This window comes from Boleophthalmus pectinirostris, unplaced genomic scaffold (assembly GCF_026225935.1).
Source record: "Boleophthalmus pectinirostris isolate CB_2022bp ecotype Guang Dong unplaced genomic scaffold, ASM2622593v1 HiC_scaffold_1, whole genome shotgun sequence".
Taxonomy (NCBI): Eukaryota; Metazoa; Chordata; class Actinopteri; order Gobiiformes; family Gobiidae; genus Boleophthalmus; species Boleophthalmus pectinirostris.
This window is the reverse complement of record NW_026570970.1, coordinates 21,013,116-21,157,294: the sequence shown is the minus strand read 5'-3', so window position 1 is coordinate 21,157,294 and position 144,179 is coordinate 21,013,116. Positions and strand designations below refer to the sequence as shown.

Here is a 144,179-nt window from a genome sequence, read left to right as displayed (position 1 = left end):
ATATAGGTCAAATGTTGTTTAACTTCTTCAGTGACTCACCAGTTACTTAAATAGTTTCTGAATGGAGCTTGACAAAGACGTCTCTCAGGTTTCTACGCAAACGAGCATGTGACATGTTTGCACACCACACGCTGTAAGGGGAGCGTAGCATGGGTGCAGCATAGCCTTTGATGACTCACCTTAACTAACTCTGAGTAACTAACCAACTATGCAAATCCAGAAATCTCCCATTTGGACCCCTGCCCGCCTGAGATCCTGCCCCCGCAGCAGGAGGGGCAGGGCAGGGCGGAGAGACAAGTCAAACGTTGGGGGTGTGGTTGGCAGCGACTGGCACGTTCCCGCTGGCAAAGGGGAGTCTGGGGTGGTGACCCGGAGCCAAGGGCGCTTTGAGGTCACGTCATCTTGAGCTGCGTGAAAACAGGTGGCACTGACCTCTGTCCTATTTAGAATGCTATATTTGGCCTTTTTGTTGACGTGCCCACGGGAGTGCAGGTTTTATGTATTTTTTATTTGACCAAAATAACACAAACACATTTTTTCATCCATGTTTTGGCTTTGTTGTATGTTTTTTGTTGTATGTTGTTTGTATAATTCGTATGGTTGTGGGTTGAATCTCGGTGTGGTGACGTGCAACAATAAGCAAAACTCACTAACCCATATATAAAAATGATTTGAGAATGTCTTCCTCCATATTGGCCCCTCTCCCCTCTCATACTCATAGTAGCTGTGTTCGTTCCCATGCCACCCAAGAGCTTTGAAAAATGAAACTGCTGAGAGTTCTAATGTGTAATGAGTGATAATGGCGAACAGGTGGATTGGAGATTTGAGAGCTTCTTATTGTGACCAATTTAGCTTATCCCCAGTGGACTTCTGTTAATGGGCTTCTAAATACTATGCATTTCACCAGTTGTAATTTTATCAGCTATAGCCTATGTAGATTAGTAGCGTTCATATTCATTATTTTGAGCATTATAATCATACTGCGTGAGCTCTACTTGGGAGGGTGGGGGGTATGAGGGGTCCCAACCTCCTTTTCCTTTTTTAGGAGCGGGCTCTTTCCACAGACGCCCCGTGAGCTTTGGGCCAGGGGAGCTTCCTGCTTTTGAAGACCCCCACCACCACGCTCGCACACAAACGCACACACATATTTAGAACCATAGCGACTGCCCTTTAATTTCTCCTCCCCCTCACTTCTCCGTCCCTCTTGCTTTTTTCTGAATGGATGTCCTCTCCCTAACCTCAATTGAGAGCTGTGTAACAGGAGCCGGCCTCCGCTGCAATAGGCTCGGCCCCCTCTTTAACAGCTTTGCTATAAGAGAGAGCTGTTCTAACTTATGTGTATGAGACTATGCCCGGCAGTGTATGCGTCTCAGGGCTGTTTAATACGCGGGGGGGTTAAAAAAAAAAGGTGAAAGGAGCAGGCTTGTGAACATGTTGAAGCGTAACGTTGGGCTTATCTGGATAGTTAACGGCTGTAGTGTCTCCAGAGCTCTGGGAAATCACCTTTAGCCCAGAGGGAGAGAGCATGTGTGTGTTAGGGAGAGAGAGAGTCCTGTCACTTTAAGCCTGTTACTGATTACACTCCTAAGAATGCGGGAGGAGGAAAGACCAGGCTACGAGATGAAGCGACTTGTAAGGATGAATTCTTTTAGGAGTCGGACTACGGCAGCTTGACTACTGACGTACAGCCACGGACAATGTGTGGGAAAACTTTCAGACTGTTAAAGTTGTAGAGGAACTGATTCTGAAGAATGGGCAGACCAAGAGAACAGAGTCTCTATGAAGGCAACTTTGGGGGGGATTTCCCCTACTCCTCAGACAGCGCTGCGCTCACCCAGATGGGTAAGTGAAAAAAACACACTGAAAAAAGAGGAAAGAATGAGAAAGGCGCACAGAAAGTTGGACTACTGCTGTTGATGGATATCATATGTTCCAAGTTAAGGTTGAGAAAGTGCTCCCAGATTCTTAATAGGCTTAGCAGTGTACATAGACAGTATAGCCGGCTGTATGGAGTGACTTGCGTTGAAAAGGTTTATGTGAAAGTTTGTAAGCTGAAATTGTGTTACATTTTGGGGCTGCTCTTGACTTCATTGGTCACTCCGGCTGGTGCAAATGTTACCTCACTGTGCGATCACATTACAAAAGAGCTGATTCATTGTTACATAGTCAACCAGTGTGGCTCAGTCTGGCTGCTGATGTGACTTACTTTGGCCAGGGTTGGAGTACAAGTACAACGCGTGGCATGTACTATCTTCACAGTGTAACTATGTACATGAAGACAGTGACGTGAGGAGCAGCAGGCGGATAAACATAGTAGCTGTGGTAATGGGTTTTTTTAGCGTGCAGCACAACTTCCTCTGTGGGCTTCAATTCCTCCAACACAGTTGTCCACTCCTCCCCCCGAGCAGCGCAGGGCATGAATGAAGTGTGGGGTATAGTGTATCATACAGGCCAGCCGGACAGAGCCGTGTGGCTTCTTTATGAATGGACAGGGTATCGGCTGCTGTGATTGGCTGAGACCTCATGACGACTGAGGACTTGATGTTTAGATAGACTTAGCCTTTGGTGTCGCTGCTGTCTCTTAAAGCAGTGCAGTGCTCTTGGGTGAATGGGTGAATCAGAGCTGGGTTACATGTGTTTGTCTACAGACATTAGTCACCCTCTGAAAACTGGCCTGTGTGTCTTAAACTTTGGCTTTGAAACTGTGGTGGCTCTGAGCCCAGCTGTTGTGCTTTAAATGATCTCCCACTGTCTGTGACTAAGGCAGCACTCTCTCCAGCCCCAGCACTCCTACACACACAGTGTAATGAGAGGGCATGTCCCCAGACCTAATACATAACAACTATCCTTTCACCATTCATGGGACAAATAATCAGCTACATAGATTTTTTATTTTATTTTTATTTTTTTCATTTATTTTTTTAATAATGGCTTTAAAAGGCATCTTAAACTAATTGAAGTAAACTAGCATTTTTCCTGACCAAATATCATGTAATAACAATGATAGATGAGACTAGATAGTTGGTAGATTGTAGGTTGATCTTTTTCATCAGAATATACAGAATAATAGCTGTAGTATTCATTGAAGCATAGTTAAAGAGATGTATGACTCTAGTACTAGTAGAAGCATTTGTAATAATTTTCAACTTTAAGCTGTAGTTTGTGTTGGTTAATTTAAGTATTAATGAAATATTTAAGTGTTAAGTATCTATATCGGTATAATATAGTATATGATTCACATATTAGAGTGAACATCCAAAGATACATTATTGCCATAAATGTGTATGTCATATAATAACTTTTAAATAATGGAAACAATCTGTATTACAATAGTGAGTAGTGAAGTGTTACCAATTCCAAAACTCTATAATCCATCTGAAAATGAGTGTGAGACAGGCATACTCTGTGTCATTGTTTCTGTTGCTGTGTGATGCTGACCACTCCTTAACCCCACCAAAGACCTGCCTCTCACTTCCGTTCCCACCTCGAGAACTCTGCCCCAATGTTCGCCACATAATGTTTGCCACTTCACGGCTCCTCCGCTCTGTAGTTTATGGCAAGGTGCGTGTGGTGTGTGATACAGAGAGGAGGGGGGCGTGAGCGAGGATACTAGGGCGCTTATCTGTGCAACACTTCCGGCACAAGTGCGAGATAGGGTCGCGATTGGCGGGGAGATGCATGGCAGGTATCTAGATGTGGAGATTGCATTCCCGAGGAGAGATTAGTGTGGAATCTGCCCCCTCCTTTATCACGCTGCCTACAGAGTGAACCCTGGCCTGCCCCACTTGGCAAAAGGCAGGTTGTCCTCACATACCCAGACAATACAGGAATATGTAATGTCATATACCACCACTGTTAGGGTAAAATATTAACTGACATTGAAATGAAATATTCCATAATAAAACGAGTTACTGGTTAAAGATTTGTTCTAGTTCTATGTTAAGATAAATTTCATGTCAGGATGGGCATCTGATGTAAATTCTATACCAAAGCAATTAGCAAAAAAGGGGTATGTTTCCTATCCTGATGTTGAAGATTAGAGGGCTTCTACAGTGGAATCTTAAATTAACATTGCAAATGATAAAAGAAATTCAACAATAAATGATGAACTTTGTGAAATCCGAATGGACAAATTGATGGAGGAAATCTTCTATTACCAACACTTAATAATATCATTAAACAAAAAGAAAACAAGGATAAAAGCGAGTTAAATATTGTTGATTTGAAGTGTTAACAGTCAGCACTTGATTCTGAAGTGTGGCTAGAGTCCGTGTGAAATGTCACTGTTACCACTGAGTCACTCTGTCAGGCCTCTCAAATAAAGGGGGCTTATAGGGATGATTCATTTAACAGTGGAAATCTTAAACCATTAGTGTGAGGCATAATATTCAAACACGAATGGCCATTGTGACATATCCAGACTTTGGCGTTATGTAACTCAAAGTGGGTTAAGCTACGGCAAAACTATCTCAGCTATCACTTGACTCACTCATTCTTTTCCCTACTTTCCTTTTCGCATGACCTGTCGTTGTTTATACAGCAACACAGGCCTGTCATTCAGCGCAGATTGTGAAGTTAAGAGCTCACATACGCCACATAGCTCCAACGTCACGCGGCTAAATGGAGTTTGGTTTGTGACAGCCCGTGAATTCTGTGCATTGTGCGCGCTCTTTGTCTACTGGGAAAACGCTAGTTCCAACGGTGAACTAACCACATACACCTGGCCTATTTCCTCCATTGTACATATATGGGCATAGCTTCCCCTACCTGGGCCCCACTCTGAATTCCAATAAGTAGTAGTGTGTGTGAGAGAGTTTGCGAGAGAGAGAGTTTGCGAGAGAGAGAGTGCGAGAGAGAGAGAGAGAGAGAGAGGAAGACGCTGCAAAGACGGATGCACGTCATGGAAAAGCAGGATCAATGGGCACGGCCCGCAGCGGTGCGTTTTTAAGGTGTTCCTTTTGTTTTCCAAAGGTAATCAGTTAACACAATGACTCAGCCAGTGGAGTGGCTCAAGTGAAGGACACTGCAGAGATCTGTCCACCTGTTCCATCAGCCCGCAGCAGATTAGAAATGAGGTGACATCAAATTACACTTTTATAGTTCCTTATCAATATTATTGAAATAAAACTATATGTAGCACAGTAATTGACACTGACAGGAATCAACCAGAGTTATAGGTATCATAAATGTGTGCGTAAAACACAGATCACAAATTAACTTCATATATTTAACTTCATATATTTTTATTAAATTATATTGTTGATTGTAATGAAATTCTGTATGAAACAACATTACAGGCTTTGTTTCATCAAATTATTATACAAATTAATGTATTTTGACTATTTGTCGTGAAACTCCGTGTTCTGAATAGTTTATTAATTATAAAACATAGACTTATCAAACAGTATACAGTTATGTGTTCGGTTTAAACATGATGCTGACTTGGTAGTATTGACTTTCTTCGTGCCTCTCCTCTCCCTCTCGCACTGCTGCCCCTCGCTCTGTGTGCGTTTGCCAGGCCTTCATAAAGCAGCCTTAGGAGGGAGTTAGCTTTCCTTGGACACGCTGCCAGCTCCTTCCCATCAGTCCAGCCCCCTGGAAGAGACTGCAGGACCCCCTCTCTCCGTGGGACGGGGGCTGCTGAGGTACAGGCCTGTGTGTGAGAATGGGGCTCCCCGCTCCAAAGCCTGGATCCAGTCTGCTGTGTGCAAGCCACCAATGAGCACCCAAAGGAACTGTTTAGGATCGTCTTACACTTTAAGCCCGTCTCATCGCTTTATATTAACACGAGAGAAAGCGAGCGGCAAAAGGAAAGAAAGTGACTTCAGCTGTGCATCTGGCAGTGAAGGTCCTATAGTGTAGCGTTGGGATTATTCTGGGAGCAGGAACCACTTTGGATGGAGAAGAAAGCCTCCAGAACTCTGCTTGGCAATTGGCTAATGCAGTTTAGTAAGGGCCTGTTACTTTGCCAGGTGGACCAATCAGGACCTTAGGCTAGGCTCTAATGGAGATGGTATCTGATTGGACGCTGCTTATTTCGAGCGGCTGGTTAGTTGATGGCAAAGTTGTTGCTAGCTAATGCACTTTACTTTGCAGAGTAAGCGTCTTTCGCACTCAGTGCTGCCATTTCATATAACATAAAAGTTTGTTTGAATGTTGGTTTTGACACATACCAGACAACGCTTTTTTTTTAGGGCTGGGCGATCATGTTTTCCTCGTATTGATTAGTCACCATTTTTGATTTAGTTTGATTTTAATCTTATTGAAAACAAACAATACAGACTTTTAATCATTTACTGGCTGTGGCTGAAAAGACTCAAACTGATCACTGACATTTAATTAAAATTCAATCATTTGTGTGTGCCGCTTTGGGCAACTTTGACTTGCAAGATTTCCGTAGACACAGACAAAAATCTGTTTATTGCATTATTTTAATATTTGTTGCCTAGCAGTTTTCAAAAATGTGGAGATTTATCATTAGAATTTAAACAGCTGTATTGTACTGTATTTTACTGCGTAATCTGTTATTTATCTTTGTTAGGTATTATCACAGTTAAACCAAAAGAATCACAAAATATTATGGTCTATATTATTGTTTATTGTCCATACCTAGGATCACATGCATTTAGCAGACTACAATTGATAAATAATTATGCAAAATTATTCATTTAATGTTAAGTCACATGCTGTCCACAGACATGAGAGAGGGAATGCTCCACACCCAACACATCTTACACACCCACCCACACGCACACGCACACACGCACGCACACACACACACACACACGCACACACACACACATACTTTAGCATCAGCAACTGTAGTCATATCACAGCAATGCAGAAGTGTAACTGTATTCGATAGTCACCCCCAACTACGAGACTAGGCGCAAGTCATGGTCCACTTCCTCTTTGCTTATTTCTCAGAGCTGCCGGTGTAGTGTACAGGCATATTGTAGTATATTTGGTGCATATGTGTGGACAGTTGTCACTTGGCGTTCGGAAGCGTGTGTGAATGTGGATGTGGTCAAGCCCAGTCATCTCCCAGGCAGCTCAGAGGAAACCCACATCAACTGCCACGCGCTCCAGGAATAGAGAGAGAGAGGCTACACTGGGGAGGAAGGAGACAGTCCCCTTAAGAATACTACTATGGCCTTCTTCAGGGCTTTCCAGTCACATATATGAAGACAGAACATATATGTACACATATAATATATAGACCTGTCACAATAACAAAATGATATATTGCTATAGATAAACATTGTAATAAATTATATTATTGCAACAAAAATCTGAAAAATGTTACCACTTTTGCAAAGATCATCATGATGAATATTGAGCTCCAAAATATATTGGTTTGTTTTCATATTTTGAACGATAAGTCTGTTTGGTAATTATCATAACATGCCTAATAATATTTCATTATTACACAGGCTGTTATAGTGGTCTATTTGATTAGGAATTTCATTTGCTTTAACGTTCAATATTTGCTTGACATAAACTGTTATGAACTGAATTATTTGCGGCTTGATTAAGAATAGATTAACATAAAATGGATGGCCTAAAAATGATTAAATGATTAAAATATGAAGACGGACACAATGCACCTGGCTTATCAGATGTTTCCTATACACGTGGTTTTCTAGTAAAACAGCTGGTCACAAAAGATGTGTATCTTCAGTTTCAATTAGTGGGAGCAAATTCTATTACCTAAAATGATTTAATTTCTTTCTGCATTGGGTTTAGTTTTTTTTTTTAACACAGATGTTTGGACTTAATATTCGTTGCTCCAAACTTTCCATTACTGTTTATCAGGTTGCGGGGCTAGTTTTAATGTGACACCATTTCTCTTCTCTTGCTTCAGTCACTCAGCTGTACTTTCGGTGGAAAAAGCCAATTGGGTTTTGTTTATTTGACCTCTCATCACCAAAGCCTGGAAAAAGATAGAGATAAGACTTAAAAGACCTTATCACCTTGTGTCTAGCCTTGTGAGCTTACTCGAGCTTACCGGTCTGGACCTGCTCATGTCACTCTCATGTGTTCACTCCACTCTGGACACTATATATATTATTTATAACATTTGTGTTTGTGTTTTCTCTCAGGTTGGCTGTCAAGGCTGTCCACCAGACCCCATCCTCCTCCAAAGCTGGGCCCTACAGAGGTGAGCTATTCTTATCTGTCTGCAACTTCTGCCATCAAACTCTCTTCTGCTCCTTTCTTCACGCAAACATCTCATGGATATAGTTAGAATCTACACCCTTCACACTTTTATACATTGGATGAAAAAACTCATGGTAATTGGTGGTTCCATATCTTAACTTGAGCATTAGCAAAGGTAAATAATAAAAAAAAAAAACATGCATTTCAGTTTAAGGCAGGACTCAAGAGACTAAAATGTAGGCGATAAATATGTATTTTATAATAAAGCTTTAGAAAATACAACCTTTCAGACCATACATGTTGGCAAGTGACCTAACTGTCCAGAGTGTTATTACTGAATATTGTTACTTCAGAATACTTAAAGAATGTGATAATATGGTTCAGTTCAATACATTTTTATAGCAGTTGTCTCTCAGGGTATAACAAAACAGAAAATCAACCGATGAAACAGCCATTGATCAATAAATATGTAGATACAACTGATACTCAACGTATTCAATTATGAAAGTCAGTGTGATATGTTTTACCTTGCACTTAGCTTTACTGCCATGGTGAAGTGAAGTGAAAACACCCAGAAACACAGACAGAAAGACTGATTATGGCGACAGAGGGCAGGAATGCGGAGGGAGGGGCCAGAGGAACCAGATTTTTCTTAATGGAATAAAATTGGAGTCAAGTGAGAATCAGCTGGCCCAGTGACTTTGATAATGAGAGGCCGCTCCGGCCTACCCCGTACAGAGGTGGTCCCTGCGCTCTGCCCCTGTCCTGCCCAGTCTCACCTGCAGGGGTCATGTTTTATTACCCCCGGGTCACTGCTCCCATTCTGTGTCAGTTGGAGCGTTGGAGCCGGAATGGCGGTGGCCGTAGCCTGTCATGCCTCAGGGCTAATGGGAAAGAATGACAGGAATCTGCAACTGATAATGCCACGCTCGGAGATGTTCGTCAGCAGATAATCTCCCATATCCTTCCCCTCCCTCAGGCTCCTGCTCTTCACCTCTTCGGCCGGCACAATACACTGGACTGTCCCATATTGATTCAGCAATGCTAACGCTACATTTACTCGCAGCCTATAGAGCTCATGTTTACTTTTATTATACTGTGTTAGCAAATAATAGTTGTATTCAAAGGGAAAATGCCATGGTATAGGTCAGCTGCTGGAGCATGCAGCGCGTGTGGAGGGCTTTTATATTATACCTCTGGACTCTCCCTGATCTGTCCCCCATGGTTTTCTGTCACTCCTTCATTCTATTATCAAGTTAAAAAGATGCACAATTTGTAAAAAGAGAATATGTGTCCGATAATAGAATAAAAAAATGAAATATTCCTAAAAAGACCAAGGTTATACCATTTGTAAAAAGGGGGAAAAAAAAGAGACTGTTTCATTAAAAGAAGGTGATGCTGTCAGTTCATCTTAGAAATTAGATATAATGTTGATTTATTTTGATGTGTGAATTGACACGCATTGCGCTGTTACTTCACGTTTTGCATTTTTGTCTTTCAGTTATCTGCTGATTTCACTGTTCTCAAAGATCAAACTGTATTTTGCGTGTTGTCAGTTGCTCAGTAGGCAGTGTAGATCCTGTGTATCAATCAGCAGCTACATCTGGCTACTGGGTCTCTGACAACTCTGCTATGCTCCGAGGGTCCAAACTGGAGACCGCCCATCTTGCCCCGTGGCCTGGCGTGGCCCGACTGTGGCGCTCCTCTTCTCCGATTGGCTGTTCGGTCACTGAGGGGGGGCTCCATCCTGTGACCCCTCAGACAGGATGTTCTCTGTGTCACATCTCTACAAGGGGCCCTTGTCAAGGCTTTGTGTCTTTGTGTGTTTTTTCACTCCTTCCTCTTCCGACATATTTAAACTCAATGTGAAATGCTTTTTTTTTTTTTCCTTTTTTGCTAAACGCCCTTGGTTACATGTCCTTGTGCAGGAAATGTTAATCAAAAACATTGCATGGTTGCTTCAGCCTGAACCTGGCATACAATGTAGATTTCTGTGTGGCTTTATCTACAGCTACATTGTCTGCTGGGTTTCAGGCGAGCAAGGATAGCAGCTATTTTTTGGACTTTTTGAAAAACATAAGGTAAGCATTTATAATAAAAAAAAATATGTATGCATTGACCTTGAATTGTTAATAAATTGAAATTCTTGCAACAGACTGAGTGTTCGCCATTTGTCAAATAGCATCAGTGTGAAACAGTGTGAGATTTCTACACATCATAATCCAGAAAATTTCAAAAAATTTCAAATCGATTCCGAGTAGCCTTCAGGTCCCAAGAGTTAACCCTGAGCAGAGATGCCAGGGATATTGTGAGATGTGCGCACAAAGCAGTGTTGTCTGTCAGGAGGATGTCAGGCTCCTTATTAAGGCCGCACTGTGGATTCTTCCCTGTAGTCACCACTCACACCTGGGAATATGGGCCAGATACATCGCAGACAACAGCTTGCTTGGGCATTGTTACTTCTGTATATAAAGTCAAACAGATCTCGCAAAGGTTGACAATATGTGATCAGGAGGAAGGCCTATATAAAATTTAAAATACATATACGGGCAGTATTATTATTTTTTTTTGTTTTGCTTCAGAAATGCAACAGTAGAATACAAATGAGCACAATACGCCTTAAGAACAAGATTTCATATTCACACAGTTTGTGCATTTGTTTATCTGGCAATCTATCTGGTTGGAGTGTACATAATTTTATTGCTAAATGTGTGGGGAAAAAAAGACGAGAAGAAGAGAAGAATTATAAGTCTATATAGTATTATAGTATTGTATTTCATCGTTTTAAACACAAGACCAACAAATAAATCAATATGAGATAACATTATTCATACAGTAAAGTATATGAATAAGAAATGAATTCAGAAAAAAGGATATTTGTGAGGTATTTTATGTATTTAATTAATATAATAAACAAGGATGGTTATGAGAAATCAAAGACTAATATATTTTAAAGACTGTACAGTACCAACCAACCCAGTGGAGCCACAATATTCAGGTTTACTAAAGCTGCACTATGATCCGTCACCTGCTTGTCTCATGAAAAATAAACATATCTATCTTTAATTTATACAGTTATTGCCAAGAGGGTACAATAGCTTGGTTTTGTGGTGTAGCTTGCTCGTCTCCATGGAGATTGCTTAATTGGCATGCCATTTTGAAGCATTCCTGGCAAAACAGCAACTCCATGAAGGAAAGGTTACCGTAAAAACCTAAAAACTGAAATAGTGCCAATTTAAGGATCTTGTTGTGGTTGGTGTATCATTAACTTCTATATTTGGGTCTACAGCGTAACATATGGCATTTGTAGTGATGTAGTCAGTGTGCACGTAGGACCTGCTGAGAATAAAGCATAAAAAGTCCTGCTAAAGTCCAGCTGCAGACTCAGAATAATGAGAAATCACACTCACACTAGGCAGAGGGAGGAGAGACAGGAAATTGTGTTTATTGGTCTAGTCTTACCTTACTTTCGCACAAAAAGAAATGAGTTTACATGACTTTGTGTGATTAATCTGTCAAATGCAGGCATGAAATTAGTAAAGTAAATTATGATTGTTTGAACCAGCGGAAAGGGTTTAAAACACAGCCAGATCCATCAACTGTGCTTTTAAAGGGACACGCTGAATAGTGCAAAACAGCATGCATAAAAATAAGTATGAGAATTATACTAAAATATGAAAGAAAATACATTAATGACAAGTTGCTGTAGTTGCTGTTGAACATTGGTGTCAAAAATTAACAAGAGTTGAGAAAGAAAATAGAACCGCATAGCTGTTCTTTGGCGGTGCCAGTTTTTATGTTTTAATAATTTCCTCACGTATGACTCAACCTGATTTATACCTGATTTATCAAATTATAACAAAGGTGATAATTAAAGGGCCCATATTAAACTATTTTCTGATCTGTTATAATGTCGTTTCCTTATCCAAAACACACTGGAGTTGTGTTTTGTTTCATTCGTGAAGGTTTAACACACAAATCTTGCCTATTTAGGTTGAGCTTTTCTATCAAGCATTGTCATGTGGTAATTAAAAAAAAAATCCACTGTGTTTCTAAACTCCATTCACCTTCACTAGAATTATTTGGATAATTTCAGCCTTGATATTGCCAGTCTCTATTGAACAAATGGTAAGAAGTAGATGTCAGCTTGAAAACTACCGCTTCATGACATCACAAGGTGGAACAGGACATTTTAAGCTTTGGCAATGTAGACAGACTAATAATACAGGGGTGCACAAACATGTGTGAATGAAGCAAAACACAACTCCAGATGTGTTTTTGAGGAACATTATAACATGACTAAAACTCACAAGAATCCATTTTGTGTAATACAGGACCTTTAAATTGACAATTGAAATTTATACTTCTGTTCAGACTGAAAAATACTGAATTCCTCAAAATGCTCCATTTGCTCTCTGTCATGTTACTGCATGTGTTGGTGACTGTATGTAAAGTTATTCCTAATCGGCTTCATCATGCGTGATTATGCACACTATTTTTGCCACTCTGTTTTATGAAGCCATCCATCAAGCCCAAGTGTGAGAATCTCAACAATGCAAGAGACTGCTAATGGTCCTGTGATGGGAGGAGAAGCGTGGGCGGGTTTTTGTTGCTTTGATAAGTCTCTGGTGACGTGAATACTGCTGCGGAGATGCCATGTCCTCTAATGCATGCAAGAGAAAGCAAAGCAAAACATATGAGACAGCCCATTTACTGTGTGTTCAAGGAGGGCGAGGGTACAAGGTGAAGGTGGGCCCTGTGATGTCATTACACCAGCGGTCTGCGTCACCACGGTGATAAGTGCTGTGAATGTCAGGAGGCGACCTCTAAAAGGGCTTTCCCCATCACAGGCACAAGCACAAAAGAGCAGGGGGCACTTATAGGAGTATTACGGTACACTCAGAGGTCACAGGAAGGAAGGGAACATTTTAAAACTGTACAAAAAATACCACTCCATATGGGAAAATGGAAGAAATTATGTAAGCGTTATACAATAAACAGTAGTAAAGATTCACTATGTAACTTTTCTGGTTTTGCCATGTGCTATTTCTTCGCCTGGAATGTTTCACAGTATGGCATTAAAGGTTCCATATTACTCTATTTTCTGATCTTATTTCATAATGTTCTTACCTCCTCAAAAACATACCTGGAGTTGTGTTTTGTTTCATTCACAAATGTTTAACACACAAATCCTGCAAATTTAGAGTGACTTCTCTCAAAAAGAAAAACACTCTGTTCCACCTTGTGATGTCATATGGTAATACAGGAAGTGCTCCACTGTGCATTTAAACTTCATAGAGTTTCCCTAGAATCATTTTAATGATTTCAGCCCTAGAATTACCAATCTCTACTGAAGGTGAAACTAAACACTAAACATTAGAGGTAAAACGTAACTTGAAAACTACTGCTTCATGACATCACAAGGTGGAACAGAACATTTTGAGCTTTGGATGTGTAGAAAGGATAATAAGGATTACTCAAACATGTGTGAATGAAACAAAACACAGCTCCAGGTATGTTTTTGAGGAGGTAAGAACATTATAACATGGCTTAATGCTCAAGAGTTCATTTTGTGTAATTTAGTTGTATGATGTTTTAATATATGGAGTGTTACGTTTTACTTACATTTTCAAAGAAGTGAAACGTTAGAGATTCATTAATACCATTTTTAATGAAACATCTGGTGGAAATGTGTTGTCAGCAGCGAGGCTGCAGGTTCAGTTCCCCATTTCATTATATCTCATGGAGATTTCTGCCTCACGTTACAATGAGGCAACATTTCAACCTTTTCAGTCATTCAAAGTTGAGTTAGAAGAAGTGGTGATTTTAAAATACCCAATGTTAATTATTACAAGAAAAAAATATTTCCACCATACTTATTAGTAAGTATGGTGGAAACTGAAAAAAATGTCAGAAGTTCATGTGGAAAGTTCATTTATTTCCAAAACAATCTACTTAATTTGCTTTAAATTTATGTAAATAGTTGTGACTTGTAACTGTAGGGAAATGATTGGTCAGGTTGGTTGAGAAACACAGGTCACTGCACTTTAATACACATATCTCTAATAATCAGTATATGTATAATAGTAATCTTCCAAACTTCAGGAAAATGCTGAAAATTGCTGAAGTTGAAGCTTTTAGCATCATCTAATTCTTAGACCTTGATTTATTTAAGGAAATTACAAAGAAAAAGCGGACTCCCATTTAAATCACTGTGAGGTTTGTGAGGGTCAGTGCATCTTTTATTCGAGATTATTGCTCTATTCAGATGGATTAGGAAATTATAGCTACATCATTTGCTTCAAATTAATTTACATACAATTTATTTGATGGTATTCAACATATATACAAGTATCTCATTAGACAAGGTCACTGTTAAGGCGATGTTAAAGGGAAGTATGATGCTTTTCATGGCATTTTTATATTAACATTGGTTACCTTCAGGAAAGCACTGCATACATACCAACGTTAAGTACATTATCTGACTTTTTCAGAATACATTCTAAATATTTTTTCTGCTGTTTCTATTTAAAAACACGCTCAAAGGGCAGTAAAGGGCAGGAATATTCAACAGTATTAAATAAAAATATAATACATATTTTAAAAACATACATTTTCTTTTCCCCATCCTCTGTGAAAATTGAAAATGGAAAAACTCTATTTCAGAGCTGAATGAAGCAGCCTTCTGGTGAATGACTTGAGTAAAAGTAACTACCACCGGGGCTGGTCTGTTTTTATCCATTGAGAGAAAATGTAAATAAACATGGCTGACCACATCCAGCACCGGGCTGTTGACATAAATAATCCTGTGATGCATTGTGAATCATACAGCGGAGTTATGTAAAGTGAATAGGCACGGTGACTAATCCCTTAGATCCAAGGCACCAGTAATTACACAGAAGTGACTATTTGACATACCACAGCTGTCTTTACTTTGGTTCAAACCACACTTCACCAAAAACTCAAACTGTCACTGAATGAAGCACTTTCTAATCTTCCATTATCTCATACCAAACCTACTGACTCACCTGCTGAGTCACACACACACTCGCTTTGGACTGACCCATCCCGACTGGGGCAAAGGGGAAAACACTTTCACTAAAATGTAGTTGCAAAGAGAAGGGGTCATTCAGAAGTTTTGTTTAGTCCAAATCTCTTAAGACCTCAGCACCTCAAGGACAGAGAGAACCTTTATCTTGAGACACCTTAATTTCACTTTTTGGTCAGTGTGGTCTGTTTGGTGCACATGCTTTCATGAGGAAGCAACAGAACTATCCACTCTACACTGAAAGACAAAACATTTAATTTAGTCAACTTTAATCTATTTTTCTCAAAATGAATTTCCCTCCATATAAGGACATAACAATCAAACCTTAAAGTAACACCTACATACATCAAAACTTTACAACCTTGTATGGAAAATGGACTGAAGGATTTCGTGATATTGAATTCTAAGTCTGATTAACTAAAGTTTTAACAAACAAAAAAAAAAAAAATGAGGCAAAATTAAATTGTTTACTCAAATACTAAATAAGATATCCAAAATCCCTTCTGTATATTTTGTATTTTATATAACAGCAAAAAGAAATAAGAAACTTAAACTTGTCTCTTTTCACATCTGTTTTGAATGTCCCAAAAATGTTCATTATGTTATTACATTTCATGATTAAAAACTTACTTTTGTTATCTAAACAAAAGAAGTAGTATCAAATGTATATATTCTTTCAATTTCTGAAAGATTCATACTACAGTTTTTTTTGTATCGTGGAATTCTTGTGAAACATCTAAGCAGCATAATGAAACCTGCTCAAGCTTCAAACAGCACTGGCCTCCACTAAAACTAGAATCTGCCCTGACCTTCAAGACCACCGCGAAACCTAGTACCCCTTCAGTAGCTTCCCCCACTGCTGTTTCCATTTAAGAAAGGTCAAAGGTTAAATGGCACTGGCCACCCAATTTCAAACACCATCATATATGCACCATTAGATCAGCTCCTAAGATTAGCTGATTTTGAAAATAGCTCTATGGGAACCGGAGAAGTACTGACACAAGCATATTAGGGTCCACATTTTGGCTGGACTCTGGGCCTATACGATGATACGATGAACCCTGACACAGCAGAAAGAGGCAGTCACGCTGGTCAGTTGGACAGACAGACCCATGACCTCACATAACCACCAGCATGTGACGCGCCACTGGGTCTCAAGGGGGCGCTGGTGAGAAAAGTGCGTCTCCCCATGTGCGACAAAGAAGGGGAGAGTGAAAGGGGGAGCGAGGGGGGAGGAGGGGGTAGGAAGAATAGCAGAGATGGCACAATGGAAATGAGTAGCACATGACAGGCAGCCGGATGCCATCGTCTGTGTCTGTGTCTGTGCCAAAGAATGTACGCAAGTGTGTTTGGTATAATGACATTATAAAGCACCTGACCATCACGTTACCACAAATACACACACACATTTTGCTGACAGAGGGGGGCAGGTGCAATAAAAAACTGTATTTATTTATTTAAAGGTCCTACACTACGAAAATTTGAGCTTAAAAGGTGTATTGTGTAATGTTTCTGGTGGAGGGTCTGTCAAATGCTTTCCTCTATGGAGATGTTATTGCATTGTCTATGGTATTAAACTTTTCTGTCTTCATAGAGACTAAAGCAGACAAAGTTACAGGTCAGATCTGGAGAGAAGCAACCCCACTGACAGCCAAAGTGCTTGTTTCTAAGTATTTTTCAGCTATAAAACCGCCTGTAATTGAATAAATGTAAAGTAGAGCAATGACATATTCATAGAAACAACAAGGTGACAGGCAACACTCAACCAAAAATTTACACAGTGCACCTTTACATCATGTTAGAATGTTGTTATCTCATCAAAAACATAATTGGAGTTGTGTTTTGTTTCATTCACACATGTTGAATAATCTTATTTTATTAAGCTGTCTGCATTCCCAAAGCTTCCTGTGCTCCGGCCCACCTTGTGATGTTAAGAAGTGGTAGTGGTGGTTCAATAGAGATTGGAAATTCCAGATCTGAAATTATTCAGATGATTCTAGTGAAGGTGTACAGAGTTTAAAAACACAGTGGAGCACTTCCTGCATTACCGGATGACATCACAAGGTGGATCCAGGTATGCTTTTGATGAAGAAACAACATTATAACAGAGATCAGAAAATAGCATAATATGGGCCCTTTAATTGATTTTTACCCAGAAGTATGACACACACAGGGATAAGCAGCTTGATATGGCTTTTTTGTAATGTTTCACAGTATCTATGTCCGTGGAGACAAGCAGGTGGCGCAATTGGTTAAATCTGTGGAGAGGTGAGCTCGCTTATTTTATTCATAGTATGATGTGTGCCAGCATCGTAGTATCAACATGCACTTTTTTCAAGGTATTTTTTAACAGATAAAAACACCTGTAACTGGATATGCAAGACATGTTAAATGCCCTTCTGTGGAACATGCAGGCAACTATAACTTCTCCCTAAAGACAAGCAGGTGGCAGACCCCCACCTCAGCTGTAGCACTCCTATAATTTGGTTCTTTTTGTCCCCGCGGTGAGACAGTTATACAGTGATATCTCCCATTTCGCTGCCACAGCGGCTGGAGTGGGCAGTGAAGTCAGTGTCTTATCCAGAAAACAGTGACAGTGTGTGCTTTGGGCAAGATTTGAACTGTTCAGAACTGAAGGGCAAGAGGGTGAACTGTCGCCCCTGGAAAATACAGCATTATACTATTGTACTACAGAGAATATTGGGGTTTATAAGAGATGGTTTCTCTTATTGGGATGAAAATACAAGACCTCCATTTCAAGGTGCACTGTGTAACTTTTCTGAAGGGTGGTCCAGGCTGCTTGTTTCCATGGATTGTTCTACAGCAGTGAACCTATCTATTTAGCATTTATTTCATTATGGGCAGTACTTTATACCAACTGTATTCAAGTAAAGTTACTTTTTCTTTGCTGGTAATCAGAATACAGTTACTTTTCTAAAACAAAATTAATACATAGCTGAACTTGATCACACAATTCAAGCTTCTACGATAAAGACCTATGAAGCAGGTTCAGTCAGGAATAAAGGACTTTAAACAAATTAAATTATGAGGAGATAAACAAGTTATACTTAGAGTTGACAAATCACCTTCCCCCGCCATTTTCGTCAGTCAGTCTGAAAATAATCTGGAACCTATGGACCTAACTACCTAACATACGCTTGAACTTAATTTGATGTGATTGGCTGTAAAAAAACAAAAACAAAACACACACACACACATTTGTGCATCGAACACTGTAAGGCAGGTTTCAAAAATGCAGGGTTAGTCACAAATATGTACGGTGGTTTGTAAATGCAAGTTCATTGGTTTGCAAATAAATGTAACTTGTGATTCGCGTAACATTTGCTTTTGAGTCAAGAAATGCTTTTGTGAATGTTGTTACATTTATTTGTAAGACGTTGTGAATGTCATTATATTTGTTTCTGGACCAAGAAATGTATTTGTGAATGGAGTAATATTTATTTGAGAATAAAGACACTAACCTATCTCCATATTTTAGCACTCAAAGACACCTGCATTCTTACATTGAGCACCTGCAACTTAATCTAATGTTTTCCCCTGCTGGCATGGAGATAAATAATCTTAATGCCACACTGTTAAACATCCCAAGCAAAGCAATAGCATTTTCAGATAGTGTACCCTCCACCAGAAAAGTTACATAATTCATCTTCAGTTTGAGTTTAGAGACAAGGGTGGCCATGTTTGAAACTACTATTAAGTGCAATGGTTCACTGTGGTGCTGCTTATTCAAACTAAAGACAGAATCCTGATGAGACTGTACCTGTCGTGAGCTAAATCTTTTCTCTTTTGTCATCTCTCCTCTGCAGTCCTCTCTCCTTCACATCCTTTTCTATTCACTCAGCACAGGCCTTCAACACTCGCGGATGAGGAGTCTTTGGAACAGGTCTGTCTCCATGGCAACAGTCCACACAATACAGCATGTTTTTTTGTGATTTTGGAAATGGCTTGATGTAGCTTCAGTGCAGTGAAGTTTTAGTCAGGTGTGAAAAGTCTATTAACGTTCAAGGTGCTTTAAACGTACTCGCAATTTAATTTTAAAATAAATAATTAAAGCGAACAATAGGCCAATGTGAAATTATTTTTAGGGAGTTTAGTCCGAGTTTAGGTGTAGCCAAGAGCACAGGAACATTGATGATATTATTTTGCTGCTATAACTTTCAAATGCATAGGTAGATAATGCCTTGCCCAAGGACACAACAGAATGCAGAAGGTTACAGAGAAAATAGATTCAGCTGTTGTCTCCAGATTATTATTATGAATGTACTGAATATTTTTGAATTAAGATAACTGTTCTCAAAATGGCAAGGAGAAATTCAAAATCATAGACTGGATTTTTTTTAAAAGGAGGACTATGTAACATTTCTAGTGAGGGATTCATTACACTGATATCTCCATGGAGAAGTTATAGCTTTACTGGGAATGTTCTAGAGCATCTAAATCAGGGGTTGGCAAACTACAGCTCATAATCACCATTTTCAGTGTTTTAAAAGTCATTTCAGTAAATAGTAAATACCGTTGGACTTGAAAGACAGATATTTTGTTGTAATGCTGTGTAATGATTTTCAATTATGGGAAATTTCAATGTAATTTTTTTCTCTTATGAGGTGAATTACCAAAAAACTCCATTCATCTACTCCTGGTTCAGTGCTTTCGTCAAATTTTTTGAACCCTTTGTGGCCCAGGAGTCAAAACGTTTGTCCACCGCTGATCTAAGCATTTCTATCTTGCATTTATTAAACTGCATCAAAAATACACAGAAAAACATGAGATCTTACAGTAGGCAGGGTCACCTCTCCACAGATCTGACCATGACCTGGACATGTCACCTGCTTGTCTCTATGAATATAAATAAGTTTAAAGATTTTATATTACACGAATTGACCCATGAGCGTTAAGTCATGTTATAATGTTGTTACCTCATATAAAAGTTATTTTTCATTCCATTCACACATGTTTGAGTAATCCTTTATTATTAGTCTGGATATCTTGAAAGCTCAAAATGCTCTGTTCCCCCTTGTGATGACATGTAGTGTAGTTTTCAAGTTAACAGCTATCTTTTGTTTAGTAGTTATTGGCAATTCCAGGGCTGAAATCATCCAAATGATTGTAGCGAGCCATTGTTTTGAGTTTAAAAGCGCAGTGGAGCACTTCCTGTATTACCACATGACATCACAAGGTGGATTTATATTATATGTTAGTTATAAGAATAAGTTTGTGAGTTAAAAATGTCTGAATAAAGCAAAACACAAACACAACTTCAGGTATGTTTGTGATTTGGAAACACAGATCAGAAAACAGTGCAATAAGGGCCTTTTAATGCCAGTGATGGAACATTGCCAGCAAGCAGGTGTACCTTTGCCCTCCGCTAGAAAAGTTGCATAATACACCTCTAAATGTGCTGTTTTAACATGGAAATGACCTAGCTTTATTGCTAAAACAATCTTACAAAGCACTGTGTATTTATAACCCAATTCACCAATCAGCTGAGCGTAGATTTTCCATGCTCAAAGATGTTTCTCAAATGGAAACCTGCCCCACGCCAGCATCCTCCTTCAACACACAAACCATCACCACGGCTTTCTTCATACGGACACTTCCTCTGCGCTCTCTTGTTGCATAAGCAGAAAAAGAGGAGCTTGAATGGAAAATTGTGATAAGCTTTGAGTTTTATCACGAGGATAGAGGGACTGGCCATGAGACACTGTACATGGGAGGTTCAATGCCCCCCCTTTGCTCCGCTTTCTAACAATCACCCATGACGTCACCATGTTTTTATCTAACTCTCGATGACAAAATGGAAAAAACTGCTGTGCTTAATATAGTTGTGTATATTTTATTATATTTTTAGCATTTTCTAAATTTAAGCACACAGTCATCTATGTAAAAACACAGCCAATTACATAAGAAAAAAAAAATCCTTACTAGGTCAGCCTGTATCCCTTTATTGTAGGTAAAGGGGTTTATTTAATCTAGATCAGCTGACAATAAAAAGTAGAAATATTTTTGTAATATTTTTTCAACATTTTTTGTGTCAACTGAGAAATATTTTTTGTGTAATACTTTAAAAAATATCTAGCAGGCAAAACAAAACAAAAAACTCCAGTCACCAGGGGTCAGTAAAGGGTAAAATGATTATGTGTGATTAGGGAATTATTTGCTGTTGTGAAATGTATGATTGCAGCATTTATGTTTGAACCACAAAACTCACGGTTCAAGCCTGGATCCTGATGCGATTCCCAGTATTTACACTATAGGTAACATAAGACAAATAATAAGTTGGGAAGGAACTGTTGTGGAAAAAATTATATATATCTCTTGAAGATAAATAATGAATCCATTTGCGAAGCCCGATGAGTTTTTGGAATATAGACCAAGGTTTATTCTTGTTACAGCAGATATGGACAGGGCCTAGGCCTGTTTCGGCCAAAGCTCAACAGCCTCTCACCCTGTCTCCTCCCGTCTCTTCCCATCTCCCTCTCTAGAGCATTTGAGCTCTCAGTATTTATACAGAAATACAAGTTACATACATATCAAAGCAGAGTGACTTTGGTTTCAGAGGGTGGTACTAAATTAACATACAGTTGAGGACAACAAAGGGCTTCCTGAAGGCGGAGACAGTTGTGCCTGATGAACCTTTACACATGTTAATGACTGGTCTGGGTTTCAGGTAGAAATCACATTAATTTACACAAGACAGATTGAGAGAAATCTTTCCACAATCTAAATTTCTATCACAGAACGAAAAACATGAACCGAAAATACAGATTTTAAATTTTAGTGACTGTATTCTGGCACAGTTCATTTAGTGATATTATTCAAAGAACATTACTTTACATTACTTGACGTCCACTACTTCAGATATAAAGAGATTTTGTGAATGAGTCTGAATGAGAGCTTACTTCCTCATTTTCAGGCCTTCCTGGTGGCGATTGTTGCAGACAGCGGACGTGGCTGCTGTTTTGTTGTAGCTGACACATGAGGCTGACAGAGCAGAGGAACGACTGATTTCTGGGCATCAGTGAAAAGAGGAAGTCCCCAGAGCTCTGGCCTTTGCCCTGTTGGTGTTTGACAGTGTTTTTGTGAGGGGCACCAGCTTTCTGCTTCTTTAGGCTGCTTTCTACTTTGAATAAAACACAGTATTATTTGATAGAAACACATGTTTGCATCAGGTATGACGGCAGAGGCTAGTACCACATATTGGATGTAAACATTTGAGTTGTTGTCATATCACATTTTTAGCCTATAGACTATATATTTAGCAGTAATTGTAATTATATCATGGGGCACATTTAGGTGCTTAAGAGTAGTCAGAAACTGTAGACAATAAAGTGCTGTTAACATAAGTAGTAGTAGTGATCCAAGTAATTACTTAATAGAGATGTAACAATAACGGAAATATCGTGATATCGTATCATCAAAGGTCTCACAATTGTATTGTCGACCATCACAATATATTGAATTACAAGGCTCTTTGCTTAAATTAAGAGTTATCGTGCAGAAAGAGGAAAGAGGAAAAAGCAGCATATTAACAATTTTAGCTGTTTAGTCTCCACAAAATATCGCAATAAATAAGAGAGCTGAGAGATTTGGATATTGTTACATCCCTAATCGTGAGGCTCCCCACCATATTGCTTTCCCACGATATTGCAATAAATATCGTACCGTGAGGTTCACACCGTGACGATATAGTATCGTGAGACTTGGATATCGTTACACCCCTACTACTTAAGTAAGAGTAAAGAGTAAATAGTAACTGCTAACAATAGAAAGGACACAAAAATGAGAGGAACCATATCATAACTAAAAAAGTGAGATGCAAAGAACACAAAAGTTCAACACAGTCAACACAAAGGGAAAATTGTACTCAAGAGTATTAACTGAAGAATATATTAGTAGTAAGTACGAGTAAAATTATGGTATCAGAAAACTATTCATAGATAAATACTTTCTCCAAAAAGTGAATCAAGAAAGCTAAATGTAGAACTACACGCCACAGGAAATTTCTATGAATTACAACATATAATATTTGATCATCTTTCTACTGGCAAATCTCGACTTCCTCTTTTTCTTTCTTTTTTCATTTGTTTTGTTTTGTTGAGCAATGGACAGTGACTTGTATATTTTCTCCCTTTCGAAGAACATCTATTGAGTGAATGCAAGAGTTCCTGTGTGTTGTTTGTTCTGGGGGGACACTTTTCACACGCGCTCCAGCACAATCGGGCCCATTCCCCCCTCTCTCTCTGTCTCTCCCTCTCTACTGTGCCGGAGCCCTCTGCAGTAAGCATTTCCCTCTTCCCGTGCAGCGCTGAATCAGCCCCTAGGAATGTACAACTCTGACTCATACTTCCTCCTGGATATGACAGCTCTTCCTCTCCACCGCCAACTTCTTTAACCCCTCCCTCCCTTTTACCTCCACCCTTCTTCCTCTCACCCCACCCCAGCATCATCATCAACCACTCAAACCACCTTTCAATGGACTTTTAATGGAATATCTTACTTACAGTCTCAAAAAACATATATAGCGTACAAGTCACCCGACCGTCTCACAGTAGTCCACTATCTGAGTCATTTAAATTGAATTTGTCCCAGGCTATATTTAGGTTGCCTCCGTCTGCTCCTAATATCATTCATTGGAGCTGGACAGATAGGTCTCTGTTACACGGTCTGTACCAGCGGCAGCACTCATTAAGGTCGTCCAGCCAGGTGTTAGGTGACATGGGGTTCAAATGTTCATTGTTATTTAGATTTTATTTATAGCTGCTAGTCAGAAGAGATATATTGAGAGCATGTGAGGGGATGAGAGGTTGACTATCCAAATTTTGTCTGAATTTGTCAAAAGGTAAACAGGTGGAAGGGATTTTTACATCAAAATAAACCTATGTCATCTCAGGACTTTTTCTATTTATTCAGTTTTAATTTAGCAGGATAGTCACACTGAGATTTGGACACACATTTTCAGTCTTGGTCCAGAAGGTGACCCATTTACATATGTTTTCAGTGCTGTGTGGGGACTTCACAAAGGAAGGCACCACATTGGCCGGTTGTTGTAGGGATAAAGCTCTACCCACTGCGTCAATGTGCTATGATTTGTAATTATTTAGCTGTTCTCCTCTGTGGTTTAAAAATTATGATGTAATGTTGCTTTACCTCTTTAAATTAGATAATAGGGGTGTAACAATATCCAAGTCTCACGATATGATAACATCACAGTATGAACCTCACGGTACGATATTTATTGTGATATCGTGGGAAAGCTCATGATATGGTGGGGAGGTTCACGATGAGGGATGTAACAATATCCCAATCTCTTGGTACGATATTTTTAAGATATACATGTCACGGTACGATATTTATTGCAATATTTTGTGCAGGCTGCGAACAAAGCTGGTAATATGCTACTTTTTCCTCTTAAAATGCCTTGACAAGACTTAATCCAAAGAACTAAGACTTTAAAGTGCTTAGAACTGTTATTTGTTCTTGTAGTCTCCACTGAAATGGAGCAAATGATCATGGTCTATGTAGTTCCTTCTGTTCTTTTTAAGCTATTCCTGCACCATAACTCTTAATTTAAGCAAAGAGACATGTAATTCGATATATTGTGATGGTCCATGATATTATTGTGAGAACTTTGACGATACAATATCATGATATTTCGGTTATTGTTAAATCCCTATTAGACAAGTATTCTCAGCATAGGATTCATTAAATTTGCTAAGACAAGTAATATCAAAACAGTGGTAGATTATATTGGGAGAGGTATTTTAGAGTTTCGCAGTGCATAGTCCTTTATAATGCAGTTGGTCTGTGACTATCAGTAGTTTGATCTCTTGTAGCTGAAGGACAGTGGAAAGTTGACCTGTTCTTGTGCTGATCCTAAACCATGCCCCAGCACCTGTAGGCTGGTGCGCTCAGCCATGATTTCATGTGAGAGTGACATCACTACAGGGCGGGCTCCGACGCCGCTCTAAACTGTATTTACACATAATAGAACAATCGTTAAAGAGACAAAGCCCACGTCAGAGGGAAGAGAAAACACCAGCGCGCAGAGGAGTCCATGATGTCACACACTGTCATAACTAAGGAAAATGTTGTGCAATACCTGCGTCAGCATGCACCCGGACAACAGCAGGCCAGCCCTGGGTCTAAACAACATCTGTCATATGGTCAACACTCAAACACAGCTCCTGGTCCACAAAAACACTCAAGAAAATGTGCATTTACCTATAAGTTAGAGCTAACTAGAACTTTCATTAACTTAAGCCTTCACTCGACTAAACTCAAGTTAATTGATAATACTCTACATAAGTTCTGAATATTTTATTTGTATTAGTTTATTTAGTTTCATGCACTTATTTTCTGTGGTTCTTACTATGATCACATTTAATCTACTTATTCAAACTAAGAGAGTTAGGTATTTGTCAGATTGATGATTATTAAATGTGCATTATAAAACTTTTGCTTGTCTCGATTATGTTTTTTGCTTTTTGTGGAATGTTTGACGGTAAGGCATCAAATTTATCTAGCATTTATTCAATTACAAGTGTTTTTTTATTTTTTGTTTATTTTTACTTCACATAATCCCTTGAAAAATTTTCATACTTTGAGTTGGTCCAGTGAAATCAGTTTAACGCTCAAACATCATCTCAATGAAGCATTGGCCTATTCCACACCAGAGCACTCACACAGCGTCCCTTTAAAAATACAACATATGAATAAGAATGACATGAAGCTATCGATTTGGGGCACTGTTATTTCTGAAAATTATGTTTGAATAAATTTTTTTTTTTTTTTTTCATGTGGATGGAAAGTACCACACTGCCCAGTCGGATAATCAAACTGAGCGTGGAGCTAATAAGGATGACCAAACAGTATGGTATGTTTGTGGAAGGAGGCAGCACATCCTGGGCTTTAGGTGAATATTTGTGTATGTGTGGCATTCTGCAAACACATGTACAGAGGAAATGTACACTGTAAAACTGGAAAAGTGAATCAACTGAAAAAATCTAACAAATAAAACAAATAACAAACAAATTAAGTTCATACAACAGTTTGTGTTCTGTCTGGTCAACAATTAGCAATGTACATAAACTACTAAAGCTGCTAAAACTGAAATAACTGTCCCAGCAACTATGGACTCTACAGAGAGGAGGGACTGTCAGCGGTTTGATTCCAACTCTGATCAGTGTTGTGTCAGTGGGCAAGACACTTCTCCATGTTGCCATTATGTATACTACACAACCATGGCTAATTGGAGAGATCATGTCTTGGTTTATCCTTTATTTGGAAAAGCGATGATGAGGTGAGGTATTCATTTAATAATTTTGGCAGACAGCTTTTTAAATTTTCTTTTTTGTATCTCTTGGCAGCCTGTCATGTCTTTGCCAGATGGCCTGGTAAATGTCCTGATGCTTCAAAGGGAATGAGAGGAGGGTGGCCCGGTTCCAGCCAAAACCTCACCTGCCGAACCAAGCAGGTGAAATGAGAAAATCTGTCAGGGCAATGGAGTTCCCATGCCCCATTTACGATTTAAGAGTAAATGTTAAACATTTTCTCATTCATAACTTTTTTAGCAGAATTTTCCATTTTATTTGCTTTTTATATTCTATTTTCCATGTTTGACCTTTAGCCCAGTTTTTCAGATGTTAAGGGGCAAATGTGACAGGGTGAGTAAGAAAACCACTCTATGTCCATGTGACTATTTTCATTCCCCCACATATTCAGATTAGTAATCTGATCCACAAATGGCTCAGAGTGGCTTATTATTATAGGAAAACTTACGGTGACTCAACTATAACACATCAGGAAGTAGTTAAACATATAACCACCCCGATTTAGCAGCAATTTGTAAGCTCCATAAAGGAAGGTTCTGGGCTTTTCAGTCATGTAGGGAAATGGGCCAGAAGGTCATTCACAGGTTGGTGTCATCTGGACGCAGCACTGGCCAGACGCCCTGTGTCAGTATTGTGGACATTGCCCCCTAGTGGTATATCTAAATCTTCTGATAATTAAAATGAGCATAAACGTATAATGTCAACGTGTAAAACTGTAAATGTATTCATGACTCTCCCCCCCTTTTTTATCTCACTGAATCTGTTACATCATTTGTTTTGTTTCAGATTATTCCATATTTAACATATTCTACCAATTTTAAGGATCATTAGCTCAAAGCTGTGTTTATATTGTTTCATGCATGTTTGAGTAATCCTGCATTGGCCTGCATTTGAAGCTTGAATGCTCAGAAAATTCCTATTTTCACCTACCCCCTATCTCCACCCATATCCCCGTATTGTGATGAAATTATTTGAAAAAATAAGACTCCAAGGCTTCATGTAGAGAGTATAAAATGTGTAATAGATAAATATAACAAAATCCGCTGCTTCAAGAAGGGCCTGCAATTTTGAGCAGGAAGTTTATGATCCCATTTCCATTAGGCTTCTAAGGTGTTCTAAACTGCAGTTTATACTGAACAAAACTGTAAAATGTATTTGTGTTTTAGTCCAGTACTAAATACCTGAGCATAAAATGTATGTCTTTAAGTATCCTAAAAGTTTGGGAATGCTAAGACAGGGAGAACTAATGTCAAATCTGAATGAATCATTTCCGCTTCACATTTTAAAACAGAATTAATGAATTCTATTTCCAAAGGTTGAGGACAAAGCCAAATTAAAGTCCACCTACTTCATTGGGAAAAATGCATTAGCATAAAATAGGAAGATGTATGAATAAGTGTGTGGGCATCTGCTGTGAACAGCTGCTAAAAGCTTCGTAACTGTTGTCCTCGTGGACATTTTTGTAGTTTATTGTTAGTGCTGCATAAATTACTCTGAGCTTTTGTGTAAACTGCTAAAAAGCTGTCAGTGATTTGAACAATGTAGCTGCAACTGTGTAGGAAGAGGCGTTGTTGAGAGCAAACAAGAAATTTTGCTAATGAAATGGAAATTAAAATTCACAGTCTCTATGTATATTTTATACATTATTTCAGTTATATTTCCACCCACTGCATAGGACATGAGTTTACCAAACTTAATTAAATCTAAATGATGCCAAATGTCACAGTGATAAGGTTGAGTAATGTCAGTGTCAATGTTAAGAATTCAACTTTTGTCCAAATTGTGCTTTTCAGTGTTTTTGTTTTGTCTGGTATTTTATATTTGTTCATATAAACATGTCCTCTGTTGTATGATGTTTGGGCCACCCACCACAGCTGAGTGATGCTTATTTGCACCACGTCATTCATATTTGCCTGATCAAAAGTGTGAAAAACAAATGAACTTCACATATGAGCGGGCGTGTGCGTGCTCTGCTTCAGAGCACGCGCCACTCATCAGTTGGAACACAGGCTCTTCCTGTGACTAATCTCTATGTGGGACTCATCCTGCAGGAATCTGGGACTTTTACCACTTAAACCTGACCAGAGCTGGACCGCTACACAGACATGTTTTGTGGAGACATGAGGGTGAGTGACTGAGCTGTACTGTATGCATTGGCAACCACTTTACATGTCCAACCGGTGAGGCACAGGATATGCCTGCTCACATTGACAAAATATCATCTTCGTTTTCCTCACAATGACTTGCTAAAAATTAGTTTCAAATAAAAATGAATTAATTTGCAAAAATGTTTCTTTAAACATTTTAATCAGTTTGTATAGTTTGCAACATGACCTGCTGCTGTGTCCTATACAACTCTTGTGAAGTAGAGAACATGCTCTGGTGGAGGTCTGTAATCTCAATTTCTCAATTACATTTTTATCCAAATTCCAATAATTCTTAAGTAATATTTGCAAAATATCAAACTAACATGCACTTTTATAATTCTGTATTATGTTGATGTCTTTGAGAGTGACATTGCTGATCGATGCTTGCTTTTACTATGTTATTCTTAAAAACACTATAATTTCACTCTGTCCATTGCTTTCAATGAGCCATGTCCACAACACATCCTTTTGCCCCTTCTGCACAAATGCTTCCTGCTCCAAAACACTTGCACATGTTTGGCCTGTCAGTGACTCATTTGGGTTTTGAGTAAAAACAAATTGGAACAGGAACAAAAACGAGCTGACTCAGACATGACTCAAACGTCAGGAATATACCTGGAGGATTTAGGGGCTGCTTTGATGCTCGCTCACAGTGTGTTTCAGAGGGCAAACTGCACTGGCTCATATTGTCCGAGGAGGGGAGATTTTATATTAATTCAACTGGAGTTTAAGCATTGACAGAATTCACAAAGCACTAAAACATTTTATATTTCGAGAGAGATAATACAATTACACCCCCAATTATATTTAAAGGTGCACTACATAACTTTGTAGTTGGGGGTCCGTCACCTGCTTATTTCTATAGATATGTCATAGCTCTCCCTGGAATGTTCTACAGTATGACATTAAACATCTCTCTCTTACATTTATTCAATTACAGGTGGTTTTATACCTAGAAACCCAGGCATTGTGACTGTGAGCAGGGTCACTCTCCACAGATCTGACCTGTAACTTGGTCTTGGTTTGGCCTCTATGAAGATAGAAAGGTTTGATGTCATACTATGAAACATTCCAGGTAAAGCAATAACATCTCTGTGAAGAAAAGCATTTGATGGACACTCCACCATAAAAGTTAGACACTTCACCTTTAATTTACACTGACAGTTTTTGTAAAAGGTCTCCCGCTTGCTTGTCTCCATGGATATGTTATTGCCTTGTGGAGCAGTGTGGAGCATTCCAGTTGAACGAACAACAACCTGCAGAAAAGTTACATGGTCTATCTTTAATATATCTGACCTATAGCAGACAAAAAAGTAAAAATGTATAGTCAGTCAGTTGGAAGAGCTCCCATTTATGTCTTCACCTCTTAATAAATACAAAGTGTGAGTGTGATTTAGACCAAAAACTCAATATACATAAAAAATTATGATTACATTTATTTCCTAGAATTGTCAGGAACATTTATTATTTTGACGAGGGCCGCCATACCACTGCACATAGTCCAATGAGCCAGTTAAGTATGTATATGTTTATACTATATATATATATATATATATATATATATATATATATATATATATAAATATATATATATATATATATATATATATATATATATTATATATATTTTTTTTTTTTTTTATATATATATATATATAAATGAAAAAATGTGTTTCTCACCTTCCACGGTGGTAGGTCTCTCTCTCACCCTCATTGAGCTCGGGTCCTCTGCGCAGTATCTTTGCTGTTCCCAGTACTGCACTTTTCTGGACTGAGATGTCCATTGTTTTTCCCGGTATCTGTTGTAGCCCCTCTTCCAGTTTGGGGGTTACAGCCCCGAGTGCTCCGATCACCACAGGCACCACTGATGCCTTTACTTTCCAGGCTCTCTCCAGCTCTTCCTTGAGCCCCTGGTATTTCTCTAGCTTCTCGTGTTCCTTTTCCCTGATATTACCATCGCTTGGTATTGCGAAGCCAATGGGAAGCCACTTGAAGTGTCCATCAAATGTGGCATATACTAAGGAGATGCATTGTCCCCACTGCTGTTCTACATAGGTCTGAACCCCCTCAGCCAAATCATTTACCGTACTGCCAGTGATCAGATACCCAGCAAGAATCATAAGCTGGCCAAAGGAAGGAATACAGAACACAGATTTTAAGACATGAAAACTCCTGACCATGCATGGAGGGTTCCATCCCAACTCCAGCACCCTGAGACTGTACACGAGCCGGGGAGGAAGGAGGCAGAGGACTAGTGAGCGTGGGAACCACTGTTCAGGATGAAACAAGCTCCAAGTACATCAAGGACAAGGCCCCGACAGATGAGGTGTTCAGAGAATGTCTCACATAGTGGGGTTCAGAGGAAGAGGTGCTGGAGGGACCATCACAGCAGGACAAACCCCTACATGGGGCGTAGCACTGAAACAGAACTGAAGTGGCTGATATAAAGAAATCCTACCAATGGCTTGAGAGGGCTGATCTGAAGGACAGCACAGAGGCTCATCCTGGCTGCTCAGGAGCAGGCCCTGAGTACTCAAGCAATAGAGGCCCAGATCTACCACACCAGACAAGACCCACAGTGTAGACTGTGCAAAGAGGCTCCTGAGACAGTCCAGCACATAACTGCAGGGTGTAAGATGCTGGCAGGGAAAGCATACATGGAGCGACATAACCAAGTGGCAGACATAGTGTACAGAAACATCTGTGCAGAGTATGGGCTGGAAACCCCAGGGTGAAGGTGGGAAACACCTCTAAAGGTTGTGGAGAATGACCGAGCCAAGATCCTGTGGGACTTCCAGATACAAACTGACAGAATGGTGATGGCGAACCAACCAGACATAGTGGTGGTGGATAAGCAACAGAGCAGAGCTGTGGTGGTGGACATCCCAATACCAAGAGATGGTAATATCAGGGAAAAGGAACATTAGAAACTAGAGAAATACCAGGGGCTCAAGGAAGAGCTGGAAAAGGTGAAGGCATCAGTGGTGCCCGTGGTGATCAGAGCACTTGGGGCTGTAACCCCCGAACTGGAAGAGTGGGTACAGCAGATACCAGGAAAAACAACATCTCAGTCCAGAAAAGGGCAGTACTAGGAACAGCAAAGATACTGTGCAGAACTCTGAAGCTCCCAGGCCTCTGGTAGAGGACCTGGATGAGGGTGCAAGAGACCAAACACAGTGGAAGGTGAGGAACACATTTTATATATATACAAACAGTCACCATAAATAATGAATTTAAAGGTGCACTATGTAACTTTTTGGTTGGAGGTCCATCAAATGCTTGTTTCTATGGACATAACATGACATTAAACAGCTCTATCTTACCTTAATTAAATTGGTTTTATAGCTCAAAAATACCTCCCAAAAATACCTGAGTGGGGTTGCTTTTCCAAAGACCTGTAACTTGGTCTAGTTTGGTCTCCATGGAGATAGAAAGGTTTAATGCCATATCATGAAACATTCCAGACAAAGCAATAACATCCCCATGGAGAAAAGCATATGATGGATCCTCCACCTGAAAAGTTCCGCAATGTACCTTTAAATCTCTGTTGTATTCCGCTTCAGAGATAGAAAAATGAAATGCAAAAAGTGTGATAACATGCCCCACTCTCTCAGTATTGGCAAATTACATACAGGAACATATACAGGATTTCAGCTGTTGCAAACATCCTCCGTAGTCATGGCGATTAAACAATTCAAAACTAAATATTACACCGTTTGAATGGGGAGAGGTCCTCACGGGGTCCTCATAAAATCCTTCAAATCAGGAAGGAATTGTTTGCCTGAAACCTATGGACTTTATCTCTACCATTGTGTATAGCTACAGATTAACCAACTTACTCAGTATTTCCAGCTATAGGTTACCTTCAGTAAAAAACATTTCATTATTTCATATCAGCACCTCATTTCTTGTCGTCTTTCTTTCTTTCAGTCTTCAGTGCCAACCACTCATAACGCATTATTCGTCGTGTGTAAAGCTTTTATATTGAACACAGCACATCTCAAGGCTATCTCCAACCTCCATCACCATAGCAACAAGCAAGTAAACTAATATGTGTCGCCACCTGACCAAATGAATCAAAGCACAGGTCCTAATTTGTCTTTGAAGAGTGGACGAATGCTACCTTTAAATCCACAAATTTTGCCTGATTTTGGAAAATAAATTGAAAAAAATATATTGTACAAAGGAACGGATTGCCTTTTGGATCTCTATACTTGCTCAAAGAGAAACACAGCTCTCAGATTTCATAAAACGTCCTCCTCTTTTGTCTCACCACTAAAGGTAAGTGCAAAGAGAAATATCTGGAGTTAGATTTTCTACGCAAGCACTCAAAAAAGAAATGACATATAAATTAGGGGTGCTATGAGGCTGACGTTCTTGTCAGTAGATTGGACCAGTGCAGCCACCTGTGGGTACAATTAGGAAATAAAGTATAAAAGCCCGTAACGCATAATGCCGACCAGCGATCCCACACTTTTTTGTTACCATGGCACAATGAATGTCAGCGAGAAAAGTACAAAAGACTTCTCCATCAAACAGCATTTAAGAGGAGGTTTAAGTGAGGGCTGTATTGTTCCCAGTCCCCTCGCATAAAGGAGCCAAAATGTTTCCTCTTACGGTTATTATTATAAGTGTACTTGCCACTCAGGCGTTAGCACGACTGTTGCATGAATAGAGCTGTCAAACCAAAACAATTCACAAATGCATGTCAGTGATGGAGCAGCGGGTTTACTGGTGTCATCAAACAAACAAAACTGATGCCGACCTTTTAGCAGGTTTATTGAGAGTTTACTTACAGAATTAGTTTCAATGCATTTAGTACTGAAAATATAGTATAGAAATATAGTATTGCACCACCACCTTCCAAAAATCTAATATATAAAAATGAAAATGAGATTGTCCACTTTGATCAGGATCAAAAATGCATCAACCATTATGTTTTAATATTTGAAGAGCTCATTTCCAAAAACAGGTAAGTGTCATTTTAAAAGTAATTGGAAGCTTGCAGTCTGCTCTTTTTCGAGAGCCAAAAGGATTTTACTGCATTCTAAATATTATTCTATCCCCCTTGATAAACTCCACTATTCATTACTGTCATTGATAATATACATAGAAGATGGAAGCTAATAAAAAAAAGAAGACAAGAGACATTTGTTTTTGCAATTGGACTATTCATATCTAAAGTGAATAATAGACCATCTCAAATGCTGTCATCAGAATTTCCTTTGAAACAAGCAGGTGCTGCCACCAGGCCACAGATCAGATCTGTGGAATGGTGAGCCTGTTCACAAGCATACTCTGGAACTTTCCAAGCAAAGCAATTTACACGGTTTGAGGGTCCTTAGCAAATGGCAGACTCCCAACCAGAAGTTATATAATGCATCTTTTCAAATATTAACTCACATCAGATATATGCTAATGATTTTCTGTATTTTTAACAATAAATACAAATTCCAAACACATTTTTTTAATTTCCAGTTTAAAAGTGTCAGTTTGCTTGTCTTTTTTGCCTCCAAAATAAATTTTAACAAAAAAGTATTTGTGGTAGTGTAATATGTAAGAAATGTGTGGATATTTGAAGAACTATTAATGCATGTATTTGTCGAGTAAAACCTAAAAATTTAAAACGTGAGATGTGTATAGTTAGAAACCATGTAAAAAAAAAATGAACAAATAAGGTAAAGGTAGAGTATGATGTGTAAACAGGGAAGATACCTGTGATGTAAAATATCAAATGTTATTGACTCACTCCTGCAACCTTACAAGAAATATTATGCTATACTCTTTTATTCTTTTATTTCAATTTGATTAGGATAAAGGTTTCTTTCTTAGTAACTATGCAGGAATGCCACAGAAAAAATATGATAATATACATAATAAAATGTTCAGTGTTTCAAACCTAATTTTAAGGGGGGAAAAAAATACATTTTTAAATACATACTGTGCTGTTGAATCAAACTGTAGACTAGAAAACTGTATCCAGGGCTGTTACATCACATATCCATCTTTTATCGTACAGGAAGATTCAGTTCCTCTTTTACAAACCGACTATTGGTAAACTTCCTCATTTCATCTCCAGTAAATGCTGTTTTATTTTGAGCTGACCATAAGAGATTTCTACAGAGGCAACCTAGAGGACCACAGCGGACCCCACTGTCTATATGCATTAGTGCTAAGAAAAATAGCACATCCAAACCAGGACTGAATGCAGCAAACAACATAAAAACACAGACTTTTAACTTCACAAACCTTTGGCAGATTTGCTCTGATTTGTCGGACTGCCTTGAATGCACCATGGGGCCAAATAATGAGGCCTTGCTGCCTTTGTTCTGGAGCAGGGCTCTGGCTGCATGTTTACTGCACACTGCATGCGAGCGAACTGTGTGGGGATAACAAGCACGTGCTGGCTTTGTGCAAAAATGGTCACAAAACCATCACTGAAAACTGCAAAGGTACAGTAAAAAAAAAAAAAAAAAAGCTAGGCAATTCTACTAGAAACTGTATGCTGCAACTGTTAAAAAGTACTATAGGAAAACTACACTAACCGTGTGTAACCAAGTAAGTGTTTACAATGTTATTAGGTTATTTTTTTCAGACCTAGAGTGTTATTTCATACCTGACAATTTCGACTGCTCACTAGCTAACTGTCAGGTATGAAATAACACTCTAGGTCTGAAAAAAAGAACCTAATAACATAGAATATTGGAAGACCAAATGAATCTCATTGGACTAAGCGTTTACAAACTTTATGATAAATATACAGTATGTTCTGTATGGTTCCAGATCTTCAAAATGTCATTTTCACTTGGTTTGAATACAAATTTACAGAGGACCACATGTCAGGATGAGCATAGTAAATACGTTTTCTGCATTGCTACAATTATTGTGTAATAATCACTCCAGACTTGGTGATATTACTCTAGCCATAGCTGCCATGAAGACATCTAATCAGAGTAATGTATTACTGTTTAATTACTGACATTTTTGTCAAGATCAAGAATTTACGGAAATACGTGCACTAAACCAGTACTGAGAGCACCACTGCGACAAATACCAAACATTCCAGAAAGGTGCTATATTGCGCAAAAAAAAAACATATTTAGACATAATTTGAATTTTAATCTTATTCTTACACTGGACTTTTACGTACAAACCAGGACAGAACAGCAAAAGACTTTAAAGACAGTTCTGGTTTATTAACGCATAAAACATCCTTCAAACAATAAACAAATCTTAAGGTAAGGTCTCTGTACAATGCTCTCTAAGCAGTCTCATTTATATAGAAAACTTATAAGAAACCGTGTTCAAAACAACAAGGCTTCTTCAGATTTTATGGCAGGTACTCTAAAAAAATTACAGCATTCCATCAACAAATATTTTCAAGCAATAAATATGCATTTATAAATAGTATAAATTTACATCCACATAAAAAAGAAGTCAACTCATATCTGTGCAACCCTTTTCTGTGACTTGGCTGGTCATCTATGTCAGCCTCTCCCCACCCAAACAAAACATCTAGAATAGTTCCAGCAAAACCTGTTGTATTCTAAAAGGAGAATTTTATTTGTGTCTGTGGTATTTTTGATTTATGATGCATTTACCATACATAAGACCAGCTATGCTAAAATTCATCTCACAGATAGCAGAAGACAATTCTTGTGTGACCATACAAAAAAGTGAAAAATCAGTAGTCTTTCTGTGAATTTCCTCTTTCAAAACAAATATGTACAAAATAATTTCAAATGTTTTATGGGTTGTGTTTTGCGAAGAAGTCCAGTTGGGCCAGAAGTAGAACAGTCTAGTTCTAATAATACAAGGAGCTGCCATTCCCCTTATATCCACCAGGGGGAGGCACACCATACTGAGCAGGTTGCATAGACACACAGCTTACAGCAGCTGCCATTGGGAAAGCTACAGAGTGCAGTTTGGGGACTGTCACTATTTTTCCTGAATATCAGAAACAAAGGGTTCCTGGAGGGGTTCCCAGTAAATTCATTGTGTTTCTAAATGTCCTTAGAACAACAAATATTCGCATCAAGAAGAGGAAGGCAGGGGACTAGCCTGTCAAGACAACACAAGAATTATTACATGTGCAGATGTACAGAAATCAGATGATACTGAGGAGATGAGGTGGATACTTACAAGAGTGAACTGGTCATACACCTGCATTAGGTCCTCTATCTTGTACTGCTCTAGCACCACAAAGTTGTCCAGGTTAGTGCTCCCCCTACGGGCACAGTCCTGACAATGCACCACATATGTTTTTCTACTGTTGCTCTCAGTGGTGACAAACAGCAGGTTGAACACTTCCACCTAAACACATAAATCAAAATTGTTAAAAACATATGATGGGGTATTTACTATTAAACTATAACATGCGTGCGTACATCATTATTTACATTTTGTTCATTGTAAATCACAATATTGATTTTAAAGAGCTGAAAAACCGAAACAGGTTCAGCTGTCAATAAACTGCAGAACTGACAGGCCCCGCACTTTACAGTGGCAATTCACCATAACAGCAGCAAATATTCATTTACATATGTGATTTTATAGTTTTAAACCCTACATGTATGACCTGGAAACTGCAGTGTGGAATAATCACAAATACAAAGATTTGGATGGGGATAGGAGGTAGGTGAAAATGGCAATTTTATGTACATTCAAACCTTGAATGCAGAACAATACAAGATGACTCAAATATGCAGGCATCCAACTTATTAGTTTAAAGGGAAATCATTATACATTTTTCATCATCAAAGCAATTAAACAACCAAACGTATTCATATGTTTAAAAAGTTTCAGTTTCATTTTTCGACTCTTTGATTTCCCACTCATGCCCAGCATGCGCTCCACACCATGTCACAAAAAGAAGTAACAACTCCAACTTCAGAGTGCTATCACAACACAGTAAGTGTGCAACCAGCTCATGAAACTATTGAACTTATCATCAGCTTTTTCATGTAGTATATGAATTTGTATCATGCTTTTGTATATTAATGGAAAATTGCCAGGTAGGAGCAAGGGTTATGTAGGCATGTGGGCAGGGGTGTGCTGCTAACCATAAGGAGGGTTCGAATAGTGCGTGGGAGAAATCTCAAGATTACAAAAACACTCACGGGCGACATGTAAAATCTCTAGTTTATGAAAAAAAAAAAACTTGATTTTGCACAATACCCTCTCTTTAAAGAGAATATCTCCATGTGTAACTTGCCTCACAGATACTGCAGTAGTGAGCGGGTTCGTTTTGCGTCCTTCCGTGCCACACCAGCTCCTTGCCAGAGCCCTGTAGATGCTCACGCTGCATCTGACACTGTTTGAGGGTCCTTAGCAAGCAATACCTGAAAGACAAAACATAGGATCAGTTCTTTTTACAAACCTCAGTAAATAGCTGTAAAATGGGACAATATGTGCAATGCGGTGCGGCATGGAGGGACAAACAGATCCATTTACATAATATCAAAATATGTGATTTTTTTTACTGATTTGAACGGAAAATTCAAATACTAGTTTTGCCAAGTTAAAATACAGATAACTGCAATAACACCACTTAAGTTTCAGCTTTACCAACAACATAAGACTTATTTATTCTGGTGTCTTGTTGCACTAATGAAAAAGTGGACCATTCTCTAAATAAGGTGTTTGTGAGGAAGGAAACTAAATGGTTGTGCAGGAGAGCCAAAAAAGGGACAGGTAGGTTGGCAGTTTCTTACTTGATCATTTCAAAGAGCTTGTGATCAGAAACTTTAATGTTCCGGGCCAAGTTCCAGGACAAATGGATCATGGGGACGATGGATTTGACACTCTGCAGTTTGTTCCACTCATAGCGCTCCACAGCTAGCTTGTACTGATGGGCTGAAAAACAGTAGAGAGGGTATTAAATGAATGCAGAACACCCACCAACCAATTAGAAAAGATCAAAAAAATAATCTCCCAAAGTAGCCACCCTTTGCTTGCAGACCCAAACCCTTGGCCTTCTCTTAATGAGGCCTCATGAAGTCACCTGAAATGGTTTTCATTTCATTACTGGAACATGCCAAGAGTGTGCTAAGCAGTGATCTAAACAAATGGTGGGTTTTTTGAAAATCTAAAATTGGATTTTGTGTACCACATTCCATATGTATTCAATAATAGTTTTGATGCCTTTGATGAGAAGCAACAACGTTAATATTAATGTACTATATTAAATTGAAAAAGTGTGTCCACATGTTGATCAGTAGTGCACATGAAAAAAAATGCTATTAACCTGTGAGAGGTCCCACGTTCCAGGCGATGTTGTTGCACCAGCCAATGGCCTGGACCCAGTGGATGGTGCCTGTGTTGAGCCACACCAGGTCCCCCGGGCGCTGGATAAAACGGTACACAGGAACACTGGCCTCATACAAGTCCTCCAGGTTTGGCCACCACGAACCCATCAGGAAGTTGATGTTGTTTCTGAGAAGCAGAAGTCTTGTAAGCAGCTCAAAATGTGAAGAAAAAAAAGAGATTTGAGATTTCTAAACTTACTTTTCACAGAAGTCATTGATAACTCCCCAGTAAGACTCAGGCACTGCAAACCACTCACAGTCCCCAGGTCCGATGTTGATGTTTACAGAGCAGAAGTTATTGTTCTCCTGGTGGCCTGCAGATGATGAGATGGTCGATAAGTACTGAGCTCGACTAAACCACAAAAAAGTCCCTGGTGCACTGGTGTACCTGGTGTTCGACTCCCTGGCACCTTCATGTAGAGCTGCACTGTGTTCATGCCCAGAATGGTGTGCCCCACGTGGCTCAGCAGGTTCCCAGCCGACACCACACGAGAAAACGCCGGCAGTTTACTGAGCTCCTGAAGTTGCTGCTTCCACCTTAAAAAAAAACAAAAAAAACAAGTTATTGTCACAGCTCCAGAAGTAATATCCCATTATAAGTATGTACTAAAAAAACATACTTTTTCTCATCAGAAAGATCTATGTTGGTGCCAAATTTCAAATTTTTGAAAGGTCCTTTCCTCCTGCGCATTGCACTAAAATAACAACATGACAACAATCAAAACAGCACATAAATAGAATTGTTAATAACAACGTAACAACAGAAGTTGTTCTATGAAAAAAGTTATGTACCCGTCTGAGGAGCCAGATTCTGCTTCTGTTTCTTTCTTTTTCTCATTTTCCTCCTATAAAAGCAATAAAAAAAAAGAAACTCACATAAACAAAAAGAAACTCACATAAACAAAAATAGTCGTTAGTTACATGTCAGACTCGTGACTGACCCGCAGAGATTCCTGGAAGGACGAGGCCTGGTACTGAGCATACTTGATGATGGTGGTGTGGGAGCGGCTGCTCTCACAGCGCCACATTTTCCTGCTGCCGGTGGGGTCCCAGTTCTCATCAGTGGGCTGGGCCAGCTGTGTGCGCACCTCCACAAGGTGGTCAGGGTTAGCCTCCACAAGGGTCTTAGTGGAGAACAAGCCCAGGTCTGGAGAAAGCCATAAAAGCAGTCATGTAATTAATGTCATCTTTGAATTGTGATACTTTATGTTGAAAAACTGCATACATTGTAGATTGTTAGGTTATTTGACTACCACATAGCACTTGTCTCATAAGGTGATATGGTCTGCAATAACACTTTCAACTTGCAGGTGGTGCTGTTGTCAAACATATCAAAGAGAAGTGCTCTCCACCACATTGTAGACTCACCCAGAGTCATGTGAGGACAGAGACCAGGCAACAGGCACATGGCACTTACCCAGTTTGAGTGCTCCGGCCAAACCTCGAATGACTGTGACTGGGTTGGCAGGGTTAGTGCAGAACTGGTGTAGTGGAGGATAGAAGGCGTCCCTCTTGTTTTCAAGCTTTAAGATAAAAAACAAAAACAATCTAACTCAACTTTTCATAAACGGAGATGTATGTACAGGATAATACAGGCAAGATAAACTGTAACATTATCAATGTAAGAATGCATGTCTGTATAAAGAGGAGGCACGCACATAAATACTAGGAGTAGGGGGGTTGAGCTTATCCTTTGGCAGTGGAGAAGGAGGGCCAGGGGGCCGAGGTGGAGGAGACTTGTCCAAGACGATGCTGTTGGTAGACAATCCATTCTTTCCCAGATTTCTATCAAATTAATAGATAAATGCGACATTTTACAACCAAAATAAAAAATAACTTATGCAGAATTTGAGCACCACCACATAATGTGCACAGTCTGGTTAGCCTTACCTGCATGCTTTGAGCACTTCACTGGAGCTGGGGTAGATGGACACGGAGGACCAGGGGGCCAAACCAGCAGGGCTCTTGTGCCGAAGAGCACCCAAAGGCTCCACCTTGAGCGGGCTGTGCGAGTCCTCTGTCCCCTTCCCATTGACAGTGGGCCCTTGATTGGAGCTGGAGGGGCTGTTAAGGCAGGACAAGTTGCTGGCGGAGCAGGGAGAGGGGGTGGCAGTAGCTGAGAGCGGCGACGATGCCACAGAGTGCTCCGACTTGGCTAGGACACACGAGTGGACGTTGTTGATTTTCTCTGAGGTGGGCCCTTCATGGTTACTGCAGTTATTGTTACCATCATTACTGGTAGTATTGGCTTTTCCCTTTAGCAAGGCTGAGGGCTGAGGATTGTCTGAACTTGGCGCCCTGGAGGCAGGGGAGTCAGGCCGTGACAGGCTTGCAGAGCTGTCCGTCACCTGCGACTGGCTGTGATTGGTCAGTCCCGGAGCAGAGGTGGTGCCGGGGCTGAGGGCTGCTCCTGCACAGGGCCTGCTGGTGGCTTCTGGACCTGACCCATCGCTGCCCCCTGGAGGCGTGGTGTCTTTGGTGTGGACCCCTGAGGTAGTTGAGGAGTGCAGAGGGGAGGACAAGTGGTTGGGCGTGCTCTGTGGGGACGTGGGAGACAGAGACGAAGCAGAGGAGGAGACAGTGCAGGGCCCAGATGAGTGTCCCACCTGATTCAAGACGCCAGAGGAAGAGAAGGACGTGTGAGGGGAGGACACAGAGGAGAAAGAAGGTTCCCCATTGGGACCTGCCGAATGTGAACCTGGACCTTTGTGTTGTCCCTGGATAGCAAAGATACAGGATTGTTGACATGTTTAAGTAACAAAAGTACTATTAAAACAGGTCATGTATCGGCTACAATGATGTTGATGAAAAAGAGCTGTACCTGAGTGCTATTGTTAAGTGGCTGGCTCCTCCAGGGCTCTTCTGCTTGACTGGGGCTAGTGTTGGTGCTGGTGCTGGGGTGACTGGTGGCGGTACAGTTGTGAGGTAGAGAGTTCGACTGCGTGTAAGGCACGTTTCCATTGCTCGCGCTGCCACCTCCCAGACCGGCTGTGTGGGCTTTGTCCACAGAGCCCGTGCTGAGGTGTCCTTTCAGTGTGGACGTGGGACTGGAGGAACAGGAGCCGTTGGCAGTCACGCCGGTGTGATTGGAAGAGCTCACAGAGAGGCCTGCAAGATGGTTTGAGGATTCAGCCAACGGGCCATTGGGGAGGTTTGGCCGAGGCTGTTCCCCTGCTGCTGCCTGCTGCCTCATCTGACAAGTAAAAACACAAACACTCGTCAGTAATGCCGGCAAATGGCTTCTGCAATGAGAAAAATTGTAGCAATTACAATTAATTTGATTCATTTGATTTATAAAAAAATATATTTTGTAGTCATTGCTTTATGTAATATTAACAGTCCTGACCTGCTGCTGATGCTGCTGCATGAGGGAGAATTGGTTCTCTAGCTGCTCCAGCATTTGAACCTGAGGAGGCTTGAGAGTCGCTCGGTTTGTCCGCAAATGGTCCAAGAGCTGTTCATTTTTAAAGATGTTATTCATTCTACATAATATTTTTAAACCTCTAATGCCTTTTTCACAATCAATGTGGTTCAGGTGATCAACTAGTTCTATTGTTTTACAATACACAGTGCAGTGTATGAGGAGTCTTTATATAGGTTTACACAATAGACCTGCATCTGAATTATTGTAATTTACAATTACCTGAAGTTTCTGAGGTGTTAGGTACCAGCTGGAAATTGGTTGTTGATTTGAGCCGTTTGTTAATGGCTCTGCTCCCTGGAGAGAAGAATGAAAACAATTAAATAAAGCACATAATCTTTATTGGCCTCTAAAAGAAAGTGTATGTTGTCAAAGCAGTACCTTAACTGGGCTGGCAGTGCGTTTCCTCTTGGCAGGACTGGCCTCTGAGTCGGTGTGATTGCTAGCGGACTGCTCTACATTCGTCTTACAAGGCTAGAAAGTACACAAATCCATACATACGTTTTTTCAGTCCAATAGAGAAGGTCAAAAAACAGACAATAAACTACACATAATCACAGGCAGATGGTAAGAGGCAGATGACATTTACATTAAAGTATTACAGGATTACATTAAACATTTTTAAAAGTAGGAGTTCATTTTGCTTCATATTGTGGTGTGACATAGGAGATGATGTGGTGTGCAGAGGCAGAGGTCTTACCTGCTGTGCCTGTGCAGTGTTCAGGGCTCCCTGTCGGGACGTGAGCTCAGCGGGAATGGGAAGGCTCCATGCCTCTTCAATACTAGGAAGCATTTTACTCTTGTTCTGCACATTAGCTGGTTGTAAGTTACACAACTGAGCCTAGGAAAGACAAAAACTGTGGGTTCCACAGGAAAGGCTACAAATTCTACTGGAAAACAAAACTGGCATAATAGGAATACAGATACAATGAAAATGTGAATGTATAATGGAATGGACTTATGCAGTAATGCTTTTTTCAAAATTCATTATTTTTCCTGTCTTGGTCAGTGGATGGACACATTGCAAACACAGCATGAACATTTTGAAAAGCCCCCTCTGTTTACCACTTACCAAAAAAAAACAAAAACTTGACATATACAGCATAAACCTGCGTGACTCACCTGCATTAGTTTAATGCGCTGTGTGAGGGCAGCAGTGTTGAGGCAGGACTTGCTCCGTGTTGCATTGATGTAGCACTTGATTGCATCATGCGGCTGGCCACAGGACTCGTACAGTGTACCCAGGTCCATCCAGGCAGCTGCGTGGCTATGGTCCAACTGAACAGCACAGATGTAGGCCTGCAATGCATCCATAGGCTGGTTTTGCTGCTGGTACAGCACCCTGGACAAACAAACCAGCTTAATGTGTCATTAAATCAAAGTAATAAAACAGGTACAAACCAACAAGAACATTCAATTTGCTGCCAAATATACACATTTAGTTGCTCTTACCCTATAGAGCACCAGGTGTCAGCACTGGCCTCCGACTTATCAATTGACTGTCTATAAGAGATGAAGGCATCCTGCACCTTTCCAATACTGGAGTAGCACCTGTAAGAAAGTCCCACAGAAGACTCTATTTGTTTTCTGTCACCACAGGAAAAGATAATGAAGTCGACAGGAGACCTTCATTTTTATCTGGCATTTACCTTTGCCATTTATAATAATTTCTCACGGCAAATAGAAACCAGATTGTAAAAGGATGTGTATCAGTGGTACTAGAGGCACTGAGTATAGAAATTATTGAGTTCATCAAGCATTCAGGTAATGGTATTTTACTTAGCAAAGCAAGTATGTGAGTATACCAGTGACACCACTATAGAGCTCCTACAATTGTCATCACACAATCCTGGCATACACAAACCCCATACTGGCAGTTCAGCAGCAGAGAATTCCCAGAGAATCTATCCATATTGGCCATTAACTAAATTTATCAAAGTTTCGGAGATTGTGGGTTATCATTGAGCACCGATGTACACATTACTTTAGAAGAAAGCCTGAGCCTTCTAGCCTCAATCTGGAGCTTTGTAAATTCATTAAAAGTATTTTTCTGCAGTTAAAAGGGCAAGCAGCTAATCAAGCTGTACAAGAATTAAGATACAAATCAATTTCTACATCAATATTATTATTTTTATTTATTTATTTTTTTTTTATTTGAATGATTCAACAATTGTCTCATCCCATTTGTATATTGTCAACTAGCAGTGCAGTCTATTAATTAGGCAGAGAGAGAGTAGTTTGAAGAGAAACAGTCCCAAATGCTTTGTTAATTTGCTTAACGTTAATTGAGTGTGATTTTATTTTCTATAAAACAACATTTCAAAGCAAGTTAGTTAAATCAGTGATTTTTTTGTGTTTATTACACTGACATGAGTGACTGAGCTTGCTTCATAGTCACACCATCTGCACGTTAGTTGGAGCACAGTTTTTCCGCTATTTGTAAAATCTGACATAATTGGAACTGTGAATATAAGTAAACGTTATAAATACAGGGCTTTACAGTAGTTTTCACAAGGATTCTTTTTGATGATATAATAAGGAGAACGGTAAAGATAACAAGATTATATATATATATATATATATACATATATATACATACATACATATATACATATACATACATACATATACATACATATACATACATATATACATATACATACATATATACATATATACATATACATACATATATACATATATATATATACACATACATATATATATATATACATATATATATATACATACATACATATATATATATATATATATATATATATACACATATATATATATATATATATATATATACATATATATATATTATATATATATACATACATACATACATACATACATACACATACACATACATATATATTTTTCTTTTAATTATTATACAAAAACATAATAACAAAAAAAGGCAGACTAATTCACCACTGCCAAAATGGCGTTAAATTTAGTCCAGTGGTTGCAGGAGTGCTATTACAAAGACATTTTAGCTAAATAATCTGAGAACAAATAAGTGGCAGAGTAAAGAAATTCATATTAAACAGCAATCTGACTTAACCCCTTCTAATCAATTAAAGTTATTCAACAATTCTTTCATTATTTAGTCAATACAAATAGAGACCTTGACAATTCTCACACCTCCCAGCAGATGGCCTTTCAGTGCAGTGACTTTGAGAACAACATTTGTGATGACCCAAAGGCGTGAGCACTATCTTAAACACACAAACGCACGACGCCCTTGCTCTGTTCTTACCTGCCGAGAAAGTACCAGGACTGGCCCGAGTCTGGGTCAGCCTCTATAGATTTCTGCAGACACTGGATGGCATAGCTGTCCTTGGTGCCTTTATCTCCGAGCTGCTCTGCTGTGTGATGCATCCAGCCTGAGTAACAATAAGATGGTAACATCAATAGAAAATAGTGCTGCAAAATGGGGCTGTGCAATTACGTTTTAACAGTCAATGATCAGTGTGATTCTTTTTGATCAAGAGGTCTAAAGTTAGTCCTTTGTCAGTAAAAGGCATGTGGTTTGTTTTTCTGTTAAAAGACAATGATTAAAACTGTATGTTGTTTATGCCAAGGAAATAAAAATGTATAGCCATTTGTATTTGTTTTTGTATGGATGAAAGATATTTTAAACACAGACAGAAGAATTGGCTGAAATATGAAGTGCCAAACTAATACAAGAATCAGATTTCAGAACATGTTTGTACAGACATAAACAACAGCATTAGCAGTTTATAAAGCATACAACTCCATATTTTATTGTTTGTGATATTTGCTTATTTAAAAATTCAAACTTCGATTTGATTGTGATTAATCTTGCAGCTCTGGTTTTTTGAGAGACAAAATTTTAAAAATTAAAAAACTGAATGCTGAATATACTGAACAGTAAATCATTCCTTATATTGGTCAATCACAATTACGATTTATCTCAAATTGTAGTCAAGTTCATATTTTTTTTCTCTAAACGTTAAATATGTCAAAAGAAAAATATAAGGACTGAACTTCATGTAATCCTAGCCTTGATATAGAGCTTTAAAATACACACAATAATGCCTGTTGTTTAAAATAATGTATGCAAGCAGAGCACATGCCTTTACATGCAGCTCAAATGTACAGCACCTGTGGCAAGCTCTACAAGTCACCATGACAACGGCAGACAGCTAGAGCAGGAATGGCTTTTACAACTGAATGAGAAGGAATGAGGGGGCGGGATGTGGAGTAAAGGAAGGTGGCTTAAACCTCTGAATGTGCTGTGGCCAGTAGTTTTTTTGTTTATTAACTGAGAAAACAATCTTGTTTTACCAATAATAATTTCATATTATGAAATCGTATTTCATTACTGACACAAAAACACCAGCAAATCAAATAGATAATGAGGAAATTGGAAGTGAGAGTGTCAAACAAGAGAAGTGATTTACACCTTGAGTTAACAGGTCTGAGGTGTCACATGAAATAGTGCAGTGCTGTATGAAAATATATTGAAGCCAGGGCATTCCCTCCCATAGTAACAAAGACATCATGGTTTTGTTCTGTTTGCATTAAAATCAAATAAATCATATTGGGTATGTACAATAGGGCCAATACTGTGTGACAAAACTAAAGCAATCATTGCCATCTATAATTTGATGTGTTGAGATGCCTCTGTAATAAAAAAGACAGAGCCACATAAAATTGCAATCAATAATGCATTTAGTTTATTACATTTTAGTCAATATTATAGATCTATAGATTATGTTAGGGACTTTTGTTGTATGCTTTCAGTGTTTTTTTTCACAACAAAAAGCTAGTTGGAGTAAGACTGAAATCATAAGTCAAACAAACCCCACAACAGCCCAGTGTTATTAAATCGCTTTAGACAAATGATTCTTGACTCACCAAGTTGTTGCAGTGTGGTTGCCTTCACCTGTGCAGGGAGATCTTCAGTCTGCAGTAGCCGTTCATACGCTTCCTTCGCCGCTCTGTATTTCTTCTACACAATCGACAAATTGAAGAGTTGTTAAAGCCAGACAGGAGGTCAGAGTTTTATGGTGGCGTTTGGACAGACACAAAGAGTCTTAAGACCTCCTCGGACTGATAATGACCATCCCAACTCACACCCGTACGGGGGAGGGCCAGGGGAGCGTACATGCCAGACTCCACACGTCTGGGGTCTGCAGTGGGCCGGTCTGGGAGCACTAAGGTCTTTGTATTTAAGAGAAACCTGAGCTGCCTGGTCTGAAGAGGGCTCACTGTTTGCTTTTGCTGTGTGACCTTACTAACCTTGAGACTGAACCAAGGCGGGTGTTTGTGCCGGATGAATCTTATCACTGCTAACAATTACCCAGCCTCCATAATAGATCAAAATGTCCAAAAGTGTGGACAGGGCAAACACACTCCCACTCTGGTCACACGTTCTTCCTGTTGACAGACTATTAAAACACCTCAGGGGGAAGCTAACACTTGGGAAACATGAATGAGACACTCTTAGTGGTCTCTTCCTCTTCAGACTATTGATCGTCATCAAACCAGGACCAATTCTGACAACACGGACATGACAGCAGTACCCAGGAAATGCAGCTCAGTGGTCAATGGGTTGCACTTGAATCCTACTAATGCAATCAAGTACTTAAAGCATGAGCATCCGGTACTGCACGTGTTATGATGCAGTACTGATATTTTTTGTATCCAATTACATAAAAAGATTTATGAACGATGACCAATCAGAAAATGTGAATTATTATTCAGTCTGTCCAAAGCAACATTTGACGAATACTTCAAATCAATCTGAAAGATATACAATATAGACTGACATATAGGCATGAGATATAAAACTTAATTGTTGTTTTGAAGATATCCAAAAGTGGATACATGAACCTCAACCATTTTGCACATTTTAGCCCATTTGGATGGATTGCAAATTATAGTCTGATTGTGATGGGTACAAGATCAGACATATGATAGAATTCATGAAAAAGGCTGAACAATTTTAGAAGTGTATGTAATAGTGATTTTTTTCTGCTAAGCATTTCTATTATTGTGATACAGTTTGTAATCAGTCTTGCATCCTTGATGGACAGGTAGGCAGCAAGCATTAGATAAATGGCAGAGGCAACAAGATGGTTTGGACATGTACAGAAGAATGATAGAGAATGTACTCTGCATAAAGTAAAGAGGATGCTCAGGTTAGAGCTGCCAGGTGTAGGCCTAAACACAGATTGCTGGATGTTGTGTAGTTATGTGAAGAGAGCATACAGAGGACAGGTCTAAGTGGCACTATAGTCTCCTGAAGAGGCACACAGCCAAGGAGAAAGGAAAATAATACTATGTGCAAAACAGTAGCTTGATGTTTGCATAATTCAAATGGTCAATGCCATATTTAATATTTTGCCTCAGGGAACAAAGCTAAGATGAGTAGAATAATTTATTTCCAACATTAGTAACCTTTAAACCTAGACAATGAAACAATCAGAAGATGCTTACCTGAATCTCATACAAATGAGCGATGTGGAACTGAACTGTGGGGAGCAGAAAAAAGAGGAGTTAGCTTGGAACTGTTTAGAGGTTGTTTTACTACACGTTTAATTAGTGGACACAGACTGAAATAGTACAGAGCACAGATGGGAGGGGAGTGAAGCTTTCCACCAGTGAACATGCGATCTGAAATCACACTCTGTATGGCAATTTCTTCTTCTGCTGTTTCCTAGGCAACCAATGTCATGGATAATAAGAGGAGAGATGGTTGAAGAAAGGGAGGGAAAATGTTTTGTATAAATGATCCACTGTTAGAACCTACATGTCCCTGTTTTTCTAGACCACTGTCCCTCCCATGACACAAACACAGGTATCACAGGTAACTTACTTTCTGCTTTGGACAAAGTGCAAAGAGTGGAGTCAATCAAAGCCAGTTGAAAGTGCTGAAACAACAGAAATGGAGGGATTATTATACAAAACAAAAACAAAGTAACCAAGTGCTGTATTTCTATAGTTTAGCTCTCCAACATCAATACGTTGATTTAAACCATTGCACTAACAATACCCTCAATAAAAACTACTGATTTGACAAGAAAAATTAAAAGACAGTGAGATGGGATAGAACACAATTGCCATAAGAAACGCGAGATTGGGTCCACAGGAGAGAGATTAGCTTTTTGACCTAAATTATAATAAACAGTGAGAATTTAGATCATGATTGCTGCCACTGTGGCACTGTTTAAACTATGGCTTCTCACCAACACTGAACCTGTTTGTTAGTGCCAAATGTAAAAAACATAGACAAAATATCACTAGTTTAACCTACACATGTGTGCTCCATCTTGTGCCAATTTCATCTGTCAAGGCCCGTATAGTGTAAGATCTTGTCTCATCCCTACCCAACAGTAAGTTGCTAATGCATAATAATGAATGCAAGTCTTTTTTTCTTCCTCCAAAATTCAACAGAAAGTCAAAGAGCATTAAGAGGAAGGCAAGACCTGTTCAGGTGTAAATACTGCTGCTGTTGATCTTGAACAAGGGAGTTCTTACTTGAAGCCTTGCTATTAACTGGTGGGTTGTAAAATACTTCATTTACAATAAATATATACTTTGCTGCATATATACTGTAGGTAACATCTAGATAAAAACACATTTCCCAGGATGAACTTGTACTTCTCTAGACAGAGTGCTGCTCTAAAAGCTCTGCAGAGCTGTAAGAGGACATAAATGAAGCAATGAGTGTAATACGAGAGGACAATGATAGCTGCAGGGACTGAACCACCTCTGTCTCAGTTATCTCCTCTTTGCTCCTCATGTACTACTCACACATCTGGCAAAGTCAAGCAGAAGATTCCTAGAGGTTTAACACTGCTGAACGAAACAGATGGGAGGGCTGTCAAGGCGTGGTCCACTAATAGACAATATCCACAGACTGGGTCATTGACCAGATATACACATTGTGAGTTAGTAAGGGCAGTGGGCTGTGGGCTGTACTCACTGAAGAGGCAGTCTGAGGATTAAGTGAACTATTCCTGTCTCCTTCCTTCCACTGCAAAGGTGCTTTTTATGTGCATTAGTTAAATTTAGCCGTTACATAAAACATTTCTACTTAAATAAATAACATGAAGGTTTGTAAATAATATTGCTAATGCGTCAACAGTAGAATCTCCTGGTCAAATGCATATTAATATAAATCAGCTAAAATCTAGCACATTGTTCAAGAACAAACTGTTCTGCAGGTGGATTCTCAAAGACAAAAAATCTGTCTGCCACTAGAATCAAGATATTTTGAACCACAAAGATTTAAAATAACCAAGTAGTAAGAAAAAGCCTAGACAGAGCTCATAGGTGGATTTGCATATGAGCCGGTGAAGCATTCTGGCACGTGCGCCAACGGTCTCTCTCACACACACTCTCTCTCTCACACACACACACACACACACACACACACAAGCAAATAGGGCACTGCTAAAAATAGACTAATTTTTTAACCAGCCACAGAATGTCAGTCATGCTCTCAGCCAGATGCCCTGCAGTCAGACAGCACATACAACACAATTAAGGACGGAGCACATGGCGTTACCTAGAGCGTTCGTCTGGAGAACCACAGCATCCTCCTGAAGGTCTGTCTCCTTCTTTCCCTGCTTTGCCTTTCACACTTCCTCTCGCAGCAGCCAGATAATGCAGCAGAATTGTCAGCCTGGCTTTTCCATGTCTCGCCTTCACTCTCTCTCTCTCAACTATCTGTGCACCTCTCTCGCCCCCCCTCCTCTATCCTGGTGTCACTGATTACTATTCACCAGAAGGCTGCAGCTCAGAGTGCACGGATGACACACAATACCTCAAAGCAGAACCAGCAGACACACACCTCACCTCGTCTCCCAGAATCCTTTGTGCAACATAAACCATTTCAGATAGACTTCATTACACTGATTTTAACACAAAAACAATGAGAATCTGTGAATCTGTCTTTTTAAATACTATCTATATATACATTCATCTTACTGTCATACCTCCGGTCTTCATCTGAGCCTTACCTTAAATCGGCCTCTCTTGCTCCACCAAAACTCACACCTTACTCTGCTGATATCTAGGCCACTGTGTGAGTGTACAAGTGTATTCATGGGCGTAGAGGAGCTGGCAAAAAGCCAGAAAATGAGGGGAGGGCTACAGTTAAGACAGTGCGAGTGAGGACGTGCAGCACGTGCTGCCTGCAGTGTACCACCGGCCCATCTTTTTTCAACAGTGCTGTCACTGATTCTCTAAGCACACAATATGTGACACAGGTCTGAAGGTGGACAAAGCCCCAGATCTGATACCTCCCTGCTCCTCCAGGGATTGCACTTCTATAGGCTCTAGTCTGAAACCTTTTGTTGCCGTTTGAATATATCTCTACATTACAGGTGTCAAGAGATAGCACACAGACTTCACTTAGACACACAATACCAGCACTGTGAAGCAGATAACTAAAGAAGCCAGGTCCTTTATACAGCACACCATTATGAAAAGACATTTCTGTTATATGGTCACAGATTAACATAAACTTGATAACAGGAGAGGAGGTTCATGTGCCGCCGACATTAAAACCCATGATGCACTTGTGTCAGAGATGAGGAGTAGGACTTTACCTTTAAGCTGGACTCATAGTCTGTGTTGACTTTAAACATGAGCCCCAGCCTCAGGTGGATCTCTTTCGCTCTGGAGAAGGTGGGATCAATGTAAAGCACCTCCTGGAAAGCCTTGATTGACCTGAAAGAAAAGAAGAAAATCATGTTGCAATGTACCATTATTTTAAGTCATACAGATATTTATACCCACTACCAATTGATTTCCACATTGCTTAGGCAATGTTGCTTTTTAACTATGACAATGCAGAAACTTAATTTTCTCTGAACTCTTTAGCATTGTTCAATCTACAACAGATGCCAACTTTTGTGGGTCTGGGAGATATGAGAATAAAAACATAAAAGCAATGCCATTGTGATTTGTAGCTTGTTTAATGCAGCTCTCTGCTCAAAAACACTCTGTTCCCCACTCCTCCTATTTGTGGAGTAGCAGGTGGATTGAACTAATCACTGAAGAATTTACTTTCAGAAATAGCAAATTGGTTTAGTTATGATTTTTAGGAATTTGTAAGTTTTGTATATTGTATATGTTAGACTGAACAGCAAATCACTGAGCTCACTGCTGTGGCCAGGCTGACACACACACAGACACACACTCATTCATGAACTCACTGCCCCCTTTCCCTCCCTCCTGTCCCTGCACTGCTCTCCCACTCCTCTATACAGGCGCATTCTAAAGCCAACTCCTACAGAGCACAGCTTTCTGCAGAGGGTCCTGGCCAAGACCAAAGCAGGTTCTAAACAAGAAATATTTAAACACTTGAATAATTAAGTTTGATTTCTCTGATGTAATATATTAAAGACACCTGCATCTACACTCAAAGGTTCCATCAGAGACATGGTCATACAAAAGTGGCATTTGAGGGGCAAGGAAGGAAAGGGGGCACTGTATTTGATTTTGTTCATTGTCAATGCCAAAGTTTTACACACAGTACCAACAGTGTTTTCAGTACAATGTACTTACCACTGAAATGCATTATAATGGAAGTAAACCATCCCAAGGCCATACAAAAAGGCAGCATTCTGAAAAATAACATATATTTACATCAACAGTTAATAACAATAACGTGATCATAGCATGGGATTCACTCCAGCCAAAGTTCACACCAAATTGCCCTTAGGTCATTGATTAGCATTACCTGAGTGTTGATTAGCATAAAATGATCATTGTTTAGCATTGTAAAGTTGTGTTAGCGATTTTACACTATATTATATGAAGTGGATTCAAGTGTTTGCAAAGCACAGATCCTGCACTGTTTAGTTGCTGTAAAAAGAGGTATAGCATCTCCTTGGTGAGCAAAGTGTGGCCAATGGTTAGGGCAAAAGAGAACATGGTGGTTGGCTTCGTAGCCATTTCAAACACTGTGGGCATAGATGGAAAAGGTGATGTTTGGATGTAAACTACTATAGTTAGGCTACTTCAGAAATCTACTCATGACATTTTTGGGATTAAGCTTGTGAAAGTCATGTGTGACGTGACAAAACTTACCTTCCAGTAGTCTGACTGTAAACTGAAGTACCTCTGGTATGCAGATAATGCTGTAATAAGAAGAACAACAGCACAAGTATCTGTAAATGTGACTGAGATGCACTCATAAAACTCAAAATAAAAAGCAGGCGAAATTACACTGCTTAAACTGAGGTCAGCCATTTTTTTTTTACAAGCAGCAGTTTGTTGTATGGCTGACAAATGTCTGGTCACATTCAAAGCTTTTTCATTCAAAGCAAAATATTTTAAGAAAAGTAGGAACACAGAGCTTACACAGGTACGCACACATTGAAGTGACACTTCATTTAAAAAATTTCATTCTCACCTTTTGGGTAGTCCTCAAGCAAGAGATTGAAATGGCCCAGCTGACAGAACATTTCAGGTTCCACTTTCCCCTCAGCTTTCAAGATGATGGCGTCATAGCAGCTTACAGCCTGAAATGCATTAAAATAACACATTTGCAGCAGGGATCAACTTGCTCTTCTTGATGTCTTTGAATATTTTATTCAGGGTTGCCAGGCTTTAGCAAACAAACCCAAGCAATACCGTCTGAATAACCACCCAAAAATACAATGCAGCTGTATTTTCCATTGGATTTGAGAAAGTTGCGCTCCTCCGGTGACACAGACCCACCCCCATCTCTTTCCCAGGCATAAATAGAAGCTCTACTTCTATCTTTGTTTGAACACATTAATTCAGCATTAACTGGAGGATTGCACTGCACAAAATGTGACCATTGCTCTCAAATATGTTGCCAATGAGACATGGGCACAGAAGGAAAGCCCTATTAAATACAAGAAAACTGTAAAAAGAAAACTATTTCAGTATTTCATATTTACAGTGCTTTTCTGCTAATCTACACATTACAATACATATCTAAATTATTTAAATAATTTTACTCATTTTTTGCTTTCCATTTCTCTAGGCCTGCAGACCCCTGATTAAAAGCCTTTGTTTGTTTGTGACACCCTGAAGGTTCTTATTTCTGCATTGACAGAGATTGGTTTATATCTTACTGTGGAACATAATAACAGCATATCCAGTATAGCTATGTGTTAGCAGCGCTTCATGCTATTAGCTCCTTGATGTTTAGCTCCCTGAAGCTTTTTGAGAAACAAAAGCCCACACATCTTTATCCTCTGTGTGGATACAGCGTGAAGTTAGTTGAGTTTAAATTTGAATTTTGCAATAAAGCTGCTTTTCAAATTAGTAACATAAAACAGTCTGCACCAAAAAGACAATTTGAAAGAAGTCAACTGAGCGCCATATTATATGAATGCCTTTTCTTGTAAACTCAAAGGTGAACAAAATTAAGTCTCAGATAATTACAATATAAATGGATAGGCAGAATAATGGATGCACAGCAGTAGCCTGCCCTGCGCACAAGTGCCCTCCTGCTCCATGTGAGAGGAGGCAGGAGGTGGAGTGAGAGATTCAAAACAAACAGAAGAGGGGGAGCGCTCATTAACAAATCTTAAAATTATAGTGATATTTGAATTGTAGTAAACTTGAAGCTCTTTAACTTGGTTCAACACATCTATCATACAGTAACAAATCAATTATTGAGATAATCGTCAACTAATTTGGTGATTTGAAAACAAATGGGAAAGGTGAACGCCCTTCCAAGGATCCAAGGTTAAAAAATACGTAAAGGAGATCCGCAGTACAGACTAAAAATCTTGTATCGGGCTATAATCTGGACACGCCAACACTTTGACTATGTCTGTCTCTTCTTCAGGGCAATATCGGTCACCTGGACCAAAAATAATAATTAGTTGTAGTAACCCTAACCCTAGATATAATCCAACACCACAAAGATAAAATCCCACAAGAACAAAGGCAATCTAGGAGATCCAATGCAAATTGTGCAATAAATCATACATATACAAGGGCATTCCATAGTTGAAAAAAAGGAACACCAATAAGAATGTGAGAATGAAAGGAGCACAAAAAGACAAAGCAGAGCAGCAAAATCTAAAATCCGCCATATAAGATCACCATAAAGGAAATAACAACATTATGGATTGGGATAGAGCACGGTTATTGGATCGGAGAGCAACAAGTTCAAACGCTGGATCAGGTAGGCCTTTGAAATCAGAAAACAGGGCACGGACAGCATCAACCATGACGAGGGAGCATTCCTCCTGCCGCCCAGTGGTCTTGGGAGGAGGGTGTCCCAGATGTGTTAAAGGAGGCGTGGTCAGTCTGAGCGACCTGCCAGGTCTGTCAGATGACCATGCCTACAGACTGGAACAACTTTGATATATAACACGTCCCCACCAACACCAGTGACAGATTTGAAAATGGCTTGCAGCTAGCAGCCAAAACATGTCAACAAGGTAAATACATCTCCTATTGTAAGAATCCAAGAAGTGAATGTACAAAAAAGAGAAAATTATAATAATGAATAACAATTAATACTGTTTTGTTGTTTTAGGTTATATAGTTATAGTGTTACGCCTCCACCCCGTAGCAGGTTTCTCTGGGCTTCTGTAGCTTAACGTCGCAAACAGAAATTGAGCATGAGTGTAAACAGCAGGGCAGCATGCAAAGAAAAATGCTTTCCAGAAAAGGCACATCTTGGATTAGAGTTGTGATGATGATGGGTGAAATATGATCACTTCTCAATATAATGTAGAACCATCATATTCCTTAGTTGCCTTTCCTATTTACCATCCACAACAACAATAATTAGTTTAACCAAAATTAGGTTACATTTACTGCACTACAACATGAACCGAAACAGTTACGTTTTTGTTCTGACAATTTTTCAATTGTTTGGCAACAGTTGAAACTTATGGAGAACATGCCCCCTTCAATAAAAATGTTCTGCAGAGTCGCAAGTTAAGCAAATGATTTTCCCATAAATTATCTTATGAACCGTATGGAGAGATGATAACCTGCTCACACATCAAGACAAAAGCCAGTGAACACTGATGGGTGTTAAAGTTTACCTCAACATATTTGATATAAAGTATTCCTGGTTGAAAGACTGTGGAGGTGGATGCACTGAGTCCACTGTTGGGAAAATGTTGCTGCAGTCCCTTTACAACAAGCTCCTTGCCAAAGCCATCAGCCTCTGTCCCACAGAGCAGATGAGAACAGAACTGAAGCCTATAAACTGATGAATAAGTAGACTGAGTCTTACTGGCTACAAATATTAGATAGCTTCAGTTCCACCACGCTCCAGGGTTCAAACATAGTTCAAATCCATCAGAAGCAAAAAGCCTTTGGCTCACGAGTGAAATGTCCCTGTTTCATGAGAATAGAGCCATAGCCTACAAAGTGATGAGCAAAAAGACAGAGGTGCGCCTACGGGTTGGAGATAGGTCTCTGACTGCTGTGTTGCCCTAGGGGCCAAACAGCAGTGCATAGTCAGGTGTCCATTGACTCCCTGGGGGGATAGTAGACAGTGCACAGACTGGGAGACCCCAGTTGTTGTGGCTGTTGTACCCTTGTCTGTTCTACTGTGGGGTTTCAACGCACATGTGGACAACAGTGACTACATTTACACTGGGAGCATTGTTAGTTCAAGCCGTTCAAACTTGACTGTGTGCGTATAGCCACATAGTAACAATTTTACAGTGAAAATAACTAACTGAACAGGCTTGAATTTTACTGTCTGCTGGCCATGGCAAACAACAGGCTTTGATAGTAAATATGAAAGCACAAATGGACTCTTTCTGAAATATGCCTACACTAAGTTATAGACCAAAATGCTTCCACCATAAGTGGTTTATCCACTGTTGTTTTTACGACTCTTGCAAGGCATTGTGACCTATATTGGCCAGGGGTCAACTCTATGTTCTCAGTGCACGATGCTACCATGTTTGCTGGATTGTGGGGTTAGCGCCCTATGTAGGGAATAGTGTGGACATTCAGTCACAGCCTCTATAGTGAGATTTTAATAATACTGTTTTTTCAATAAAAAAATGAATTGGACCCAGACTCGATGGAGCTAGAAACATGCCCATGCTCACTTCATGGCACACAGCAGCTAGCAGGTTAGCTACATGTCAGATATAACTGTCAGATTGCAGATTTTTTTTACCTGATATGTGGATAATAGCTCTGTAATTGGGCTTATTCTCATTAAACAAAAACTGGCACAAAGTTAAACATCTTCTCCAACTAAACATAAACAAAACTACTTACCACAATAGCCTCAGCTACTAAGTGGTGCTGTTATTTAAATTTAAAGACATAACTGTTGTTTGTTAAAAGCCATAATATGAGCATAGCAAGTTTGTGCAGGCGATTCCTAACAAATATTTGTAGATTTCAACTTTGAATATTTCTATTAAAAACTGTGAATCTACCATAGAATTATATAGGCCCCTGCCCTCCATCTGACATTATGCTAAAACATGTATGCAACCTATTGGCCCTGGTTTTACTGGTTGTATGGAGGCAAGACAAGATTTTGACAAAATTCATGATAAATAAATTGATTGATTGTATTCACAATACTGACCTCAACATTTTTTATTTTATTTCATATTTGCATTGTATCACTGTAACACAGCTTTTTGGAAGTACAGTGTTTCAAGAGGTCTAACTCCTCAGCACTTATTTAATCCTTATTTTGTCTAATCTAAATGTCAAACAATCTTGTGAGAAACATTCCTTGTGAGAAATCTTGTCATGCAAGTATACACTTTATTTATTAGAGATTCGCTGATATGGCTTTTTTCATGGCTGATGATGATAAGATTTTTTAGAATGAGAGCAACCAATGTCCAATTAGCTCTGCTGATATTTTTGGACAGATTTTGATCATTTTCCCTAAATAATGTAATTTCATTTTACTACTAATTCACCCACAGCTCTTTTTACTACAAATCTATGAGAGAGCTGTTTAGTCACATTTGGTACAGTTATCTCATCGCACTAAAGTATTCAAATAAAGCTTTATGCATATTCTTCAGGTAGCAAAAACAAAATACTGCCCTGTATTGGAGATTTAAGGCAAATAGCCGATACAATAAAAAGTGAAGAAATGGTTGGTCTTTGCTGCCATTATTCCAGCCATGACTGTCAGGATTCAAATTTAAATAACAGCATCAAACATTTTAATTGAAAGACTGGAACACAAAGTGCACAACTAGGCTGCGGGCAATGGGGTTTAGGCTTTCTGATTAGACTATAAGCAACATGTGGAGAACCTTTCAACATTCAAAAGATAGAAGATTCGAAATGTTTAATTGCTATGGCAACGATCCTAATTTTTCATCACTGTGAAAACCATGGATATATCCCTAAACATACATTTTGAAGGCTAGAAGCATGTAGTATGACAAACGTGTTAATGTGACACAAATGCTGCAAATTGACTTTCCAACAATAACTAAATAAATTTGATATAAGACAAACATCGTTAACGTTAATTGAATGATGATTAGGCTAGCTGTGTCGTGGATGCTAGTAAACTAGCTAGCAAATGTTAGTGTTACTTTTGTCTGATATTGTCATCTTGTTTCTATCCTACGATCACAATTCAGGGGACGCACACTGAATTTTCCTTAAAAAAAGCGTATATTACACTGTGTGCTGGCACACATGTCCTACACTTTAGAAAAAGCATGACGAAAGGCGCTGGGCAGTTAGCAGCTACTGCTATCAGTGCGAGCTGACGCACACGCTCAACTCCAAAAGAGTTAACAACACAGCTGACAATTCAGTTTGTTTCATACTACTCGGACGATACGTGTTCACATTGACTTGTCTGACAGTGAGGCTTAACAAACTATTTGAGAGGCTGAACATATTCCAATGCATGTCTCACATTGTGGACAATTGTTTACCGTTTGAAATAATAATATGAAACGAGTGAGATCCAACAAGAGGTCCAACAACCTTGCATAAATTGTCCTTTAGCATCACTCATGAGAAATGTGTTGTTATCATCAATGTGCATCTGCTACGAAATGTGTACTTTATAGTGAGACCGTAATAAACGTGTGTAAGCATTACCCCCTGAACATATGGTCCGAAATGCCCAACGTTACAAGGAGCTGTTTTGCCGAATTGTTATAAATGGTATCTGTTTTAATAAAATATTAGTCAGAGGACAATTACGGTGTCTAAACTCCTTCTGTAATGTAAACATGTGAAACTAATAGTTTGGGCTTATTTTTAAATAAAGAGAGAAGCATTTCTTGCAGCATGTAAAACATAAATAAATCATCTTAGTTGAAACTATGGCACTTTGATAGACACTTTATTTAGGATTTAAACACTGGACAGACCATCTCATGTGGTCCTCTGTGTTTCATACCTTTAACAACAAGGCCTTCGTTCTGGCGCCATCTTCTTGAAGCCTATGAAATCCAAACAGTGAACTGCAAGCAGAGGACAACACAGGCGGTTCCGTATTACTTCGGGGCACTCGTGTTTGTTGTTTTATGCCAAGCAATGGAATCTAAGAAATATTTTTAATTCACTTTGATTTGTTTACAAGAGAACTGTTCAAACCTGTCAATTCCAGCCACAGTATCTTTCTCTTGCGACGTTAGCTTTGGAAAGTCCTCTTCGATTTCAGTTGCTTTTCCCGACGCCATTTTCTCCTCGTCATTACCAGTAAGGCTCTGTGCAGCAGCAGAGGCAGCAGCGGTGAGCGACACTCCGCACGATTTCATGGCAATGAAATGGGAAGATCAAGTGAATCAAACGACTCCAGCGAAATGTAAAAAGAACACGGCTGCACACCTTCTCCAGGGCTAAATGGGGCGTAGCGTAATTCTTGCCAAATCCTCAAGGAAAAGATCCCTTCAAGTTACCTTCCACCCTCATCCTCATCAAACCACCGCGTGCATTCCAACGTGCCAATGTGTGCATGGAGTTGATATTATGTTAGGCTTTACCATTGAGTCTTTTTTAATATTATCGTAAACTTCCCCAACCCTCGGCTCAAAGTTGTTGTAATTGTGTCACTTAGGCAAACGCACGCCGCCACCTTCGCCACGCCCTCGGTTTACACTGGCCAATCAGCGGCCAGTGTGTACTGTCACATGACTGCCTGTGGTGGATGTGCTACGAACACGCGCACGAGAGCCACAGAGTCCCGCCTCCGCTTAGCCATTGGATATTTACTTGACATTAGGATTACGCAACAGCGCTGCTACGCCTCTGAATGGCCAATGCAGCTGTCAGTCATGTTGAGTTCTGTTAAAGATAACAAAGAGTTAGATTTTATTTTTGTTATATTTATTTGTATGAATTACATTACATTTTAGTAATTGCTCATTTACATTCAGTATACTTCCAATTATTACGTTTTTATTGAATATTGCATATTAAACCTACCCTACGTCTTCACACAAGCACATAAAACGATTTATGACATTATTTGTTTAAATTAAAATGATAAATAGTGATCATGTAGCACCCTTAATAATTTATGGTAGGTAGCGTCTTCACACATTTATGCAAATGAGACGTGCAGGCAGCTAAGGACACAAGACGCTCAGCTATCTGGAAAATGGCGAACCGTGACAAGGGTAAGTAGGCCTCAAAAGCCCCATAATATATCTAACGAGATATTGTATAAGTTAAACTGTGAGAGACATTCATTTTAAGTCCTTGTTTTCCGTGTCAGTTTTGTCAATTACTGCTCGCCATGCCTTCATATAAATGGACTGTTTTTAGTTTCGTTCTGTGTTCGGCTAAGTTGCTAGTGGGCCATAAACTTTGTTCCAAGTTACGAACATAACTTTACAGGCTTCATACTGCACATTTTTGCAAGTGTACTGACTGTATGCATAAGACACTTACAATAACTGACTGCATTAATGTTTGCTTTGAAGTTTAAGTGCTTTAGGTGATGAGCTAAATGCCATCTTATGTAATACTTGTGCTGCTCTTCGTTGTCCACAGATCTAGAAGATGAGATATACGACAAGGTCGTAGACCTGACAGAATATGCCAAACGCCAAAGATGGTGGAATCGAGTCTTTGGAAAAAATTCTGGGCCTGTAGCTGAGAAATACTCAGTGGCTACACAGATAGCTATAGGTGGAGTCAGTGGATGGTAATTAACTGCTTTTTGTTAAATACTATGTTATTACAAGTTTTTGACAATTGACATTTGCCCATATTTGTTGAAAGACAACATAGTCCCGGACTATATACTTTATAGGTTCATGTTCAAGTATTTGATCATGTCATAATTCCAGATGGGGGAGAGGGGCCTGTCTATAACAGGAAACTGAAACTTATCAATAAGTTGCCTACTGAAATAGACCCCTGCCTTTTGAATGCATTAAAGTGTTTGTAAATTTTTGTAAATTCAAATTTACAATAACATTACAATTAAAATGCAGATTGCAGTCACATTTACCATCTGTTTGGTGTAGGTGCGCAGGATACCTTTTCCAGAAGGTTGGCAAAGTAGCTGCTACGGCTGTTGGTGGAGGTCTTCTGATGTTACAGGTACAATCACAATTATGCTGATGGGCACATAGAACATGACTTTGTACACTTTTTTGCTTTACACATATTTTCTTTCTTTAGATAGCAAATAATAGTGGCTATATTCAAGTGGATTGGAAGAGAGTAGAAAAGGATGTCAATAAAGCTAAGAAGCAACTGAAGAAAGGTACCAATCAAGCATCAGCAGAACTGGATACAGTTTTTCAAAAGGTATGAATGTTATTTATGTCATGTTTATAAATGTATATATATATATATATATATATATATATATATATATATATATATATATATATAAATATTTAATATCATATCTTTTACGTTTCATCAAGAATCATTTGTAAAGATAATATTTTGTACTACAGTTGTTGATATCTACTTATTCTGTCTTTTTTTTTTTTTCAGTCTACAGAGTTTGTGAAGAAGAACATTGTTATCACAGGCAGCTTTGTCGGGGGTTTTCTGCTTGGAATGGTGTCCTAGAAATTGATCATCTCTCTTATTGAAACATATCATAAAATGCTTTTTTTTTTTTCTTTTTTTTTTATTTACCACTTGCAAGTAGATGAACATAATGAAGTGTATATGCAGCTATGCAGCAATCATTTCTATTTGAATACTGTAGTACCTCTATGTAAGAGGCACATTTATTACGTTGTTTTGGTTTGACCAGATTTTAGAACTCTTGTTTTTATATTGCTAGTATATTTTTGCAAGCCAAATAGCCTTTGGGGGGAAAAGAACCACCTTCATAGTATTATTTATTTATTTTGCTACTAAAATGAGATTGAATTATGTGGAGTAAAACTAAGTTTAAATGTGAGTGTAAACAATAAGGACAAATATTCTCAGTCATTGATCATTCATCTTCAAAACCTGAAGTATGTCCAAAGTGCTAACTTTGTATGGCCTTTAAGAAGTGGTGACATGTCTCTTCTCTTCATCTGCTTCTCCCTGTTTGTATGCATGGCTTTGGCAGCTGTGCTGCATTGTGTTTGATGACAACAATAAAGTTATGAAAGCAACATTCAGGTATTTTCTTGAGCGCAAGATAATTGTCACATGGTACATGCAGAAGATAACTGTGATTAAAAGAAAATCGTTGTAAAGAAAATCGTTTGTGTAACTTGTCACTAGATGGCGCTGGTGCTGCATCGCGTGCTGGTGCCGTAACTTGGATACGCACTTAAATACATAAACAGCGTTTCCATGGTAACTCCAGTTCTCGTTTTGCGAGGGTGAAGTTTGGCTACTTTTTTTTATCATCACAGAGATGGCTTCATTACCCATGCTTCCTGGGAATTCTCAAAACAGACACGTAAGGACATTTATGTTCTTTGTTAATCATAAATCGGTAAAGCTATTCATATGAGTAACAATCCTGTTAGCACAAAGCCCTTTCGTGTAAGACTCCAGCCGAAACAGAAACTGAAATAGAAGCATTTTATTTTCTTGATGGTTAGTTAATAGTGATGGTTTCGTTCCATTCAAAACCTACAGAAACATGCATCCTAGACCATAAAGGCTACTTTATACATGGGTCTATGGGTGGAGGCAGGTCAACTGCTTGTCTCCACAGAAATGTCGTGCTAGCAAAGCTTTACTTGCAATGTTTCATAGAGCTGCATTCAACTTTTTCAACTTCATGGAGAAAGTTCTCACTGCCAGAAATCTTATGGAGTAGTAGATGTGTTTTGAGCTCTTACTGGAGCAAATGTCATTACTCACCATTCACACTGACACAGTTTTGCTACTTACTGTCAAACATCCAAATATTATGATGCCAGGTGTATAACCTCTATTGGCAAAGCAAGAAAAATATGAATGCATTTTTTTTCTTACAACACAGCTGAGTAAAGAGACATTTCACAAGTCACATCACTTTGACATTTCAAATGGAGTGGCTTTACTGGTAGGCGACAAGAAACCAGGAATTGGAGGAGAGCCATTACCCGGTCAAAGCACAAGACCCAAGTATTCGGTGTACCCCAAAGGAAAGGGCAGTGATTTACCATCATGGGTGGCCTTTGATAAACAGGTGAGTGGAAATCATAGTCCCATAGAGTCAGGCAAATCCTCTAGTGCTCCAGCAGTTACATGTTTTATGTAGATGCCAAACTGTTTCTGATGTCAGTTTTGTTGTAGGCATTGTGTTTTGATGCATACTTTGAGGAAACTGTGCCACAGGCTAAAGAAGAGACATACAGAATACGGAAGTGCAAGATCATGTTCTACCTAGAGGATGATACTATCAAAGTGGTTGAACCAGAGTTCAAGAACAGCGGTATTCCCCAAGGTGTGAAGCACTGTTTAGTTGATGTCATATATACTCTTAAATGTGTAGGATTTGGTTCTGTTACTGTAATGTTGTGTCTTATGGCAGGGACACTGATTCGTCGTCACCGTATCCCACTTCCACCACCAAACGATGACCAGTTCTACAATATTTTTCATTTCAACATTAACCAAGAGATACTCCTATACTCTCGGAGGTTTATGATAACTAATTGTGATACTTTCACAAGAAATTTTATCACAAATCTGGGAGTGCTTCTGAACGAACCAACAGTTTCACCTGTTGATCCCTATAGTCAGCTCCGGGAAGATGTAGATACTTGACAATATTTAATTTTTTACCATTTTAAACTAAACCATATGACTATACCTGTGCTTATTCTTTCAGATAGAGAAAAGTATGAAGCCTCTAAGGCCCTATGAAAAGTATGACACTCGGAAGCAGTTCTTGGATAACGATATGAAAGTGTTGCGTTTCTACGGCTACTGGGATGACACAGGGAGCCTGTTTGGTGATGTCAGAGATTTGGTCCTACATTATTTCCTTGCTGATGACACAATAGAGATCTGTGAAGTCATTCCCCCCAACAGTGGTCGAGATCACATATCCAAGTTCCTGAGACGCAGCAAACTTCCAAAGGTGAGACACTGATACACAAGGAATTATTACATCAGCAGAACATCAGCATTATAGTCCTAGATCAATGTTTCTCAGGGCTAATGGCACAGCAATGTGTCTGACTTTAAATTAAACTAATCCGGACTTGAATTGTAAAAGTTTTTACCCACTTAGATGTGATCTTTTCAACATCTTTCTTCCATTCCTTTTCACTCAATATTGTCCTGACATGACCTCAGCTGTCCCCCCAAGCATTTTGTCTTTGTCCTTCACAGACCAACATAAACCTAATTATTCTGTATAATTTTGTTAAATGTAATGTATTTAAAGTGTCAGCTCTGTCATTCAAACAGAAGCTGGATCACTAGCACTGGGAACTGTTTAACTCACATTAATGTACTGTGTGTTTTATTTTTAATTTCTCCAGGTGGCCCCAAGTCGACTCCCACCGCCCGGTGCAATCACTGACCGCACTATCCTTAATGTATTTGACTCATCAGACCAGGGGAAGCGTTTTATATTAGACAGTCTTAAGGTGTGCTTCAATAATACATTTTGTCATAATTGATAAACTTCACAAATTAAGTAACATAGTTATATTTTAAAGTAATATATTAAATGTTCAAATGTATAAATACACAAAAATAATGTGACTATGCATAATTTTCCATTGATCATTTAAGATCCAGAAAATCTTAAATGTTCTGTCAAAAGAAATTAAATCTGTAACTGTTAAAATGAAATGTTCATTTTGATGTCAACCAAATCCTTTGCATTAAGTGATGTCTTCATTGTAATTATATACTTGCCTCTCCCTCTGCAGACAGGAGCCATCAAAGAGGAGTTCTACAAAGATTGTGACCTGACCATAGGCACTGAGCTGAATGTGTGGGGCAGGAAAGTTGTCATCACCGACTGCGATGAATTCACTAAGAAGTACTATCGTTGCAAATATGGCATAGGTACATTTGCTGCTTTTTACTCTTTATTTAGTTATATAGATTTTTAACACATTTTGTAGAGCACCAATCCAACACTTGGTGGCAGTAAAGTCTAACACCAGAAAATGCTGATTCCTTTAAAGAAATGTACAGCCAGAGGTTAATTTTGTTGCATAAATTAATAATAAAATATATTGCCACTCGTACTTATGCTACTAAATAATATTGTTAATTATTTTATTATCATAAGTTAATGTTGTTAATAATTTTCGAACATAAACTGATTTCCTGCATGTGTCCATGGAGAAAGTGTTTTTATGCCTTCAAATAATTGATGAAGCAGAAAATACAATGGGATCAACATTAGTCACTCCCTTAAGTCACTTCTGTCCAGGAGTCATGGGCCATGTGTTGTAGCGCTCTGTGTAATAGCTGTGGAGTTAATCTTAATACAGGGTCACATGTTTTTCTTAATATTTTTCTCACTTTGGTGTGATAGTACCTGTGGTAAATAATTATCATAGTTTCATACCAGTCAAGTGGCAATTTTGAAGAAAAGTTGGGAAAAGAAGGTGAAATACAGCAAGTACTAGTGAGTTCTATAAAGGAATCCCATTATTTATGTCATCAATACACAAAATTCCATCCAGAATTCAAGGACAATTTATCTGCAAGGAGCATGATTTTCTGACTGTGTAAGTATAAATTTAAGAAATAAGAAATTAGGATGTCATACATTTTCATTTGTCCTATTCTATTCTTAAAAAATCTTGAATATAACGGGATGGGATTAACTACTTTTTAGTAAATTGAGCAGTCATATGCAGTTTGAGGAAACTGTGAGCTGCTGTCCTCTGCTCCTCAGATGGATTAGCTTTTGCCCTTCTGATTATTCCTTCCCTCTGGGTTTCTATGCTCTTTCAAGTCATTTTCTCTTGTTCTCTCAGAGGACTTCACCCCTGTGCAGTACAAAGCTCCTGCAGCCCCTAAGCCCTCCAGACACGTGCCCCCCTACAACGGCTTTGGATCAGAGGAGGACTCACTTAGCTCCTGCCAGGGACTGGTGCCCAAGCCCCCGCAAAAAGACTTCCACAAATTTATCACAAAAGACAGGTTAGATGAGTGTTAGCAGAGATGGATTATTTCTTTGTTGTGCAACATAGACCTAATATTCAGTGTGTTTTTGTCAACACAGGCATGGTCTAGAGAGTCATGTGCTCAACTTTGTAGCCAAGATGGTGACTGACAACCCAGTGGACAAGGATAGAGAGTTCATCATCTCCTTTTACCTCAGTGATGACACCATCAGTGTGTTTGAGAGAACACAGCGAAACTCAGGTAAAAGTTCAGAGAAAATACAATACTGCGAGAAATAACAAAATATCATCACAATCTCACAAGCCAGTTTTCTACTCCCCTTTTTACTTTTCAACAACAACACCAAGGAAACTATAAACTGCACTGATTTAGAAACCAAATATGGCCATTTTTACTTTCAGTTCGTACTGATACCAAGTCATCATTATGTAGTGTTGATAGTTTGTTAATTTATTTACACCTAAATCTCCAAATAAGGTCATTGCTTTATTTAGTCTTCAATTATTCCTGCATTAGTCATAATTTTACTGACAAATGCATTACTAAAATGCAGCTAAAATCTGTTCTTATCTGTGCAGCTGTTTTATATCAAGTTTTTTATACAAATATAGCTTGTGAATGTAACCACAATATTATATGTTATTGCTTATAGTATGTTTGTTTAAATCCTGTGTCATCCAAAATCTGGTATTGTTTGAATATCATAGGCGTGCTTGGTGGTAAGTTTCTGGAGCGTGGCCGCGTGAAGAAGCCAGGGCAGGAGTTGTACAAGAGTGCGGTGTCAAAGTACTTCACAGCTCAGGACTTCTATGTTGGAGCTGTACTGTGTCTCAACAACCACAACTTTCAGCTCACTGATGCTGATGAATATACATTCAACTACATGGGGAAATATGCTGAAGAGGTTCAGACTGTAACATATTACTCACTCACACGTCTCACATATTTAACTATATACAATGTACTGTTTGTTTTTAGTTTGCCATAGCCAATGTGGGGACTATCCTGAGCAAATTGCGCTCCATTCCTGAAGACAAACAGAAAGAAATTAAGACATTTCTGGCCCTCACTGATCCGAGCAATTCTGGTTTCATACCTTATGAGCCCTTCAGGTGTGTATGCAGTAAACATTTTTGTTTTTAAAAAATATGACAAATTTCATCCAAAACATTATCACCACAAACATGTAAGATGAATTACTTACAAGTGGCACCAGAGTTGCTGAAGAAGTTTAAGATTGTTGGCAGGTTTGAGTAAAATACTCAGTATATTCCAGTTTGACACTGGACACCAACAAAAGTGATTGATTCTGTAGATTTGGAACAAAAAAAATGCAATAAAAATCTTCTTTCCTACTTGAAAGTTCCTATTTGTTTGTGTCATTTGTTTATGTGTGTGCTCATGTGCCACAGGGGACTACTGATGGGCTTAGAGTGTGGCCTCTCGGAGCATGAGGTGCTGGTTCTGGCCCGCAGCTTCTCGGAGCGCGAGCACTCGGAGATGGATGTCAGCCTGATGCTGGCGGTGGCCCAGGACTTCCTCAGGAAGAAGCACTTTGAAGACTTCTCTGAAATGACCAAAGCCTTCGCACACCACGACAGACACAAGTAGGTGCACTCTCACACACTCACACACTGGCCAAAGTGGCTGCCAGAGAAACACATGCAGAAAAACACACAAAGGAGCACAGCGTCACAACAAGACATCAATCGTTCAGCCAGTGGCCCCATATCTCAGAGCTGCCATTAGTTCCAGCAGTGTGAGTGGAGCATTGGAACCAGATGCACCCTGAAGACCTGCCTGGCCTGAGCCTCTGCAGGACACAGTCAACATATTCTTTACAATGGCGTTCCTCCATTTGTTTGTCACTTGGTCACTCTTTGAACTGTGTCATGTTCAAGTCAAGTATATGTGTGCGTGTCCTTATGGCCAAGGCGTGGGTCTGTTATGTAAAGTCTGTCGGTGCAGGGGCAGGCTGTCCTGCCAGTGTAAATTACTCTGTTAACACTTTGTTAGCTCCAGATTATTCATCAATATCTGTGGCATGACAAGAATGACTGTACAGCAGCATGGTTGAGAAAAACATCTGGGTCCATAAACCTTCATGGCCTCATTTACTTCACTTTACTTATCCTGTTATATTGAAATAAATGCAACTTGACACTTGTAATAAATGATCTGTTCTATGCCTAAAATCTTATCTCACCACGTATGTCTGACTTGTCAGCACTAATAGTTTTCTTTTGTGCAGAACTGGACATCTTTCCTTGAAAGAGACCAGGACCATCTGTAAGGCCTTCCATCTTCCCCTGCCTGAGAATCTGCTCACATCCCTGCTCCAAAAGTATGTTACACTAACCACATCCATGCTGCAATATATTTAGGAGTAAGAAAACAAAAAATCAAATATTAAGAAACAATATATACAACAGTGCTGCCATGCTGTGCAAGGCAACTCATCAGCTTTGATGTCAGTTTGTTGAATGTCTCCATCTTCAGCTCCTATCAAATAAATCCTGCCTGCCAATAATGCCTTTAACACTGTTTCTATCTAACAAACCATGTAATATTTTCTATTGTTCAAACGAAGCACTGGTGGTCTCTTGTAAAAAGTTTGATATCATTGGTCATGTGCTGCAGGTTTGCACAAGGAGATGAAATTGACTACCACGCTTACATCACGGCTATTAATTGGCTTGAACATCCTGCTGCTCCTGTAATGCCTGATGACATTCTAAAGGTAAACAAGCCACTGTATTAGTCTGAAGTTTAGTCCAGCAAAATGTATGATGAATTAAAATAAATCAGGTACTAAATTTACACATAACAATGAAAAAAATCATTGGTAATAACCAAGAACAACTCATAAAATTGTGAGACTCTCAGCTGAAAAGGAGCATTAGATGAAGAGAAAGAGGAAATGCCTTTCATCTTCCATATATTACTGATTTAACATGCTGCACGCCACGTCCACGTCTGAGCAGGAACAGGTGAACGATTGAGATATGCGCCATGACATTTCAACAGCACACCGTGTGTCTGTGTGTGTCTGTGTGTGCCTTTGTGTGTGGCTGTGTGTGTGTGTGATCCTTGCTTTGCTACTTTGTCTTTGCCTCTGGCCTGTGTCCATGATGTATCCCATCTATAAATATATGTACTGTAAGAAGTATTTTTGAATTCTGTTTTTACAGGTCAATTTAAAGACTTCAGACAGTGGTGGTGTGGTGCTAAGAAACATCAATTATGCCAGTATGCTGGAAGACATCTTCTTAGGTCCCCTCGCCAACACTGACCCGACTACTGCTGCATCATAGATTCATATAAAGTAACAGTAAAATTCATTTATATTAAATTTTCCTGCCTGCACCAATAGTGATATCTCTTGTCATATTATATAAACCAAGATAGTGTGTAAGTTAGTGTTTTAACATTTGAATGATGTGGCAGCAGTCCTGACCCTTTCAGACCTAAAATGACGCAATCCTCTCAATAAGGAAGGTATGCTTAAAGGGGATGTTGAGACAACACATGCTTTTTGATCTGATTGCTTTTATGTTATATGGGTTTAGTACGAAGACCTCCTTGACAAGTTTAAAGACACGAGCCGTTAAAGCAGAACCATATTTTCAGCTCTGGGCAGCCTTGACTCACACTTTATGATTACAGCACATTATAGTACATCCCTCAGTGCAAATTTGATCAGAGAAAAAAGTACTAGAGGATGAATCATGTGAGCAGTGTAATGGTGACAGTTTACCGAATAAAACTCAAGCAGCAATTGAAGGGCTATCCATAATATTGCAGTAATAGGATTGAATAAATCTGTAGAAAGTGCACTAATGAGATAAGATGAGCTAAGCATTGTGCAACTATCCCAACTTGGTACAACAGGCTGCCTTAACACTAGGGCTGGTGATGGTCAGTGAGCAATAAGTGAATCCTTGATATAATCCAAACATAACAATCATTTAAAATCAAATACATAATATATAAGATTCTGTATACTTCGTCAAACCTGTGAATAATAAAGTAAAATAATATAAAGTATTTTTATATATTTTTAACAACTAAAAACCAAAAACAGGGCACACCTGATATTGATTTCAGAGGATGTGTATTACTAGGACTTAACCTTATCTATGTAAAGGTGAATGGTGCTCATTAAAGTGTTATTCAGGGTGAAGCTTTGATTCCTTAAAAGGCATTCCTATTTAAACTACCTGTTGAATTATGGCCTGAGTTCACAACCTCATTTAGTTGAAATGCTTAAAAAACATCTTGAATTACTGAGCTCTTAATCTATTTTATGCTATATATTGTCTCTACCTTTGTATTTTTACATTTTGATCCATTTTATAGTTAACAATACAGCATTTTGTAGTATGACAAATAAATAAACATGACTGTCACTGTTTGGCTTTGTGTGTGGCATTAGGCTATAAAAACTATTGAGACTGAGGTGCCCCATGTAACCAGATCCTGAGCTGAAAATTCTACAAGAGGATATGTCAAACTTTAGGGATCAAGCCCACCATCTCCTCCATGTAAGTCACACACAGAATAGAAAGCACGGCCTCTTTGCCCCGGGACAGAAACTGAGAATGACATCACCGTGGGGCATTATCGGGTCCTCGCTGTCTGCTTTCACACATACTAAATATTAGCCCCTCCAGTCACTAGTCTTACAAAGGCTGACGTGGAGGCTGTGAGCTATGACTGGAGCTTCCTGAACGCTCGCTTGACCCTGGTCCCCTATGAAACACAGAGGGAACATGGAAGAGGAAAGAGGAAAGACAAGCTTCTCAGACTAGATCACAGTTTGAAAATAGTTCACAAATGAGTCCAGTCAAGCAGTTTGTACAGTCTTCTGGATTCTTTACTTTTTGATAGATAAGCGTTATTGTCTGTCCCAGCAGGTGACAGAAAATTCTCCTTGACAAGACGCAACATTCATCATAAAAACATAAAAAATACATCACCATAAAAAACTTTAGCAGTGGCCTGAGCTCATCTGGTGGAATTTTGAGAGGCGATGGCATTAGGAATGAAGAATTTGCATATTTGTCTCTCTAAAATCTTGATTAATAATTTTTGAAAATTATATACAATATATTGTCTTATCCTGCCAGATTGTGTTAAAGTCAGGACATCCAGACAATGGTAAACCAAACCTCATTTCTTCGGGTGCACACTATTTTTCCTGCAAATATGTTCATATAGCAGTGCACTACAAGTTTGTCTTATCAGGTGTAGGGTGTCTATTTTCAGGCCAGATGCAGTCGATGCACATTAATCAAAGGGTCCATCTTGTCTTTTGAGATTGATGTTTATGATATTCCAGAGAGCATGCCAGTTGTGGTCAGTAAAAACTTTCCAAAGTAATGTCAAGGTATCAACCCCAGCCCATATATTTTTGCTGTCATTGTACCTACTGTTACATAATTCCCATTTGAATTAGGATCAACTTAGTATCTATCTGAAATGGTCGACGACAGACATTTTCATTACCAAAGCTGTATCCTGTAAGAACATGCATTTGCCCATCACATGTCACTTCATCAAATGATGCTTTTCCCCAGAATGCTTTGTTCTCTGACACATCTTGAGTGACTCTTGGTCTTCTCTGAAACAGAAAACATGGTCACTGGTTATGGAGACTGTCTTTCCTTGTTCCTCTTTTTACTGCTGCTCTGCTCTGGACAGCGCACTGTAAAAGCTGATCTACAGGAAGGTCATAAAAGTCTCTGGGGTTGTATAGGCCTGTGCTGTGTGTTTGTCCACATGCACGCGAATGGGAGCAGAGGGCCTAATTCAGGTCTGATGGAGTCATGACTAATCTATGAAGTCTAAACACATATCGGAGAACAAGAGGGAGAAGTCTGTTCACTGGCCTGCTGCCGCTCTCCCCTCTCCTGACAGCACCTCCTAAAACTGGATGCTACAGACACACACTCATCACAGAGCACCTGCGCTCACATGTTGTTTTGCTCTGCTCTCTTCCCCAGAGCTGCAGCTTGGCCACGCTGGCCTCCTCTGAGTTTGCTTCCAGTACAGACAAAATAGGGGTTAAGATCATTTTAGAAAATAAATTACATAAATAATGCTTCTCCACTATAAGTAAGGCTAATGCAATATTTTGCTGGGTTCTGTATTGACAAAATGATCAACTATAAGAGTTTGAAAAACAACTTTTGCACATCATAATTTATAATGAGACTTAGAATTAAAATAATAATAATAATAATAATGGTATTTGTTGAAAACATAACAACACAGAAGGTCAGCCATGATCCTACATATCTATGTCTCATTTGAACCAATGATTATGAAACATACTAGTAATGGTTGGCAAACTGTTGATCAAATGCTATTTATACTTGCATGTTTCAAACATATGTGGTGTTTTCTGTGTTGTTTATTCCTGTGTTAATTCAGACTGGTTTAACTGGCAGAAAGAGCAATCAATCACAAACTGTCTTGTCCTTGACGTGTAGTTGCATTTTGGTGCGTGCACATCAGGACTACAGCAGTACTCTTGAAAGGGTCTGTAGTACTCCAAAGGGGAGCAGGGAGCTTGTTATTACAGAAGTACAAATCAGCGTTAGCTTCTCTGTCCTTGGATGGTAGAGTGAAAGATGGTCCTGATCTACACATGTTTCTACTTTCTTTAGGTCAGTGAGTGAAGGTTGTCACGTCCAAAGCTGAGCGTCGTGTAGGCTGTTCATTCTTGTGATTCCTCTGTGCCTATGGGCATTGGCACAGTGAGGGGGGTGGAGGAGGGTAAGAACCTATTTCAGACACAGAACTGCCCCAGGGGCACATAGGGAAACACTTATCCATTCTTTTATTGCACCATATCGCCCTTTTGTCCTTTTTGAAGTTACATACATGTTAGTATGTTAATGTCATTAATAATTTGTGTGCTTTGTCACGAGTATAGAGCTTCTCTTTGATTTTCACTTTTATTTCAATATCAACATATCGTCTCTTGAGCAGAACAATGTGCAGTGTCCAAGCCCAGGCCTGGTACACTCATCTAACAGACGTTGTCTTTGGCAGCTGCCATAACATTGCTTTACCTGTTGTAAAGAGAGAGAGAAAGTTATTCTACCCCAGCTGTAAATTACAACTATGGGACTATTTTTGTTAGACATTTGGATCCCAGTGGAGGACATTTTGCCGACGAACACCCCTGTTTTGTTCTACACAAATCTCTCCAAAATTACAGCCCACTCTGATACTTTTTCGTAAATTAATTGTGGAAATGAAGACTGAGAATCCCTTTGTGCCATCAGTCAGGCCACACTAACATATCACATAAAACTGCTTAAAACGGGCTTTACTGTTCTAATGGAAGATCACAGAGCCCCACTTCATATTGATGTATTGTAGTAGGATTTTAGGGGGAAAGGGTTGTGCAAATGAATTCATCCTTCATCCAGAAAACCCAACCACTGAATAACTTCCCATTTGTCAGCCGTGTAAAATAGTGGACAGGAGCTCGCCGCATATAAAGGAAAATACAAATATCCACCGAAACTTAGATGCTCATGAAGTTACCTACTATTACTCAAATGATTTTTTTTTTTTTTTTTCAATTTGTGGATCAGCTTTTCTTTTTGTCAGTACGTTCATCTTGGAATGTTTTGTTGTTTTGCTATTCATGAGCTTCATCTTGCTTTATGCGACAATGTCAGCACTTTTTCCCTATTGAAAAGATATAATATTCTGTTTTAAATTCTTAATCACGATGGTATTTTTAATCATTGTGAAAGCCACGAATACAAAAGATTCACTGTAAGGGCAGTTTAAATAAAATATGCCTGCATCTTACGGATAATTAATGAATGACCGATGGCCACATATCAGTTTAATAATATACAACACTAATCCTAATGGCAAAAATCTCCTCTAAAAGCTTCACTTGAAAATTATAATCTCTCCTAAAATGAATACCACTTTTATCTCATTTATATTTTGTGCAAACCTTAATTGTATTTTATAATGCAGCAACCAACAGGGCACTTTATGAAATATGACTTGTTTAGTTTGGACAGAAGTAGCCATTAAAATCAGTAGTAACACCTTTCTAAGCATAGATCACAATGTCCCGCACAGACATAAATTGCGTTGCGACATTTATGTTGATTCCATATGTGTCTCTTCCTCTCCTTTTGTGCAGCTTAGTGTTACCGCCATAAATCATTAGCCACTGGCGACAAGTACAGCGCCAAATCCAACAAAAACACTGAAAACTGTGGCTGTTAGCATTAGCAGCTGTTCGCTACATCCACGGGTGTCATCAATAACAGGGCCTTGCTTCCACATGCAACTTGGATATATTTTATCCTAATTCCTAAAAACTATAGAGTGCAATGATTTACTTTAAGGATTAATTTTCTTGTATTTATTTTTACAGTGGCAAGGACACCGACCGCAATTCATTAGTCTAAAAAGAATGTCTTTAGTCATTTATTCTGTTCCGTATTTATTTATAACTGTCTTCTCACTGTCACATACAAATTGCAGCAGTGCTAGTAACATAATATACAGCTGCTACAGGGTAAAGATCCGCACACATTTTAAACATTGTGTTCACTTGGTTTTAACATCAGCCACAATCTATTCATTCGTGTTAATAATGTCTTCCAATTGTTTCTTGGTTTCTTGCTCTAAGGTGGTTAGGAATGATAAATAAATACTTGGAGAGTAGCTCAAGAATGTAATAACAAGGGCCAAACTACACTTCAGCTGCAAGAAGTCAAGAAAAGAAAAAAAAAAAAAAAAAAGCACTAACTGTGGGTATCTAATTGGAGTTATGGCCGATCTTACTCAATAAAATTCTTATCTTTACAAATGCAAGATATGGACAATGTCTAAAAGCTCAGTTTGGCATCCATCTAAATTACATCCTTTCAAATACTTTCCTTTCAAACTGTAGTAGGCCATTTTGCCCTGACGAAGACCATCTTGCTGGTCGAAACACGTCCCTTCATGCAATAACGGACTTTTAATATATTAATATATTCAGTTGGAGTGCCTCGGGTTTGTACCTTGCCCACTTTTACAGTTTTCAGTGAGGGTAACTTTCTGTTTAAGACTACTAGTTTAACCCTCCTGTACTGCTATTTTTAACTCTTTTATGACCCAGTGAAGTGCTCTGCCTCTTTTCTCTGTGGTAGGGTCATTTTGTTTTAGCCTTAAACTAAGCAATACAATGGCAAGTGTTGCAATCTCAATTCAATAGCAATATGCATTTTACATTCAAATGCAATGAAGCTCCTTTACTGTTAAAAGATAAACATGGCATCATCATCCATTTTGAGAGACGTATTTGTATTACTATATTTGAGGGTTTTTTTTAAAGTTGTACTTGTACACATACATTTCAAAATTATGCTTTATTTGACACTAGTCTCTTGTTATTTTTGCTACTTATTTTGAATTATTATTACCATTTAAATTGTTGCTCTTTTTTATTATAATATATTGTGATGTGTGAGCTACTGTGTCCAAGTAATTTTCCTTGTGGATCAATAAAGTTTGTCTAACTGTAAGTCTAATTTTAACTGATCTAAAAAAATGAATTTATGCGCAGATTAAATAAAATATAAACAATATATTTCAAAACTTGAGAAGAATATAAAACAGCAAGTAATTTTATGCATCAATACCTTTTTGCATGAGAATGAATACTTTTCGATACCTCAGCCAGTATCGCCCATGAGGCAGTGGGTGACCCTGCCCTGTTAATCTCTTAAGGGTCCACTCATGTCCTTTCAGGTCCAGTGTCCCCCTCCTGGACATGGAACCCTCGTGTCTCTTCCCTACAGCCAAAGCCAAAATAACTTCCACTTTTCACTTGTTGTCATTGAATGTAATAGGGTGAAATGTGAAGCACACTTAAATGACTGTGTGGACTGCTGCAGGGCCAGAACACTAAGTGGCTGGTGACACATTTCTAAGTGTAACGATGATTCAGACTGAAGTACTGATAAATCGCTGCGAGAGTGAGACTTTATCTTAAACAGTAATTTACACATCAGCGCCTCTGACATTCATTAGCCTTTTTAAAATCTTGCTTTTCAACAGACACACATTTTTATTAGCTTTCATCTTCTTAAGGCGGCTTTTAAGGTGGTATGTCATCCCCATGTGTCCATATATCTTCCGTGTGCTCCTTGCTCACTCCACCCTTTCTAACTTGCCATATGGGATTCACATTTCAAGCTTCCCTGGATGCTTTCTTAATGCGATATTATGATACATTATCAGAAGCCATTTGCTTTCTGTCACCACCTCTTGTTCTCAACATGGAGCTGCCAAGGAGACCCGGTTTAAGCAATGTCTGCCTGACTTATGGCTATTTTATTTGACACCATTTTCTCTGGTGATCATTTACAAGCCCTCGAAGTATAATCAAAATACAACTTCTATCCTCTCTCTATAGGAGTGTGTAGGTGTAGACTTTCAGCCTTTTTGCACCGCTGTTGGCTGTAAATCGGCTCTTATTGTCAAAGGTGTGTGAGGCGCCCGAAAGTGAGAAATTCAGAGGGTCAGTTGGGGTCTCACAGGTAATTGTGCTTCTTAAACTTTTGACCCACTAAGCCCTACTTAGAGGGATGTAGGCTGCTCCCCCTTATTTCCCAGGAGAATTTGAGACATACCAAAAGAACTGCTATGTGTGGTACTACTAGTATCTTAACACATGCAACAGGACTGAGGCAATGCTATCCTTCTCCTCCGCCACAATTCCCAGACTATTTGACAGGTTATGAAAAGTACATTAGTTTTCCATGTCGTGCCTTTTCCTGCTTTATATCCGTGTGAAACATGCAATGACCAGAACTATTAGTCTGGCCGCGTTTTCCTCAACTCCTACTTCACACCTCATTTGGGAAATTATACCATTACTATCACTGTCAGTTTTAGATATTATTCTGCTTATGTTTTCAATAAACAGCCAAGAAGTGTAATCGTCTTGAAATAGCTGAGGAAATCAAGATGTCTGGTGCAGTGGAGGATATTTGGCAGGGGAAGGCCACAGGTTGCTTCTCTTTGTAGGTTGGGTTTTGTGTAGTCTGTCTTCAGGTCCGAAACATGTGAGAAAGACAGATGAGGTAGTTACGTTTTGGAGCTAGACTCAACTTGTTTTGATCAGTTCTAAAAGTTACCGGCAGACTATCAGCGTCAAATTGTTTACAGATGAGACCTCCGCCAAAGACTTTAATGGTTAGTTGCATTGTAGAGTTTCAGAACGCAACAAATCTGCAGAAGGTCAGTGTTGATGTAAATGGTGCAAAGTAGTCGCAATTGTTAAATATTCAATGTAATGGAAGTAGGACTGTTATCGACTCTATCATTCGACTAAAAAGGGGGTCTGGCAAAAGCTCTGAAAAAGATTACGCAAAATCGTTTATGCAATTTACTAGGAAACAATGTAATTGCATAAAGACAGATTCAATTTATATTACAGTCCTAAATATAAGGACTAAAAGAAGGGGTCATTCTCACAATCAATCAGTCTTATTTAGAGAGCCCTTTACAACACACACAATGACCAAAGTGCTTTCTAATAAAATCAACACAATATAAAAACATGCAAAAACATTAAACAATTAAAATAATTAAATATTGGCTCTATGTTGTAGCACTTATTTTTTTAAATTACTAAAAATGGTATAATGGCCCTATCCATCTGTCAGGGGATTGGCTAAATTTGTCACATTTGTGTAGTATGCTATTTTTTACCATCAAGGCACTCAAAGGTCTACATCAAGGACCCACTCAGTCACACACACATTCACACAACAATGTATGCAGACATTAGGAGTGAGCTGTCTAACCCAAGGACACAGCAGCAGTATGGGAGCTGGATCACATCAGCAACCTGTGGGCCAGGGGATCTGACAACTCTACCAACAATGTTTATGCCAGGAGTGGGATTCAAACCATCAACTTTCAGATCGACTAACTGAGCTACTGCCCCGAAGTTCAGAATAGAAAGTGAAAAGCCTCATGTTATTATTCATGGGTTTCAGAATGACGAAAAGTTAGGACCGTTGCCATAACAATCCACTTTACAAAAGAAAATAAATCTTCTGAATGGTCAATTTCCTCAAAATGGCATTAACAGGAAGCTGAAACCCATGAATACAGATCAAACATCAAAAATGTTAAAGGCAGATGTACCAAACATCTATAGAGATACAAAAGATGCAAAAGCTGTATAAAAAAAAAGTAAACAAAAGAGTCATGGAACAACTGGATATGCTGTTGTGTCACTACAGGTAAATACACATGTCACTGCATTATCTTTGGTTCAGGTTGTATTTTAGATCAGTTCCTCCGCTGGCCTATTACTGACTCATCTATTCAAATCAAACCTGCTTAATAGAGGAGAAATTTATTTGGAAACAAGCTGTTTTCCCAGATGGCATAGGTTTGTTTTATGTCCCATTGACTTCCTCAACCTGCTCCGTGTCAGTTAAAAAGAGCTTCAGAATGACCATATCCAACAAACAAAATGTGCTATTGCGTGTTTTCAGCAGATATTTGGGATGTGTATCACAAGCTGCTGGATCTGCTATTCTCTAATGTGTACAACATATGGCATTATTCTCCAGTACTTAACATGCATCAGTTGTTTTACTCAAATCTTTTGATATGCTGATCTCTTTTGCTATGTCATACTTGTATTTTCTCAGCTCCTTTCCCATGTTCCAACATTACATTTGCGGTACTTTTCAGCATAGATACCAGTTGGAATTTATTATAGTTTTATCTCAAAAGGAGTCATGAAATGTGTCTATGATACACATATGTGCAGCAACATTTCAACATTAGTTTAAAGGTCCTATTACACAAAATTAATTCTTGTGAGCTTTAAGCTACATTATAATTCTGTTACCTCAGCAAAAACATACCTGGAGTTGTGTTTTGTTTCATTCCCACCTGTTTGAATAACCCTTTATTATTAGTCTGTCTGTGTATCCCAAGCTCTAAATGCTCTGTTCCGCCTCATGATGTCATGAATTTTTTGTTTTCAAGTTAACAGCTCCATTTACCTTCAGTTCAGTAGAGATTGGCAATTCCAGGACTAAGATGATCCAAATGATTCTAGTGCAAGTGTATGAAGTTTAAAAACACAGTGGAGCACTTCCTGCGTTATGAAATGGCATCTCAAAGTAGAACAGAACTCAGAACTCTGCCGAAATATGCAGGGTTTGTGTGTTAAACAAGTGTGAATAAAACAAAACACAACTTTAGGTATGTTTGTGATGAGGAAACAACATTACAACATAAATCAAAAATAGAGTAATACGGGCCATTTAAATCAGCCCTTCAACTGCAAAAATAAAATGAAAGAGCAAATGGCCCGAGCAGTACATGATTTCTAACTGTACAAAAAGCAGAATTTTCAAATTTACTTTATTGATATTGGCATTTTTACAGACATGTCTTTGTTGGAAATGAAACCACTGCACGTACACTAACATTTCAATGATGACGGTTCAATGACGGTTCATGTTGCGTTAAAAGAACTGCTAAAAAGACCTAAATTACATCCACAAATGCTATAATAAAAGCCTATAAATGAACATGTTCCAACAGCACTTCTGTCCATCACGGGTCAAATGGGTTTTTTGGTTCATCTGACCATGTTCTTTTCCATTTTGCTTGAGTCCAAGTCAAATGGCCATGTTATTCCTTTGGCTCTATGCTTTGGCTATGTTCTTTATGTTTTATTGTTAATAAAATGCAACATTAGCGCATTTACATTGCATTTTTCTGTTTTTATTTATCCTTTACATATTGTCCACAATGTTGGTATTCTGTCCCCCTCACCCACCACACCCCCACCCACCACCCACCAGCTCTTATGTCAGAAAAGGGGCCAGTTGTTTTTAAATAAACTAAATCTGCTAACAGTTTTATAACCCTGGCCTCGTAAAACTAGCTTTTGGTCAGTCTCTCCTGATGGGCTGAGCAGAGCTGTCCGAACCTGGAATTCCCATTTGCCACAGTGGAGCGTGTCTGGGAGTCAGCTGCTGTGTTTGACTGTGTTTGGGAAAAGAGCCATTTGATAATATATGACCGCTTTGTCACTATCCACATGTGACCACTGTCTTTACATGCTGCGTCTTTCTGTCGATTTCTGTGTTACAACAAAAATGGAGTACAGCAGAGGGGAGGTGAGAGCGGGAGGGAGAGAGGGAGGGAGGAGAGAGAGGATCCAGCTCAGAGAGGTAGAGGCAGGAGAGGAGAGAGCAGCTGGCTGGGAAACAATAGTTGGAATCCAGTCGTGCACGCAGGACCTCAGCCTCTCTGGATACTTCCGCTCTGTCTGTCTCTGTCTGTAAGGTAAGAGCCAGGCTTGTATAGTACTCAAATATTACCATTTATTCTGGTGGCATGCTGGGTAAATTGTTAAGAGACGTGGTGCAGCTTCTCACAGTTCAGGTGCACTTTGATGTATAAAAAAAAAACATCCAGATTTTTTTTTCTCCAAATATGAATTTCTCTTGTTTCGCTTTTTTGTTATATATAATTTTGTACTACCTGGCAGCTAACTTTTACATTTTAGCTGTGAAGGTTGTTTCAATACGTCATTTTGAGCTATGACAGCTGTCAGTGACACTACATGCTGACGAAAATCTCTTTGAATACCCTAATTATTAAATAAAGTATAATAACATTTTTTGTTATATTAAAGATTCAAAAATGCAAAAAAAAAAAAAACAACTAAAATGCTCCTAACAATCAAGCTGCAATAAATGTAGACTTTTAATAATATTTTGGAAACTCACTAAAAGAACAATTCTCAGGTATAAAAAAAAATTATAATAATAAAGGCTCATCTTCATTGTTGCGTGTTACAAGAGCGCTTTGGTAGGAGGCTAACTTTCCCTAAAATTTGTGTGTGTGTTCATTTTTATATTTTAGTCACATTTTTACAGCTTCTATTAACAGTTTAAGACTATTATGTATTACTATTTCATTTGACTATGAGCAATGACCTATAACTGACTAACCTGACAAAGTGCGGTGAACTCTATCAGAGATCAGGGCTGTATCAGTAAGAGGAGCCGTACCTCCAGAGCTGGCCCGGGCGGGTGGTTGTTATTAGTCTGTGGTGTGACATGATGTGTAATAGCAGGAAACATGTTTGCATTGGCTCATGTGGATTTGCTAATCAGGCCCTGACAGGGAGGTTGGCTGGATCACTGAACTGCGCAGGAGCATGTGTGTGAAGTGCCGGCCGGGTTAATAATGCCGTAAATGACTGGAGATGTGTGGAGATGTGTGGAGATGTGTGGAGATGTGGCTAGTGTTTTACAGGTGTGTACGCTTATGTGTGTTTGAGTGCATGATTGACTTGGCCTGCTCTATCAGACCCCGAGGCTGCTGGCTTATGTTGGGAGGACATGATGACAGATATAATGGACGCTGTGGTAGGTAGAAAAGAGGAGGGGCCAGATAACGCTACTACTTCCAACGGGAGAGAGTTAGACGTGATTATGAGACAGGGCAAGGTGTTTAAATGAAAAATGGACTGGCTGTAAAAACACTTGAAAGCAACAGTTATTCACAGTTTGGGTAGAAGTGAAAGTAATCCAATTCAGATGACCGTTCTCGACAGCAAATCAAATTATGGACTTTACATAAACTTTACATCAGATGCTGTTCCTGGTGTAATAGTTTGCCTTTTTCAGATATGACATAAAGAATATTGTTTGCTAGTTTTAGAACCCAATGAAATAAAGCTATACTTAAAAATACAACTTACTTGAAAAACGTCACCTTTTGTTTTTACAGGTCATCTTGAGAACTATTCAAAAGATAAATTATTTCATGTTGAATTGCTAATTACATTGGAAACTTTGTCTTATTCTAAAATATGAGACAGTTTCTTCCCTCCCTCTGTTTGAGCAATGACTCTAAAGGAAATTGGATTTTGAGTTAGTGCATAAGAATGATTTAGGTAGTTTTTCCCTTCCATTTGTGTAGATATGACTTATTGAGTTTTACAGACTACAATAAGATGGATCAATAATAACGGCAGAGAAAGCAGGAGGACCACATCAGCCAAAACACAATAGAGAAATAACAGAATATGATGCATAAACACAGTCCCACACCACTTGACACCAGTGACACTGGGCAGGAAAGCAGTTTGGGTTTGTATTTTCTTTACTTATTCTCAAGGATCAGATTTTGCATCCACAGCTCAAAATGAAAATCAAATATGACGAGAAGAGACGAGTGGGAGGTGATTCTGAGGCATCACACGTCCAGCCAGGTGCAGACTGACAGCAGCTCTCTGGCACTGTACACTGCACTTACTGCGCTCAGACTGTCATTACTCAGCATTATATTTCAATATCATTAAAGGTCTGATATTACCCAAAATTGACTCTTGCGAACTTTAAACCAAGTTAGAATGTTATTATCTCATCAAAACATACCCAGAGTTGTGTTTTGTTTCATTCGCACATGTTTAAGTAATCCTGAATTATTAGTCTGTCTTCATCTCCAAAGCTCAAAATGCTCTGGCCCACCTTGTGATGTCATGTAGGGGTAGTTTTCAAGTTAACAGCTACTTTTTAACTTTTTGTTTAGGAAAGCTTGTCAATTCCAGGGTGGAAATTATCCAAATTATTCAAGTGAAGGCGTACGGAGTTTAAAACACAGTGGAGCACTTCCTGTATTACCACATGAGTGTTTTCTGTTTGAGCGAAGAACTCGTCCTAAACATGCAGGATTTGTGTGTTAAACATGTGTGAATGAGACAAAACATAACTCCAGGTATGTTTTTGATGAGGAAACAACATTATAACAGAGATCAGAAAATAGCATAATACTGTACGGGCTGTTTAAGGTCTCAAAAGTCTGTTTAGTTTTTATACGGAGCTCTAGCCCAGATAATCAAAGACGGATTAGCCCATTGAACTTGCTTCAGGTTGACCACTAAACACTGTAATTGTCCCCAGTCATCCACGCCCATGTCCATAAATCTTTAACTGTATAGATGTTTCATTCTCGTGGCGAGGCCTTATACTGGTGTTTATTTGGACGGCGTTGAAGCTGTGATGGGCAGTTCACAATGTTTCACTTGAAGAGGAATGCGCTCCTGACAAATGGATGCTCTGCACGCACCTCAGACCTGGAGGTAAATCAAACACAGTGGTACGACAGGAGAGAGCGAGCAGGAGAGAGAAAGAAAAAACACAGTGGTGTAACAGGAGAGAGAGAGGGGAGAGAGCGAGAGAGAGAACACAGTCGTGTGACAGGAGAAAGAAAGAGAGAAAGAGAGAGAGAGAGAAAGAACAAACACAGTGGTACAACAGGAGAGAGAGAGGGGAGAGAGCGAGAGAGAGAACACAGTGGTATGAGAGGGGGAGAGAGGGAGAGAGAGAAAACATAGTGGTACAACAGGAGAGAAACAGAGGAGAGGGGGAGAGAGGGAGACAGAAAACATGAAAACATAGTGGTACAACAGGAGAACAGGAGAGAGAGAGAGAGAGAACAAAGTGGTACAACATTAGAAAGAGAGGGGGGAGAGAGGGAGAGAGAGACACCCAGAAAACACATTGGTACAACAGGAGAGAGAGAGAGAGAGAGAGAGAGAGAGAGAGAGAGAGAGAGAGAGAGAGAGAGAGAGAGAGAGAGAGAGAGAGAGAGAGAGGGGGAGAGAGAGAGACATCCAGAAAACACAGTGGTACAACAGGAAAGAGAGAGAGAGAGAGAAAGGGAAAGAGAGAGAGAGGAGAGAGAGAGACACCTAGAAAACACAGTGGTACAACAGGAGAGAAAGGGGGAGAGAGAAAAGACAGTGGTACGACAAGAGAGAGAGAGGTATGACAGGAGAGAGAGTGGGGAGAGAAGGAGAGAGAGAGACAGAAAACATAGTGGAATGACAGGAGAGAGAGCGGGGTTAGAAAAAAGAGAGAGAGTCACAGAAAACAAAGTGGTATGATGGGGGGATAGACAGAAAGACAGAGAGGAAGACACTGAAACCCCTGTGGTACAATGAGAGAGTGAAAGAGAGATAGAGGTAGAGAGAAAGGGAGAGTGACAGACAGAGAGAGAAAGAGAAAGCGAGAGAGAGAAAGACAGAAAGGGGAGGTGGAGGGAGAGAGAGAGTGAGAGAAAGAGAGTAATAGGTCCCAAGGAAACCCTAGGCCTGTCACGATAACAAATATGATGGTGAACTAAAAATAGACTTTAAATATTAGTACTGAAACCAAACCATAAAGCAGAATTATCCCCAAAAAGCCTTTTAATGTACAGTATTGTTAAAAATATCAACTGCAATAAATACATCACAGAATGCAACGCTTAAGTAGTCTATAATGAGTCACAGAAGTTATTTATTCAACCATCTACATCTCAAATCTTATCATAGTACAGAAAAATAACCCGAACTTTCCCAGTACTGCAAAGAAAAAGTCCCCACAGTAATTATTGTTCCATCTATTATGTATTGAACAATAAGACCATATAGTTATCGTGGCCCAACCCCCCCCTTCACAAATATGTATATCTGTATTCACTTGTTTATATTCATGGGATTCAAGCTACGAAAAAGTGCCATTTCGTAGTATTCAACACATCGCTTTTCTCTCTTTTGAATAATCAAGTTAAAAGTTAAAATGACAAAAACAGAATAAAGTAATGCAACTGATATCCATGAATATACTTAAATCTGTTTTTGTATTTTTTGGTATTCAAAAAAGAAATTTGTTTATGCAAATCAATGTTATGAAAGCTCTAAAGCCAAAATATCCTTTAGCTACATCTACTTTGACAGTTTCTAAAAATATTACCCCCGATGTTTTTTTCTTTTTGTTTGTTTTGTTTTTTTTAGAATGTGCTGACTCATACTCCCAGATGGGGACACGAACCATTGGTTACATGGCATTTTGATAAGATCTATCCAAAAGGGAAAATCAATCATGTTGAACCTGGTCATTTCTATTCTCTAGAGCTCTTTATATTACAGCAAAAATCTGCAGTTTAATAATTAATTTTAGTTGTACCCTCAGTATAGAATATTGTTCTATAACCCAGCAATACTGTCTATTATAAGTTTTTGTAATAGTTATTAGAGTGATAGTCCTGGTCTTGTACTCTGCTTTATTGTGTAATTTTTCTGGTGGAGGGTCCTAGAATGTTCCACAGTATGACATTAAACAACTCCACCTTACATTTAATAAATTACAGGTGGTTTTACAGCTCAAAAATACCAAACATGAATTCTGACTGTTCTGCCGGGGTTGCTTCTCCACAGATCTGACCTGTTACTTGGTCTGGTTTGGTCTCCATTAAGGTAGAAAAGCTTAATACCATACTCTAAAACATTCGAGACAAAGCAAAAACAGCTCCCGGAAGAAAAGCGTTTGATAGACCCTCCACCAGAAGTTACACAAGGTTTCTTAATTGAGTAAAACTGTGGAGTTACTGGTAAATTAGGGGAGCACCTGCTAAGATTATGGCTACCATGAAAAGAGCATTTTCAGCACTACTTTCTATGAATCCTACAATGCAAAGCTAACACAAGCTTAGCTCCAGCTCACACAGAGGCCTGTTATTGGCTATGCACAGCTCCCAAATCCACGCTGTTTGCTTTATCTCTTCTGGGGGAGATATATTTAGTGAGGGGCTTAGCTTTTAGGAGTTTGGCGCGTGGGGTCGGCTGTGCGTGTGTGTTCAATGGAGAGAAAGCATTAGTGGATGTGTGCTATCGCAAGCTGGCGTCAGTGGACAGTGGAAGAGCTTGGCACCATGCATGCCAATATTCAGTGTGTGAGTGTGTATGTGTGTGTGTGTGGGTTCCTCTGCCTTGGTCCAGTGAGGAATCTGCCCTTTAGTTTATTAAAAGCTGGTGAAACAATGGCAGAGGGGAGGGGGGGGAAGGCTGGAGGCAGGGGGGGGCCGACAGATAATCATGACGTCAGCTTTGGCCAGGGACTGCAGTGGTGAGCAGATGAGATAGGATTGTGGTGATGCAGTTCAATGAAAGAAGTCTGTGCAAAGAGAGGAAGTGAAAGAAAAGGTATTCACTGATAAAAAATGAGACTTTAATAAAGATTCAGCTGCTGCACCTGTTTCGCTGGCAATTTCTACTGGAAGAGAATACAAACTTCCGTCAAGGCAGTCGCAATGTCTCTCAATGCTATTATATAAAATTATAGACTCTATAAAGAAGTGGATTAAAGGAGTGTGACGTCACCCATAGTGTTCAGCTCCAGTTAAATGAAGCTTGTGATGCTAGCACTTAGTTGGAGCCAAGTTCTATATTAGGAATAGGAATTTATTTACGGACAAAACAGCCAAATAAAAACACCAGAATCATGTAGAGAAGGTTAATACGAACATTTTAAGATCAAAATGTTCATTACAGAAGTTACAGAGAGGGGGGTGACCATTTTTAAATGTAAAGTCAACTGTAAAGTCAAAGCATCGAGAAGTGCCCCACATGCTCACTTTCTACTGTTTTCTGTCGACCAAAACATATTCTAAACTTTGGGTTCATGAAAGTGTCCACCTTTGGCAGATATAACAGCTGAACACACTCGTGGCCCGTTCTTTCTGCAATAGAAATAAAATATTCTTCAAAAAGTTCTTCCCGAGTCACCTGCAGAAGTTCCCATAAATGTGTGGCACTTGTAGGTTTCTTGGTTTTCACTCTTCTGTCCTGTTCATCCCAAACCTGCTCGATGGGGTTTAAGTTTAGAAGACTGTGCTGGCCACTCCATGTTTTCAAGTTTTTTCCTGAGGTAGTTTTATCAGAGCTTGGACTTGTGTTTTGTATCTTTTATCTTTTTTTAACCCCTGGCTGTTCAGTACTTACTTTTGTACCATTTCAAGCTCTTCTTCGGATTTGCATGACTTGAATTACAATAAATAACTGGAAGAATTAGGGTGTTCTAAAACTTTTGACTGGCAGTGTATTTGGAACTTGGCAGCAAACAGGTTAGCTATGTCCATTTATTTATACAGTCTATGTAAGAAACTTAAACTAGTTTAATTTAATTTAATAAAGATGTAGCCCAAAACAGTTTATTAACCCATGTTACCCTTCAATAAAGTTTCGAGCAATGCAGTAGTTTAGTTTCAGCAGATAGTTCAGTTTTTGTGTTTAACAAATGTGAGAACATTCACTAAGTGGGCAGTGGGTGTTTACTTGCGCCCCACAGCGTGGAAGAAATTGTGATTTTCTGCACAACATATGGCTTCAGCAGTGGGGTGTCCTCAAGTTATCTCCTTTTAAGACTCTCCTCCAGTTTTTCCATACAATAGTTTCTTGTTAAAAGGATTTTTTTTTTTTTTCAACTGAATTCCAACTAGTACATAAAAACATAAAGTTAATTTTGAGAGATAAGAAAATATTATTATTATATTATTATAGAAAAAAATTTGCACAGTATGCTAAGGCTGCATAACAATCAAATCATGTATTAGTAATAATAAGTGTACTTTTACCAGCTAATACATTTGTGTGCTGTAGACATTACAATTAAACTACTGCCAAAAGTGTTTACTTGCATATTTACAGCCATCGAATCTACAAAATACAGTATTTAGAAAGAAATTTTTCATAATTAATTCTGGCCATACGGTAACACAGCAGGAGCCTTTGTGTGTGGCATTTTTCCCACCATTGTTAGTGAATGAGACATTACACTTGGTGGGCTCCTTAAGCTCGGATCCACCTGCTCATAACTCTAAAGTCCTGCAGCTTCATACTGTCTTATACAGGGTCTTAGACGGGGGCGGAGGTATGTGGGGGGCTGGTGCTGTGGCTGTGTGGTTGTGGCTCCCCATGTATTCTTCTTAACTCACAACTCTTCTTATATGATCTCCCCTGTGTAGACTAAAAACTCAAAGTGAAGTGCTATGACTAATTTAATCTACTCTATGTCGTATAATATTTCTCCTAATGAAACCTAAGAGTAGATTTTAGGATAGGAGTATGCAGTTGATATTATGGTAGTAATGCTTGCTTGTTATGTTGTGTAATTATCTCATACTGTAGCATATTAGCCTGCGGAGCTACATCTGGGACCATAATTATTTCATGCGAGCGAGGAATGCCACATTGGCCTATTAAAAAGGAAAAGGTTTGTTTAAAATTTAGGGTTTCTTTGCCAATTTAACTGATTTGTTATAGAATACCCACAATGCAATACTTTGGGGTCCCCTGGGGTTTAGAGTTCGAACCAAGAATTTTGTGTATGTTTTTTAACAGAGTATTTTGTGGAAATGTTGGATTGTGGTTTGGACAAAATATGACATTTACATTTTCCCAGGTCTAGAGAAAGTGTAATGGGATTTAGTGTTCTGGCTTTTTTAATAGGGCTCTGTCATATAACAAGTCAATCAGAAATGGCACTTTAATTTGACAATTATTCTAGCCAGATTCATTTGTGTTCATGCGTGTGATGATTGGCTGCGCTTGGAATAATTTGCCATAATTATTCAGGAGACCCTTAAGAATTTCCAGTTAATATTTATTCTGTACAAAAGGGAGGAATGAGAGAGCCAAGTGGAACTGCTGGATTTGTTCGAGATAAATAAGGTGCAAAATATTAATTGGGATGAGTTCTTCAAAATTGTGCAAAGGAGGTGAAGAGGAGGTGTTTGCTGCAGATATAAATGAAAAAGAGTGATATGGTAATGAGGTATGAGGTGATTTGAATATGGACAGAGGAGGGGTAGTGAAAGACATTGGATTGGAACCTGGCCTTGTTCAATAGGAGGCTGAGATGAGGCAGACCTGAGTGGAAAGGATGCAGGAAAATATGGCTTATTATAAAATGTATTTGTTTTGGCAACACATAGAAATTGTGCAAGCTTGAAAAAACGATTTAAATAGCACAGATCGGCAGCTAGTAATTGGAACAATTGTAAAGCCAAAATTGTTGTAAAAAAAAGAGTTTGAAGGACCTTCTACTCAATAAGAGTAACTGCTTAAGCATTAACATCTGATTTATAATTAGACATGAATGTAATTTGGCAGATAAAACATTAAATAATGAAAAAAAAAATTTCATTTAGAAAGAATAGACCACAAAAATGAAACACTAAACAATAAATCATATCTGGTGGAAGAAACACAAATGTTCAAATGATTTAATATTGTCAACATATTTGTCACTCATTTTGTAAGTTCACAGTGAGAATCAAGTAAAACTTCGTCTCAAGTAAACTTTGACTCAAGTAAGAGCAGGGATGCAGTGGGCGTGGTACGTGGGGATACACCATCAACCCACTTCTCCTGAATAGCCTACAACTTAAATGTCAAACCGGAGCTATTGGCAAACAACCTGCATAGGCCTATGATATCTCCAGTACTGCCCTAAGTGACCTGTGACATGAGGGGACCAGGACTGAACCTAGGACTGAACCAAGACTGAGTGTTGGGAGGGGACCTGAGTTTAGTCTTGTTTTAGTCCTGGTTCAGTCCTGGTTTAGTCCTCCTTATTGTGGAAGATTTCTGCTTGTCCAAGAAAGGGTGGAAGTAAAAGGCTGGAGACCAACTGGACGTCTTAAGCAGGAGAAGTTTATTTACCATCAATAATACAGGCTCGGGGGGACTTGGAAAGTCAACATAGTATGAGTTCAAAAGTGAACATAGTATGATCTATGAGTGTTGAAGCCCCTTTACTCTGCCTCCAAAGGAGGAGGTTTATAAAGCAAGTGGTGAGACTATGAAGGCCAGTAGACACCAATTAGACAGCAATATGCCACAATTTAGATAATGGTATGCCAATGGTATGACAAGGGAAGATCATGGTGTAAATATAGCTTTTGTGAGTCAATGTTAAAGATAAATAAATAAATAAAAAAGAAGATAAATTACTTAAATTACTTAAATTCTCTTACACTACCTGTGATAGATGTTCTGTAAGTGATTGTGAATTATGTTAATGATAATAACATGATTCAACATAATTTTCGGTTTAAAAAAACATCAAATATTACTGATTACTACTGGGCTGGCACCTTTATGTTTGTTTGGGGGAGGAGTTAGGTAGCGGGGATTCATCACAGCGATGACGTCACAAATCGCCTACCCCCCACTTAAAAAATCCACACTACACCACTGAGTAAGAGCAGTATTACAGTATAAATATAGCCTATTACTAAGGTAGGCCTGGTGTCTGAATCTGAAGTACAAGTTGTATGTAAAAAGTGAGTACTCCCCACCTCTGTAACTACACATCTTAGCAGTTTCAAGACTCCGATAGTAAAGGCCCCAGTCCACTTGGGTCTGGACACACTTCAAACGAGGGTCAGCCTGGTATCTGCTCGCTTCTGGAAACACAGTGCCACTGCTTTACTATGACGCACAAACTGTACTGCCACTGTTTTATACTTCATTACCACATGTCCCTTTACCTCTTGCGATTACAACTAAAATCAACTTCAAAATAAAACAGACGGAAAAATATATGTGGCTCAACTGGAAACCATAACCCAGGTCTATTTTTTCCCTCGTCATATCAAATCAAAACAAAGGCTTTTGTAAGATAACATATTTCTTTTTCCACACTCAAGTGGAAAATGTGACTTGGTAGATTTTGTGGTGAATAGTATTTTCAGTGGCACCACATTTATATAACAGCGCTATAATGTTTACTCAAGTTCAATCTTTACAAATGCATTCTATGGAGGCCAACACAGGGGCTGTCATTATAGACTAAGGACTTAGGCTGATGGTTTGTTTTGGTTTTATTTGTTTTTAGGGAAAGCTCTTTTTTCACCACTTGATCTGAAAATTCTGTTTATTATTTATCTCAGTTTAACCAAAAAATTACAAAGATTTTGACTTGTTGGTTGTGTGGTTTGGAGACAGTTCAGATGCAGGAGAAGTGGACCATGAATCATCTAAACTTTTTCTTTTTTTATACAATTATAATATTGATTAAATTGTGGGAAATTTCTCAAGAAGCTGCTAAAATAACCCTGAGAGAAACTTGCAGTGTAAACATCCAAAACACACGTATACTGTGAAATATTTTTGTGGTTAATTACTCCATTCACCTCAGCCTCAACCAAGACATCTGAAGGCATGTTTTGTTTAATTGCAAGAAAGTTTTGGAAGAAGTCTGAATCATTTGATTATTTGTATCAGGAGAAAAAAAACACTCCCAATGTGCACTGAGGAACAAAACAGGAAGCCTTGTTGGAGATTACGTTCTATGTGGAAGTGAGTGATGGATATTATTAGTACATCAGACGGACAGCACATGTGAGATCTGTAGAGAGAGAAAAGTGAGATAGTATGAACATTCCATAGGAGACTCTGCCCATATGTAGGTGTTGTAGAATACATTACAATAGTTTAAGAGTTGAAGAAAAGAGACGTAGGGCTGGGGTTCTATAGCCTGATACATCAGCCAGTTTCACTTTGTAGAAACCGTCTGACCTTGGTGGAAATCGTCTGACCTCGCAGCATTAGGATTCATTCGCTTGACAGTAGGTGGGTCTTTTTTTATTTAACCAATTGCTGCTATTTGGTCGTGACGTATGTAATGCGCCACTAACGGGACTAGCTCGTATATTAACCTTTTCCCAAATCCCGTAGGAAGAAGGACAATAACGTCTTTCCCCTTGATAAAATTCACCAAACATTCTCTTTGTTTTCTTGTGAATCGTGGGCAACACAGAATGTATGGCTCTTCACTGATTGGCTGGTGTCCGAACTCGCACTTCCGGGGTTCTTGCAGACCGTCTAGTGTATTCCGATTCCTGACCTAGTTGCAGGAGAGAAATGAAATTGAGTGGAGGTACTAGGTGGCGCCAGCCTGACTAGGGGTTCTAACCACAGACTGTACAGAGAAGTGGACTAAAGGAGTTTGACGTCACCCATTGCGTTTGGCTCCAGTCAAATGAAGCTCAAAAGGTCGGCAGTTATAGGGGTGAATTTGGAGCCAAGTTCCATATTAATAGGAATAGGAATTTATTTACAGATAAAATAGCGAAATAAAAAGAGGATCATGAAGACAGGGTTAATACAAACATTTCAAAATCAAAATGGCAAGGCTCACAACAGCAGTTAGAAAGAGAGGGGCAACAATTTTTCATTGTAAAGTCAAAGAGAGTCGATGGAGTTGGAAGCGCCCCCCACGTTCACTTCAGGTTAGCTATGTCCATTTACATATACAGTCTGTGGTTCTAACGCAGGAGAAATGTATTCACCATCAGGACAGGATCTTGAACACATCGTGATAGTCTTGTTCATTCCAATAATGCTTTCTTTGTAGGGAGTATTATACCTCTGATGACACTGGCCAAGATAACAAGGACTGAGCTGGCAGTGGGGGGCTAGTGCAGCACAGAAATGCAATTCTCTATCAGTAGCCCTAGTATAAATGCCACGATATTTCTACAACTAATAGAGGAGAATAGGCCGATGATTCTCCAAACTACCATTTTCCAAACTGGAGTGGGGACAGTAATAGAGATTAGTGGTCAGCTTTAGTGCGGGTTTGCCATGTCGCTTAAGTATCCAAGACTGTTTATGTCACAGCGGGAACATTAAAGTCTTGTCTGGGCGCTTAATGAGCAGATGCCAATCAATATAGTATGATCCGTGCACTGTAGTTAAAAGCCAATACTGAGAGGAAGTTGGCCAGGCCTAATACAACAGTCTCATCAGCATTAAACATGGCTGGCGGAGGCTCAAAATGACAACATTCGGAATAAATTACAGTTTATTTAGCTTGTTCCAGCCAACTCACCCTTGTCCATTGGTATTATCTTTGTTTGCTTTGCTTCACTAAAGTGCCAGAATCTGTTACAAGTTCAACAGGCACACATTTTCATTTTTCTTTTATTTGTATAGACATGTCGATAATGTCTGCTGTTATTTCCGAGATGATTTAACAACTCAATATTGCTCGAGTCCGGAGGGCATACTTATCTTGTTCTCCAAAAGGTGGACTGTTCAGAAATCATGTATCACAGTAATTACAGTCAGATATACACTGTTGGACTTTTTGGTCAAAAACTATTTTTTCCAGGACTTATTGAATCACTTCTTCAAGACCATTATGGTGCAGTAAAATTATTTTAACATACCAACATTTGCGCTTTTGTCTTCTCCTCTTGTCAATCATAGCTAGCTGTCGATCACATGTCTAAAACCCTATCCACTTTTCAACTCCAGAAACTTTTATTTTTCTTGTTTTGGAAGAGTTGAGTTATCGGGGACGGTACTCTTAAGGGGAAAAGGGTGGCCAGCAAAATATACACGCCAGATTTTACAAGAGGAAATTTTAAGTGCAGTTAATTTTACTCGGGCAGATTATTACTTGTTTGGGGTCTGGACCTAATCAGGTATCCATGTGTTGTCCACCATGGATTTAACAGGAATTCTGGGGCCCTCGGGTAGGGAAAGTTTATAGGAAAGACGATTGGTAAAACAGTATGTGGTAATTGCTTTGAAGTTTGTTGTTTTGTTTTGTCAGGAAAACAGTGAGGACACGACTGATAGTAATAGCACTGATTCATTTCGGAAAGCAAGGCTGTGGTCATATGTTAAAGATCTTATATTAGGCTAAATTAACTCTTGTGAGCTTTAGTTAGAATGTTGTTACCTTATCAAAAACACACCTGGAGTTGTGTTTTGTTCCATTCAAACATGTTTCAGTAATCCTGCATTATTAGTCTGTCTACATTATTTAGTATTTTCCGTTGGAGAGAAGAGCTCAGCGTAAATATGCAGGATTTGTGTGTTTTGACGAGGAAATAACATATAACACAGATCAGAAAACAGCGCATTACGGGCCCTTTCACTGTGGAGCATGTGCTAACCCAGCCTTCGGATCTTCTGTGAGAGTATTTATTTTAACAAGCCAAATGATACTTCTAGTTCTCTCCGAAAGGTTAAGGTTAAATTATTCGCTCTTGTAAGAAAAACATTGGGCCTGGGAGGTTAGGTGGAGGGAAGATGCCGATATAATTTTAGCTCAAGTGAAGACATAAGTTGTAGAGACATGCTGCTCGTGTTAATAAGTAAAATATAGTGTTTAGTGTTGGGTCTAAACATCTGGACACTTGAAACTGTAGCACAAAAATCAACGAAGTAAAATGAGAGGACTGGGGGTTATGACAAATCAATCATTATTTTTCCTCATACTGATCATTCACTATTTTTTTATTCAGTTTAACATTTTTCCTCCAAACATCTGAACTCAGCTCCAAATCCCACGTTTTTCACTGACAGATTATTGACAGTGAACTTCTCAATTATAAATAAACATTCAACCATATCACTGATGATTAAAAATGACTGGACCTCAGTTTATTGATTTACATTTAATTATATACAAAACCCTGTGAGGTGATTTTATTCAGTAATACTAGTAGTAATAGTAGTATTAATAGTATGCAGTAATAGTAGTGGTAGTAGTAGCAGTAGTAGCAGTCCCGTTGACAAAAATCTGAGGGCCAGGAACAAGAAGACTCACATGTGCCCCCTCTAATATTAATTAGTAGGAAGAGGTTCCAACTCTGGGCCCCTAAGACCAGGGCCCAGGACAACAAACCCCTTTGCCCCCTTCTGCTGACTCACCTGAGTAGTAATGGTAGTAGTAATAGTAGAAGTAGTAGTGGCTAGAGGTCTGCGTGGGATAGAATTTTCAGTCCCGCTCCCGCCCACATCTGTGATATTTTGTCCCGCTCCGCCTGCAAGTCCCACAGGATGGGGACATTCACTTTCTGAAGTTCTATCAAACATGGAGAAGCGGAGAGGAATTATCTAAAATATGCACAAGATAAGCCCACAAATGTAGGCTGCTTAAAATGTTTTTATTAATGCCAAATAAAATATCCATCATTTGTGTATTTTACTTTACACTCATATTTAGTTTGCAGGACTGCAGTTTATCATCCTACCCACCTGCTCCCGCATTGTGCTGTCCCGCTCCCGCCCGCTCCCGCAATGAGCTTTCAAAATGTGTCCCGTGCAGCAGTGTTTTGCATCGGGTCCAGTGCATGGCTCTAGTAGTGGCAGTAGTAGTAGTGGTAGTAGTAGTAGTAGTAGTAGTAGTAGTAGTAGTAGTAGTAGCAGTAGTAGTAGTAGTAGTAGTAGTAGTAGTAGTAGTAGTAGTAGTAGTAGTAGTAGTAGTAGTAGTAGTAGTAGTAGTAGTAGTAGTAGTAGTAGTAGTAGTAGTAGTAGTAGTAGTAGTAGCAGTAGTAGTAGTAGTAGTAGTAGTAGTAGTAGTAGTAGTAGTAGTAGTAGTAGTAATAGTAGTATTATAACCACTGCTTTTTGCTTCTTGTGACAGATGACCGATGACATATACTTTATCATCTAATTTCAAAGGTCTGCACTGACTGACTAACTGAGGTCAATTTGTTAGTCCCTGTATTTGTTAAGGCAGCCCTGAAAATTATCCCAATATATCATAAAACTATAAATACTTTTTCCACCTCTAATTCACCTCTAATATCCATTTGGTCTCTAGTCTGTATGCTGCAGTGCCGAAGAATTTACAAAACAGACAGGCTTATTTTCTAATGAGTTCGTGCATGTGCTTTTAATGAAAACGAAGAGCAGTGTAATTACATTGATGGATGTGGAATGAAAAGAAGAATTTACTAAAGTACTATTTGTCAAATTCAATTGTCATCTTAGACTCTGCTCTGCCCTCAGACCCCCTATCAAATTGTCACTGAGGAGCCCCCCTTTCATTGGTCTTGTTAAACAGTCTATATGGGATAGCTTGTTTAAACCCAAGACAGCATAGAATTAAAGAAAAAAGAGAACTGCCAGCGAAATAAAGCATTCTGTTTAACCACAGGCCACAGTTATGCCTCTAAGTCCAAACTGAAAAGTGGCTGTTATTCCACATAAAACAACACGTACCCTAAGTCATTTTCCTTTTCATGAAACTGCAAAAAGCTAACCCCAAATTAAAACCATGTTGCCATTCAAAATATAAAATGAAAAACCAATTAAATTTCAAGCGTATTATCATCAGCTCCCCCCACACAAACACACACACACACACACACATGCACACACACACACGCACAAGCATTTTTTAATTCACACCATATTGCTTGTTACGCTGTAAAAGCAATAAGAAATGTTTTTAAAGAAGTCAACTATTCTTGTTTTGTTTTGAAAATTTGCTAAGACAGTGACTAGTTGTAAGGTACTTTTTATTTAGGTTATTCTGCCCTTACTAAAAAGTGTAAAAAAAAAAAAGTAAAAAGGTTTTTGCTTTTTATAATTTATTGCCCCAATAAGTCCACTGTCTTAAGTCTGCTTATCATTTGCTCTTTATTTTGGTGAATTGTAGCTGTGTAAAACTGTTTTACACTGAAGTTTACAGATGGGAAAAATTGTTTAAAAATGTAACGGCAATTATTCAACATTGTCAAACCACGTTGGGCATTTTGTGTGTTAATATTCAAGTCATACTTCATCTTAATGACATATAAATCTGTTAACATTTCTGTCACACTTCAACCACAGCTTGACTGTGCTTCTGCTGCTGACAATAAAAAGAACACCAAATGCAATCCAACTAGCAGTGCATTTTTCATTTTACAACACTTATGTCTGCTTGTACGGTGTAGCGAGCTGGCATCGCGCTATGACTGTTGCAATCCTGAAATGAAAGAAGGGCATTCAAAATATAAATATGTAGGTTAGTCAGCTCTGGGTCTGGCAGACAATTACAAGCATGTGAAACAGCCTGTTGTGAGTGGTGGATTTTAATGAAAAAGTCATTCCTGGGCATTGGAGGGAGCTGGCTGCAGGCTGTTTGTCCATGGCTTGGGTTTCTCCTTGTAATAAACGTGCAGGGGCTTAAGTGTTGTGGAACAAGTCTATCACACACCTTGAAGGCAGGTCAACGGTCTGGGGAACTTCTTGTCCACCCCAAAACCTTGCTACCTTAAGAAAATGTTTTTAGAAGAGTCCTATTACCTTTGTCTTGAACTTTTATATTTTTGTTGCATATTCAGCCTCTATTTTATGTACTCCCACGCCATCAAGCGATCAATCACACACAGACACTGGGAAAGACATCCATGGGAAAGAAAGTGGACGTATCCGCACATGAAATCCTCTGTGAAAAGTAGATGCCCAAATACTAATAGACAAAACATACAGGCTTCAAACACAATATTTTGCATTTATCTGTTTGTGTTCTCTTCCAGACTGCGGTGGATCCAGACAGCGGGGGATGGAGCGGTATTATGAAGCTTACGACTTGTATCTGTGCAATTTGCCAACCTTAAACCTTTTAAAGGAAGTCAGACCCTGAACTTTAGTGGCTGACGAAAAAGCAGAGAAGATTGACAAAGGGAACATATTGGACCAGTTGTGGAGATGAGGTCGTCCGTGTGTGTGGGCCACCCCTCCGGCCTCCTGCTGGTCTTGGTGTGCTGTCCCCTCTTGGGCCTTGTACAGTCGGCCAGCAGTAACAAAGCCAAAGACCCTCACCTTGGAGAATCCGACCCACAGAGGTGTATGAGGCACCACTTCGTAGAGACCATCACGCACCCCATCTACAAGTGCAACTCCAAGGTAGGACATTTCACGTGACTCCACTTCGTCTATGATGGTAACAGGGTGAATACAGGATCAGTTTTTCAATACTTTCTTCAAGATTTTAGGGTTTCAAGTCATAACAGACCTTTATCAGACACTGGCTAACTGTGAGATATCAGGTCCAGAGCTAGGACCTTGAAGTCCTTGAGAAAAGTAGGTAATTTAGTATGGTATAATACAGTATAGTATATTTAGTAAACTATATCACATACTGGTAGAAAATACTTGTTAATGCTTTCTCTTTGTCAGCTTCACCAGTGGGTTCTATTGCATTTGTCCCTGTGTAGGAGTGTTGTAAAAGAACTGTAATACATTTTGAAGTCTATGATCCTTTTCCATGAATGCCATCTCATCAGGTAACAGTTTGCTTTATTCCACTTGGGTGTGAACTTACTTCCACAGAAACAAGTTGTTTAAGGTAACAGTCAAACTGACAAATGAACAAGAGGTAATTTGCTCAATTTGTCCAAAACGTCGTCTGTTCCAAACAGATGCACTGCAGTTGCTCTGCCAGAAAGCCTCCCTCCAGTTCTGAACTCTACAACTGTGAGTGGTGTACTTATGACTACTATCTCTTACAGCCCCAGCGGGTTCCTGCTCTTTGCTCTCTCCAAGCCGAGGCTCTCTCTCTCACTGTTCTTTCCTGGCTCTGTCCCTGGCCCTGTCCCTGTCCCTGACCTAGGTTCTGTCCCTGTTCCTGGTCTTGTCCCTGGTCCTGTCTCTGGTCCTTCCCTGGTCCTTCCCTGGCCCTTCCCTTGTCCTGTGCCTAGTCCTTTCTTGGTCCTGCCCGTGGCCCTGTCCTTGGTTCTGTCCCTGGTCCCTGGTCCTGTCCTTGGTCCTGTCCCTGTCCATGGTCCCTGGCCCTGTCCTTGGTTCTGTCCCGGGTCCTGTCCCTGGTCCTTCCTTGGTCCTTCCTTGGTCGTGTCCCTGTCCCTGGTCCCTATCCCTGGTCCTGTCCTTGATCCGGTCCTTAGTCCTGTCCCTGGTCCTGTCCGTGGTCCTGTCCCTGGTTCTGTTCTTGTTCCTGTCCCTGGTCCTTCCTTGGCCCTGTCCCTGATCCTGTCCCTGACCCTGTCCCTGGTCCTATCTCTGGGTGTCTCTGGGCATCTCTGGGCGTCTCTGGGAGTGCACTGGACGTGTGTTCTTCTGGACAGGGGCCATACTGCAGTCTCAGAGGGGGTGAGCTTTTGGCCGAGGCACGCGGCGCACCTCAGCCCTGTGCTGTCAGCCGCTGCCAGAGAGACAGGCCCACACAAAGGGAATGTGGAGAGTGGCCTAATGGTTCTGAGGCGTGCTTCTTCCTCTTAATTTGTCAAACGAGTGAATACTTTATGCAAACAGACCGATGGCTTAGCCAAAGCCAAGGACGTCATTGTTTTTGCTGAAAATGGATGTCAGTTTTCCTTTCCATTCCTGTTGCTTTAGCACAGTTATTCTTGCTGCATGAGTGATCACTTTTTCTGCTCTTTTTAAAAATCATTGGACTGAGTGCACATAGCAGGTGGCCAAACCATAGAACAAGCAGGCCAGGGAAGGGCATATTAAACTCACAGTGGAGCTGTATAACTGTCAGACACTTAGAATAACCATATCTGCACAAGCTTTCACAACTAAAGCACAATATGACAAGTAGGCTTATAAATTATTGTCTGTTACATTAAATCAAAGATGAAACCTTCAGCAAGCCCTCTGTAGACACTATTTTCTGATTAGTGGACAAGTACAACACATGTGCCATGTGCATGCTTTGTTTCTCACTGCTCTGTAATCCAGATAAACAAACATTTATAATAAGATAAGAGGCTTTTAATCTATATATCATCTATGTGATCAAGTATCATCAGTTTACACGGGCCAAAAGGGATGATATGATTATGAAAACTGTACTTCAAATTATGCTGAACAGTCAAAAGGCCTTCTACTTTAAATCCTATATAAGGTACTGGACTTCCCCAGCACAGGCTTAACTTGTTATGAATGAAAGAAGATCAGAGGGAGAGGTGCCGACAGACCACAGAGGAGAGCAGGGACAGTCCTGTCAGACTGGGCACTGTCAGTGTCAGACAGCTTGATCCTCAGCTGGACAAAGACAAATGGACTTAACGTGGCGACATGGCTGCTGTTGGCTTGGGTGTCCCTGCCGCGGCCCCAGACAGGCTTTGGCATGAGTGGTCCATGGACAGGACAGGCAGCAGCTGACAGAGGACACAGAGCTGCTGAGGGAGGAGACAGGAATGTGGTGACCCACTGAGGCATGCGGGCTGGCGGTCAAAACACTGATCACAGAGAGGCTATGTGTCAGCTGATTGGACAGGCTTAAGGAGAGAGTCAGCTCTGCTCTCTCACAGTGCAGTGTGCCATGATACCTTCATTTAGAGACAATAGAGCTGTGCATGGTGATAAATAACACGGCTGTGGCTCCTCAGGACCTGTCTGGATCTGGAGACTGTTCTTGAAGTCTGACAGACACTGTTACATTCAACCTTTTCCAATCAACAACACCATATGATTTTGATTATCATTTCTATTGCAGTTCTGACACATTAAATTTCTCTCTGTCTAGCATTTTCTGCATGTTTTACATAGGAAATTATTATCTTGGCTATAGGGCACAGCTCTTTATGTTTCCTTTACTTATTCTGGTTTTATTGCCAACATTTCTATCACTGACTGTTTAGATCTCCACTCTCAGTCCTTGGTTAGACTTTTAATTCCGTAAAGCACTTTATGAAGATGAAGAGCATAATAGTCTTTCTTGGCAATATGGAAATGTGGTCTTGAAATTACATCCTTGAAGGATTCCATATTGGATCCATTTGAATGGACTGTGTAATAACTGATAAAGTCTTGGTGGTCATTACAGCTGTCAACTTAGCCATTTTATATGTCTCTCTTTGAGAAGACCTTGGAGGGCAGTAAATGTTTCCTGTCCTGGTTAACTTTTCTAAAGCTATGAGCCCGGGTGGTGGGTGGAGTTTTCTATATCATTTTATATATGAACTTTAACCATGCTAAAGGTTTTAATAACACTCCAATGACACATAGAAAATCCTAATATATCAATGATGGATTGTAATGATGTATAATTACAAGACTAGTTAAACCAAGACGCATTTGACACCCCAATGAAACTTAGACTTTAATTCCAGATGTTTCCACAGTCTTTTTGTTTTGTCCATACCAAGACATAAGATATACATGTATCTAAATAGCTGTTTAGGTAAGGGTGTGTCTAAAGTACTGATACTGATTGAGTGATACAAATACTTATTGCTACTAGAACTTGAATAGATAATAATCACATAAACATGATATTGTACAAAACCACATAGTCATAAAATTGGGTTGGAAGTCCATTGTCTAAAAGGAGTTTTGGGTGTTTTCCTATTGAGTTTGAAATGTTAACCTCATGACAACACAAATCTAGATTGTTCATAATGAGGTGAAAGTTGACAGACCATACACCATAACGTATGTGCTACTCAGTGTTGATGCTGAGCCAAACTGTCTTGTAAGTGGTGAAGTTGGTGAAAATAAGCACCCAAACACAGAGAACAGTTAATATTCAAATACAGAAGTCCCACCATGAAGCAACTAGTACTGTGAAAAGATATTTGGCCTTAGGCACTGTCCACAACAGAATGTAGGAGTGACTGTCTGCTCTCGTTCTATCTTTCAGTTTGCAGGTGCAAGGTCAAACATCTCAACAATCACTCAGTTCAACACAAAAACTGATTTAGGCAGCGTGGTGAATGAGAACTCGATGAGAAGGATCCGGGTTCACCCCCTGTCCACCCTCTGGGCACTCCAGTTTCTACAACCAACTTAAAACATGCACAATGTACATGTACTGTACAATAAAATCTTGACCAAGCCTAGCTCAAAATCTGAAGAGGAGACCCACAGCTCCTGGCAGGCAGCTTCAGTGGCAGTAAAGGATCAGTCAAATAAAAATAGGGCACACATTTCCCTACAAGTTCAATGACCTTATATTAGCACTTTTATACAGTACTTACTCCCTTAATGTTCATGTTAATGCTCAGTACAAGTCAATGAAGAATTTAATCCATATTTCAAACTGTGCTTTCAGATGGTGTTGCTGGCTCGCTGTGAAGGTCACTGCAGCCACACGACTCGTTCGGACCCCCTTATCTCCTTCAGCTCAGTGCTCAAACAGCCCTTCAAAAGCACCTGCTCCTGCTGCCGTCCACACACGTCCAAGCTGAAGGCCGTGAGACTGCGTTGTAGCGGAGGGACTCGGATCACCGCCACGTACCGCTACATCCTGGCCTGCAACTGCGAGGAATGCAGCTGAGCACGGACTGGCGACCTCACAAGGCTGTCCAAACGGGGCTCCGGCCTTCCACTCTCTAAAGGATGCTTGTCGCTATCTTAGAAGTGATCATATTTCCGCCAAACTTTGAATCCATCCGTTAAATTGATCCACAGCATTTGGGATGTCCTCTGAGAACATGCACTCCACCCTCTCTGCTATACTATCATTTAGAAACTTCATTGTCTGCTTTCAATCAATACAAACCAAATGCCGTGTTTCCCTGCAGCAAACCAAGGCCAGACAGTACAAAGAAAAAAAAAAAAATAGAAAACTAGTTCCCAGGGGAGCACTCCTTACTGCAGAGCCCATTGTAATTCATAACACACTCACGGTTCACAGATCAAGATTTCATCGCTAAATGTTGGCAAAAGTAGTCCATAAAATACCACCAAGTATTTGACAACAAAAACAAGGCTTGTTAAAAAAAGGCGGCATGAGGAAAAAGATAAGGAGGACATGTGGTGGATCTTTTGAGGGAGCACCTGCGTCGTGTTTGGTTGCACGGTATATTTTACAGACTCCACGCTGACTTTGAACGCACCGTGTAAAACATGACTGACACAGACAGGAGAGCTCTTCAGGTGAGTAATAAAGATACAGAGGCAGGCAGTAAAGGAGGCTTTGCCAGTCTCAATGTGGTGTTTAAAGACTCTACTATGGACTGTTACATATTATTGTATTTCAATGTAAGTGATGTTTCTGTCAATATTAATAAACATGTAAGTATAACTGTGCCAAATCCATAATCTGCTTTTGTGTAGGCCTATTGCTACCAGTGTTCGTTGTTACAAGGAAAACTCAAACCAGTGGTGTGGTGAATTGCTTACATGTGACACTAGCTCCTGATGTTTATTTTTGTAAAAAAAAAAAAAAAAAATCTCCAACGATATAACTGTATTTATGGACCATTGAGCATGTTCACTGCAGAGCATATTATATTCATTGGTGTAGGTGTATCACTGTAAGCCCAATGCCTTTACGACGCTACATGGATAAAAACTTAATGTTCTGAAAACAGCCAATAAAGAAATGCTATCTATGTTGTAACAAGCCTGAATTTTGTAGTCTATGTGAAGCCTCTAATGTGAAGAATCAGTGAGCAAAGTTATTTCAGATGTACCATGTCTAGAAAATGCATGTAGGATTATTGGTTGGGTTACATTCTGACAATTACGTTTCACTGTAACACACAGATCCCCTGCATGCATGGTAAGAAACCAGGCAGTCCCGCGGTAACACAAGAAGGGCATACTGGCTCCACAAGCTCTGAACTATAAACATTGCTTTAGTTTGGTCTCCATTACCACATTGTTTTAATTCAATTTCCTTAGATTCTAATGCCAATTTGGATACTGTTCAACCTATTCAAGACCTAAACATATTGAACAAGCATAATAATGTGGTTACTGGACTGTTGAAACATCAAATACCTAAACTATATAAAAACAACCTCTTTTAGGGGCTTTGTGTTTCATTTCATTCACAAATGTTCAAAAAACAAACCCTGCATATATAGTTTTTTCTCTCAAACAGAAAACACTCTGGTCCATCATGTACAAGGAAGAGGCACTGCTCCAATGTGTTTTCAAACTCACCTTCACCTTCACTAGAATCATTTGAATGATTTCAGCCCAGAATTGACCGTCGTTACTGAAAAAAAGATAAAAGGTAACTGTTAACTTGAAAACTACCACTTCATGACATCACAAGGTGAAACAGAGCATTTTGAACTTTGGAGTTGTAAACAAATTAATAATAAAGATTCCTCAAACATGTGTGAATGGAACAAAACACAACTCCAGGTCTGTTTTGGATGAGGTAACAGCATTGTAAAATGACTTAAAGCTCATACAAGTGAATTTTGTGTAATATAGGATCTTTAACCCATGTTTAGGATAGTTGCACCATCATATAGTTTGTCTGCCTTTCACTGTGGACTCTTTGAAACTCTGAAGTGAAATGTGTAGCTTAAAATGACAGTTAAACATTTGGTATGGCAGGTAATGTGACAGTAATGTATTTACATGAGCCAGGCCTTTCTTTGATGCAGCTATTTCACTGTCATTGCACATGTATGTTAAACTATGGCTGTTTTCTTTGTTGAGCAGTAAATCAGCTCCTTGCCGTCTTTCAGGTTTCTAAGAGGTCTTGCGTATTCACATGCACACTTCTGTACACATGTTTTACCTTCTGATGTGCCCTGCTGTTCCTGTAGACATTTCAATCCATAGTGCACCTGACAGCACGCCCGCCCGCCTCACATGTGATCCTAATAAAGTACTTTAAGCTTCACGTCGCAAGATTAATCTGCCTTTTTTAGCTGTCTCCTCTCACTGTGAAGCTCCTTTATCAGCACACAAGCTCTCAGTTGTGGCAGGCTTTTGGTGACATGAAGCAAAGGGTGTAGTCATTATGGAAACTACTATGACATAAGAGTGGCATAATGGGTGTCATATTGATGTTTACTGACCATAAATGCATGTCAAATTAAAGAACATAACCTATATCAAATATGCTTTTCCAGGTGTTAGACATACGGGTGCATATGTTCCTTTTATGGCTTTATCCTGCCGACATCACACGTTCATTCTTCATCTTTCCTAATCATAACCATGCAAGCGTTTCATAAAGTTCTTGCTAAAGGAGGGGTTTTTATTGGCTCACACTATAGGTGCAGTCTTGTTAAAGAGGAATTCACATCTGTGTGTTAAGCACTGCATTAAGATGCCAGACGTGAGAAGAACAACAGGCGTGTGGCTGCAGATTCAATAGCTCCATACAAAGGGTCTATATTCAGCAGCACTGAGCAGCACAGAAGGGACATTAACACAGTGAATAACTGACCAGGGCTCAAGGATTTACACAAACATGACAAAAGCACTATTTTCTTGACTAAAGAAAATCACCAAATGCAATTTCAGGCGTTGCACAGCCAACTGTAAAAGACTATAATGCATTGTTTTATTCCAATAATAAAAGTCACCAATCTGTAACAATAACATCAATAGCATGGCCTTGTTTTTAGAATGCAAACATTCAGAACCAACGTAGTCTTGCAAGAGTGGCCCTCACAGAGACAGGAAAGACAGACAGAATTGTTTTTAGGCTGTTGCTGCCACCTACTGGCAAATGTGGCCTCTCACGGTGTGATTTGCAAGTGTGTATAAATGCAATAATGCTTATAAATGCAATGTAAAGTAAAGCACAAGGAAGAATATCCTAGGAGCAGTTGTGCAGAACAGACCCATAAAATAAAACACTCATAAAAAGTAATGTTTTGAATCTAAACCTGTGATTTTTTTAAACTATAAAACCACTAATATCACTGGCTAATGAATAATACATTACATTAATGGTGAACTATGTAAGCTTTTAGGGGAGAATTTGCAGCCTCATCTCCATGGACTAGTACTCTTCTCACACTAACTGGCCTGCGACAACCAAAGATATTCATCTTTCTGAGTGCCATCTGATCAGGGCAAAACTCAGTCATACCAAATGATGACCAAATGACCAAAGAAGAATAAAATATGAATATGATTTAAAAATAACTAAAATAAAACTGGACATTGCAGAGTCACAATCCACCAGAAGGTGCCTGTGTACCACGAGTGGTACTTGAACCACACATTGAGAACCACTGAGTGTAACGTGTGTTTACATTCATACAGTGAGGAGTTTGCATGTTAATAGTGGCTCACAGCGTGGATTAGCCCATAAAGGCAGATTAGGATTAAAGATGATGAACATGCTTTTGTTTACCAAGCACTGGGGCAGCTCACTGGACTACATGTGTAGCACTTACCTCCTCCTTTCACCAGGGGGATGCCCAAAGACAATGGTCTGCTCTCTACAATAAACAGAAAGACTTGTTATGAACAAGTCAAAGTCCTGACATTTTATTGCTTTATGACACTAATTTCCACCATTCTACACGAACTGTGTAATGTTAACTATTAACAGTATTTAATAAGCGCTAGACTCTGGGGGGATAAATGATAAAATGATAAGAAGATTTAAACAAAGAGCTTTGTTTAACAGAGCTCTAATAACAAGTAACATGTAGTTAACATTCAAACAGAAGTCCCACTGTCTACTATAGAATATATAGAATACATCTCTCCGTTTCCAGATGCACAGGCCTGGAAGAGTCTATTATACAAAACAAATTAGTGTTTTGCCAGTCAAAGGTTTGGACACACCCTCTCATTCAATTTCTTTTTTAAAGCTACTTTTTACATTTCATATACACATACAGAAGACATCAAGAATATGAAGCAAGGTATATTGAATTATGTAAAACAAAAACAAATGTGAATAAATCATTTTTCGACAACTCAAAGGGTTGCTACTTTGAGATTTTGAATATAAAATATATATATATTTTTAAATAGTATAAACTATGTAGTTACTTAACTTCGCTTCCATCAATCTGCCCCAGAGCAGTTGTGGCTACAATAGTAGTTTGCCACCACCAAGTGTGGAGTGAATGAATAATGCTCTGTAAAGAGTCTTTGAGTGTTTCTTTGCTACATAAAGCCATGTAGCTTTCTTCATAGGCTATATTTGATGTCTTTTGTGGTAGAGCATTTTTGTTGACCAAAAGGATGTTGCAATATCATATCTAGGCCTATTTAGAGAGTGTGTTGTTGGCTGAAGAGTCTTTGTCACAGCACACCAAACCTACGCACTTGACATTTTCATGTCTAGATATGAAAAAACAACAACTTTGAATTCCAGATAGAATAGTAATTATTTTCTTTGCCTGTAATAAACATGTTTTAAATAGTCATAGTGGTGTCTTTATTATGGATACATGGTGTAGCTGCTAGGGGAGGGAGACATGTCATTGCTTGGCCTGGAATGCTCCACACTTTAGATTTTGTTGTCCCCAAGGAGACAGTCTTTTCCACAAACACACTGCTCATCTGGCAAATACACAGACAACAACAACAGAGCATATTACAGTACACTCAGTGAGGCCTGTTGTTCAAAAATGTAATGGCTCCGACCAGAGGGCAGAGGGGTGAGGTGTTCCTGTAGTGGGAACCTCTTTGGAGCAGTTTACTCAGAAGCCACAGGTTTTAGTATTTTTACAGCTCTGCTCTCAGTAAAAAAGTGAAAATGTAATCAATAATCACTGTTCAATGCGTAACATAACATAACATTCAAAGTAAGTACAGTGTGTACAAATGTCAGGTTAGATCTGTGCAAAGGTGACCCCACTGTAAATAGGTTTTTAATGCCATAGAAGTAAGACAATGACATACTGTGGAATAATACCTCTATAGAGACAAGCGGTGTGTAGTGAACCCTCCACCCTTTAAAGGTGCACTGTGTAGCTTTTCTGTTTGAAGGTCTGCCACCTGCTTGTCTCCATGGAGATATATGTTGCCTTGATTATACCACAGTATAGAAAGAAACTTGGTAATCATAATGGAGACAGGTCAGTTTTAAGGTATTTTTGAGATATAAAACACCTGTAATTGAACAAATAGCAAGATATCCTTAATGCCCTACTGTAGAACATTACAGGCAAAGAAATAATATCTCCACAGAGACAAGCAGGTAGCAGATTCTCCACCATAGAAGTTACACAGTGCACAATTAAAAGAAATATTAAAAACAACCCTAATATGGTCCCAGAACCCAATGAAATGTCTTTCTTTTGAAGCCTGTGGATTAATCTTTGAGGTTTACCATTGTCAGGGAATTCTACCCAAAAGACATCAAAAATACATTAAATAAAGACACACCAGAAAGAGACGGTTAAAATTTATACTTACGCAAGGAGAGTCGTGAACACTGTCTGTCAGCTCCCTGACCTACTCTGCTCAACAACTCTCCAAGTCACACTTTTATTGAAAATCATTTCACAGATAAGCATACTTGATGAACATCACAATACATACATTTCACATGTTATCTTATAACTAACAATCGTCAACTGAACCACCCTCCCATTTCACTCTTGATTACACATCCCAAAGATAGACAATTGGTTCCCCAAGGCCTTCAGTTTTAACATAAGATGGGACAAACCCAGAATTGTTGGCGCTCATAGTAGATTAGCTTAATCTGTCAATTGACATGTCATTCATATCTGATGCCGTTTTCATGTCACGTACATCCTGAACCAAAACAGACCCAAAGCAATGTTGATTACACCATGATTAATATTTAAATGTTTCACCCTTTAAATGATTAATACTTTAATGAAAGAATTACATATAGAAACAGTAACACTTTAATGAGACTTTAATCAAAGAAATACATTTATATCATAGAATTCTCTAACAACCACCATACCTTTACCACAGACAAGCCTACAGGTGCAACAAGGTTCTCAAAGTATAGCTTATATAAAATGATGTTGTCATCAATTTAGATTCTAGATTTAAATTCTTCTAAATGCCTATCACAGAACACTTTAACACTTTTAGACCGAAAATGTTACTTTTCACATGGGAAGAGGCACATCCAACAGCATGCTGGACAAAAACGTGGAGTTTGTAGTACACTAACCATAGGACATGTGCAGCAGGTCACAGGCACTACACATTAGTCTAATTATTTGTTTTAATTCTGTACAAACCTTAAACGCATCGTTACGATATATTAATAATTAGCCTGTAAATGCTACTCACGGTGAGCGTGTGGGTTAAATTGGGTAACGTGTGAGGCAGAGGCGCTTTCTCCAGTGGGCGGGGCCTGGGGAGTAGGCTGGTCGGCGCTTTTAATACAGATGCGCTGTCCGCTCGCCCTGCGCTCATCAGCGGGCGGTGGACACAGCCAAGCCGGGGGAAGATCACACCGAGCAAGAGGACAACCATGACTGCACCCAACAGCACCTACGATGTGATAGTGGTCGGCGGAGGCATATCAGGTAAACGACATAGCTTATTGGATAAAACTTTACTTTTTCAGTGGTCATGAGTTGTTCTGGAGGGAGAAATAGAGCAGATGCGCTGAGATGCATCGTTTACTTCTGTCGCTGGGCGCCTTGTTGTGTAAGGTGTTTTGACAGCAAGCCAAAAGCACCAAAGATGTGTAGCGCATTTACTTTGCCAATGAAGTGCACAATCTTCTGCATTTCAGACGGTTCCTTTCTGTATGCACCGTCTCATCTGCTCGTGTCTTCCGTGAGCCTGCTGATCTCCCTGGTCCTGTCGCTGCAGCAGCTTCTGTTTAGTGGCCGCTAATAACTCAGTTTGTAGGATATTACATAACACAGGACGGGCTCTCTCCTATTTGCCTACTAATCTTACGCGCTGCTCCGTAACTTTCGTCTAAGTGGTTTCCTTTCCCCCGTCTTTAGACTGATCCAGAGAGATGCCTTTCATGTGGACAGATGTGTTTATACCTGTGGGTGGCGTTATTATTTTGAAGGGCAGAGCAGCCCTTTATTTACACAACTTTATGCTCATTTTGATTGGCACCTTTGCAGGAGCCTGTGTTGTAACATTTGTTGCATTGAAAACTGATAATAATGTCATAGCTTGTGTTTTATTTATTGAATGAAATTCAATGCACACAAAACATTTAGGAAGCAAAGTTAAATGTCTAGTCTTGTCACTTCAGCTATCTACTCTGCACTACTCACAACTATAGGCCTATACAGGTTTTTACAGGTTCTTTTAGCCTGCATACTAACAAAGCAGAATTCCGAACATAATCTGCGCTTTCTCACTTACATTTTGCTAAAGGGGAACTCATATATAACCCCTTGCAATTGTCTTTTTTCAGTATGAAGCTGATTGACTTATGTCCAGACTGATCAAGAGTTTGACTTTTCGTATGCCCTGATTTAGGTGTTTCAGTTTGAATTGAAACCAGAGGGTCATAAAGAAAGGAAAAACTAATAAATTCAAACTGTTATAGTACCTCTGTAGGCCATGTACCTTTGAACTTGCTGCAACATGTAATTACCCAGTGTGGTTTATCAGTGGCCTCTACTGGCTTTAAGGGCAGATTGTCTATTAGGCCTATAGCTAATATCCAATCAGAAAGCAGAGAAGAGCATGTGCGCTGATAAAATACTGTAGTTGTTATGCAGCTCTGTGTCAGGTCTTCAATTTCACAATAAAGCAACCAACAGTGTTGAAGTATAACAATATAGCCACTTGATTTCAACAAAAAATGTAAATATGCCTTTTTTCATGAGGGCCTGAATCAGTAAAACTAGTCTTGATCTGGTTTAATCCATTATGAACTTATCTATGCATTGTTAATTTTGACATATCACGGTTATTTAGACTTAGACTTTTTTGATCCACAAAGGAAATTATTTGGACACTGTAGCTCGCACATCACAATGTATTATAATAAAGAGAAAAAATATATTTATATGATAATTATAAATTCTAAATATGTACCAAAATTATCAAGAGATTGGTGTCAAATAAGGTATAATTATCTAAATGTATATGCACAAGTAAAATTAAAGTATAATAGAACTAAGTAAATAATACAAAAGTAAGAAATATGTAATAAATATATCTCAGCAGTATACTATTTCAAATACAGTTGAATAGTCTACTTGGGGATAGGCTGCGTTTCCTCTCTGTTTTCTGTAAATGTAATTGTCATAACCGTGCCCACCCGCCAGCACCAGTCAGATGTGACCCAGGGGGGCAGCTGGGACTTTAAAGAAAACATTAAGTGATTGTGACAGGCTCCTATCAAAGCACAAAGTCGCACAAAGGCTGCAGAGCAAAGGGGGAGGTGTGGGGAGAACAAGGAACCAGTGTTTTGTGTAGGCGGATGTGAATGTGGGAAACCTGCAAAAAGAAGGAAGGAAGGAAGAAGATATGCATTTAACATAATGATATTTCTTGACTGGTGGATTAAGATGTTGATCTGGCATGATAACGACCTATTGTTTAGAATTATTTATTACTACAATGGTGTAAGTGTAATTATTTATCATAAGGGTGGGTGAACATGAATAATTAGCCCACAGGGAATGTTTAGTGATATCATGGCAATCTATCAAAATGTCCTCGAACTTGCTTGTCTTGGTTGAGGCTCAAGTACATTTAGAACTATTTAAAACTTTATTTGATATATTATTATATATATAATATTATAGTCAATAGAATGAAAATACTGCAACCATTTTATAATTTCATGAGTAATAAAATAATTAAAGTCATTTTGTAAGTAACAAGAATTAACTTTTGTCATTGTCATGTCATTTTTACATTTTTATCGTTCTCAATGAAGCAAATTCCACTTTCATTTGTGATCCTTTTTTTTTTTACACTTTGGTCTAATATGTGTGAATTGTCTATGCTGGATAATAGGGGTGTAACAACGTCCAAGTCTCACAATATGATATCATCAAGGTATGAACATCACGGTACGATATTTTTTGTGATATTGTGGGAAAGCTTAAGGATGTAACAATATCCAAACCTCTCGGGATAATATTTTCATGATATACATCTCACAGGACAATATTTATTGTGATATTTTGTGGAGGCTAAACAGCTAAAAAGTGTAAATATGCTACATTTTCCTCTTAAAATGCCTTGACAAGACTTAATCCAAAGAACTAAGACTTAAAAGTGCTGAGAACTGTTATTTCTTCATGTAGTCTACACTGAAATTGAGCAAAGGATCATGGTCTATGTAGTTCCCTCTGTCTTTTTTTAGCCTTTGCTGCACCATAACTCTTATTTTAAGCAAAGAGATTTGTAATTCAATATATTGTGATGGCCCACAATATTATTGAGAACGCTGACGATACAATCTCACAATATTTCAGTTATTGTTACATCCCTACTGAATAATTTTGCCTTGCTGTTTGACCAGTGATACGATCAGAATTTATTTGAGTTTATGTAACGTAAGATAAACAGTTTTACGTGTTTACATGTGATAGTATGCTCTCAGCCCCCTCTAGGCCACTGCCAAAAACAACTGTTGATTTTACTGACCACACAAAGACACTGGTTTCGTTTCCATTCTTCCTTACATATTGATAATCGTATTGTTTTATGTTTGCTTGTGGTATCAGAATCCCTTTGCCATCCTCTGGCTTGTTATGTCATGCTATCAGTGAGTGGACGTCAAGATAATTAGCAATGACATTGTTCTTCAGATGTCTCAGTCGCTATGGCAACACATCAATCCTGGAGCAGCACTTTCTGGTCCAGCTGAGCAAACTCCCAACTGTCACATTATAATCATTATGGACACCCGCTGTGTAATTTTCTCCGTTTGTCTCAAGTGTAGTATTTGTGCGTGAGGAAGACGGTAATCTCAGCTATGTTGGCTTATATGAGTGCGTTTTGAATTTCCTTCAGTATAAATAAAGTATCTATCTATTTGTATCTGTACAATAATGGCAAAACAGTAGACTAATTTCAGTTTTTTTCCTCAGATTGATTGATCACATTTCTCTTTTTGTTTTTAAAGGGAAAGTCCAGAATTTTAGACTTAGGACCTCATTTTCTAGTGAGCCAGAGTGTTAGAGACGTGTGGAGACACTTGGCCATAGTAAGCCTGCCACTAAAAACAGTCTTACCCACTCCACAAAACACCGAAAGCAAATCTATTATTATGCCAGACTGTCGATGTGAATGTCTGTGTCAATAGAATAATTTTACAAAAAAAAAAACACCTTGGATTTGAAGGATTTATGTCTGAGCAGCAGCCGCGAGTTGTACTCCCTGATAGAAAGCTTGGCAGTGGCGGACTGATATATGAGAAAATAGTCCGTCAACATGCAACAATTCATGTGATGCAAGTATGGTTTTATTTCAAACATTATTCTATCAACACAGACATTTACATTGATAGTCTAGTGTAATAATAGATTTGCTTCGGGTGTTTTGTGGAGTGGGTAAGACTGTTTTTAGTAGCAGGCTAACTTTGGCCAGTGACATGCACTAGCCTAACATCAGCGACCTCTGCAAATACAAGGACTGGATGGAATATTTTAAAAAGTGTCTCTAGACGTCTCTAACACTAGGAAATGAGGCCCTATGTCCAAAATTCTGGACTGTCCCTTTAATCATAATGTTCTTGAACAAGGAGACCAAATAAATGTCATCTTAAGCTTCATTGTGTAACTTGCCACAGAGTTCACTTTTTGAAGTTTATTTGTTATTAAATGAAATTGCAGGCAGTGATTTATCTTAAAATTAATCCTTAACTCTGGAGATCTGGTTTACCTTTTACCTTCTTATATCATCAAAAACGGTCCCTGGAGATGTTTGTGAAAAATAGACTTTATTATAAAGCTCTGTACGTATAACGTTTACTGATACTGATGTGAATGATGTTAAATGATGTGAAGTTGATAAAATAGCATAAAAGCAATGTGCTCTAACTAAATGTGTAGATGTTGTAGCCTACGTAACAGCATTGATTAAAATTTTGTTTGTGTTTTTATTTATTAATTTCTTTTCTACAATCAACATTTCTAAGCAGTCAATTAACGTTAAGCAAATGAACAGTGTTTAACAAAAAGCATTTTGAGATTGTTTCCCTTCAAATTGCCTAATTAATAGACAAAAATGCTAATCGGTAATACACAAATGTACACTTTTTGAATCATGAAACAGTGGTTGAATCATTAAAACAAAAAACAATATTGGTTTAAAAATACATTCATAGCTTAATTAGTGTTTTTATTATTGATTAGCTGCAGAAATCCACTTCTACCATCAGTCTTGAACATTGTAAATCTAACTTTTTCTTTTTCATCTAAACTTGATACTGTGTACATCCTGGTGCACAACAATAATCCACAAATGTCTGAAACTGCGATAAAATTTGTTAATTTTGTCAGAGGCGGCTAGTTTCTGTGGGAATTGTCCTGTGACCTCAGCTGCTCTGTCCAGATGGGACAGAGGTGTGTGCCGGTGTGGGACTGTGATGACAACTGCAGGGCTCAATGGTATCACTTATCTATCTTGTATTTTTTCAATTACACGTGTTGTTTTTATTGCTAAAAATACTGTAATGATCTGATATTTGTGTGTAGTTCAGAGTTGGCACCTTTTGTTTGTTTGTTTTTTGTAGGTCTAACTGTTAACGTGTTGTCAATGTAACTACTTTTGTATGTGACACCTGGTTGCTATGCCGACAAGTATGTGTTTCTGGTTCGTTAGGGGTCTGGCTCTGGTTCGTTCATTAGGGATCCGGCTCTGCTTTTGTATGCTTGTTTTGGCATGAGTTATGGCATTTGCAGGCCATTACCCATGCCCTTGTGTTTGGAAAGAACAAGAACTTTTTCTCACACCACTTTGAAAAACATGCAAGGTAATAGCATCTCCTCCATCTCTCTTGCTCCAGCACAATTTGCCACAAAATAATTCAAATTAAATAAACTAAAAAAAAAAAGTTTATTTAACATACACAGCAAAACAATCAATCACAATTTAATTCTGAAAAACTTAAAAAATCTTGAACACAGGCAAAAATATCCTGAGAATATACATGTCCCTTTTCTTTTCCATATTTGCCGTACAAACAAGGCTGACTAAAAAAGATTAAATGACCTCTAACCAAAGTCCACACATCACAGCTGACTAAATGACTGGGGAATCACATCAGATCCAATATTTCTCATAAAACAATGTTATCTTTTCATTTTTCCAGTCCAATATTGAACCTGGTTAAGTGTTAATAATACTGTCCGCTATGGCTTATCTGCGTCCAGGTAATAGTTTGTCAATATTTTTCTGGGTCTGTTGCCTCTAAACAGCCAATCAGTGTCTGGGAGCTGTGAAGAGGGGCAGTAAATGTGATTGTGGCGTATCTTATAAATGTCTCAGGCGGCGGATCAATATGGAGCAGCACACGACCTGATTGGAGTGGCCCGCTTGTCACTCAGGTACTATTGGATTTTTTGTTTGTGTTCTTTGGGAAACAGCCATTTTGTGGAGATGTCACTCACAGCACACACACTCACCACAGGATTCAAAGCAAATGAAATGTCATCACCAGTGTAGCAACAGGGCCGTCTCTGAAAAGGCAAATCTGTCGTATAGATAGAAGTACAGACATTGTGTATCAAATATATTTTCAGAATTCAGTCATATTTAATGTACACTACCAGTCAAAAGTTTGGACACCCCACATAATTGAGCCTGAGTTTGGCGGTGATTTCAATACAATATAAAGCCCTGAAGAAGATACTTGGTTGGTATTAATTTGATGATAATATAGAATTATAGAGTAAAAAAAAAGTTTAAAAAAATAAATAAATAAAAAATTCTACTAAATGTTTTTCGACAAAGCAAATGGTGGCTAAATTTAGCACATTGTTAATATTAATTTTAGGGTGCGTGCATGGCTTAAGAATAACAAGATTCGAAATATTTGTCTTGTCTACTTTGTCTTGTCTATGTTTTATCTCCATCTGTATCCAACAATAGGTAAGACGTGGTGCATTATCTTGACATGTTCCGACATAACCCCCATCTTTGACAAAAGAATCACAGTAATACATCATCACTTGCCTGATTTGTTCAGACATAGATTAATGATTGAACTATTTAAAAGAACTTTATCTGTCCACAAAGTGAATCTGGACCAGACAACTATAACACAGTTAATGCGGCACTGTTTATGGCTCTTTCAATAGATTAGATAGATCTTTTTTTTTATTTAGCTACAGATCATGCTAAATGACTGCTAAAATATCTGATATTGTATATACATTGTCTATTACATAATCTGTGGTTTTGCCAGGTCCACATACAAACTGTAATACTGTTATAATGTAAATGGTGTGCAGATGCTTCCCTGTAGTCCATACTGTTTACATGTTTTAGTGAAGTCTTGTTTGTTTATAGATAATGAATGTCAAATTAGCAGGCCATAAACAGAGCCCAGAGAGATTTAGCAGAAGCCTTGTTCACACAAATGCAGTTAGTTCTGCCAAACAGCTTTGCCTCGTCGTCAAGGTAACCCCCTGTCTCCACTAATTTTCTCACCCCAAGGATGAAACGAAGTGTGTCTTGTGATGTGGCCATTCAAGCATATGCTGTCAGCGCAAAAGTGGTGCACACTGCCATGCTGCATATTGAGTCCTTCATAAAACCTGCTACCAAACTACAACTGTCTCAAAATATCTCACTTTGACCAGCCATTTAGGTCATCTGCCCTCAGGAGCTGAGGAGGTGGGGGGCAGTCAGCAGAGGAAAAACAAGGGCTAAACGCATGACAACAAAAAAATGTTATTTGAATACAAGGACAGAGAGATATTTCATGCTTTAAGGCTTGTGAAAATGTTATTTTGACAGTGTTTTGATGTCTTTCTTTTTCTTTTTTTTCTTCTTTTTTTTTTTGATGTTTGATGTGATTTTGAAATTGTTTGGCCACAGCAGACTGCCCTTTTCTCAGTCACCGTAGAAGAACTTTCAAAGAGGGAAAATTAGAATACAGCTTTGACGGTGTAATGTCAATTATTACAGTGTAATATTAAGAATATGGTAATATTTTTCTTCTATCAATAGTGAAATCATGTAATTTCTTAAAGGTCCTATATTATGCTAAATTGACTCTTGTGAGCTTTTAGCCATGTTAAATTGTTGTTACCTCCTCAAAAATATATCCAGAGTTGTGTTTTGTTTTATTCACACGTGTGAGTAATCCTGCATTATTACTTTGTCTACATATCCAAAGCTCAAAATGTTCTGGCCCCCCTGAACCAGTAGCTTCACATTAACACCTTTTACCTTTACTCCAGGGCTGAAATTATCCAAATGATTCTAGTGAGGGTGTACAGAGTTTTAAAACAATGAAGCATTATAACACAGATCAGAAAATAATGTAATATGGGCCTTTTAATGTTAACAGCAGAGTTATAAAGTTCTTTCTTCACCTCATGTGACCTCGAGTTGCGTTGGTTTCACACATTGTCACCTTTGTACTCCATGGGCTGAAATACTGGCCACTGTCTCTTGTTCCAAGAAGAGCTCATTGTTTCCTTTTTTAGTTTATACTATACTTATATAAATGGGCTCTGTTCCTTTCTTTTTAGACAGATAGACAATATTGCCTAATTAGTCCATTTGTAGATGAAAGCTGTTTGCTAACAGGAGGCCTCTGTGGCTCTATGGCTCTGGGCGTAAACACAGATACAGGCACAGACTCTTTGTTTTCAGAGACAGGCTGACCTTTGAGAGGAGCACAGGTAATGGCATCAATTTAACAGCAAGATTTGTGAGGCTGCTCCACTTTGGTCTAATGCTTTCACTAATTCTACCACTGCAGGAGCTTTTGGCCATTGTAAGATAGAGTCAGTTCTGTCTTCTTTCCTGATTATTTTTTGCTGTATTATTTTTCTTTTGACTGTTTTAATATGTGTTCTGTATAGCATCTTTGATTGTCCTGAAAAGTGCTGTAAAAATAAAATGTATTATTATGATTATGTTTTATGTGAAATGATATCAAATCACAAAGGCTGCAGTTATGTAGTTATGTAGCTCGATAACCCTGAGGTACATCTCTTTACAGTTGTTGCTGTTTTGTTTGTTTGTTTTTTGTTTGTTTGTTTGTTTGTTTTTTTCTCAGCACATTTTTTTGAAACTTGGTTTAAGTATTTCGATAAAATAACATAAAATCCAGTGTGCAAGTCTGTGTGAACTGTGTCAAAGAATGTCAAACCTGTCAAAGTGTGTCAAAGTGATTGAAAAAAGCTCTGTTATGGTGCTATTTCTTTCCCAAATGATTTATTATTGAAAAGTGGGTTTTGTAAATGTTTGAATTTTGGTAAATGTTTCAGTTAACTCCATCCAAGCTGCAGTATTCTTACACAATGTCAGGCAGAAGGTATACAAACTGTCTAAAATTATCCAAATGTTTCTAACATTTGTAGAGCTTAGTAAGACTTCAGAAGAAACTTTTAAGAGGACCAGGAGGAGGTTAGAGGGGGAAGTAGAGCGAAGGCTATCAAAACATTTACACAGATGTTTGAGTTTTGGCTGTGAGCATGAACACACGAACACAGATGTACCATGATCTGAAGTCCCACTAGGTCATATAATCAGAAAGTTGTGACAGTATAAAGCAGTTAATTAAAATCATCCAAATGATTCTAGCGAAGCTGTATGGGGTTTAAAAACACAGTGAAGAACTTCCTGTATTGTGTGTTTTCTGTTTGAGAGAAGAACTCAGCCTAAATACTCAGAGTCTGTGTGTTAAACATGTGTGAATGAAACAAATCACAACTCCAGGTCTGTTTGTATGAGAAAACAGATGAGAAAACTGGCCTTTTAATAATTACGTATATGTATTTATTTCATTTTCTTGCTGTGCCCATAGTTTCCCCTGTAGTTGCAACTGTATTTATTATTATGTGACATAAAGCAGTGCTACGTATCCATATGCTGCACACTAATCTACAGCGTGTGTGTGTGTGTGTATTCATGGCTGTGTCTTATTGAATTAAAGTTATGGCTGCCCCAGGTCACAGTATGCAATGCAACGGTAGTTTCTGTGTGTGTTTGTGTAGCTGTATTGTAAAAGCTTCACTCTTTCTACGACTGCTCCCTCCATTCACATGATCAGCAGGTCAGGAGATACGAATCAGTTTGGGAAACAGTACAATTCTTGATCTATTTCTGTGCATCTTTTCAAATAGCAGCTGAGTGAAATTTGAGCTAAGTATGCTTTTATGTACACCTATAATGTTAACTAAATGTAAAGAATTCTGAACTATAATCCATATTCACATTTTTTTCCTTTTAAGCATGTTTACACATATTCCTTTGTCAGGTTAAGAGAATACGAGCCTCTCTTTGCTCACCAAGTTCATTATCAGCCTACAGTCTACAAGAGATAAAGAACTAGAAAGCAACACATTCATCTTCTCAGTCAGTTCTTGGATTTGATGAAAGTCTTATCTGTTGACCGTTACTTCAACTTATTTAAACTTTGCCCTTTGTAACTGCAGACACATTATCACAGTATAGTAAAAGTGCATGGCTTATGTCCTGGTTTTGCTTGTGTGCAGGGTTGAGTGCCGCAAAGCTGTTGAAATCCAGTGGCCTGAGCCCTGTGGTGCTGGAGGCCCGAGATCGCGTCGGGGGGCGGACCTTCACAGTGCAGGTGTCAAGAAAAAGCATTGTTTTAAATGTAACTTTTGCCAAGCAGTGTTATAACAATGGACATGAACTTTTTTGCAGAATAAGCACGCGAAGTGGGTTGATTTGGGCGGAGCTTATGTCGGTCCAACGCAGAACCGGATCCTGAGATTAGCCAAAGAGTACGGCGTGCAAACCTACAAAGTGAACGAGCGTGAAAATCTGGTACACTACATCAACGTAAGTACTAATATGCCTTTGTTTGGTCTGTTAGGAGAGCTGACATGTCTATATATAAAAGTGCTTTAGAATATGTTTTGTTAAGTTAATCACATAATCCTCAAAGCTTTTACTTTATGGCAAGAACTAGACATTCTCCATTCTCCATCCATCCTTTTTACATTATGCCCTTACAAAAGAATATAGAGTTAAACCTACAGCAACCCCTCTTGAGTCTTAGCTACTGATGATACTAATCTTTGCCTGGGGGATTCCTGTAATTCAATATTCGATTACTTGAAAGCAGAGGAAGAATGGTCTGTGCACAAACAAAGACAGATCCATCTTACTGTATCTTATTAGTGAAGATCTCCTTTCTCCTTAAAACAGTTTATTTCATTTGTGGCCTATCCCTATTCTCAAGTTTCTATTTGGTCCATGTAGGTTTCTGACCCTTAACCAACCACTGTTTAATTGCTTAATAATAGGGTGTCATGATTAATAAAATATATTAAACGTTGTATCCATGCACAGGGGGTCATAATGTAGTAAGATGTGTTCTTTATTCTCACTCTGGAGAGATTCTGGTAGCTGTTCTTATGCTTAAGCCTGTCACAATAATAAAAAAATGTTAGAAAGAAATATCACGTTGTCATCCGTTGTCCTCCCGTGCGCCGCGTGTGGACTGCGTTTTCTCACGTACGCTGCGTCGACCGCGCTTCCTCCTGTGCACCTCTAAACCAGAACTAACACCAAGACTAAAACCGGGACTAACCCAGTCCAGGAGGACTAAACCAGGACTAAACTAGGACTAAACCAAGTCTAAACCAGGACTAAAACCAGGACTAAACCCAGGACTAAAACCAGGATTAAAACAGGACTAAAACCAGGACTAAAACAGGACTAAAACCAGGTCTAAACAATATGACACCTAACAGTAGGGTGGACATAATTTAAGGTGATCTCATATAAAAATAATTTCTCTAGTAATAATATTTTTAATATGCTTAAGGAACGACTGGGCTTTTATTGTCTTTAAGCAGACAAAAGATCTTATGTTAACATTTCCTCGTCTTTGCTTCACTACAGCAAACAATTACCTGTTCATGGAGACAAGAGAACAAACAAGAATTTGCAGGATATGGTTGCTCCATTCATGTAGTTTTAAAAAGCATGACAATATCAGATAATCCAAAGTATTCAGATTACGTTACTCACTTTAAGTAATTTAATGGATTACATTACAAACTACATTTTGGGGTATGTCATCTGTAATCTGTAGGGAAATACATTTTAAAAGTAACCTTCCCAACACTGCTCTTGAAGAATAACAATAAATACATAATCCATAATAATAATAAATTTTTGATGCCCGGTGAGTAGGGATGTAATGATATCCAAATCTCTCAGAATAATATTTTTACCTTCGCCAAGGAGGTTATGTTTTTGCCGGCGTTTGTCTGTTTGTTTGTTTGTTTGTTTGTTTGTCTGTTAGCAACATAACTCAAAAAGTTATGGACCGATTTTGATGAAATTTTCAGGATTTGTTGGAAATGTGAAAAGGAAGAACTGATTTCATTTTGGGGGTGATCCGGAAGAAATCCTGGATTCTGGATCACTTTAAAATTTTAGTTAACATTGTGGTAAATGGGGCCAAAAACTTTGTTTCTCAATATCTCGGTTAATTATTGACCAAACCCCATGAAATTTGACTCAGGGATGGACAATGGGATCCTCTTTCATATTCCAAAGGCTGATCCGGATCTGATCCAGAAGACTGATTTTATCGCAATTTATATAAAAAATGGGGGTAGTCCTTGGCGGAGGTCTGCGCTCTCTGAGTGCTTTTCTAGTTATGATATGCATCTCACAGTACAATATTTATTGTGATATTTTGAAGAGGCTAATATAAATGTAGATATGACACTTTTTTCTTTAAAAATACCTTGACAAGATTATGGTGTGAATAATTTCTGTCAAAATCTCAAGAATTCAAGTAAAAAACATATTTCTTCATGTTGTCTGCACTGAAATGAATCATGGGATCCCCTATGTTTATAAACTGTTGCTACTATGAAACCATGCATTTAAGCAAAGGAACTTGTAAGTCGATATATTATGACAGCCCATGATATTATTGTGAGACTTTTGACGATAGACTATCACGATATTTTGGTTATTGTTAAATCCCTACTGGTGAGTTTACAAAATACAAAAAGGGTTTACTCTTTGTTACAGCAGATATGGACAGGTCTGGGTCTCTGACAGCCTGGCACAGACTTTTTATACAAAGACATGATGAATATTTTCTTCACAACATGAACATATACATCACAGCTATAAGTGCAGTGAGTATGAAAATTGATTGATCTGCAAAACAGGAGATCACAAATTTTGAAGAGCAATATATTCCTCAAGAAAATTTAGACGATAAAAGATAATATTGAAACAAATTCATGCCCCTGAGCACAAAAACTATAAAAAATGCAATAAATAAACAGCTGAATCAAACATATTAGCATTTTAGAACTATAGTTTCAATCTGCAATGAGTCATGGCTCAAATCCTTTCATGAAGACAAAAAAAAATTATAAAAATGTCCCAGTAGTGCAAAGAAAATGAAATAACTTTATAAAGAAATCATCTTAACTACTTTGAATAAATGGAGAGGGTTGTGTGATTAAATGCATTTACAATAAAAGGCGTACAGATGATTCACTGAAGAATTAATTTCTTCACACATTGGTCTGACTGATTTGACCTAGTTTATTAACTATGATGCAGCATTTCGCACATGGATGTCAATGAAATAAATTGCAGACCTGTTGATGTGACAGCCCGGGTCTGTATCTGTATCCATAGGAGCACCTGTGTGGGCGTCTCCTTGGCGACTATCTCTGTAAGATCCACTCAGAGACTAACATGCCACTCCGGCTTATTGGCACGTTTCCATGGTAGCGGGGTCCATCATTGCCAGACCCTAAATAATAGGGGCATGCAATGCAGAAGGCCTACTTTAAGATTTAACAACAGCTAAAAATACTGTTGAGTTGAGCGTGCATGGAGAAAATAGTGGCAGATATCCCTGATACTGTTCAGTGGCATAAATGAGTCTGTAGAAATGTAAGTTTTTTTCTAATCAAAAGTCAATAAATGTTGTCAAGGCATTGTGATCAGGAAGAATACTTTGAAAAATGTATTTAGTTACAGAATCCTGACTTCATTCTGAAAACTTGAAATACTTTTACATTGTTTCATTTAAATTATAGTGTAACATAAGATTAAAAACAGCTTTATATTTGTTTCTCTGTTTTTAAAGCATTTCCTGTCACTAATTGGAGGTGGAAAAATCACACATGCACTCACAACAAAACTGTCTATTTTTCTCACTGATAATGTGCAGTTTGAAGCCTAAATTACATGGTCAGATAAGATCATATTAAGAAGTTGCCAATACGATAGATACTTCGATACAGTGCACTTTCAATTCAATATGATATATTTCAAATTACTTCGGTATGCTTCAATAAAAAATAAAGACTAAATGATGGCTGTGATACTAAAAGTCTTTGTTAAACCACTTCTTGTGCAAAGTTCATATGAAACACACCCATTTAAATAATCAAAACAGTGAAAATGTCAAATGTGTTGCATAAACGAGTTTCCTTCTTCTAAATAAGCAACAAAAATGCAGTGCTGTTATAAAATAATTGTGAAATAATGTGAAATATACCAAAAAATGCTCTTGGTGATATATCACTACAGCAGCCCATGATATTGATATTATATCATCATATTAAACGATATGATATATCGACATTTTGATATTTTTACACACCCCTAGATACCACCAAATGAAAAAGTAACTGTACCAGAATACAGTTACTCAAAATTAGTATCCAGAACACATAATTTTGTTATATGTACTGTATTCAGTCACCAACACTGCTTGTCATTTATAATCAATTAAAATCCGTGTATCATTCGTTCATTCGTTTTTCAATATAAAACCAAAAATAAGAAAACGAAAAAACAACAGTTTTCTTCGCTATTTGTCTCCAAAACCAAAATGAAAAAACGGATAACGATTCGTTTTTTCAGTTTTCGATTTTGTGTTTAAATGAAGAATGGAAAAAACGGATAACGGCCGTTTCCCGTTTACGTGACTTCCGTGACTGCGATGCCGGACTTTTGCACCGCATACGGACTGAACCGGGACTGATCCAGGTCCGAGACCAGAGCGGGACTGAGACCGGGACAGAGACCGGGACAGAGCTGCTCTGGTCCTCCGCGCTCAAGAACCGCGGCTGGTTCCGAGGTGGTGCAAAGCCTCCGACTGACGCATTCACACCAATGAAAATGAATCGAACTAAGAGCTTTTGGTTAAAATGGACCAGGTCCGGGACCAGACCGGGACCAAAGCGCTACTGAGACTGGGACCAGACCGGGACCAGAGCGGGACCAGAGCGGGCCTGAGAGACCGAGACAAGACCAGGACCAGACCGGGACCAGACCGGAGGCTCAGAGCCCACGGCAGGGCCGGAGCTCGAAGCTGAGGCTCGGACCCCGTGGAGGCTCGGAGTCAAAGCTCGGAGTCCGCCCTGGTCCCGCTCTGGTCCCTGTCTGGTCCCGGTCTCAGTCCCGCTCTGGTCTCGGTCTGGTCTCGGACCTGGATCCGTCCTGATTCAGTCCGTATGCGGTGCAAAAGTCCGGCATCGCAGTCACGGAAGTCACGTAAACGGGAAACGGCCGTTATCCGTTTTTTTCCATTCTTCATTTAAACACAAAATCGAAAACTGAAAAAACGAATCGTTATCCGTTTTTTCATTTTGGTTTTGGAGACAAATAACGAAGAAAACTGTTGTTTTTTCGTTTTCTTATTTTTGGTTTTATATTGAAAAACGAATGAACGAATGATACACGGATTAATTAAGCTAAAGTGATGCAGCTTAGTCTTTAGTTCTGCAGTGTGATAAACGGATCTAAATGTCATCCATTGTGATTCCCCATCCATTCCAATATGTAAAAACAGAATTGGACTAATCTCTGGATCAACAAGCCTTTTCAGCTCTTTTGTTTGTTTTTCTGGTCAGGCATAAAAGTTACTTTGTTGAGAAGTTGAGAAGGACATCCATACTGTGTGTTTGTATTTTAAGGACCTTTGAATTTGCAGAGACACAAAGTAAATCATCACTAAAGCCATCTGGTCAACTATACTTGAATTTAAAGGTGCACTATGTAACTTTTATGGTGGATGGGCTGCTATGTCTCAGTGGCAATGGCTATATTATTGCTTTCCCTGGAAGTTACACATGAGATCTGTGGAGAGGTGCATCTGTTTACAGTGTTTTTCAAGGTTTTTACATGAATGTACTTGAACAAGATGTTGTGAATGTCATACTGTGGAATACTTCAGACAAGAACAACAATAGCAACATGGTGACAACAGCTAGTGCATCCAACAGACTTATATAGTTTATATACAGTTGTAGGAGTAAAAGCAACTTGGCATGTGATGTGTGCTAAAACAATTGTGTAATTAAGGGGAGCATTCACGAGAGCTATGTGGCTAATCAGCTTTTCTATGGAGATAGTAATCCAAAAGGCCAGTGCTGGTCTCCCTTATCAGCAAACTACTGGCTAACAGGCAGCTGCAGCTCTCAGCTCTGCATTCATTAAGACTGTACTCACTATCCTTATCACTGACAGGACAGACTACGATTAAATGCTTCCCTCATAGACCATAGCCGTGTCCTCTCCACAGTGAGGATGTGCATGTTTATTTCTATAGGTGTGCCACTTCAACACTTAAAGGGCCCATATCTATTTTCTGATCCATGTTATAATGTTGTTTCCTCATCACAAACATACCTGATGTTGTGTTTTGTTTCATTCACACATGTTTAAGACATAAACTCTGCATATTTAGGTTTTTCTGTCAAACTGAAAATACTCTGTTCCACATTGTGATGTCATGTGGTTAGACAGGAAGTGCTCCACTGTGCTTTTAAACTCCTTGCAATTTCACTGGAATCATTTGGATAATTTCAGCCCTCGAATTGCCAGTCTCTACTGAACAAAAGTAAAATGTAGTTGTTAACTTGAAAACTACTGCTTCATGACATCACAAGGTGGAGCAGGGCATTTTGAGCTTTGGAGATGTAGACAAACTACATCTGTTGACACTTCTTTTACAAGAATCTCATAAAATATAATATTATTAAACATAAAACTTATATTTGTGACAGAACAGAGTCTAGAGCTCAGGGATGTGGACACTGCAGTCTGCTCCACTGTGAGAGGGAAGAACAGAAAGAGGTCACATATATAATGTTTCTGCTCAAATGTTTTCCTCTGTGATAAATAAAGCACAAGATATATTAAATGAAACCCAAATCAAGTGGACTCATCTATGACATATTCAGCTCCAGAATAAAAACACTATGTGCACTTAGTTGAGCAGGTATTTATGTACTAACTAGAAAAACGGTAGGTAGCTTATTTTGACGGGGTAGTGTGAAATCGATAGATGCCACTGTTGATTTAGGTTGTTGGCAGCTCATTTCGATGAGGCAGCCCATTTTGAAAGAACAGCAGTGTCTGGGTTAAGAAAAACAACCCAACTCTGTAAAAATAACCCCCAAAAAAAAATTACCCAACAGCCCTAGCCCTGCAGTTGGGTAGAAAAAAATAACCCATATTTTAGGGAGTGAGATTTTGGACACTCACTAGAGGTAAACTAGCGCAAAGTATAAAAAAGTAAAAATATCTTAGCTAGTCTAAACCTCTCCTGGGCCTTTCCAGAATATTGAGGTAACATAAGCTCTGGACTTTCTCCTTGGAGGCTGCAGATATTGTTAGGTGATGTGGAAACAGATGCTACTTGCCCCTCCCCTCTGCCTCACTGTATTCACTTCACTGGGGTCACCATGGAGACAGACCTGTTGTGTACCAGCCAGTTCAGAGCTACAGCACCCACAGCACGCCCCTGTGCTTTAAGGTAGTCCTCCTGCAGCAGGCACACGGCCGCACAGTGTCCTCAAATGTTTAACACTGGTCTATAGTCACCAACCATTTTAAATGTAGATCTTGTCGCCTACATAATGTTGAACATTTGGGAACATCTGGAAATCCTTGACATGATTCACTGACATGTCTGTCATGAACACACAGGTGCTGTGTGTGGTTTTATCTGTATAGATAAAATCATAGATCAGTATCATCAAACTAAATGTGTGATTGGTGTGTTAACCTAACCTGACCTGTGTTTCTTCTAAGTGATGCACTGATCCAGTTGTTTCAGTTCCAATACCATATCAATACTTTGACTTTTGATATCTATTGATACCTGATATTAACAGATATCAGCATAGGAGCTGAAAACATCATTTTATGTCATTTTAAATGTTGAACAGCTTTGTAAGAATAAAAGTATATCTATTATGAAACATTTTAGGTCAGCAATAGCCAGTAAATTGTCTTAATACATCCAGTTAAAGCCCAACCAGGACATCAGCTGATACAATATCATGGAAGCAATAGTGGCCTTAGACAAAGTGCATAATATCTGATGTTCTGTTTTACTGACAGGGAAAATCCACCCCATTCAAAGGCTCCATCCCTCCCATATGGAATCCATTTGTTTATATGGACTTCAACAGCTTCTACCGGACAATGGACGAAATGGGCAAAGAGGTAAACACAACTGCAGTAAATTAAAATATCAACCAACTGTGAATTCTGACTTTTTGCTTGTGTTTTAGATTCCCATAGAGGCCCCATGGAGAGCCCCACACGCCGAGGAGTGGGATAAAATGACTATGCAACAACTCATAGAAAAGATTTGCTGGACCAGGTACAGTACAAGGGATTTCTGTAGAATCGTGTGATGCATTAAACACTGTCATTAAACTTCAGACTCAGAGGATCCTTTACCTTTTAAACCCAATAATTATATTGATAAAAGGAAAAGGAATTTGAAATAACCTTTTATATGTACTTATTTAGTACTTATTTCATTCCAGTGCTGCCCGCCGCTTCGCCAAACTGTTTGTAAATGTGAATGTGACGTCAGAGCCCCATGAGATCTCAGCGCTGTGGTTCCTCTGGTATGTGCGCCAGTGCGGAGGGACCATGAGGATCTTCTCCACCACCAATGGAGGACAGGTCAGTCACAGACACATGAAAAAGCAGAGAATGTGCACATCGGCTGAAGTAAATATAGTATATAAGCCAGGGGAGTCCAAACTTTTTTCATGGAAGGCATATTGAAACATAGACCTTGTGGAGAGCCATAGACTGGTGGTCAATACTGTGAATCAGCAGCTTTTAGTAGCTTTTGTAACTTTTATCTGAGGTTTTAAAGTGCCACCACAATTTAATTCAGACTGAGAACCCTAATATCTATCATTAATAGGTTTGCGTCAAGTAAAAACGGTTAGTTAATTAAGTTATAATGATACACAAATTAAAACTAGCAGTGAAAATAGTTATTAAAATAAATACAGGATAATGTAGGCCAATTCACCAGAAAGCTTAAGGTATTGTTTCGACACCCTTGATAAAACCTTATTAAGCTATATTACATTAGTTAATTAATTTGTTAGTTTTGTAAATTAATTAGTTAGTTTCTTAATCTTTTTGAAAGCAATAATTGGTGGAGAATTTAGTTAGGGGTACTACTACTGCTGTAATGAAATAATTTAGTAATGGTATTTTTATGTAACTTTTTTTTGTGGGCTTATTTCTTTATTTCAGGTAGTGGTAAACATTAGCTACCCTCTGATGAGAACAGCATAATTATGAAACTGACAATAGCTGTTTTCTGGGAGGCCTGGGAAAGCTCAGTAATGTCTTGCTCTTGTTGCCATGGCCACAGAGAATCGGACTTGTGTTGTAGATGTCAATTTGTCTTTGTCACATCTCCTTATAGTATGTGCCAAACGCATTGCATAAGTGATTTGACAAGAATTTGATGAGACATTATTTGCGCGCTTTCAGGGATCTCCGGTGTTATAGTATAGAGCATTGGTGGAAAAAAAATCACAAAAGCCAAACATTCTTACGCTGCCAGGCCCAGTTGTGTAATTTTGCACTCACTGACGAACAAATGGCTCCAAATGTCAGGGAGGAATGCACGCAATGTGGTTTTGATCTGGAGAAGAGAGAAAACAGACAGAAGAGAGAGAAGAGCTGACACTAACCATACGTAAAAGGTCACTGTCCATTTGAGTCAGTCTTTCACCACTTTGGCAAAGCTCCACATGACTGCAGTGGACACCATCATAAATACTTCCCTCAGAACTCCATCTAACAGCTGTACTTTGTAAGGAAACATAAAAGAATGCTGACTAGTAAAGCTAAGTATAAATCTTTGCATTTTATGTCTAGGGATGTTCTCACATGCTCAGACAATATTTCAATCAACTTATACTTTGCAGCTGATTTGATCAGTATTCACTGGGGGTGTGAAGGTAACTGAAAGCACTGCTCTGTTAGAAGCTCTGTTACTCATGTGAATACTATTTTTTAAGTATAGTTTTATTTCACATAGTCTGTTGTCAAAATGTAGCCAATCTAGTGCCTCCACTCAATTTCATTTCTCTACAGTGCCTAGGCCATTTATTTTACATTTAACATTTATTTTAATAAGAAAAGGCTCAACATTACATATCTCAAAAGAAGAGAAAACATGCAGATGTTGTTGAAATTATTTAAATATATATTTAGTTTGGCCCACAACTTAGTCCCAGTTTTTTATTTTGGCCCTCTGTGAATTTGAGTTTGGCACCCCTGCACTAGACGCTTTGCAAGAACCCTGGAAGTTATAGACCGCACACCGGCCAATCAGCAAAGAGCTGTGAAGCCATGTCTGGGTCCCTTTTGTGGTACAGCACAACAGTAAACAAAGCGGTTAAAATGGACGTAGACGAAGCCATACATTCTGTGTTGGCAAAGATTCCCAAGATCGAGGATTTAAAGCCGGAACAAAGAGAATGTTTGGTGAATTTTATCATTGGGAAAGAGGTTATTGCCCTTCTTCCTACGGGATTTGGCTCATTACATACGTCACAACCAAATAGCAGTGATTGGTTAAATAAAAAACTTACCCACCTACGGTCGAGTGACTGAATCCTAATGCTGCAATATCAGACAGTTTCCACGAAGTGAAACCAGCTGATGAATCAGGCTAGTCAAAATGTAGATCCATACACATTTTTTTCCTGCTAATTTTTCTCAAGTTAGCTAGCGTTAAACTTTTTTTTTAAGCTGGACCAAGAAGACTCATTGATCACAGGCTCCCGAAAATGTGCAGTTTAAATCCATTTAGTATTTTTTCTGGAGTTTTCAGACGATCTTAAAACTTTTTTTGGCTGTGTTTGCTAATGTGCGCCTTGAGTCACCATGGAAACTGTTGAACATTTTGCCAATAAAAATTCATTATAGAAAACCTCCAGTGTGATGTGACTGCAAAGTATCAATGCACTAACCCAATTGGAACCACTTTGCAACTTCAAAACAAAACCAATCAAGTTAACTGGAGTGCTAGTGCCTGGTTTATAGCAAAGAATCAAACTGTAGTTTCAGTGGTAGTCATCTGGACCTTCTCAACATTGTTTTTAAAACCATAGAACTATTTATTGACATTTTTCATTCTCCAGACCTCAGGAGATGTTTTGGCAATGTTCGTTAAAGACACAGTACACAACTTAGCCAAACATCTCCATAAACTTGACTTTTATTTGGCCTGAAGAAAGTTGCATACTGTACCTTTAAGTGCTTCTGCTACTACATTTTCATTGTAGAGAACATAAAGAGAGAGAATTACAAACCTTCACTACTGGATGTGTGTCTTCGTGCAGTTACACAGTGTCATGAAAATATCAGTAAACTACAAATTTACAAAAATGTGACAAGTGATTTTCCATATTTCTGACCAAGGCCATCTGCCAAGGGTAAATTGTTGCACTGTTTTGTTTCTCTGCTGCAGGAGAGGAAGTTCCAGGGCGGCTCCAGTCAGATCAGTGAGGCCATGGCTAGAGAGCTGGGAGACCAGGTCAAACTGCAGTCCGCCGTCTACAAGATCGACCAGAGCGGAGACACAGTCGTGGTGGAGACTGTGGACAAACAAATCTACAAGGCAAGTCCAACAATCCTATACACTTAATGTAAATAACACATTTTATTACAGTAAAATGGTGCACAGATAAATGAAGACAACAGTAGATTTTTTTTTTTCAAACGCCTTGACCCACTTCTCTTGAAAATTGACCACAAATATTTGCTTTTTACATTTGAGTTTTTATTGAAAGTGACAAGTTTTTTTCTTAACTACATAATTCCATTTTTCTTGCTTCATATTTTTGGAAACCTGGATTAGCTTGATCATTTGATTCAAACCTGTATCTGAACAGAGGCACACGTGGTCAAGTCATTTGGAACATTTCATATCAGGTCACACCGCTCTCAGGCTCTCTCTCAGAACACTTGGCACAGCTCTCACTCAGAAACACACATGATCATTGAATTCTACTTGTTTTTCCAATATTACAGCTTTGTGCTAAAGGATATTGGCCCAAGCTCTGTCACTTTGAGTAGAAACTCAAACATGACAACAAAAAGCATCTGTGAGCACCCAAAATCTGTGGACACAGGACTACCAACAGTACACAGGACATATGTACATATTTGGATAAAATACTGTGATCCAATTAAATTATATTTACAAAATGTTTTTGTTTTTTTATAATATATCTAGAATAAATAAATAAACCATAATAAACTCCTTCAGCCATAGTTGTATATCAGCTGCCCTAAACCAGTGATTCTCTTTGGTCCCTGACAGTAGGACTAAGTTTCTGAGCTGCTCTGTGAAATGAATGAAAGAGCACAGAAAAACACATGACCACAGTCTGAGAGTTTTGATGGTAAAATTTGCTTTATTTATTAGTTTTGAATGAAAAACTGTATTTTGGTGAGGTGAAATTTTGTTTAAGAAATTATGTGTACATCTACATAACAAACAACAAAGCAAAGCTTTTCTAGTCCAAAATTCGTATGTGTGAAGTATGAACCCAATGGAAGACTGTGCTAAACCAGTGATTCTCTGTGGTCACTGAGAGCAGGACGAAAGCTTCTGAGCTGCACTGAAAATGAATGAGCTCAGAAAAACTTGTGACAAGAGAATTTTGATGGTAAATCTTTTGGGGGATTGATCCACCAGTTTTGAATGAAAAACTGAATTTTTCTGAGATAAAATTTTATTTAGGAAAAAAATTATGTGATTTTGTTTAGGATTCTGTGAGACCTGTTTTTTTCATAGTTTTCAATCAATAAATGTGCAAAAGCTATTGAAAAAACTATTCTATCAAACACTATATACAGCATAATGCACTGTTATAGTGCCATCTGCTGGTCACACAATCAACTACTATCACTCACTAAAGAGATGTTTCTTTTACATTTGCTTAGGCCAAATATGTGATATTAGCCATCCCCCCAGGATTAAACCTTAAAATCCACTTCAGCCCTGAGCTCCCCCCTTTAAGGAACCAGCTGATCCACCGGGTTCCCATGGGCTCGGTCATCAAGTGCATGGTGTACTACAAGGACAACTTCTGGAGGAAAAAAGGTACTCAGGAAATTTGGCTGTACATGAAAGCTGTGCTCCAGATTAGAAGTCCATTTGTGTGAAAGTGTTGTGTGCGTCACCAGGGTATTGTGGAAGTATGGTGATTGAGGACGAAGGGTCTCCCATAGGTCTGACCCTTGATGACACAAAGCCTGATGGGACTGTTCCTGCTATTATGGGGTCAGTAATGGCATCCAGTAACAATGATGTTTTGTTTATGTAGTATAAACAGTTAATCACACAGGTTCAAAAGTGCCTTGCAGATTTAAATACAATGCAGGTAAAACAGAAATATGCCAGAGACAGAAGGAAGTTTCCTTCTAATCACAACTCATTTAATCTCTTGTTATTTTATCTCTAGTGATTTTATTATCTCTTTTTTGCTTGAAAAGTTTGTAACTTGTAAAACTTGTTAAAAAAAAAATTTAAAACTAAGTGAAGATAAATGTCCTTAAAAAATCTTCTGGACAATTTGTGCTATCATAATAACAGCCATAAAATAAACACCAATAACATAATAATTCTGGCCAAGTTTAAAGTGAATAAGCCCATAATGTAATAAAAGGCCAATAATGTAACGACAATGTGAGTCAATAATGTAAATAACATAATAACAATGAAGCAAATCTTGTTTGATGTCCAGGAATAAGATAGCTACACCATTTAAATAAAAAAGACTGGACTTGCAAAGCTTTGGCACCCAACGTTTCATTAAAAAAAAAAAGAAGAAAACTCAGTGATGGTAATAATATCTTGCCATTAATTACTGCTCTAAAATTATTAAGTTATTGACTGTTATTACGTTATTGGCATTTATTACATTATTAGCTGTTATTACATTATTGGTTGCTACCAGGCTTATAGTTCAATGCTTTGAGCTTTGAGCCCACCCAGACTAGTGCATTCCTGATTTAAGTCCAGTTGTGTTGCTCAGATAACACTGAGAGATAATTCAGATTTCACTACAGGATAACATCAGGTCAGACTCTTATGTGCTATAACACTATAACTTTATCTGCTTTGATTTGTCCATCTTTAAGCAGTGAAAATTGATTATTGCATTCCACTATTACGCACCACTTCTTTTTTCTCTTTTTCTCAGATTCATCCTGGCCAGCAAGTGCAGAAAGCTGTCAGACCTGACCAAAGAAGAGAGGTAGTACAATCACTGTCACCTATTGGACTCATCCATGTGTTTAATCTAAACTATTGTGGTTTGACTTTAGGCTGAAGAGGATCTGTGAGATCTACTCCAAAGTCCTGGGTACAGAGGAGGCCCTGCATGTGAGTCTGGACAACGACTTTAACCTTTTAACTGTTTTCCTTTCTCATTTACCCACCCAGCATAATCCTTATTCTTCTGTAATCAAGACACCATAGCTCTGAAAATTCCTGTTTTTCCACCATCCGTCCCCTCCTGCCCCCCTTATACACCACACCCATTGCCTCTTACATTGTTTTTTTTGTTTTTTGTTTTTTTTTACTGAATCAGTTTTACACATAGGACTCTAGCATCTCATAGCTATTTAGTTACAAAAAAAAAAAAAAACACTTGCTTGCGACTATGAGCTGTAACTATCTAAATGAAAATCCACAATAACCCAACCTGTCACATGATCAAGTCATATGATATCATTAAGACCAAAAAACAGACGTGACCAATAAATAAATATCAGACAAAAGCATAATATGTTTTCTTTAAAATTTAAAAGCTTGCCTAAGTTATGTTTATGGCGTTTTGTTTTCTAAATCAGCCAGTGCACTATGAGGAGAAGAACTGGTGTGAAGAAGAGTACTCTGGAGGCTGCTACACTGCCTGTTTCCCCCCAGGAATCCTCACCCAGTACGGCAGGTAGGTCTTTTGTATTAACTTATCTTTATTCTGCATAATTTGTATATTTAAAAAAGAAAAAAAAAAAAAAAAAAACATACATTATACTGCATACTTCTGTAACTTCTTCAGTAACCAAAATATCATGATATTGTATCATCAAAAGTCTCATAATAATATCGTGGGCCATCTATATATATTGAATTACAACCCTCTTTGCTTGAAGTCGTTGTTTCAGTGCAGCAATAGCTAAAAAATGATCCATTGCCGTTTCAGTGCAGATTACATGAAGAAATAACTGTTATTAAGCATTTTTAAATCTTTAATTATTTGTATTATAACATTACTAAAGGCTTATCAGAGCATTTTAAAAGGAAAAAGTACCATGTTCACAATTTTGTTAGCCTCCATAAAATATCTCAATAAATATAGTTTTGTGAGTTGAATATTGTGAAGATTTTGTACCGAGAGATTTGGAGACTGTCTCATCCCTACTTTTGTTCCAGGGTACTGAGGGAGCCCTGTGGGAGACTGTACTTTGCAGGCACAGAGACTGCCACAGCATGGAGCGGATACATGGAGGGGGCAGTGGAGGCAGGAGAGAGGGCAGCCAGAGAGGTCAGAAAAATATTCATTAACTAATAGACACGTTTCCAGCATTGTTACGTTATATTCATTTATGCTCAGTTAATATTTACTTCTATTCTTTTAGATAATGTGTGCAATGGGTAAACTTCATAAGAGTCAGATCTGGCAAACAGAGCCTGAAAGTCTGGTAAGGCCATTGTTTACTGTGTAGATTACACCTTTACTCTACATAGACCTATTACAATAATTACAATATGACTTATTGTTCAATATATGGAAGCTAGAATAATGTAAATTCTGGCAGTCAATATTTATCGTGTGTACAATTTATTTTCAGAAGTGAGGGGATTTTGGATATTTTTGTTGTAATCTGATAACAGTTGAGCTGTATAAGGCTGAAAAGTATTATGGCTATTTATTGATACATTCTGTTATTCATTTGCTCAGGCCTTTAATGCTGCTGTCTATATAAACATGATTCACTGTGATTACCTTGCATTACTGTTATTGTATCACCGGCATTAAGTAGCTTCAGTGCTATCATTTATCACAGTATATCTCTGTAGCAATATATAATAATATATATTATGAATATAATCATAACCATAATCATAATCATTAGAATGTGTTATTGATACAGGCAAGTAATTATATCTATTTGACAGGATGTACCCGCTCTGCCCTTCATCACCACCTTCTGGGAGAGGAACCTGCCTTCAGTCGGTGGCTTCATCAATTTCATGAGAGTCTCCACCCTCCTGTGTGTTGCCACGGCAGCGGGGGTCCTCGCTTACAAGAAAGGCCTGATACCGCGAAACTAAACCTTATGAAAAGATGCTGCTCTAATACTTTCAAAGCACTGGCCCACATTGCAAAGTAGTTAAGCGTGTAAGGTAAAAATCTGTCTAATACACAATGAAAATAGACAAGTGAACTAAAGCTTGCAACACACTTTTGAAATTCTGTTTTCAATTTAATGAAGGTAAAAGATCAGACTAATAATACAGCAATCAGTACTATTGTTTTATCCGTTGCCAATGACATGATCTGAACGTGATGCTTACTGTGTGCTTGAGTTGTGTGAGTGTGTCAGTGTCCGTTTTGTAACTAAGTTTGTCTAATTACCTCTGATTTTAGGTGCTGAATCATTACAAACTGTAGCCACAGTATTTGAAATTTTAAAAATCGTGCCATTTTGTACTAAAGCACTAAAGGGGCATACCTATCTTTACAAATTGAGAATACATCTATAGTTGAGTGTCTTACTACAAAATAAGGCTTTGGACTTAAGTGTGGATATTGTTGAAGCTATTTTCACTGAGTAATACTTAGATCTTTGCACTCAGCTGATGTTTATGGTTTTAAATAGTACATGTGTTGAAGGCATTTGAATGTATTTACTGTAGATTGGATGGAACATACAGATCAGATATTTTTATTTAAGTACATTTAGTTTAAAGTTAGATATTTTTATATGTAACTTAATCAAAATTTTAGCCATACAATAGGCCTAGTATTATGTTTAACTGTTGAACTTTCATAGCATCAGTAGCATCCATTGTTGCACTGTAGACTTGCACAATAATTATAAAGTATATGAGACAATTTAAAGAGGAGTAATAGACAAATATATAACACAATCTCAATTACTTACCAGCTAGATGAAGGCAGTGCTTAAAATTATCCCACAAATGGAAATCTTTGTAAGGAGAGACCATGGATCTATCTATATCTATGGAAAAGATGCAATCCTGCCAAGTTGTCAGCTGGAGTATGATCTAAACTTTTGGTAGTCATGTCTTGTAGCTTCAGAGATCTGTCCCAAAGAAAGATGTGTTGAGTGTGGTATTTGTTGTGCCTTATTGGATGTTAGTGATTTGTCATTTCTCTTAAGTGCCTGTGTGATGCTAACACTCAATCTTAACCTGAACTGGCCTCATCTTGCACCTGCTATAGAGGCCCACTGTCACATACAAATACGCATATTCTGTTATGGCCAGTGGTGGAAGAAGTAGTCAGTTTTGTTACTGAAATAAAAGTACAGATACCAGAGCAAAATACTCAAGTGAAATTATCACATGAAATAAATCTTCTGATGTGAAAGTATTAAAATACCTGTTTAAAATTGTACTTAAAGAATAAAAGGTAAAAGTGTTTTGTTTAGATTTTGGGATCTAATAAAGCTTCAAATGTAGTGATTTTGATAAAAAGTTGTGCTAAATTTAAATTCAGTATGAGATTTACAGAGGAACGGCAGTAGCTCAGTTGGTAGAGCATTCGCCCACTGATCTGAAAGTTGGTGGTTTGATTCCAGCTCTTGACATAAACATCACAAGTTGAGCGGTCAGATCCACTGAACCTCAGGTTGGTGTGATTCCAGCTCCCACAGATGAATGCTGTCGTTGTGTTCTTGGGCAAGACACTTAACCCACCCTTGCCCACAGTGTCTGCGTACACTGGTGTGTGAATGGGTGAGTGGTTGCTTGTTGTATAGTGCTTTGAGTGCCTTGAAGGTGGAAAAGCACTGTAGAAAAATGTGACCATTTACCATTTAAATTTTATTAAACAGAAACAATTAAATCAATTGTTTTTTGTAGGTATTTTTATTAGTTTTTATATTTTTGTTTGCTTAAATTATGAAGGTGTTAAAAATAAATCCTCTGCCTTTTTGGCAGGTCTCAAACAATAATAAAAAATACTTTTATTTTTCAGTCCTTTCCAAAAATGTAGTGGAGAAGAAAGTACAGATACTAGCTTTCAAAAGTTGTGAAGTAAAAGTTAAAAGTATTCACTTTAAAATGTACTTAAGTAAAGTACAGATAAGTATAGTACTTTACTACATTTACTTTGTTACATTCCACCACTGGTTACGACTACTATTATTACAGCTATAATGGATGATCACAGACTGTAGTGCTTATAAGACAAAAAAACAAGGTTATCACAAAGTTTAAAAGTCAATATCTAGTTTCAGAATCTGCTCAATTTGGTTTTAACATGTTTTCCACTGTGAATTGAGAGCTCTGACTGTTCAAATCTCCCATCTTCAGTAAAACAGTGTGTCTAGTCTTGTGGTTTATGTGAGAGAAGGTTTTACAGTGATCCAGATTGTAAGTTCTTTTAAAATGTGTCAATGTTTACGTTTAACTGAACAACCCCTGACCATAACTGACCATCACTGACCAGTGGTGTAGCAATCGCAGGTGCAGCCGGTGCGATGCACCGGGCCCATGGCACTTTGGGGGCCCATTGCAGGCACCCTCCCGGGGGGTGAGCCCCAGGCCTTGTGCAACTACACTATGCCACTGTCACTGACACAATGTATTCTCTGATGTGTATGGCTAGATCTGTAGGTGTATGTCTGTGTCCAACATGTCTCTGTGACTAAGTCTCGTAATTGTTCCTGTTACAGGGGCGGACTGGAAAAATCCAGAATGGCCGTCCCGGCCGTCAGCCTTACTAACAGGAGAGGGAGCTAATATGATAATTTGCCCATTTGTCAAGCATGAATTGCATAGGCCTAAAAAGTGACAAAGAAGGGTGGGTTACTCATTGGTTTCAATACATGTCAAAGATGTCAAACAGAAAATGTAAGGCAACATGATTTAGGTATTTTTGTTAAGAAACAATCAGAAGTAGTTAATCTTTGTGTGTTATCTTCAGTTATTTCATTATTGATTTACCAGTTTGGTCCCAGTCCGTCCCTGTTCCTGTACAATCTACTTTGATGTAATTATTTCTTTAAACAAAGCTGGTGATATTTCAATGAGAAAATGTGAAATAAATCTTTTACTCATCTTGAATGTGCCTTTATATTATTTGTGTGCCTTGTCGACTTACGAATTAACAACAACAAAGCAAACATTTTAGGAAGTCCACTGAACAAATTGCATAATTTTGAAATATTTATATTAAAAAAGAGTTATGGAAGAACGGTCTACAAATAGGTTTACAGTAAAATGAAATTATCAGCATATATTATTTACAAATATTACTACTACTGTAATAGGGGAACAATTTGACCAAAATATTAATGTTAAGATAAGAAAATGAGGTCCTATAGACTATAAAGAAAATTCTTTATAATCAACACAAAATTATGTGCTTAATCTATCTATTGTCACATTGTGAACAGTGTAAACAAAATGAATTATGAATCGATGTCAAACTACTGTTTACAATGACGTCACCTGAGCTTTAGTTTATTACACAGCCACTAGAGGGCAGCAGCTACATACAGGTCTGCTCCTTTTTGTAATTGAGGGGAAACTACCCCTTTCTTTGCCTCCATTAAAATTAGTTTTCATTTCTTTTCATTTTCTAAATCTATCACCAACATTTGGTATTGAATGTACTGATAGGGTCCCTGGAATTTTGTTTGAAATTGTTCTTGGGATGTGAGATTCTGCATAGTAAATCTAAACATAATCTATGGGTTTCAGAATTGTAACAAATTAGTATAGTTGCCATAGCAATTAACAAAACGAAAAATACATTTTTTTGAATGTAAATAGACCACAAAATGTTGAATAAAACAGGAAGCTGGTTTCCTTTTCTCCCTTTCCTCCACAACACATACATTTATGTGCTGACGCGCACCCTTTCGACACAATGTCCTGCCTTCATTAGACTCAGTCCTGCTCTTGTGATATGAAATGTGACACAGACAATTTGCCTCCCAATCCGTCAGGGCGCACATCTGACTGGGACGGCAGGGAGGAGGGCCACCGGGACACACACGCCAGCCCCTGGACACGCAGTCAAACTATGTTCAGTCATAGCCTCAGTCTGATCACCACGGCAACAATGCGCATAGTCCATGGTCTACATGTGAGTTTGTGCTGAGTCGAATTCCATCTCTACTGAAAAACTGACCAATATTCTGGCTCAAGGTCTGGAGAAGTATTTCTATTTACCCAGTAGAATACTGTTACAGATTCTCATCCTTTCTTTTCAGGTTCCTATTGTATTATTTGTGATATATCTGTCATAAAATATTATCCTCCAGGATTCAGCAGTTTGCTTTTTATGAACGCAGTAAAGACTAGAGTGTGTCTGGAAGTCTCCCAGCATGCACTTGGCTTGAGCTGTTCAGATCTCGGCTACAAACTCTAACTTATTGTTCTGGGCTGCTGAGACTTCTGTCTGAGATCTCCAATAGATTACAGGCTCTTCACTGGAGAGACATTTCGATTTGGTTTGGTTTCCAGCTTCAAGATGTATGGACTGTAAAAAGCAGCTGAACAATTAATTTATCAAAATTTCAATGTCTGCTGTAATCATATTGCAAGGCTGATATTATTTAATATCTCTTCAAACAATAAAATAAAATATATTATGGAAACCTGCTAATCCTGCCGTTTAGGCCTTTACAAATACCTTCTGAAATGGGTAGGATTCTTGAATTTAGAAGTGCATATATGTTAATTCTCCTCATCTGAATATGTTGCAATGAGCAACATGATTTGAAAACATACATCACAAATCCAACTACAATAGTGTCTTTGGAAATACTGCAGCCATAGAGGGAATGTATGTTTAATTTTGTTAATTTGATTGTTGGATTCATACTGTAATGCTGTTAATTTATTATGTAAATAGTTGTTCTTAGGAGAACTGGTTGCAAATTAATTGAGATGAGTTGCAAATTGATAGAGTTGTTTGTCCTATTATAGAAGATTGAACTACATTTAGCTTTTGCCACACATCCAAAAAGAAATTGAGTAAAGTTTTGGCGTTTGTTTGGTTCTTTTAGGTGTCAGTCTTGCACGGTTAACCTCCAGAGATGATTTCCCTTTGACGCTGACAGAGCTCTGAATGGGACTTCTCCTGATAGGATCCCATCACAGCCTTATAATGACCCACATCAGTCACTCTGCCGGCAAACACAGCACAAGCATAAGAGGTCAGAGCAGGAGAGGCTGCTGAGTCTGCCCACTGAGATCTGGTAATACAGAAACAGTTTAAAGTAGGAAGAATAAGAAAAAATGATAAAAGTACTACAAACATCATACACATCCTGTTCAAGATTTGAGATTGGATTTTGTCCTAATCCTTAAGATACTATCAACATTTTATGCAATTAATCTATGAGTATGACAACTACTGCTCTTTCAACCAGGAAAGACAACAGATAAAAGGGTATAATAGATATTTGTTGTATGATGAAGAGGATAAGATAGAGATGCTGAAGAGGCTAATGGTTTTGCTGCTGCTGTAGAGTCTTATATCTGTCTGAAAATACCATCCCCTGGTTTTATTTTTTATTTAGTGTGCACCCCCTTGAATGAGAGTGAATGATGTCATGTCTTCTACTACTACTACTACTACTACTACTACTACTTAGTTCAGTCCATTGTAAGAAACAACAAAATTTTGTTTAAGATAATGACTGAAAAAGGCTCAGGCAGAAGCGAAACTTATTTGCTACTGCCACTGCTTCTGCTGCTATTAAGAATGGCCTGTCCACAAAGAGAATACCACTTTCCTCCCATTTTGGCCCAAGAGTCTGCAAATCACATTACAGGAGGCGGAGAGTTTTAATTCTGGTCTGGCAGCGTGTCACTCTCCCTGGCCCTGCAGTGCTAGCCGTCAGCACTCAGGGTGATAAATAACCCCATAAACAGTAAATCCAAGGGCTGCAGTTTGGAGGAAGAGGAGAAGAAGGAGGAGAAAGGAGAAGGAGGAGACGATGAAGGCTTTCTCAGACCTAAATGCATGAGTTAGCTACAGCAGGGTAAAAGCAAACCAAAGTAGCATAATTTCTGTGTTAGTTAAATATTGTAACCACTTGTCTATGGATGGATGTAAATTGCACTGCGGCATTGTAGGATTTTTCTGAACATTAACACATTTTAGCAGATGTCTGGGATCCACAGTACGCAAGTCTCCAACACTTTATGGCTCCCCATTTTCAAAAATTAAGGAAAACCATCATGGATATCTGCAGAATCAATGAGCCAAGCACTAAATTCTGTTAATCTGAGGTGAGATAAATTAAATTATTTTTAATTCCTAGATGACAAATCTGATTGCACGATCACGTTTGACTGGGCTTGAGGCTCGATGGAGGGCCAGGGGACCAGACTGATATTAATCTGTATAAACACAAAGAGAGATCATTCTGGTTTTACCAGGCAATTTCAGCAGTGCTGTGAACTAAAAATTTGTACTTAAGAAAAAGTACAAATACTTGTCTAAAAATGTAATAAATCACAAATAAATCCTTAAGTCTCTGCTTTCAGCTACCCCCTATCCATGCCCACATTTTATATCTTTTTATTTGAAGAATTAAGACTCAGAGTGAGTCATGTTGGGTACTTAAATGTCACACAGCCTTTTCAAAAATAAAAACATACAATCTTCTGCTTGATATTGTGAAATGAGGCAAGATCTATCAATTCTGAAAGTTCGAAAGGAGCTTAATGGTCCTATTCCTTTTATTGCACACTGCTCTTGACAGGTTGCCCTAGGTTGCCTTCTTTGATACCAATAATAATATAATCTGGTCATAATGCTATGGCCAATTTGTACATATGACACCAATCTCTTGTCTCTGAAAGTCCTATTACAGAGAAGAGCAGAGAAATACACAGCTCTAAGGGAAATCAGATGCTAGTTGTCATATTCCCAGCTGGGTCAAACTGTGCTCTATTTAAACGCCTGGGAGGGTGGAGACAGCTAATCACAGCTCATTCTAAATTAGCCTCTGTAAATGGCGACCTGGCTTAATCATATTGGAAAGCTAAGAGTGTACCACGTTATTTGATTATTCCGCCTGAACGCAGATCTGCACGCGGAGAAGTCAGGAGCTGTGTGCTTATGCAAATACAATACATCATGGAGCCAAGATTCAATATAGTGATGAATTTCTCTGTTTACTTTATGAGCAGGTGGAATTCCTTATACTTATTCTATGGTGAGGGGAGGGGTCTACAGTGAGCCATAATGCTTTTCACAAATGACTGAAGGTTTAATGTTGAAATAAGAAAATCCAATGAAGTTTCTTTGTTATCATAATCATATAAACTGTATGTGTCTCATGTAAAAAAGCAATAGTATTAATAGTAATAATAAAAAAAATAGCAATAATATTAATGCATTGGATTCATATATTAATATCAGTGACCTCTGCTCTGCAAATACAACTTCCATATCATACAAATTTTTATTTATAAAGTATTTTACAGTTAGTCAAAGAGCTGTACACAATCACAGAGTAGACAAAGACAATCACAGTCAAAGTCACAATACAAATATTAAAAACACAGAAAACAGTAAGACACAAGGTACTCAAGTTAATTAACAATAAGAAATGTGGAGTTAATATGATTAACTGAGATTCAGGAGCAGGACCATGCCTCAACCGCCCTCTTCTCCTTGCCAGCGAACCACAACTCACTTTGACCACACCTCTAATTTCCCAGAAGCCTATATGTAGCAGCCTTTCCCATCACCCCAGTTTGTCTCAGCTAACTCTGCCCCACCCTCCCAGCCCCTATCTTGTTTGTCTTACAGCCATAAGTCGCCTACGAGGGGGGTCCCATTCCTACTGGGCCAATTGAAGATTAAGATGGAGCCCCCACCCAAAGTCTCTATCCAGCCATCTCTGCCCCGTCTCGTACATTATCAATAAACTTCTTAATTGCACTATGTCATTGTCGGCGTGGTCCTTGCTAGTGAACTAAAAAATAAAATTTATAATGCAAAAAAATATGTTTTTAGGAGTGATTTACGGGTAGACACTCCTTCTGTCTAATCTTCAAAGGCAACAGAAAACACTCGGTCCCCACAAAGCCTGCATTTAGTCTTCGGGACGGCAAGCAGCAGCTGATCTGGTGACCTGAAAGTGTGAGAGGGAGTGTAAGGGTGGACCAAGTCGAGGTAGGAGACACTTAATGGTAAATAAAATAATTTCCAAATCAACTCTAAAGCAAACTGGAAAACTGCTCTTGTGTTTTCAGGTTCCAGTTAAAAGCCAAGACGCAGAGTTTTTGGACACATTGCAAACGGCAAAGTACATTTTGGCTGATACTGGCATCGAGCGCA

At 38.8% G+C, this 144,179-nt stretch overlaps 5 protein-coding genes across 6 annotated transcripts; 4 read left to right on the top strand and 1 right to left on the bottom strand.

The window, feature by feature from the left end:
• Positions 1-35,878: 35,878 nt before the first annotated feature.
• kdm6a (lysine (K)-specific demethylase 6A) lies at positions 35,879-60,481 on the bottom strand. Of its 2 annotated transcripts, XM_055153988.1 has the most exons (31): positions 60,225-60,480; positions 59,991-60,103; positions 59,794-59,857; positions 53,842-53,950; positions 53,517-53,566; positions 52,992-53,050; positions 52,031-52,151; positions 49,291-49,345; positions 48,912-48,946; positions 47,328-47,421; positions 45,703-45,829; positions 43,887-43,985; positions 43,557-43,776; positions 43,135-43,275; positions 42,816-42,908; positions 42,657-42,731; positions 42,360-42,467; positions 41,835-42,206; positions 40,904-41,730; positions 40,672-40,798; positions 40,431-40,536; positions 39,955-40,160; positions 39,806-39,858; positions 39,634-39,708; positions 39,402-39,550; positions 39,213-39,327; positions 38,953-39,140; positions 38,420-38,561; positions 37,921-38,047; positions 36,849-37,019; positions 35,879-36,767 (listed from the first exon to the last, which is right to left on the bottom strand). In XM_055153988.1, exons 2-31 carry the CDS (start codon positions 60,074-60,076, stop codon positions 36,741-36,743), a joined length of 4,221 nt encoding a protein of 1,406 aa, XP_055009963.1. In that variant the 5' UTR covers positions 60,077-60,103; positions 60,225-60,480; the 3' UTR covers positions 35,879-36,740. The 2 variants fall into 2 exon arrangements, with proteins under 2 accessions (XP_055009963.1, XP_020791983.1); XM_020936324.2 differs by having other exon boundaries at positions 59,991-60,481.
• A 267-nt stretch (positions 60,482-60,748) lies between these two features.
• Positions 60,749-62,971, top strand: fundc1 (FUN14 domain containing 1). The gene is made up of 5 exons (XM_055154000.1): positions 60,749-61,015; positions 61,392-61,545; positions 61,871-61,946; positions 62,028-62,156; positions 62,352-62,971. The coding sequence occupies exons 1-5, from the start codon at positions 60,997-60,999 to the stop codon at positions 62,427-62,429; spliced, it is 456 nt and encodes a 151-aa protein (XP_055009975.1). The 5' UTR covers positions 60,749-60,996; the 3' UTR covers positions 62,430-62,971.
• Positions 62,972-63,190: 219 nt separating this feature from the next.
• On the top strand, positions 63,191-71,245 carry efhc2 (EF-hand domain (C-terminal) containing 2). Its single transcript, XM_020936204.2, has 15 exons — positions 63,191-63,264; positions 63,796-63,984; positions 64,092-64,242; positions 64,330-64,553; positions 64,630-64,881; positions 65,288-65,395; positions 65,684-65,822; positions 66,749-66,914; positions 66,997-67,139; positions 67,607-67,803; positions 67,878-68,011; positions 68,312-68,506; positions 69,151-69,243; positions 69,540-69,639; positions 70,091-71,245. The coding sequence occupies exons 1-15, from the start codon at positions 63,220-63,222 to the stop codon at positions 70,211-70,213; spliced, it is 2,259 nt and encodes a 752-aa protein (XP_020791863.2). The 5' UTR covers positions 63,191-63,219; the 3' UTR covers positions 70,214-71,245.
• A 9,912-nt stretch (positions 71,246-81,157) lies between these two features.
• On the top strand, positions 81,158-103,348 carry ndp (norrin cystine knot growth factor NDP). The gene is made up of 3 exons (XM_020936344.2): positions 81,158-81,263; positions 98,088-98,457; positions 102,572-103,348. The coding sequence occupies exons 2-3, from the start codon at positions 98,260-98,262 to the stop codon at positions 102,794-102,796; spliced, it is 423 nt and encodes a 140-aa protein (XP_020792003.1). The 5' UTR covers positions 81,158-81,263; positions 98,088-98,259; the 3' UTR covers positions 102,797-103,348.
• A 6,300-nt stretch (positions 103,349-109,648) lies between these two features.
• On the top strand, positions 109,649-138,880 carry mao (monoamine oxidase). Its single transcript, XM_020936203.2, has 15 exons — positions 109,649-109,703; positions 119,793-119,887; positions 119,965-120,102; positions 127,672-127,776; positions 127,845-127,936; positions 128,106-128,247; positions 131,072-131,221; positions 132,553-132,712; positions 132,796-132,892; positions 133,815-133,868; positions 133,939-133,996; positions 134,467-134,564; positions 135,050-135,161; positions 135,256-135,318; positions 135,797-138,880. The coding sequence occupies exons 1-15, from the start codon at positions 109,649-109,651 to the stop codon at positions 135,950-135,952; spliced, it is 1,575 nt and encodes a 524-aa protein (XP_020791862.1). The 3' UTR covers positions 135,953-138,880.
• The last annotated feature ends 5,299 nt before the right edge of the window (positions 138,881-144,179 follow it).

Bases quoted from the DNA above. Each gene is read 5' to 3' on its own strand.
- kdm6a (XM_020936324.2), bottom strand. From the start codon at position 60,154: ATGAAATCGTGCGGAGTGTCGCTCACCGCTGCTGCCTCTGCTGCTGCA. The intron at 59,858-59,990 runs GTTTGAACAGTT...CTCTGCTTGCAG, and splicing joins ACTGTGGCTGGAATTGACAG to TTCACTGTTTGGATTTCATA. The intron at 37,020-37,920 runs GCAAGTTACACA...TTATGTGTTTAG, and splicing joins ACTACTGCAGTATCTGTGAG to GTGGAAGTGTTCAACCTGCT.
- fundc1 (XM_055154000.1), top strand. The intron at 61,546-61,870 runs GTAATTAACTGC...TGTTTGGTGTAG, and splicing joins ATAGGTGGAGTCAGTGGATG to GTGCGCAGGATACCTTTTCC. The intron at 61,947-62,027 runs GTACAATCACAA...TTCTTTCTTTAG, and splicing joins GAGGTCTTCTGATGTTACAG to ATAGCAAATAATAGTGGCTA.
- efhc2 (XM_020936204.2), top strand. From the start codon at position 63,220: ATGGCTTCATTACCCATGCTTCCTGGGAATTCTCAAAACAGACAC. The intron at 67,804-67,877 runs GTTCAGACTGTA...GTTTGTTTTTAG, and splicing joins TGGGGAAATATGCTGAAGAG to TTTGCCATAGCCAATGTGGG. The intron at 68,012-68,311 runs GTGTGTATGCAG...CATGTGCCACAG, and splicing joins ATACCTTATGAGCCCTTCAG to GGGACTACTGATGGGCTTAG.
- ndp (XM_020936344.2), top strand. From the start codon at position 98,260: ATGAGGTCGTCCGTGTGTGTGGGCCACCCCTCCGGCCTCCTGCTGGTC. The intron at 98,458-102,571 runs GTAGGACATTTC...CTGTGCTTTCAG, and splicing joins TCTACAAGTGCAACTCCAAG to ATGGTGTTGCTGGCTCGCTG.
- mao (XM_020936203.2), top strand. From the start codon at position 109,649: ATGACTGCACCCAACAGCACCTACGATGTGATAGTGGTCGGCGGAGGC. The intron at 131,222-132,552 runs GCAAGTCCAACA...ACATTTGCTTAG, and splicing joins TGGACAAACAAATCTACAAG to GCCAAATATGTGATATTAGC. The intron at 133,997-134,466 runs GTGAGTCTGGAC...TTTCTAAATCAG, and splicing joins GTACAGAGGAGGCCCTGCAT to CCAGTGCACTATGAGGAGAA.